General features: G+C 46.6%; 9 protein-coding genes across 9 annotated transcripts; 8 read left to right on the top strand and 1 right to left on the bottom strand.

Annotated features, from left to right (window-relative positions):
- The first annotated feature begins 1,048 nt into the window (after positions 1-1,048).
- On the top strand, positions 1,049-5,176 carry LOC149365840 (beta-galactosidase-like). Its single transcript, XM_089546640.1, has 3 exons — positions 1,049-2,812; positions 3,970-4,266; positions 4,936-5,176. Exons 1-3 carry the CDS (start codon positions 1,352-1,354, stop codon positions 5,092-5,094), a joined length of 1,917 nt encoding a protein of 638 aa, XP_089402766.1. The 5' UTR covers positions 1,049-1,351; the 3' UTR covers positions 5,095-5,176.
- A 2,514-nt stretch (positions 5,177-7,690) lies between these two features.
- Positions 7,691-14,035, top strand: LOC149365839 (beta-galactosidase-like). Its single transcript, XM_089546887.1, has 3 exons — positions 7,691-9,500; positions 12,589-12,972; positions 13,886-14,035. The coding sequence occupies exons 1-3, from the start codon at positions 8,037-8,039 to the stop codon at positions 14,033-14,035; spliced, it is 1,998 nt and encodes a 665-aa protein (XP_089403013.1). The 5' UTR covers positions 7,691-8,036.
- A 9,436-nt stretch (positions 14,036-23,471) lies between these two features.
- LOC149365838 (beta-galactosidase-1-like protein) lies at positions 23,472-27,053 on the top strand. Its single transcript, XM_089546795.1, has 2 exons — positions 23,472-24,953; positions 26,610-27,053. Exons 1-2 carry the CDS (start codon positions 23,472-23,474, stop codon positions 27,051-27,053), a joined length of 1,926 nt encoding a protein of 641 aa, XP_089402921.1.
- A 5,786-nt stretch (positions 27,054-32,839) lies between these two features.
- Positions 32,840-35,482, top strand: LOC149365837 (beta-galactosidase-1-like protein). Its single transcript, XM_089546709.1, has 2 exons — positions 32,840-34,339; positions 35,057-35,482. Exons 1-2 carry the CDS (start codon positions 32,843-32,845, stop codon positions 35,480-35,482), a joined length of 1,923 nt encoding a protein of 640 aa, XP_089402835.1. The 5' UTR covers positions 32,840-32,842.
- A 3,175-nt stretch (positions 35,483-38,657) lies between these two features.
- Positions 38,658-50,366, top strand: LOC149365836 (beta-galactosidase-like). Its single transcript, XM_089569338.1, has 4 exons — positions 38,658-38,869; positions 40,848-42,132; positions 42,981-43,253; positions 50,214-50,366. The coding sequence occupies exons 1-4, from the start codon at positions 38,658-38,660 to the stop codon at positions 50,364-50,366; spliced, it is 1,923 nt and encodes a 640-aa protein (XP_089425464.1).
- Positions 50,367-63,822: 13,456 nt separating this feature from the next.
- On the top strand, positions 63,823-70,441 carry LOC149365835 (beta-galactosidase-like). The gene is made up of 3 exons (XM_089569328.1): positions 63,823-65,319; positions 67,940-68,212; positions 70,289-70,441. Exons 1-3 carry the CDS (start codon positions 63,823-63,825, stop codon positions 70,439-70,441), a joined length of 1,923 nt encoding a protein of 640 aa, XP_089425454.1.
- Positions 70,442-76,912: 6,471 nt separating this feature from the next.
- Positions 76,913-84,398, top strand: LOC149365834 (beta-galactosidase-like). The gene is made up of 3 exons (XM_089569317.1): positions 76,913-78,400; positions 79,857-80,129; positions 84,246-84,398. Exons 1-3 carry the CDS (start codon positions 76,913-76,915, stop codon positions 84,396-84,398), a joined length of 1,914 nt encoding a protein of 637 aa, XP_089425443.1.
- A 5,464-nt stretch (positions 84,399-89,862) lies between these two features.
- Positions 89,863-98,909, top strand: LOC149365833 (beta-galactosidase-like). The gene is made up of 6 exons (XM_089569305.1): positions 89,863-90,144; positions 91,760-91,944; positions 93,850-94,147; positions 95,519-95,809; positions 97,233-97,661; positions 98,478-98,909. The coding sequence occupies exons 1-6, from the start codon at positions 89,863-89,865 to the stop codon at positions 98,907-98,909; spliced, it is 1,917 nt and encodes a 638-aa protein (XP_089425431.1).
- Positions 98,910-124,490: 25,581 nt separating this feature from the next.
- Positions 124,491-129,401, bottom strand: LOC149365832 (beta-galactosidase-like). The gene is made up of 2 exons (XM_089569297.1): positions 127,911-129,401; positions 124,491-124,916 (listed from the first exon to the last, which is right to left on the bottom strand). Exons 1-2 carry the CDS (start codon positions 129,399-129,401, stop codon positions 124,491-124,493), a joined length of 1,917 nt encoding a protein of 638 aa, XP_089425423.1.
- Positions 129,402-142,602: the final 13,201 nt, after the last annotated feature.

Genomic DNA, 142,602 nt, shown 5'->3' with positions numbered 1-142,602 from the left:
CTTATAACTCGAAAAGACTATTTTCAAAAAAATTTGCAAAGTCGTAGGTGAAATACCCTGCATAATAACCCTCTGGTGCCAGCGAGCTACCTGCGAATCAACCTCCGGTCACCTCTGGTCACCGCAGGAAAGAACTCACAGTATTGGTCTGGTGTAAATGGATGGGAACAACTCCATGCAGTTATTGCTTCCAGTGAAAAACTGAATATAGCGCTCCCTTACAAGCGGTGGGACTCAAAGGTCGTTTGTGTAGAGTGCGAGCGCCTGCCTTCCTCCATGTCAGCGAGGAGGATGCCTTTGATAAACTTCTAATGAAAGTGCACATGTCTGCAAGCCTATATCAGATAACATTCGCCGGCAGTGATAATGTGGCTGATACGGATGTAACTTCAATAAAAGGGAATAATGCCATCAGGTTCTGAGAAACAGCCCAGGCCCAAGTTCTGAGTGTTGGAAACTTATCTTCATTTAGGAGCCCAAATTAAATTCTGTTTTAATTTTTAACGGAAGCTATAACGACCACGTTACGCTTTTTGTTTTGCGATATTTAGCGTCTCAGCTTCGCATACGGGAACCTATAGGACACTATAGAACAAAGTGGAGTGAATGTTTGATTGTAGGAACTCGCAAATACTTTCAGGTTGAGCGCCAAAGCATTAGCACATCACGAATGCTTTTATGCTATGAGTGAAAGAGAGGAAAAGAGAAGCCGTCTAAAAAACGAATCGTGCGCCTCGACAATTGCGAATCTCAGTACAAAGGATCTATGTATGCCCAAGCTTCTGATCCGCTGCTTACGTATACATATGATTGTACTGAAATAGCTCAGTCTGCTAATAATGATAACACTATTAATAAATTGGAACGCGATAAGTAAATAAACTGTCAGTAATGTGATGCATTAAGCAAACACAAATATACAGCAAATATACTGTAATGGAGCAAGTGAATGCAAATGTAAATCGTTAAACATCATAAGTGGTAGGGTGCCAGCCTCCGTTTCACGGAAAATTTGTATCACTTCAAGAAAAAAGTCGTAATAGGCCCTTTAGTATTGCATACAACAATGCTCTCAGAAAAGGCGGGGAGGAAGCCTTTGATAAGCTTGTAATGAAAGTGCACATGTCTGCAAGCCTATATCAGACCTATATCCCACCTTCCTTCAGTCGGCCGGAAGGCGAAGCTATGGCAGTTATCGTACCATGTACAAATGCTGTGTCTACGGCTCCATCTATCATGTCTAACCGACGGCACGTGATGGGTGATACGCGAAGGGAACGCCGCCCTCCGGCCTAGATAGCCGATACGCGTCGTCCACAAGGGCAGCAGTCGGCGAGAGCTCAGCGCTGGCATGGCTCGCTTCTCAGCTCTCGCTTCGCTATTTCTGTCGCTAGCGTGGGTCAGCAGCGCTTCCAGTAGCCGATCCTTCGCCGTCGACTACAGCAACAACGTCTTCCTCAAGGATGGCCAACCCTTTCGCTACGTTTCCGGTTCCCTCCACTACTTCCGGGTGCCCCGGCAATACTGGAGAGACCGCATGGAGAAGATGAGGCTTGCCGGTCTCAACGCGCTCCAGACTTACGTGGAATGGAGCGGCCATGAAGTGGAGCCTGACAAGTTCAACTTCGAAGGTGACTACGACCTGAAGGCTTTCCTGGACACCGCCAAGGAAGTCGGGTTACTCGTTGTATTCAGGCCTGGTCCTTACATATGCGCTGAGCGGGACAACGGTGGGTTACCCTACTGGCTGTTGAGGTTGAACCCCAACATGAAGTACAGGTCTTCAGACCCTTCGTACATTTCGAGAGTGGACAAATGGTTCAGCGTGTTACTGCCGATGGTCGAGCCCTACCTCTACAAGAACGGTGGTCCAATCATCACCGTTCAGGTCGAAAACGAGTACGGACAGTACATTGGATGCGACAAAATATACATGCAGCATCTCGTCAACATTACGCAACGGTACCTGGGACAGGACGTCATTCTCTTCAGGACGAACGCGCCGAGTGATACCGCATACAAATGCGACTATGCCAACGGCACGTTGGTGACGGCCGACTTCGGCTCTGGTGCTAACGTGGACATTATGTTCTCGACCATGCGAAGGGCTATGCCACAGGGACCCCTCGTCGTTACCGAGTACTATCCCGGTTGGTTGGACCACTGGGGAGGCAAACACGCTAAAGTCGACCAGAACTTGGTACTGAGGACCTTCGAGAAGATCTTGCAACGTAACGCGTCAGTCAATTTTTACATGTTTCACGGCGGTACCAATTTTGGGTTCATGAACGGAGCCAATCCTCCTCCTCAGCCGACAAGCTACGACTACGGAGCGCCGCTGACAGAGGCGGGTGATCCCAACGATACGTACTTCAAGATCAGAGATATTGTAGGACGCTACCTGCCTCTGCCCAACGGAACGCTGCCGGTTCCAGCACCCAAGCTCAGGCTAGGCCCCGTGAAGCTCGATTCATGCGCAACGCTCGATGCTATACGTGCCTTTTGTCGCCAGCAAGGCTGTATAAAGCCGGTGTCGTCCCAACGGCCCATGTCGTTCGAGGAGCTGGGCCACGCCTTCGGCTATGTGGTGTACACGACGAGGGTCTCGTTCCGGCCAGCGAGTCCAGCTAGTCTGGCGGTGCCGGGAATCAAGAACAGGGGTTATGTGTTCACGCCGCAAACCAGGACGGTCCTGGCCACGGACCAGCTCGTGTATAGCGTGCCCGTGGTTGTCAAGCAGGGAGAGAACGTTACGATTCTCGTCGAGAACACTGGGAGGCTCAACTACGGCGTGGGAAACCACGACCCCAAGGTGAGCAAGTAGAGTGGTGAACACCTTTAAAAAACAGTGCGTAGTGTTTACAAGTTTTTTATACAACTTTTATGACGGTATCTTAAAAACAGTATTTTAGAGCTCTTCGCATGTTTTCCAAAGCTAACATCGTCGCTATGTACTTCTTACGTGCTCAAGCGTTCCGAAATTTAACAGAGGCAGAAATGCACCTTGATTTCATTTACATTTCACTTTGTTCATTAATTCTTTACGGTAGGAGGTGAAAGGGTTGGGTGCGTATTGGTTTGCAACGGCGAGCATTCAAATCAGATATCAATAGAAGGCAGAAGATATGGCTCACAGTGAGCTTTACCCCTTGTCGAATAACAACCGAGTTGCATGACATCACATAGGCTCCACATAGCTTACGGGACACTTCAGGATAGATTAGAGAGTGGCACATACGCCAGCACAGCGGATAAATTGTGTGGTTGTAAGCCTTTTAATATATACAAGGTATCATTATCGCTCTGAGCATCAGGTATCACTAGTTCAGCGCCGAGCAGCATATAATGTATCAGCAGGATGAGGCTCATTATCAAACTTGCAAGCGATTTTCTGACGTTGACTCTCAAGTGATCGATATTGACTGGTATGTAGACTGACCCGAGTGACCTCGTAAGTACAGTACAAATACAAGATGTAAGCGACGAACGACTTCCAAACCAGTATACAGGATTGTACAGAAAGCTTTTCAAAGAAAGGTTCTCAAAAATAAAAAGAAATGTGTTAGAAGATAACAACTTAATGTCCGCGCATGAAGCCCTTGTTTCTAGAGCTTATTCTGGGACAGTGTTATCGTCTCTGTGCGATGTCGTGTAAGTCATAATCTGAAGTGGTATGGCTTAATTTCTCCGGTAACCGTTTCGTTGACGCTCATTTCACACTTTCGCTTCCTTTCTTGATTCAGTGCATTTTCATCTAAAGGTATTAGGCTTCCCTTCGTCCACAGTTTCATAGTCACTGTCATGTCTATTTTCACGACCGTCGATATGAATTATAACAACCAAGAATGCATTGAAGATGGCCTATAGTTGCATAGCTGAAAATATGGCTCTTTCAAATGTGTTCAAATGAGCGTATAAAGAGCTAACCCCAAATGTTAAAGCGGCACACACCCGGGGTTCTGTTTGCAGGGAATTATCTCGGACGTCACTCTGAACAACCACGTCCTCACCGGCTGGACCATGGAGCCGCTTCCTTTGAGCAACGGACCGTCCCCGTCTGCTGCCGTTAGTCACCTGGTCGACGCCTTCAGTGCCTCGAACGCGGACCCGTACTGCAGCGCCCCGGGTGCGTTTTTCGGAAGCTTCGCGTTGCCCGAAGGACAGAGGCCCCTGGACACGTTCCTGGACCCGACGGGATGGGGCAAGGGCGTCGCATTCGTCAACGGTTTCAACTTGGGAAGATACTGGCCCAGTATCGGACCGCAGGTAAAGTCAAAGTGCTGTTTATTATACAGCACACTTTGTGTGGTTAATGACACGGAAGTAGACAAAGTGAGGGGGTTTGCTTACAAACTCACTTCAGAAACATTATTGCAAAGAAAGAGACATCGATACAAACGAACAAACGAAGGAAAAAGCAGCACGTTCTCAAAGCAAAGAAAAAATAACGTTCTGAAAACAAAAGAAAAAACAATGAAATGAGCAAGTAAAAAGTGAATACATGTGTAGCTGTCATTCCTTTCAAGCAAGCAAAAGGTAAAGGCTGAAATCGATAAAAATGCGACGTGAAATGATGTGTTTCTTGTGCGCAGTCGACCAGACCGGCTCCCTTTAGATTAATTTGTCAGGCAACATCAAACAAGACAAAATAACTTCATCCCGACCGTTGCACTGAAAACGCTTTCGGGATTTGGAGGTTGCCTTACTCTAGGGGCAATAGCAGTTTCTTTCTTCCACAAAGAGAAAAGAAAGTCGATATCTCAGCGTCATTATTTCCTTCGTACACCGGATCCGTAATCAGAGCTGTGAGTTTTTACAACATAGAAGGTAAGGTTAATTACGAGCGTATAGTTGTGGAGCGCTTTAACGCACATGGCGTTTGATCAATACGTTGCATAACCTGCATAACCTGCATAACTTGCATAACCTGCGCAGGTGACCCTGTACGTTCCCGGCGTGCTGCTCCGACCGTACCCACAGAAGAACGTCGTCCTACTCTTCGAGACCGAGTCCACACCCGACGAGAACCGGACAGTCAGCTTCGTGGACGTGGCCAACATTGACGGACCCGTGCCTAGCGGTTCAACCCACTAACCCGTCTCCGCCGGGGCCTGGCGTCTGATGTGCCCACATACAGTTGAAGTCAGTAAAGCAAGGACGAAATGATTTACACTGAGCCGCTATAAGGTATTATCTTCATGGAACATTTGTCATACATCAACAGAAGTTTACAAGAAGCCCGTTGAATCGGTCTGAGAAACTGAGTGCAACTTTTCGCGAGAGGTATCACCTGGGAAAACCAAGCAACAGAGCGAGCGCGACTTGCGCCCATTTACAAAAAAAAAAAAAGATCTTAAGGGACACGAGTTGAGCTAAAGATCATGATGCGATAGCATTAAAGGGTCCCTACGGTCGCTTTGGGTCCAATGGCGCACCCTTCGCTGACATTGGCACGTTTGTTGCCCACACACACTGCTTGATAACACATAACTGACCATAATAATTGGTGAAGCTAATTAACTAAGCATTACTGTAATGAAGGTGTCAGGCAGGGAGACACGATCTCGCCAATGCTCTTCACTGCCTGCTTACAGGAGGTATTCCGGGGACTGGAATGGGAACAGTTGGGGACAATAGTTAATGGAGAATACCTGAGCAATTTGCGGCTCGCTGATGACATTGCCTTGGTAAGCCACTCAGGACGAGAACTGCAAAGCATGATCGATCAGTTAGACAGGCAGAGCAGAACGGTGGGGCTAAGAATTAACATGCAGAAAACCAAAGTAACGTTCAACAGCCTAGCAAGGGAACACCAGTTCGCAATTGGTAGCGAGGTGCTGGAAGTAGTAAGATAATATGTCTACTTAGGGCAGGTAGTGACCGCAGATCCGGATCATGAGAGGGAAATAACTAGAAGAATAAGAATGGGGTGGAGCGCATATGGCAGGTTCTCTCATATCATGAATGGTAGCTTACCAATACCCTTGAAGAGAAAAGTATAGAACAGCTGTATCCTACCGGTACTCACCTATGGGGGCAGAAACGTGGAGGCTAACAAAGAGGGTTCAGCTTAATTTAAGAACAACGCAGCGAGCTATGGAAAGGAAAATGATAGGTGTAACGTTAAGAGATCGGAAGAGGGCGGAGTGGGTGAGGGAACAAACGCGGGTTAATGTCATCTTAGGTGAAATCAAGGGGAAGAAATGGGCTGGGGCAGGGAATGTAATGCGAAGGCAGGATAACCGCTGGTCCTTAAGGGTAACGGAGTGGATTCCAAGAGAAAGCAAACGTAGCAGGGGGGGCAGAAAGTAAGGTGGGCGGATGAGATTAAGAAGTTTGCGGGGATACAGTGGCGGCAACTGGCACAGGACAGGGTTAATTGGAGAGACATGGGAGAGGCCTTTGCCCTGCGGTGGGTGTAGTCAGGCTGATGATGATGATGATGACTGTAATGAAATTGTGGTGCTCGTGCAAGGCCTCCATTTATGTAACTGGACGACCGCACCTCAGTGGTGTAGAGCTAGCGTGTCCAGCTCCCGACCCAAAGGACATCGGTCAAATTCCGCTTAACAACCTTATTGCTGTGCAGCAAAACTACCCTCACGACCAATCAGGATTTTCCAGTCACAACGACGCCAACGTGGGGTTTTCTACCGAACGGGAGCTATTCAATTAGTTAAGCTTAATTAGCTAACTCTTTAATAATTGACTGCAGGAAGAAGGTGTCAATGAAAAAGTTTTTGATCGCGTCGAAAAACCGCAAGTAGTGCAGTTTCCGTCCAGGTACGATTTACGTAGCTTTATTTATGGGCCTTAAAAGAAAGTTATCCCGTGACCAGCTGCTCGCTCACATCTCTGCCTCGATGTGCACCCAAAGTCTCATCGAGGAGAGGATTTGAGAAAAAACAGGATTTTATTTTCAAAGGCGCGTCTAGGGACGTTGAAGTGGCACCGTTGTCACGTGGAAGTTTTTTCTTATTGTGCGAGTTATGGTCAAAGGCCGGTAAAAAAACTACTTTACGTATGATACAAATAGTTGTTTTTCAAAGCGATGCACAACTTTTCCATTGACACTTTGTTCCTAAAGTCATTAATTAAAAAGTTAGCTAATTAAGATTGACTAATTAGTCAACATTCAAGAACGAAAAAATACTACATACTAGGTCACGCGACTCTAAACAACCCTCAGTTGGTTTCAGATGGCTAGGACATCCCATGTTTACAAAACCTTGGTTACATTTAGCTGGGACACCTGGTGTGTATATAGCATGAACTTCGCAAGCACTTGTTACATGTAACTTACCATATACGCTAACAACTCAATTTAATCCAGAATCAAACGTTTGCAAACGGCTCTCTACAAATGCCTCAAGACACCTGTTCCGCTGCAGCCCACAGCTCCACTTACTCCAGTGTATACACAGTCGAGTCAAAGGGGCATCAGATCTACACAATCGAACGCGGTTTCCTGGCTGAAACCGCAAGTGGCGCAAAACGGCTTCCGTTATTTGAAAACATAACGCGTAAGACACGTCAGCCAAGAAAATAAAGCCTCGCACTTAGTGCTCTCGATACGAAATGACAAGCAAGGACAAATTGCTTCCTGGGAAACGTACCAGATCAAAACCAAAATGCGTCAGCGATAGCAGTATATTTAAAAGCGTTCATTTATTTGACAGTCAGAAGAGCAAACAATGCAAGCCTTCAAAGCGTCTCAGATGAATATTCTTTCGCTGACACAGCCGCAGAGCGGAGTATGAAAGAAGGGAAGAAGCCAGGTGCTTTCAATCGTTTTCTCTCTCTCTCTCTTATTGCACGGGGGTCCCACATTTCACGCAAGGTCGCTAACAGCGCGATATACGTTCCTCGACGTTCGCACAAGATACACACAGCTTGCGCGCGTTTTTTCTCCGCGCGTCTAGCTTCTTTTACTCGCCTCCATGCACACCGTCATAAACCGGAGATGGGCCGTCGGCAAAGCTGAAGTGTACAGGTGTTGAAACAGGTGTCCGCTAGTCGAGGAGACTGCGCCAGGCATGACTCTCATTTGGCCTTTCCTCATCGTCCTCGTCGGTCTACTGCTCCGAGTTCACGACGCGTCAGCATTGAGATCCTTCACCGTAGACTACCACAACAATCGCTTCCTCAAGGATGGCAAGCCCTTCCGCTTCATTTCCGGTTCCCTCCACTACTTCCGCATCCTCAAGCCGTACTGGATGGACCGCATGCAGAAGATGAGGATGGCCGGCCTCAACGCGGTCGAGATCTACGTCGAGTGGAGCGCTCACGAAGAGGAGCCCGGAAAGTTCAACTTCAAGGGTGGCGCCAACCTCAAGGCTTTCCTGGACGCCGCCAAGAAGGTGGGGCTGCTCGTGATATTCAGGCCGGGTCCGTACATTTGCGCCGAGAGGGACAACGGCGGGTTGCCCTACTGGCTACTCAGGTTGAATCCCAGCATGAAGTACAGATCGTCGGACCCTTCTTACATTGCGCGAGTGGACAAGTGGTTCGACGTCCTGTTCCCCATGGTCAAGAGTTACCTCTACAAGAATGGCGGCCCCATCATCATGGTTCAGGTGGAGAACGAGTACGGCCAGCTAGGCGTATGCGACGAGGCTTACATGCAGCACTTGGTAAACATTACCCAACACCACTTCGGGAGCGACGTGGTGCTTTTTAGGACGAATCTTGTGCGGGAAGATTATTACGAGTGCGACGAAGTCCCTGGTACGTTGGTAGCAGCGGACTTTGGTAGCCGTGACAACGTTGATGCCATGTTTAAAATAGTCAGGAAGGCGATGAACAAAGGGCCCCTTGTAGTCGCGGAGTACTATTCTGGATGGTTCGACAACTGGGGTACTAAGCACAGTAGAATCGATCCGAACTTGGTAGCCTTCACACTGGACAGAGCGTTGCAGTATAATGCGTCCGTGAACTTCTACATGTTTCACGGCGGCACAAACTTCGGTTTTACAAACGGAGCGAACCCGCGGCCTCATCCGACAAGTTATGACTACGCGGCTCCTCTGACGGAAGCGGGTGATCCTACAGATGCCTATTTCAAGATAAGGGAAGTTGTCGGACGCTATCTGCCTCTGCCTAGGGGACGTTTGCCTGTCCCGGAACCCAAGCTCAGGGTTGGTCCTGTACGTCTTGTATCGTGCGCTTCTTTGGAGAGCACCATCGCCAACTGGCGGCACCACGGACACATCAAGCCGGTCACGTACACTGGTCCGAAGACCTTCGAGGAACTGGGCCATGCGTACGGTTATGTTATGTACACGGCAAAAGTGACTTTTCGGCCCCACAGTCCCGCACTTTTCTTTGTGCCGGGTATAAAAAACAGAGGCTACGTATTCACGAAGCAAAGCAGAGCGGTGTTAAGCACTGATCGGGGTGTGTACAACGTGTCTATTGTTGTCCAACCTGGGGAAGACATCCAGGTTCTCGTAGAGAACACAGGAAGGATTAACTATGGACCTGAAAATCATGACCCGAAGGTAAGCAATTCTTCTGTGCGAAACTTCGAAGCGTGGCACAAAAAACTCCGAAATTAAATGCAAATAAAAGAATGTGTGTTATACCAGAAAATGTCACGACGCGACTGGCACGCCATCTATTGCTTAAAAGAACTGTCTTAAGATTACTGTCAACGAATTAAGTTCACCGCTGGTGCCACTCTCGTTGATGTTTTGCCTTTAAATAATACCATTACATTTTAATGCTCAAGCAAGAAGGACCAATTAATGATATTACGCAGCTTTCTTCTTAAAATCCAAGACCCTCGAAGAAAAAAGAAGCTTTTAAATAGCTTCACATACATAACATGGGTGCGGAAATTGCTAAGATTATTACACAGGCGCCCAGCGAGTCAGATCCCCAAGAAGGTCGCCAAGAGGTCAGTCATGGATGGTGAGTGCAGTATTAACTTGGCATAACTTTTGTCGGCTCATTAACTAGACAAGCCTGTTGCAGATGCCCTTTTCTACACTAATGGACGATGACTGTCTGCTTCAGGTCAAGAAACAAGGGTCTTTATAAAAATATTTAGAGCGCTCAGATGTACTGGAGTAAAACGAGAGGTTTGCGATTAGCACAGTGCTCCGAGCGCTGACAGCCAGCGATGTAAACATTTCTGGCATGAGTGCCGACTAGAGAGATTTTAGTGAATGGACCCGAAGGTAACAAAATTTACAACGACATATTCTTCTATCGAGATTCTGTTTGAGTCTACAGAACACTTGTTTTTCTTAACAACATTGACGGTAATGGTAGTACAGGAGGAGGCCCCAAAGTTGAGCTGTCTGCTTGAGGTACAGCTGAATTTTCGTGGTCTGCGTCATATTCCTTTGTGAATCGTGATAGTGAATTGCAAAATAAATGACTGAAGCATGGAAAGTGCAGGCGCGCTGAGATCGCCCCTTGAAAAATGTGCAAGTGAAACAATAGGCACCAGTTCAAATTAGTTTTAATCTATAGGCAAGATGCCACGTGGTAATTATTTTTGAAGGCACGCTCAGTTAGTAATTTAGGTTACGTGCACCCCCAATCTTGCAGCGTTCGGTTCTCGCGCGTGAAATCCAGAAAGTGGCAGCGTTGATTTCTACTAGGATTGATCTCGCCGGCTTGCTTGCTAGAATTGTTCAGTAAGGTCATTCTCCTGGGCTGTGAAATTGTCATCGAAATATGGATTGAACTGAAAACGCCATATTTCTGTTTAAAGTTTCAGATTTCCTCTCTGAGGCGGCGCTTTATACGCCTTTTTCACAAGACGCGGTGACCTCTGCGGTGGGGCTAATATTCTTTTGCTAGTGGTTATAAACAAACTCACGTGGGAGACGGAGACGTGATCATGTTCCACGAGGAGCGAGCTGCGCTTGCGAAATGGCGTGTGCTTGACAACTGCCGCCATCTATCACAATCTCCTGTTACTAACGCGAACTGCGCATGCTCAGTAGGAGCTGGCGGTTTCGCTTTCACCGCCTTCACCCAGTGGAGCTGGAGTAGAACGGGCGCGCATGCGTAAAGCGGTCCTGTGAAAAAGGCGGATTGTGCATATCGTGCCACGAGCGTGCAAGCGCTAACCTATAAAGACGAGACTAGTTAAAATTACAGATAACGGCAGATAAGGACGAGGTCTATGGTCCAGCTAACTTTATCCACTGTGGTGTGGGAATCGTTTACGGGGAATCATGGGTTGAAGTTAGTACAGCCAGGGGGTATGGATGTGAAGTGTACAGGTTGTTTCACGGTTAGAGGGAACACGGGAGCACGTGGCCGTGCTCCTCAAAGTGCCAGTGCGTCCGGCGCGACCGCGCATCGAAGCAAAATGGCGCCGGCGAAGAGGGACCTGGAAGAGGTACTTCGAGTCGTCTGCCTCTTTGCTTCGACGCGTGGCCCCGTCGGACGGACTGGCGGTCACGCGTTTCCGTGTTCCTTCTAAATGTGAAACAACCTGTATGTACACGCTGACAACTCCGCCCTATTCGGTCTGAAATACAAACCTTGCCGTGTGGGCACCCTACCTCAGCATTAACCCGATAGATTGTGACACGTGTTTACTACTTATTAGCTGAGATTGCGGACACCACTCAGTACAGTACATGACAATCAAATACGAGGTTGGGTTCGAGGGAGTTAATTCCGGATGGGTCCTTTTTGACCTTCAAGAAGACGCAAAAGATATACGCAAGGAGTATTTGGCTGTGAAAGAGATGACTTTCTTCGTGGATATTAGTAATCGGCTCATCATTTCGACCCATCAACTAAATGAAATTCCACGCGACATAGGCTATCAGCTGACAGAAATGATGACCGCCATCTTCTGAGACTGTGGTGGTTGAATTTCTGTGATGATGGCTGAAACATAGGGAAACTTCCAGTTTAGCGCCCCATGTGCAGACATTACAGAAATGGCGCGCATGTCTGCGCAACTCCACCCTAAACTAAGACGCAATCATTCAGAGTGCGAGGCCAACGTCGCGTCGGAGAACCGAAAGTTCCGCGACATTTTGAATGCATTACTCTCAAGCACGCGCAATTAGACAATGGCTGTATGTCTACAGATAATGCAACATCTGAAGCTGGTCTGCTTCGAGGGAACTGTATCAAAAGGGATCATCCCAAGAGAACGAGAAAAGCTGATTTGAACGCATAATCCGTCACATCCAATCACATCACATGCAATCCACCAATTACAGTGTAAAACGCCGTACCTCCTCTCCATTTTCCCCCCACCCGTCCCCTCCCACCCTCTCTTCGTTTCCCATCTCCCATTTTCCATCTCCCTAATCTCCTCCACATATGGAGAGGAGAATTTTCCTCTCTCTTCTTTTCTACCATTTCGACCGAGGCTTCAGAGGGACGGCACATTTTTCCGGCATGAGGGTTTTAATGCTAATGCATTAAAATGTTTAGGAGGCTGTACACCGGGTTACAACCTGTTACAGTCTGCGTACGCTACATCAGGTTTCTCTTTATTTTCAAGTGGGAGCGCCAAAATTGATTCACAGGATCTTAGAGCTCGTTCCCCCTTCCGCTCTATTCTGGTAAGCGAAGATTTCTAGCAGCGTTCCCTTCCCATTGCAGGGGATCACAAAGCCAGCCTACCTGGACGGCCGTACTCTCACCCACTGGACAATGGAACCCTTACCGCTGAACAACGTACGAGCCATGAAACGCCTGGCGGCTACCTTGAGAACTTCGAATGCGGAGAAGCTCTGCTCCGCTCCCGGCACTTTTTACGGCACTTTCACGCTGCCCAAATGGTCCGACACCAAGGACAGTGGCAGTGTCTTTGATATCATCGGTAGAAGTACTGATGACAGTAATAGTACTGAAGAAGCGTTTTCAGCCCGAGGAGGAAAACGCACTGTAGCCGACACCTTCCTGGACATGACGGGCTGGGGCAAGGGGGTCGTCTTCGTCAACGGCTTCAATCTGGGCAGGTACTGGCCAAGCGTGGGTCCGCAGGTCAGTGAAAGAGCGATGCGATGTTGAGTTTGTTGATGTTGAGTACTAAAGTATTAAGCTAACGTAACTTGCACACCAACGCTTCACTGACCGTGCTTTTCCTGCCAATCACATACTTTACTTTGCAGCATTAACAATGAGGCTTCGAGAATTCGTCTTAGAGAACTGACGGATCGATCGGCTAACGAAGTGAAACGCTGCTGGCAACAGGAAGGCACGCATAATCACAGTGTTCAGCTTCTTTTCAATTTTAAATCTAAGTAAATGTATTAGAAGCGAGTATGTTTTCTAGACATACGTGCATGTTAGCGTCACATCGCCTGCGATCGAGACAGCGACGGTAGATTGTGCTGTCGCAACTCCACTTTTTTTCTCTTTTCCCCCAGGGAAGCAATTACCAGTGATAGTTTGGTTTGGTTTATGGAGTTTAACGTCCCAAAGCGACTCAGGCTATGAGAGACGCCGTAGTGATGGGCTTCGGGAAATTTCGACCACCTGGGGTTCTTTAACGTGCACTGACATCGCACAGCACACGGGCCTCTAGAATGTTGCCTCCAAAGAAACTCAACCGCCGCGGCCGGAATCGAACCCACGTCTTTCGGGTCAGTAGTCGAGCACTATAACCACTGAGCCACAGCGGCGGCCATTACCAGTGAACAAGGGACGTGATGAAATTCACGAATTGCCCATTCTACTAACACTAGTCGATAAGAAACTGCAGGAATGTCCTAGGATTCTTCTGGGAAATAGAGGAAAAAGAACGACATATAGGCTGAGTAAAAAAAAAAAATGATCGACTCCCGGAATATGTAGCTTTCGCTGGAGCGTTAAAAATGAGAACAGAGCTATTGTCTTCCCTTATTTTTCATACAGCACACGCTTCCTCTGAGGACAGTGTCCGAAATTTTTGCAGGTGACATTGTACGTACCGGGCGTACTTCTGCGCCCGCATCCACGCAAGAACGAGATCCTGATCTTCGAGACCGAGTCTGCACCAACGGGGAACCTGATTGTCAACTTTGTGGACAAGCCCATTCTCGACAGTCCCGTGCCCGGATACTAAGAATGCTCTTGCTCACTCATAGGGAACCAGTGTACCCCTGGTTCCTGTGCACCCTCACAGGGAACTAACAGCCCAAGCTACTGCGTACATTGCGGTTCGCTCGAACTGATGGATCTAGAAGGAACATAGACACCGAATTTTGGTCGTGTGTTCTTTCTAAGGAATGATGCTTAAAGGTGCACTGAAGGGGAATCTGAACTCGTCTTTTTGCCGCGGGAACTCGATCCACACGTTCTGAGCATACTTAGAAACTTCGATTTATTGACCTGTGTGGCCGATTTTCCTAATTAAATCAAATTAATGTCCGGCTCCCGCCTTTTTTTTTTTTTAATTCTCCCTCGTACGGTGGGCGGAGTCGACCAAGGCGCGGAGTGCCTTTCACCCCGTCCCGTGGCGGCTTGCCGCTCTGCCAACGGCGGAGTAATACGTAGTAATCCGCAGAAGCAAATAGTCCGCGCGTATTTTTATTTCTGCGGGCTTATTTTGCGGTTATATTATCTGCGAATGAAACTATTTATTCACCGAAACCTAAAAAACAACATAAAGCGAAAGCAAAGCTTCCACGGAGCTGGCTGAAAGGCACTCCACGCGTTGGTCGACTCCGCCCACCGTACGAGGGAGAATTCAAAAATAAAGGCGGGAGCCGGACGTTAATTCGATTTAATTAGGAAAATCGGCCACACAGGGCAATAAGTCGAAGTTTCTAAGAATGCTCGGAACGTGAAGATCGATTTCCCGCGGCAAAAAGGCGAGTTCAGATTACTCTTCAGTGCATCTTTAAGGTACTAGTAATCATAATTTGCCTTTTTCCCACGACTGCGGTGCGCTTGCGCTTCTCTACTCCTCTCCCCTCTACCGACCTCTGCTGGTTGAAAACAAGCTGTCGCCGTGTATCACGCATGCGCAGTTAGTGTGGTGACACGCGCAAACGACAGATGGCGGCAGCTGTAAGCACGCATCTTCCACTTCGCATTGCGCAGTTGGTGCTTCGTGGGACGGGATCGTGACTTCGGTTTCGACGTGCGTTTGCTTTGAACCAGTTTTTTTGAGCAATAATATCTTCGCGCACTCCCCAGAGGGCGCCACATATTGTGAAAGAGAAGAATTCGGCAAGTAGTGTTAACCTACGCCCGGTAAATAACATAATTTTTTTTTTTCTATTAGACTGAGTTTCAATGCACGAACAGTGGCTACACGACGTGCAGGTTTTTTTAGGTCACGTGAGGCATGCAAGAAGAACGATATTTTTTAATCTTGATACAGGCTGTTTTAAGGGTTGTAGTGAACTAAAACGGAAACTAGACTTTTACGCCATAGCCATCGTTCGGCTGTCATTATCGAATTCGAAACAGAGAAAAAGTTCAATTATAAACTATTTACAATGCACAGGCGAATTCTTCGGGCTGGTTCATATGTCTAGGGCGCCATCTCAAAAGAAAAAAAAAAGGGCTCTTGACCAAAAGCTAGGTCTCTACTCTTTTAAGGGTTAACTGGAGATACATGGGGAGGCCTTTGCCCTGTAGTGGGCATAGCGAGGCTGATGATGATGAAGGCTTTTTTTATGCCACGGCTTGTCAGCACAGCCTTGGAGTAACTGTGAATCATCTCTCCCTGTCCATAGAAGCAAGTGGATGGTGGTGGCGCTGACGCAGGTGCGAGATTAGACTCGCATTATTCATTTGGGCAAGTGCTCCGTCTGCGTTTCATAGTCTGGACGAAGTGTGTCTCCTTTCACTGTCCCTGAAGGTTACTGTCCTCCGAATATTGCGTAAGAATAGCCTTGCTACCGCGTGCCTTTCGGCCCGTGGACCATCGGAAACACAAGGTGAGCATCGCTGCCCTGCGGCACATTCCGAATCCTAGGTTGCACAGCGCTGTCTCACTGCCATCACGAAAAGGTAGGGACACTAAAGGAAAAGGGTGAACGTCAGCTACATCGACACGATTCAAGCACAGCGGTGATGTAAGCACAGTAGACCTTGCATGGTCATGCCGGTCTGTATGGCGGCTGCTGTGCACGGTAACACAGACAACGGAAAGGCTGACAGGTAAGAACATCATTGTCTGGGACACTGCACAGGTTTATTAGTTCCTAATAGGAGCCAAGATGCACGTATTATCGAAAATACACCTAACAGGAACATTGCGACTGTGAAGCAAAGTTATGTGTGAATTCTGCGCTTGCTAAACCATTATAACTTAGTAACGGAATGTAAGACATTCAAGAAACGGAATGTGAGGTATATTCTTGCTTGTGATCGCGTGGCGGAAGCATTCGAAATTCCGCGTCATGTGAACAGCAAAGATAGTCAACTGCGTAAACCACTGCCGGTTTTTAAACGTATGTATGTCGAGCTGTCGACAGCAAGACTTCAACAACAAACAAAACAAAAGAGACAACAGGACTACACTTCTACTTGATCTAAAACTCTGCACCCAAACACCTCTTAAATGTATTACAGTTAACGTTAGGTAAGTGTCTCATTGCGTAATGAACAAAAAATGAAGAAGGGTCCAACATCCGTTAGCGTAGTTTAGCATGCGAAGTGGTCTGTGGATCCAACAGAAGTGACGGCAGCAATAAGCACGCTTGAAGGGGATGCAGCTGTTGTCTTTGGGCAGTTATACTGTGTGCTCTTGCAGATTATATATTTTTCTAATTGACGTAGATAATCCACTTTGTGAGGAGGGGGATGCAAAAAAAAACTGTAAAGAGGAATTTGACCTGAAATCACATTGTGCCTGCAATATATCGTAGCATTTTTCTGAATGCGTATTAGTGCTTTATTAAAAACATCAAATATGGTGTCATTGTCTATTAATACAATTTATTAGCACAAGAATACAAAGATTTCAGCATTTAGTAAAGCAGAAATCAGGGGTAGTGGGAGAGCGTATCCTTAAATTATACTTTACAGGGTTTTTAAAACGACACCGAACTTAAAACGTAATACATACGCATCGTCTTACGCCGTTTTCAAACGCTAGAGAGCTTGAATCTACTTCTGTGCCATGTTGCATACATTTTTTAATCTGTTTCCATCAGGTCAGAATTAAATACTGAGTGCTTGGATTCACAGAATTGTAGATTTTGGTTTCAAGCTGAAATGTACAGCTTCTTGGCATTTACTCGTAAATGACATACCGATGGCAACTATGGTAAGCAGTGCTATGACCAGGGCAAGACCAGCCACTATCATGCCTGCGTGCGACCGTAGAATTTCTCAATATTACTCACTAGGAAAGCTGGCACCACCGTCTATGCGAGTTTCGTAAAGAGCACTTCATTCACCGCGGGAATGCCGGGAAGGCAAGGCTTGACTAGCGTTGGGCCAAAATTTCGATTCTACCTCTGAATCGACAGCTGCAAAGAATGCTCTTGATGAAAAACATGATATTATCTTAACAGTACGTTTTTTCACGTCTTCAAAAATTTAAACACAAGCTTTAAGCAGGCATAGGAACTTTCACCACATTTATTTGAGGTTTGCCACAAGAGAGGTCGTATTAACACTTTCAAGAAGTAATTTTTGCCATGTATGGCTCCAAGGCCCGTCCCCGGGGCGGAGATTAGCCACAGCGAGACTTCAGCCAGTTGGAAGTGGATTGTCCGGGGTATAAATGAAAGTTAGTGCATGTGTTTTCGTCAGATAAGAGTTCTCATGCAGATGCCACGAAACTATCACATCTCATAACAGAGACAAATAACACGACCAGTGAGAAGAATTCAGCGCGCAAAGTGGAGCGCTATGCTTCCTAAGCATACAATCTGTACCACCACTCATGATTCTTCGAAAGAGAGAAAAAAAAATGCTTAAATTGCTCCAAGTAAGAGGCCAGGTGCGGGCACGCTAAACGCAGTCCTGCTCGACAATGGCAGTATCCAACTGCTTTCGTTTTTTATCAAGTGCAATTTCCTCATCGCCTTCGCGTCAGACAGATGTGAAGCCCATCGAAATGACCTCCTTCTATTCTATACGTTCTGATAAGCCAGCAAGTGATAGCTCGTAAGCACGGTCTTGCTTGTGTATGATTGCTTTCTTCCGGCGGCCCCACCTCGTCTCCGGTCAGGCCAGAGCAGATAAGTCGGAGATAGGAGTGCGGCGTCAAGTTCGGATTGCACAGCGCTCCCGGCAAGCCGTGCAGCTCGAACGCTGGCATGGTTGAGATGTTGTGCCTAATGCTTCTCTTTGGGGGCGTATCACGGTGCCTTCGCAAAGTACACTAAAGATGAGATCTTTCCGCATTGACCGCGTAACAGCCGCTCCCTAAATAATGACTGCCAACCTGTTCCATTGCGTTTCTAGTTCTCTGCACTATGCCTCCTCGTACTGAAGGAGTACTGTATAGAGACCACTTGAAAAACACGAGACTCGCAGCAGTTAAAACTTAATTTCAGTGAAGTGTATAGCTCAGCTTCGGTTATGACTCCTCAAAGAGACTTACCCGGACGCCGCAAAGGAAGCCTGACTACCCATGGCGCTCGGGGTCAGAAACATACACGCGCGGTCAATGTAAAAGGGAACACACGAGCACGTGATGCTGCGGTCCGAAAGCATGCTCGTGGCCGCCTTACAAAATCGGAGGCGCTCCCGTGTGCGCTATATAGGAACATACTCTGTATGCTTCGTTAGAAGAGAGAATTTCGATAGCAGTGCTCCGAAAACGGAGAAAAAAAACATCATAGGAACACCTAATTCCAATATGTCTTGTCAATGCGATAGCCTTAGCAGCTGTTGATGCCTTTACCGGATGTAACGTCAGTTCCTCTCAGGATACGTCACTTCCCCCCAGATAATGGGGATGCATGCTACGGTCTGATGACGTAACGTCCCTCCAGCCAATTGGCGAATTTTACGAATGTCACGCATTTTGGCCCCCCATGGGGCTTCTAATGCATTAACAAACTGGCACTTGCCACGCACAAGCAGTAAACTACAGAAACGCTCACGTACAGGTCGGTAGCGGTCCATCTCAGCCATGCATTCTACTTTTTTTTTGGCTGAAAAATGACGCCCGGCGTGGATTTCATGTTTCGTGTGTTCTATGTATGAAGCTCGCATACGTCGCCGAATACAATTCAATCGTATACACCAGCCAAACGCTGTACCGCCGATACACACACACATACACAGATAGAGGACACTGCGTTACACAGTGCCACGCAGCCTTCCAGTCCGTCTCCTATCCCCTTCGTGTCTATCCCCATCCGGCTCGTCTCCCTGGACCTGACCATGCAACGCGTGCTCGCCTTGTATCAGGGTCTGCTAAATTCCTGACGTAAAGAAAAAGGTTTTTAATAAAACTGTCGCACCACCACAACCCTCTTTGATGCATAATACAAAGGGCATTGATAAGTTGTCAGCATAAGCATAAAGACGGTATTGCAATTTTTCGAGCAGATATTGCGTCATACTTCTGGGAAGTCCTTACGAGACCCGTGGCTTTGCATTGCAGTCTGATATAGCATCGGGGCGCTTGAAGGCCACTCGGTGGCAAAGGCTGGAACGAAACACAGCATCAAGCGTCGTGCCGGATCGAATTTTCCGTGAAAGGACGCAACAGTGCTGGCGAGTATTCATGAGTGCGTGAATAATGTGTGCGGGGAGTGTGAGCCGCCATCGGCGGCTGTCAAATGGTCGCCAGCTTCGTACAAGCACGGCAGGTAGTCTTTGGAAGGCGACCCGAGTGGACAGGCCGGTCAGATGAAATAAAGTGGGAAAAAAATGTGCCGCCAGGTGAAATACATGAATATGTGAATGATTGTAGGTCTGCAAGTGCCTTTCACGTCGCTGCGGAATCGGGGGAATTAGTACTGGTTCGGTAGACACGATCTTTTCGCAGGCAATTCAAGGCATCCATCACGGAAATATCATGACAACTTTTTTTTTATGCTGCATCTACTCCATCTATTCTCGCGACAGTAATCTGACGGTCGGAGCCCGCAAAGAATACATGAATGGGAAGAGGGAGTAGATGGCGAGAAGGAAATGGGAAGGGCGCTGCCCATTGGTTGGCGTCAAGCGCTTGTCAGCGCGAAGCCGCATCGTCTTTCTCTTCGACGCTACTGTGTTGAACAGCCGGCGGCGATAACAGAACCTGCTGTTCAGCAAGCGTTCCAACGGGCTCAGGTCCGGCAAAGAGGGCGAAGTGCAACGCAGACTGCAAGGTCAAAATTTAACAAGGACACCAAAATACACTATGTGTTGGCAATGCGATAGCATTATAAGCCGTTGATGCCTGTACAAGCGATGTCATTTCCGGTCTGGTGACGTCACTTTTCTTCTGGAAACGTCACTTCCCTCCAGCCAATGGGAACTGTCCTCTCTGGTGACGTGATTTCTTTCCAGCCAATGGGAATTATCCGGTTTGGTCACGTTACCTCTGTCCAGCCAATGGACGAATTTTATGAACAACGACACATTCGTTTCCCGATTAGGTTTTTAATGCTACCGCACTCGTCAAGACCTCACAGTGTCTGCCGGAAAAGCCGTACCGAGGAGGCGTCGAAGATAAGCAGAAGCCGAAGGAACCACGAAGGCGTCTCACAAAAATTTCGGGATAACCTGGTCGGTTACAGTTCTGTGCGCAAGCATCTGTTCGTGTTCGCGCTGTCCACTACAGTGTTGTACCATACATTGGAGCTGTGTTCGCTGTTTTTGATGTCAATTCGAATTACGGTGTGGAGCCATGGAAGGTCATTCCATGCGGCGCACTAAGCTTTTCCACAATGTTAAGGAAACATTTTGTGAACGGCGTAAAGGCACCTAATCGCCAGCCTGTAACCAAAGGAACTTGGCATTTGTTCCTTATTAAGGACGATATATGATTGGAAGCCCTAGTGGGGGGGGGGGGGGGGGGGAATGGTAGGGTTTCAACATAGTTACACCGACTAGGACCTGCGAAAGCACTTGAGGCAACACCACCTCAAAGGCAACCGCATGCAAGATCAAGGCCACAGTTAAAGTTCAAGGGTCAAAGGTCAAGGAATCGATGAAACAGCGCTCAGAAACGGGGCGCTGTTTCGTCGTTTAGTTCTACATGAACCAACCAGCCCGACTTAGCCTTCTCAAGGTCAAGGCTAAAGGTTGGGGCTTCACACATACTCCGGATTTTTCATCTTTGATAGTGAAGTATTGCTTTCGCACTAAAATGGAACGTCACATAATTCCCGGGTGGCAGGCAGTGTAAGGGGGGAGCTCGGGAAAGGCAACCCGGATCTTACAAACCACATCAGTCGCGTCCGGCAGAGACTTCAAAAGCTTCAAACGCTGTCGCATTGCCAACTCATAACGTAATTACGTGTCCGTGTGAATTTTTTGGCTCTCGCGCTCACTTTTCTTTATCGCTCGCTTGTGCTGCTTCTTTGAAGAAGTTCGGGTCAAGCATGACGCGCTTGCTATCCATTGATAAAGTTGATAAAGCATACACATTATGTCATGCAAAACTAGACTATGACGGGGTGCAAATGGAACAAGTGCGCATGCGCCTCTTTTGATCTGGGCAAAAAAAAAAAAAAACGAATAAATGTTGACTTGAAAGCAGCGAATGAACCTGGTTCTCCCGCTCTCGCGCATTGTCACCGGCAGCAGCGACATATTTCTTCGCATAGCTTACCACGCACGCCACGTTCTGATTTCTTATAAGTTATAACATTCGTTTTATCGATTCCTTAACGACTTCCTTCCAAGATTCTATTCATTCGAGATGAACCAATACGCTTCGCCTGCTTCGGCGCTCGCAACGAAGACCTCCTCAGAGTTTGTTTTTTTTTTCCTGTTTCTTTACATGGCATATTCCTGCAAGTCTAATGAGGAAGACGTAACCAAGCTTTAGAGCACTGGTTATTGAAAACTAGGACACATGGGGCACCACAGAGGTGTTTTTTTTTACATTGCTTCGTTTGTGAGCGTCAGTTATTGCGTGTTGCTCAAAGGCAGCAGTTATGGCTTCATTCCTGCCATTCTTTACCGAACGCCCGTCCCGTCTGCGTTGACAATAGTCGAGAAAGGCTTGTTGTTCGAGCGGAGTATAATATTGAGCGAAGGAAGCTGTATACAGAATATATTTTGGGTCGGAATAAAACACCGAATCTATATTTCTTTGTTATTAGGAACTGTTCGAGAGAAACTGTGAGTGTGATACTATCAAATAGATATCTCAATTAATACAGTTTTCGCTTTGGAAAGTGCATTGCTTCGCGACTATATAGTGCGTCATCTATCTACGTCGCTGCAGTGTGGGATGTCGCTTGGGGTACTTCAGTGTGTTTAATAACTCAGCCCTCCTTTGTAGCATCTACTTCAAACTGCGAACACACAATACCACGGAAAGAGAGGAGAAATAAAGAGAAAGTAGAGGGCAGGAATACTTTTCAAAAGAGCTCCTTGTACACCGTAAAATATTGGAGGCTGTACTGTTGAGGAGTGATTCAGCATGGCACCCACGCTACCTAGAATAAATATGTTCGTGAAATGACATCGGCATCACTTCCAAAACTTTGGGAAGACGGGCGAAAAGTAAGTTTGCCACCGAAGCATTCCAAAGCGAATTCGAGGTTCTAAGGACAAGAGCTTTGCCCATGTTTAGGATGAGAGGACTATCCGCTACGGGTTGATGGAAGCCAAGGTTTCTTCGGAGAGCTCATGACGCACGCATAGCATGCTCCGCAAGGAAACTCACCCAAAGGATCGAAAAACAGCAGGAAGATGAAGGACACCTCTCGCAGAAACGTATATGCAGCAATATGCATCCAGCTGTAAATAGACACATAGTTTATTTGCAATCTGAATGCTCCTTCTCCGAAGGGTATATTGAGCACAACGCTCTCATACGAAGACCTAGCCACGGTGCAAAAATGGCATTTGTAAAACAGCATGATCGACCTGAACCTCTAACAGAGTGAATGAGGTTGTGGAACTGAAAAAAAGCAACCTTTAGTCGTCGTTGTATGCGTATTTCAAAACAAATCAGTCACGCCGAAAAAAATTCTAGTTGCCACTTTTTTGTGTATGCGCCTCAGACGTAATGGCTATATTTGGCTTCGTTCGGTGCTGCTAGGAATAGCACAAAATCAAAAATATCCTCGAACGTTTACTACACAAGGCAAGTCGGCAATTAGTCACTGCAGGATGACTAATGAGCCGAAGCTAGAAAGTAAAACCTATACGTGCCAAACACCGAACTGGAAGGAATGAAACGTTCTACCGCACGCAAGGAAAACATTCATTCGTAGACATTTTTATAGGCGAATTCTCCGGGGACTCACAACGAGCGACGGAGGGACGCGCAGTTTTCGTCGCGGCGAGAAGTCCCAGTAAACAGGCGCCTCACCGGTGCTCCAAATAGACGCGTAGGCACGACGCGAAGGCAACAAATTTTCGCCGAACACCGCTGGAGTTCCGATTTTTCGACTTGTACGAAGAAGCCACAGAAGATGAGATCTTGTGCGCTTGCTGCTCTAGTCATGCTTTTTTCTGCACGACCGTCGCACGCGGAGAGGTCTTTTACGATCGACTACCAGAAGCAGACGTTCATGAAAGACGGCCAGCCCTTCCGGTTCGTGGGGGGCGCTATGCACTACTTCCGGATTCCGAGGGCCTACTGGGATGACCGCTTGCACACCTTGAGGATGGGTGGTCCCAACGTCATAGACTTCTACATCGACTGGAGTGGCCACGAGCCGGAACCGGGGCAGTACAACTTCATCGACAACTACGACGTGGTCGCCTTCCTGGAGGCCATCAAGAAGGCAGACCTCCTGGCCATACTGCGACCAGGTCCGTTCATCTGCGGCGAGATTGACAACGCCGGCTTCCCTTACTGGCTTTTACGCAAGTATCCCAACATGCAGTACCGAACCATGGAGAAAGAGTACACGCAGGAGGTTACCAAGTGGTTCGAAAAGTTGCTTCCCATGATAGAGCCGTTTCTGTACAAGAACGGAGGGCCCATAATCATGGTCCAAGTGGAAAATGAGTACGGTCACCTGGACGGCTTTTGCGACCCGAAGTTAATGGAATTCATGCTGTCTCTTCAAGAGAGGCTGCTTGGTAAAGACGTCGTAATGTTCCGCACCGACGCGCCGATCATGAGTAGGTATGAGTGTGACAAGGTGCGTGACATATTGGTGGCCGGTAACTGCGACCCCAAGGCTAATGTGACCGTGGCCTTTGACATCATCCGCAAGGCCCAGGTGAAAAAGGGAGCACCGGTAGTTATAGGAGAATACTACACGGGTTGGATGGACTACTGGGGCTGGAACCACAACCCCGCTTACCCACCAGCAGTCATTGGGACCTTCGAGAAGATGATGGAGCACGGTGGTAACGTCATCTTCTACATGTACCACGGAGGCACCAGCTTCGGTTTCAAGGCCGCTACAAGCAGCGAATCGCCGCTCGTCACCAGTTATGACTACGACGCACCAATAGGTGAGGACGGCGATCCCAAAGCCTACTATTTTACTCTACGAACTGCAATCGGCAAGTACATCCCACTCAAGCAGGGAAAACTTCCCAAGGGATCTCCGAAGATGAAATTAGACGCGGTGGAGATGTCTCGCAGCATGGTCCTTAATGACGTCATGGACCACTTTCGAAAGAAGAAATGGCTTAAGCAAGCGACTTCTACGTATCCGATGACCTTCGAGGAGGTCGGTCAAGACTTTGGGTTCCTCGTATACAAAACTGAGGTGAGGGCGGATTTGGACGGAGAGTACTTAATGATACTGCATGGGCTCCGTGACATGGCGCAGCTGTATGTTCGGGACGAACGCCATCTGATGCGCTGCTTTGACACGAGCCACCTCGACGTGAAGCAAAACGCTACCGTCAAGCTCAAGAAGGGAGAGAAGATCTCCATTCTGGTGGAAAACATGGGACGTGAGGACTTCGGTCCGAAGAACCGCGACCCGAAGGTAAGCCTCCCTAAGTCTTCTCCTAGTCCACTGTTCCTCGCAAGCGTGGCTCAGCTCGGTTGGGGTACCGCTACAGTGAACTGGTGGTTAGATGAGAGGCGTAGTTAGAGCACATCTTAGGAAGGATACGGGTCTTCATACGGAACATACAAAAAAAACCTGCAGATAGTTTGTTTGTTTGTCTGTCGGGGCTTAACGTCTCAAAGCGACTCAGGCTATGAGGGACACCATAGTGAAGGGCTCGGAAATTTCGATTACCTGGGTTTCTGTAACGTTCACTGACATCGCACAGCACACGGGCCTCTAAAATTTCGCCTCCATCGAAATTCGACCACCGCAGCAGTGATCGAACTCGCGTCTTTCGGGCCAGCAGCCGAGCGCCATAACCACTGAGCCACCGCTGCGGCCCAAAACCTGCATATAGAAGGCATATATACATAGGCGCATTTGAAATTTACTGCGATCAAGGAACAAAGTTCTCTTTTAGTGAGGGCTGTCAGGAAATCGTAATGCAGGCCTGAGGGTTTTAGGTACAAGTAGGAAATAATTAATACTGTTCAGCCTCGTTATAATGAAGTTGATGGGGCCGGCGATTAATTTGTTACAGCCGTATCTTCGTTATAGCCTGTGCTTACCGAGCTTCCAAGAGGAATCACCATTTTTTTTGTCATATCCATCATTTCGTTATAAACCGTTTAGCTATAGCGTTGTTCGACTGTACTTCGTAACAGTTTTAACTCAACGTTGAAACTAATTTTATCATAAGAAATGCATCTAAAGTTCTCTTCTTTTGTCATGGCGATAATATCTATTACTGCATCTGGATATTTCACCCACGAAAGCGGCCACTCCAAGGTTTCAAATGATCACGTGACCAGGCAAGAGAGATTCTAGAAAGCACCCTCTGTGCTGATGACCTTCATCAGGTCAGCAAGGAATAAAAAAAATTGTGCTGCAGTGCTTTCGCAGTGTCAAGATGGATTGCAATTAACTGCGAAAAAGGTGCGATATTGTCCGCAAACAGGCGCTTTTGTTTTCGGATAAACGGGAAAGTAGGCACAGATTGAAAGCTGTGCGGCCAACAAACATTGCGAAAAAGCGCGAGAGTGACTACCGACTTCCTAATAAAAAAAACAGCGCTTGAGACGAAGGACAAGTAAAAGAAATTTTGAACTTGGGCAGTTTTTTCTGCACCTGAATGAAAGTTTAGACCTTGTCCTGAATTCACCTTTTACTAGTGCGTTACCTCAAGCGCTGTTTTCCCCATCGGAGTCCTTTCCGGTTAACATCACTGCCTTTCCCCTCTCTATCTAGCTATCTTTCCCCATCATGAATACAAGCCAACTTCCAGAAATGCCCAGGCCTAAAACAACAGAAAATTGTCTGTCTTCACACTCGATTTTCTGTAATCTTTTTGCCCATTAATTTGTAGCAACCACATAATTTTGTGTAATAATACAGAAAAGTACTCCACGATACGGCAAATTACTAGAGAAAAAACTACACAATATCAAGAAATATGACAAAAGAACAGAAAAATCAGTCGTTACGACGAAACATTAGAACGTTTTCTCGTAATTCTTAACACTGTTATACTGTTGTTTAGTGCTGGGTGCCATTTCTAATGCAGTGTATTTTTCTCGTTACTTTGACCAGGGCATACTGAACGTCACTGTGAACGACGTGAACATCACCGAGTGGGAGATGGAGGCGTTGCCCTTGACTCACAACAGGGACATCAGCGAGCTCATGACTCTTCTCGAGAAAAAAGGCGAAAAAGTTGAGGACGGCACGCCGCGCTTCTACTACGCAACCTTTACGCTCCCTGAGGGAAAGAAGCCTCTGGACACCTTCCTCGATCCATCCAATTACACCAAGGGGATCGTTTTCATCAACGGCATCAACCTGGGACGCTACTGGCCAGCTGTCGGGCCGCAGATCAGGTTGTACGTTCCGGGGGTCTTCCTGAGACCGCACCCTGAGGAGAACAAGCTGATCATGTTCGAGCTGGAGGGTATCCGCAATGACAAAGGCGAACGAGGTGTCAGCTTCAGCGACAGGCCGTACCTTACTGCGGAAACGGGAAGACCACATCCTTAGAGGGACAGCGCGATAACGAAAATGTGGACACGTTCTGTGACCAGTGCTTAATCGTCGTAACACATTGTCATCCCGTTGAACTGAGCGGCACTTTCAAGTCTTTGCACAATAAACATTTTGTTCTGCGCGTGGCACTGTTTTCTATTAAGGCACAATGTTTCTTTTTCGCATCAAAGTTTGTAGAAGGAGACAGCGCAGTGGAGTTGCTCCGAAGATAGATGGTGAATCGGAGGAATGTCCTCTATTTGTTCCGGACATGGAGATATCGGTGGGGCAAGTAATTTTTTCCATGCACTGAGGATAGCCTTCATGGGTACAGAGTAGAAGGGGGTGATATGCAGAGTCGTGAGCAATTTGAGAAGGAACAAAGTTTGAACAGTCATGTATTGATTACTCCACAACCATGTGCGACATGCTCAGTTTTTTTCTGCTTTCTAACTATAGTTCTCCTTTTCCTTCTCAAATTTGGTCGGGAAATAAGCAAATTTTGTGCAAAAAGTTTATTCTCTGTCAAGTTGCTCACGACTGTATGTGCGCGAGGTGTATCAACACCATCTAGCTTTCGACGAACAAACAAACCTCTTGTTCTCAGCTTTCGGCATAAATACTTAACACTCATGCTCACAGGGACATGATGATGATGATGATTAATTTTTACGGCGCAAGGGCATCTGTGACCAAAGAACACCATGGAAGAAGGTGTTTTCTTCTACTCAAGGCGGGGTCAAAGACCCATTTCCCAAGCGAATCACCCTAAAGAATCCGAGAACTAGACCAGTTGAAAGCTTGTACCCATTGTAACACCTGTAAGTACCTGGCGGCGCTGGGGATCGAACCCCGAACCTCCCGAATGCGAGGCGCATGGTTAAACCACTAGAGCGCCGCTGTGGTTTGACAGAGACAGGACAGGTAGTAGCTCCAAGCTGGAATACCAAACTGCATAAGTTGCGCTGCGAGTCATTTCTTGAATTAAAGATAAGGTGTACTTGCGAATTTTAAATGGAAAATAGAGACGAAACGATATAGAAGGGGCAAGTGCATTTTTATGATATTCAATAACAGCGGTAGAGGTACGGCATTTGGAACTCGACGTTCCTGGCTCAGCAGCAGTGCTGGAAGCCGGAGGGACAGCTATCAGAATGCGTCAGAGTTTGAGAGAAGAGGTTTCTGTAGATTGTGAGACGCGAAAAAAAAAACCAGCAAAAAACTGCTTTTTTCATTAATGGGCTTCTTTTCCGAAAGAGAGAAGGAAATGAAAATAAGCAACTGAAGGCCTCTTTTGCGCTACCGAGTCCTTTTAAAGAGAGATTTAGAGGAGCAGTCCTTATACGCGTTTCGAATAGCTTCCAATTTTAAGGCGAAAGCCTTTAATGGCTCATGTTGTAAGCAGCAGTTGTCGACAGAAATGTCACGCTTTTCAATTGGTCTAAACGGTCATGACGTCACAGTGCGCGAATTTCAAACGGGGCCAATTGTACTTTGGCTAGTAACCATGCAACCAATTGAAGGGATCGTATAGTGATGCTCCAAGTAAGTGGGACTGAGCTTAGTTAATTGCTAATTACCCAATTAGCCTAATTAACTTTTCTAGTCAGGCCATATAAATAAATAAAACCGAGTAGGAAATTCGTCGAGCTCGGGATCGAACCCACGTCTTCGGCGTGCGAGACGAGCATGCTATCCACTCCGCCCCGCCAGCTCGAAGGTTTGGAATGAACAAAGGCGCGTCTAGTGAATACGGTGTCTTCGCTCACTCCCATCCTCCTCCCTTCCCTTCCGGCGAGGTTTAGGTGTTCATCGAGATATGAGAGACAGATACATTTCCTTTCTTCAAAAACCAATTTACCGACGAGCGAGGCGTAGAACCGAATGGGCGATGGCGTTCTATGGACTCCCTGGCAGCATTGCAAGACGCTGTCGCGTTCCACTCTTAGAGGCGAAGCTTAAAATGTTAACCACAGATCAGTGACCACACTTAAGGTCAAAAAAGTGCCCCCCGAATTTTGACGGGGGTCCATCGAGATATGTGAGACAGTAACTGCGGAATTTCCTTTCTTCAAATACAATTTTCATTTTCTTCATTACGGGACCCTCGTTGTCTTCTTTCACTCCCACTTCCTCCCTTCCTCTACGGTGCGGTTCAGGTGTCCACCGAGATGACAGAGAATTACTGCGCCATTTCCTTTCCTCAAAAAGCGTTGCGTTCAAAGGGCAAGGCATCGCGCAGAACGGGTGGTGGCGTTCCGTGGACTCCTTGGCAGCGCTACAACACGCTGCCGCGTTTCACTCCTAAAGGCGAAGTTTAAGAGTAATTAATTAGCAGTTAATTAGTATTCGGGCATTAATCAGTAATTAGCCATTAATTAGTGATTTGTCATCACTTAGGAATTAGTACTCAATTATATGTGACGCCACCAGTGCCACAGAAGCAGCGAAAGTGGTGAGGAGAACGCTTTCGCCTCTACGCACTTTAGACAGTCAAAGTGCCCCCTGAATTTTTACGGGTAAAACGAGAAGACAAATGATGTAGCGGAATAGTCGCAGGAGAAGGGAAGAAAGAACGGAATAATTTCTACTGCTGATAAACCTGGCAAAGCCGTTGCGCTTATTTCATGCCGTTTTCGCTTCCATCAATTCGTGTTTTCATCTTCTTCGGCTTCAGGTGAACGGGACGGAAAGCACGTTTTTAATCGCGATACTTAGTTTTGGGCAACAAACTTCGGACAACTGCGTACACCAGCGTAATATGCCGCAGGCCTCCTAGAACATTACAAAAGTACCAACCAACTAGTCATGTACCAACTAGCCCATACAAGAGTTCTACTCCTATAGAACATGTACGCCTGGAACGTGTTACTTCCCGCTTCGTGTGCACTGCGCATGCGTGAACAGGCCCAAAAGAGTGAGCATGAAGTTGTGCCTGCCCAGCGTTCAGCCGACGTACAGGGGTGATCGAGTTTAGCTGGAACACGGGTGCGTGGTTGTTCTGCTCACACTGCTAGTGCCCTGTCACAGTGCCTGGGCCCTGCCACGATGTCCATTCAAGGCGACGGCAGCTGGTGCCACACGCTCAGGTGTTCCCGCTATGAATGGTCGAGCCTGTACATATTGCTACAGGGTCACACTGGATGAAGTACGCCTGCGAATTGCGCGATGTATGGAGATGACAACTTTCCTGCCTACTGCAGGCGATAGATGGAAACGCTTGACACGCTGAAGAACGTATGATGATGTTATTTAGATTTGGTTTTAGCTCAGATTGAAGCTAGGAAGTAGTTTTCGAAAACCTAAGTAGGGCATCCGACACTGTGGGGATTCCTCTAAAAATGAACCTTTTCGTAGTATCTTTTTCGAATGATGATGCTGGGATCCCACTGTGCTTGCTATTTGAGACTTGTAAGATCTGAATTGGAAGCATCTCCAACATGCGCTGCACTACAGGCTGCTGGTATTTGAGTGTACATTAGGTAGCAGCCGCAATCAGCTAGCATTTGTAGAGGCCTAAATATTGCGTCCGCTTGCCGATCTTAGCCACGGACGATATCGGCAGCGCCAGCCCACCCTCGTCAGAGGCAGCCCAAACCACCAGGTCAGACTTCGAGTTCTGAGTTGTTACAGACAAAAATGTATGATGAGAACAAGTAGCGAAAAGATACAACGCCCCCTACAGAATAACGACGGCTTTTAGAGAAGACCTTCTCCAGTGTGACAATCTACGCGCATCATAGGAACACAGTCCTTCCTGTGGTTCAGTGTTCACGGACCATTGTCGTCAGCCTCATTTGTTCATTCGAACGCGATCCTTTAACAAGGCTCCATGTGACCCAAACCATCCAGAAACGTTGAGAGAGAGTGAGAGAGATAAAACGTTTATTGAACAAACAGGGAATATCTCGAGTAAAATGGTCGGCATTCTCATTTCAGGACGCCAGTGGCTTCCGCTGCTTTGCGGAGCCGCCGGATCAGGTTGAGCTGATCGTCCAGGCCGTGGTGGGACAGTGCTACCTCCTACTGCTCGTATTATGCATGTGGTGTTGTGAGGTCTGGTTGTTTCCTCTGGCACCGCGGCAACAACTGTTATATCGGAACAAGAGTCGCAGAACAAATGGGGGTCGGGCCCGTCTGAACGATGCATTTTAAAGCGATAACATTGGAGTTGTCGTCACTTCGAAACACCGAAACACCCCCGATGTCCGGTGTCAGGAAATTCCCAGATTGCTCGAGATGGTGTCACGTGACCGTAAAAGATGTTACGTGACCAGCAAAGGACCGTCCGCAGAACACCAAACACCGGAGGCAAATTAAAACCCCCAAATGCAAAGTTGATTACGCAGGATTCTGCAATAACATTATAGGCCCCGTTCAGGATAAAAGCAGTCTTCGGTCCTGTCACGAAAGAGGGCCATTGGTCGACAGAGTAGCGGCGTAGAAAGAAGAGCAGTTTTGCTTAAAAGAAAGAAGGTAGTCAAGCGGTGTTTATCGAATGTCGTTACCGGTGTCTAACGAATGTGGTAACGAATGCGCTACCTCTACACCACTGCGGAGTGTTCGACACGATGCTATCCCATTGTACTCTCTTAAGGGTATACGTTACACGTCGTCCAAGTGTCTGTATCATCTAATCGTCGTAATCATATGGGCTAATGTACTTTTCCGATATGAAACTTTTCGTGTACTTTAAATTTTTCAATAAATTTTCGTATGAATGCTAGCGACATTTCCGTCTAGGGGAGGGTGAACAGCCGGAGGTTTTCGTACTTCCCGGTATGCGGACACTGCACTAGCTACGCACCTGCTCATGTACAGTCTTTGTCAAAAGTAACCAGGCTGCATGGTTTGCTTCTAGCTCGTATACAGTAGAAAGCTTACTGGCTTCCCTGAAGCTGAAATAGTCGTTATAGGTAAGGACTGGGGGTCTTCTTACCTTCCAACACCTTTTGATCTTAAGGAAAGCCACGAGGGCTCCACTATACAAGCTAGAAGCAAACGAAGAAGCCTGGTTACTTTTGACAAATACTGTACGAAGTGAACAGGAGCATGCATAACGTCAAATGCAGCTGCGTATATTACGAGATGAAACGGGCGCCATGTTACACACTTCCCAAAAGAACCATGCAACTTGGCCGAAAGAGAACTAGCAGGGACAACGTGAAGAAAAATATAGAGACCACTCGCGCGCTGCCGAATATAAATAACACCTGCATTTTCATCTTCTACGCAAAAACTGAGCGATGTAACGACATTTACGACTCGCATGAAGCTCTGAAAATGAATCCTAGGTGGAAACTGACAGCGACGAAATCGAACATACACGCGTTTCAAGCGTGGTGTTTACACGACGGTCCCGTATTGTGCTAACTCTTTGTAAGGATGTCGATTGCAGAGTGTGTTCCTCGCAGTTTATAGCATTCGTTTTTGGCTCGAGACAGCTGCTCTAAAACGGGCTCGATACCTCTACTTGCTTCTGTGCAAAAATTGGAATTCGGTGAGTAAGGAGACGACGCCAGAAAGGTTGTAGCTATATGACGACATGCACGAACGACAGGTAGGTGTCTATTCGCTCTTCCAAAGAGCGCATTTAAAAGCGGGAACCCTGGTAAGAAATAACGACGGAAAAGACAGGGACTCTCGCAAGCAGGAAACGAGTGGCCGCAGGTGCTGGGAAATTTCGCTGGGAAAACAAAAAAAGAAAGAGAAGAAAAGCGTCAGAAAGTAGGCAAGGGAACGGCACTGCACTCAACAAGTGTGCACGTGAAGGCACTCGCGGCTGGGGTAACAAAGTGCCTGAAATGAGACCGATATGTTTGCTGCTCGCAGTGAGCTCCCTAATTCTTCTTTACCTCAGGCAAACGGAGAGTGCGCGAACGTTCTCTATTGACTACGAAAGGCATACGTTCTTGAAGGATGGCCGGCCCTTTCAGATTGTAGGAGGTGCTATGCACTACTTCCGGGTACCAGAACCCTACTGGGACGACCGGCTGCACAAGCTACGGATGGGAGGCCTTAACGTTGTGGACTTCTACATCGACTGGAGCGGTCACGAACCGGAACCCGGCGTATACAACTTCGCCGACGTCTACAACCTGACCGCCTTCTTGGAAGCCGTGAAGAAGGCCGACCTATTAGCCGTGGTGAGGCCGGGGCCATTCGTCTGCGGAGAGATCGATAACGCCGGCTATCCGTACTGGCTAGTGCGAAAACACCCCGACATACGGTACCGCACGTTGCAGAAGGAGTACGTGCAAGAAGTGAAAAAGTGGTTCAGTGTCCTCTTCCCCATGCTGGTCCCGTACCTCTACAAGAACGGCGGGCCCATCATCATGGTTCAACTGGAAAACGAATATGGTCACTTGGACGGGTACTGCGATCCCAACTACATGGAGTTCATGCTGACTTTGCAGGAGAGCTTTCTGGGCAAAGACGTGGTCATGTTCAGAAGCGACTCTCCGGTGGAGTCCAGGTACGAATGCGACAAGGTGCGAGACGTTCTTGTGGCCGGCAACCTTAACGCCAAGTCCAACATCACCGACGCGTTCGAGGAGATCCGTAAGGCCATGGTGAGACCCGGCGGTCCCATTCTCATACCAGAGTACTACACTGGTTGGATGGACTACTGGGGCTACAGTCACAACGTGGACGATCCAAGCATCATCGTGAGGACCTTCAAGGAGCTGATGGACAAGGGTGCCAATGTGGTGTTCTACATGTACCACGGCGGAACCAGCTTTGGATTCAAAGCAGGCACGAGCAACGAATCTCCTCTTGTCAGCAGCTACGACTACGGCGCACCACTCACGGAAGATGGCGACCCCAGACCTTACTACTTCCAGATAAGAAAAGTCATCCGCAACTATATGCCAGTTCCAAGGGGGAAGCTTCCGGGTCGAACGCCCAAGCTCAACCTCGGCGCTGTGCTTCTGGACGAAGGAACTCCACTGGACACAGTGATGCAGCACTTTAGAAGGAAACGTTTGTTAAAGCGAGCAAGGTCTCAACATCCAATGACGTTCGAGGAGTTTGGCCAGGACTTTGGCTTTGTGATGTACAAAGCGAGGACTAAGGTGCGTCGCACGGGTATCTACAACGTCACGCTCCACGGCCTGCGTGATCGGGCGCACTTGTTCGTGAGACGCGATCGTCATGTATTCCAATCGTTCATCTTCAACGAGGGCGAGAAGCCCAAAGTGTGTGCGAACGTCTCCTTGAAGAGGGGACATGAAAAGTTGTCTATATTAGTTGAAAACATGGGGCGGGAGGACTTCGGCCCCAAGAACAAGGACCCAAAGGTGAGAACACTGCAACCATACAAGAAAAAAAATTACTTTTGAAGAGCATTTAAACATCTCGCATTACTAATCATTTTCTCAACCTCCCCAAAAGAAAATTGCTGCCCAGTTATCTCCAGTTTCTTGCGTTCTGGCTTTCGCGTGATTCGGATTCACCGAGGACGCGAAGCATGGAGGAAAGCCTATCTGGGTGGTATTGATTATGAGCAAATGGGATTAAAATGCATTTGTGCCTAACAGAGCTAGCACTCATATCATCCGAGTTACTGCGTGTTTAATTACTATTAATTTTTTTTTGTGCGTGTCAATCCTTGTCCTGCGCTTTGCGCTGTGTTTTCCCAGCATATAGTCGTCTCCGTTTCGGCACTGTTTGAAGTCAGGTTAACCTACAGCGCAAAGCCTCCACAGCAACATCTGCGCGCAAGATAAGCCTGAAGCCGCGGATTGAGTGTCTGGTTGTGGAGGCCACACATGGGTGGAGGCAAAAAGCAAAAAGCAAAAAAAAAATCCGTTCATGTGAAATGTGCTGGGAGACATCCCTGCAGGTTCCCTAGGAGGCGGAAAATAATCTGGAGCCCTCCACTGCGGATACTCCATTTTCCCTCTGATTCCATTCACCTCCTCCCTTAAGACGCGGTTCGGTGCGTACCTTGAGTGGGACGATTACTGCACCTTTTCTTTCTTCATTAAACCCCACGTTGGTATTTTCCGTTTCAGGGAATCAGAAGAGTGACCGCAGACGGAGTCAATGTGACCGGCTGGACCATGGAAGCGGTGCCGCTGACACGAACCGCGGAAATCTCCGAGCTAGTGAACTTCTTGGCGAGAAGACGAAGAAAGGGTTGCAAAAGCGCTCCATGTTTCTTTCACGGCTCCTTCGTGATACCGCAGGGACAGCGGCTCCTGGACACCTTCCTGGACCCTTCAAACTACACGAAGGGCGTTGTCTTCGTCAACGGCATCAACCTTGGCCGGTACTGGCCCAAGCTTGGTCCTCAAGTGAGGCTATACGTGCCTGCCGTATTCCTGCAACCGTACCCCAAAGAGAACAGCGTTGTCGTGATGGAGGTCGATGAATTACCCGAACGAGGTCAACGCGGGGTCAGCTTTGTCAACAAGCCCTTCTTGGACTATGAGAGTTAGAGGTTCTTCATCGTTGCCCCAGTAAGCCACTTCAGTCAGCAAGCCCCTCCCCCCCTTTTGAACTACCGCGAAATGCCTAGCAACCGTGGGCCACCTCTTTCGACATCTAATTCCTTTTTCTAAATGGCGTAGGACCAAGCGTGAACTGGTGCTCCATCTTCAATCTAATAAACAACATGTTGTTTTCTAAAATACTATGTCCTTCTTACCGCATATCGCTGCGGTAGCTCTCCTGAGATATGGGATGCCATGTCACATTAAACAGGAAACAGCCCTGTTTCCTATTTAATGTCGCATAAAGCCAATAGCCGCGCAGTAAGTCTACCGAATGCCCCATCAACTTCTTCGTTCAAAAAGAAAGCGACGTCTGACCTGAGACAAACCCGAGGAGCGCTTGGAATTAGCGTGGACTCCAGAAAGAACACAACGTGTGAGGAAATAAGATCTGTGTGAACTTCTGCTCAATGCCTCAATAATAAAACGTTGTAGGATACACTTCTGACTTGGGGGTCAGGTCCCATTCACCACGGCATAATCTAGGCGTTGTGGCACTGACAAGAGTTGTGGCGAGCTTGGGATAATGTGGTAAGTTTTACTGATTTAAGCCCCACCTCCATCAGCGAGAAACTTTCTCTACAAAAATCCTGAAAACGCTTTTTCTTTTCTTTATTTTTTAGAGAAGGTAGGTTATCGGGATAGTCCTGCGCGAGAACCAATAAATAACCGTCAAAGACCCCTCAGTGCTATACAGTGGGTATTAAACAAACCAAAAGGTTTTGTCATCAACGGAGTATATCGTTTTTTTGCGCCTAAAAGAAGGCATTTTTCATTCCAGTCTGACGACTTAGAAACTGCACTTCACTATACTTTTGCATTAACAGCCCTTGTTACTAGTGAAATGTATGATGGACTCTGTGACATGAATAAAATTATCGACCACTTGCAGAAAAATATGTCCCAGGTACGAAGAGCGATTGTTTCCTTACACCAAGAGCTGTATGATGGGCTCTTTAATGCATTCGCATTACTATAAGTCACTTCGGCAAAATTTTTGCGTCTGTTTCGTGATGACGCCGCCACCATCAAGGGGATCTCCACCCACTAATCACCCGCCTATGACCTTCACCTATCTCTGCACTCTGAAATACTCCTCCGACCCCCCCCCCCCCCTCACCCTCCAGAAGCTGGTCCCACCACCACCCGCCAAAAAAAAGCCATCTTACATTACCAACCCACTTTAGTCCTCCACCAACCGTCTCTGTCCAGAAGCCGTCGCCCACCACCAAAACTAATCTCTACCTTACGGAAGGAGCTACCCACCACCTGTCCGCTCACTACGCCTTACACCAGCGCTATACATGAAGGCGGCCATACCCGAAGCCTCAGTACGTCTTTTTTACAGGTAATAAATACCCAATGTGTGACTGGTAAACATCGTACTAAAAAACAAACAAAGAAAACAGAAACTATAGCGAAGGAAAGGATGACGTAGAAAGCACCCCCCCCCCCCCCACACACACACACACTGCTTGACGCTTGTTTCGTACGCGGTGCTTCTCAGTTATCACTGCCGAGATCCAAAGAACATACATAGCGCGAACGTTCTCAACGGTATGATTACCGCCAATGCAAACGAAAGTTATTCCACTCTGAAAATTCGAAATGAAAAGCTCAGACGAAAGCGCATTTCCCTCACCCAGTACCGAGATTGGGCGCTACCAATCAGAACCGCGCCTAGCGCACACGCAGCGGAAGCGTGCATGCAGTTTTTGCTTTGTCGGGGCTGTAGACAGCCGAGCATTTTGACGGCGTCTTCCCCCCGTGTACGCGACGCCGTAGTCAGGGCAGGGGTGACTAACGACAAAGGAAGCTCCCCGAAGTTTCTTTTTTAGTCGGACTGGAAGGCTGTCAGCGGTAGCCCCCCTCCCCCCCAAATTCGACTCCCGTCTCCTGTCCGGCCTTTCTCTTCACAATTTTGGGCAATATGTGTTGACTGGCTTTTTTTTCGCTGCCGTCTTGGTATGGTCACGGCCGGTCTCGACGCGCGCGCTTTCTGGCCTGGGCCAACGTTTTTTGAACAGCGCTGGCCGCCACGAAGGTTTGAAGCGGAATGGAAAGTGTCGCCCCTAGCTGTAGTCTTGTTAGTTTTCGTTCGCTTTCCCTGCTTCGTTCCAGTTTTTGTGGCATGCGAAAAGCTTTCAGTACTCAGAGACATAATATTTTGGGTCCATTTCGCAAGTATAAAGGAACAATATGCAAACTGGACGCCCAACCAATGAGAAAGGCAGCGCCCTATATGGATGCCACCTCATTTCCGCTGCCGCAAATGGCCGCCGCGTTGCGACACCATCGGCTCGAAACAAGCATTTCTAGCGAAGATTAAAATATCAAATATTATGATTTCGGTGATCTCATTGCGCGTTCAGGACTCACAATGTCCTTACTCTGCAAAGAATAAAGACCCCATGCTCTATCTACGTCGCAGGGCACCTTTAAGCATGCAGGAATAACGTGACCTAACCAATCGCCTAGCCACCCGCAGTACGCAAGGAATAGCCAATGAACTAAAGGCATGCATACTAAGAAGATTGTATTATGATAGATTATAACAGACGCCAGTAAGGCTGACTCATAAAGTTCCACCGAACAGCTCTTTTCGGATGGCGTCGTACACAATACGTCATCAAGGGAGCGCGCAGCGCTGCAGATTTGGTTCAGGGAACATATCAGATAGGCAGAAGCACTTAATGGCCCGTCTGTGGGCTGCGGATGGTACGTAAAGGGGAACAAGAGCTTCGGCACGGAAATGTTCCTTTGCGCGCGTGTTTACCCCACCTGCGTTCCTGAAATACGGACCTGTTTCATCCCAAAATTCGCCGCATGGGATACTCAAAGTAGTAAACAAGTGCCAGTTTTGACACTCGCAGTGGGCATAACCAATAGACAGTGCAACAAAAATAAAAAGAATCCAGTTCAGGTAGGCGCCGGCAAGCCTACAAATCTGAGTCGTTTCATCGTAAACCACAGCGCTCCGCTCTGGATGCAGCGGAACCAGAAATACCGCCCAGACAAGATTCACGTAGCGATATAATCAACGATTTCTACATAAAGCGCCAGTTCGGGCTAAACAGCAACCTTGAATAACAGTTCGCATCCCAAGCCCGGAACACTTAGTATGGCGGCCGCTGTCTATGCCGGCACTAGTTTTTACGCAATAGTCATCTTGGCGACGAACTTTGAGCTTTCGAAAGGCAACCGGTCCATCTTCATCGACCACAAGCGTAGAGAATTCATCAAAGATGGCCAGCCATTCCGCTTCATCGCCGGTGAAATGCACTACTTCCGTGTACCGAGAGAGTACTGGACAGACCGCCTGCACAAGATCAAGATGGCGGGCAAGGGCGTCCGCAGAATTTTTTTCAGGGGGGGGCCCATTGGTTGTTGGCGCCGGAGGGGGGGGGGGGTATATTCGTAGCGAAAAGGCACTATTTGCGGAGTAAATTTATTTATTTATATATAAATAAAAAATAAGTAAAATACACACATGAAAGAAAATTACAAGCAGCAAATTAAAGCGCGGATTGTAGAGATACATTGGAGTTTATCAACAAAGAAACAATTAAAATTAATAAAAATGCAAAAAGATACTATCAATACTCGAAGTGCTCAGTCTTACTGCATACGGGTTCTCGACTCACCCGAATTGATGACCAGCACACAGCGCAATATGTTCACAAACACGCAACTACAGTCACTCAGTCAGTCTTCCTTGAACAGCAACTGTAGGCGCCTCGGATTTTTCTGGGCGAATTGCGTAGTTACACGGGTGATAAATTGATTTCTGTGCTTCATTACACGCTCTCAGTGCACAGTCATCATATATATTGATTGGAAAAATGGTTGAACGAGTACGTTGAAAACAAAAGATGACTATATACAACGAAAACTTATTTACAAGATAAATGCACGCTCGCAGCTTCATACACCTCGCTCCATCTTGCTCGCGCATCCGCACAGTCGAGCAACCGCACACACACTGCTCGCCGCTCGTCGTTTTCTCGTCCGCTGTCTTGGTTGTTCTCACCTTCGTTGACAACCCGCCACTAAAAACACCGAAGCACAAACACAGAGGCGCGCACATGTGCAAGGGCTTACTTGCCACAATATCCACGAATGCGCACTTTTGGGGTGTAAGGAACGCCGCGCGACTTCCGAGGGGAAGGGACACCGGCAACTAATTCGGTCGGAAAATTTGTTTTTGTGCTTTTATGGGGTTCAGAGCCCCAAAACGACTCAGGCTATAAGGGACGGAGTAGTACAGAGTTTCGGATAATGTCGACCACCTGGGTCTCTTTACCACGCACTGACACGCACAGTACATGGGCGCTGTTGTGATTTGAGGCCCAGCCAGAGGTGACAGGCGAGCCAGGCAGGCGCCATCGGGCTGCGTTGACCAAAGGCGCTGGTTTTCGGAGAAGACGCAAGGAACGCTGGTGTGGGGGCGCCTCTGGAGACTGCGTCGCCGTGAACAAAAGCAGCTAATCCCCTTTGCCGAAGGTTCTGAAAGCGGCGCTTCTACCGCACTGAGCTCTCCCGTGGATCGGAGGAGACAGCGAGCGGCGGCGGCGCCAACTCGTCGCCCGCTTGCCCCTGAGCAGCCCGACAAAGCGGGGGTGGACACGGCTGATTTGTCCTTCCCCCCTCAAGAATTCATCGGTGGCCGGCGTACGAACGTATCCTGATTCTAGCGAGCGACCTGTGCCCTCTTAGCGCGCGAGCGGCGCGAACTTGATTACTTTTGTATTTTGTAAATAGTGTACAAAGCTCTCCCCTGTCCTTTCTCGCTGTCGCTCCCCTCTATACTTCTCCTCACTATCCTCTCCCTTTCCCTTTCGTTTCCGCCGGCTGCAGCTCGGGTGCTTAAGATATTAGATAGCAATTGCCGCGGCCGGCAACACTCTTTTGCTTCACTTTTTATTTTTATTTTTTTTTAAATAAACCACTACCACCACCACCACCTGTGCCCTGTGCACTGTCTGCCTCCGTGTCGCTATCTCTCTAGAGATCAAAGAAACAGACACCCATCTCAAGACGGCTCGAAACACATGCTCGCCGGTGCCGCTGCATGTCTGCAACAGGTCGTCCTTCAGCAGAGCTGGCGGTGGCGTGGTTTGAAAACGGCGGAACGACGCGCGCCCGGACGCGGCATTTCGCAGATGTGACCAAGCGTCGAAGCGGGGCTGCTTTTACCCTTTTGGCTGAGCGCACCACCGCCCCTGGCGTGCGGCCATCACTCACGGTTCGAGTGAGTGATTTTCCAGGGGGGTGCAGCCGCCCCCCCTTGCCCCCCCCTCCGGACGCCCATGATGGCGGGTCTCAACTCCGTGGCCTTCTACATCGAATGGAGCGGGCACGAGCCGGAGCCGGGAGTCTACAACTTCGACGGTTACTACGATCTAGACGCCTTCTTAAAGGAGATCAACAATCACGGACTCCTAGCAGTGGCGAAGCCCGGACCCTACATATGCGGTGAGCGGGACAACGGAGGTTTTCCCTACTGGCTTCTCAGAGACCACCCCAGTATGAGGTACCGAAGCAGCGACAAGAACTACCTGGAGGCCGTTGACCGCTGGTTCGGTAAGCTTCTGCCCCTGCTCGCTCTACACTTATACAAGAACGGAGGTCCCCTCTTTGCGGTGCAGGTTGAAAACGAGTACGGCCACTACGGGAAGTGCGACAGGGCCTACATGGAGCACCTCTTGACCGTCATGGAAAAGCACATGGGCAAGGACGTCGTCTACTTTCGGACCGACTTTCCGTACTACGCATTTTACGCGTGCGACAAGGTGCGCGACATACTGGTGACCGGAAACGTGCCGGCGCATTACAGCGTGTCCAGCGTGTTCGCGGTTATGAGAAGAGTGAACCCCAAGCCGGCTCCCATGGTAGTGGTGGAGTACTACACCGGTTGGATCGACTACTGGGGATGGGCGCACAACTTTAAGACAAGAACGGCTGTGATAAACACCTTCAAGCTCATGATTAAGCAGAACGCCTCCGTCATCTTCTACATGTTCGTCGGCGGCACCAACTTCGGTTTCAAATCGGCCAAGGGCAACAACTATCCAATCACAACGAGCTACGACTACGGAGCCCCCGTTGCTGAACACGGGGACATCAGACCCATCTACCACGACATCCGCGACCTCACGACTAAGTACCTGGGGACTACGCCCCACGGAGAACTGCCTCAGAACCAGCCTAAGCTTAACATTGGCAACGTTCAGCTGAACGACTACATATCCCTCGAAGACATGATGAGCCACTTCCGTGGCAAGAATTGGCTTAACAGCAAGAATTCTCCAGTCCCGTTGACATTCGAGGCAATGAGACACGATTACGGTTTTATGGTTTATAGAACTACGGTTGCAGTGTACACATATGGCACGGCGAGGCTGTACCTTTCCAAACTGCGAGATAGGGCTTACGTGCAGGCGAGAGGCAAGCAGTTTATATACTACAACCACGCACCCAGCGGCGTGTCCGCTAAATTTTCGAACCTCATACCCGCCAAGAAGGGAGACCAACTCGCAATCCTGGTAGAGAACATGGGAAGGGAATGTTACGGCACCATAAACCACGACCCGAAGGTGAGTGCCAGCAGATTACACGCCGTCCGTCCAAACTGGCGCCGATTAGCTAAGACGCATGGTTTCTAGAGCGTTAGGTTTACGCGTGGTTCTGCCCTGCTAAACTCAACATAATGCTGTGTACCTTAAGTCTGTACAGGGTGTTTCACCTAGGACTTTACACAGTTTTAAATTTTTTACACAGTTAGAAGATCGCCTTTTTCGTCATAGCATTGTCAGCGGTGTGGAACGCCAATATACCTTTAAGACGTACTAACTAGCAGGCTGATTAAGTAATATTGATTTGTTAACTTTTACCTATTACTGTTAGGCTCCTTAATTACTGAGAGCCGTTTAGCCCACCGTAAGTAATATCAATATCAGTTATCAGAATTTCGAAAACGCAGTTACCCTCGGCGCTTCGGCCCAAAAAGTTTTGGCTATTTCGACGAGTAACGGGAATTGCAGAAGATGCTTTGCCTGAAAGCTTCCAGGAAGCGCTTGTATTTTGGCGCGATATAGGCAAACTTTGTTGGGCCACAGCGCCGAGGATAATCGCGTTTTCGAAATTCTAAAAAATAATATAGATACCGCTCACAGTGGGCTACACGCTTCTCAATTATTAAGGAGCCTGACATCAGTTGTTAAAAAGTCAACTATTCAATATTACTTAACAAGCCTGCTTGTTAGCACAAAAACCCCGCACGTGGTCCTAGTGAACCTTCAAACGTGGAAATGTTTTCCCGGCAGCAGTCAAGGCATTTCCGCTCACTTCGCCGATAGTCAAATTCTGGTCGTGGTTGTGGTGACAATGGGATGTCTTTAAAAGTAGTGAAGATCATGCCGTTAGACCCTTATGCTCTTTCCAGGGGTTAACTTTGGCCTACATGAATGGCTACGTAATAAAGAACTGGACCATCGAAGCAGTTCCCATCAACAAGAACCGGGACATCAGCGAAATCCTGCACATCGTCCGACGTCGGGGAGACGGCGGCATTCCCGGTTTCTTTCACGGGACCTTCAAACTCAAGGAAGGACACAGACCTGCAGACACGTTCCTGAATCCGTCCAGGTGGATCAAGGGCTTCGCCTTCATCAACGGCGTGAACCTGGGGCGGTACTGGCCTGGATCGGGACCACAGGCAAGTATGATCGGACATGTTAAGCGAAGAACAGCGCGACCGAAAAAGACGAGGACAAGAAGGTAACACACGCACAAGCGCTTGAGTGTGTGTGCATCCTCTCTTCCTCTTCTTTTTCTGCCGCGCTATTTTCCGCTTAACATATGTGTCACCAACTTGCCCAAACCTTTACGCTTCATAACTATATCTACTCTGGCACAGCCTTCTTTTAACTACTGTCAAGTCGTTAAATCCGCCTATTGGTCAATTTTCGGCGCTTGAGGGCTGCACTTTTTCGTACAGATTGATAAGGGATGTTAAAAGTGTTGTCGAGTGAAAACGCCGATGCGTATTATTTTACTTGCTAATGAGCAGGTCTCGAGACATGGCTAATTTATTTCACAGAAACAGACAAAGCCAGCGCCGCACATGACTGAAGGCTCCTCGGTCAGTCCAGATGGAGCTGATAGCAATGTCGTTTTCGAAGCCGTTCCGCCGTCATAGGCTTTCTAGTCATACATCACACCCATGCGCTGTAGTACACGTCAAACTTGAATGCTCCAAATGCAATGAGTACTATAGTAGGATACAAGTCAAGCACGATGCGGAAGATGCTTTTTAAAGGGACCTTTCCAAATGGCGTCGACTGACTGTCATGACTGTATCGTCTACGGCCGTGCGGGCCGCAGGCATAACAACATCACACTCGGGTTGCTAGCCGGGAAAGGGAGCTGGCTTTATTTTGACAGTTTGTATAGAGCTTCCTTGTAGCCAGATGCACACGGTTGGTTACATAAGCGCCGACTCCGTTACAACCCCATTACTTTGGGAAGGCTGCCACTCTCATTTAAAAACACTTGTCTAAAAGAATCATCATACATCAACTTATGGCATGGACGACGTGTCCTTGAAGAGCGCTGTGGGCTTACTGGTGCTAACTGTGGCGTTAAGGGCGTTAAGCCGCCATGCAACTTAGCCAGCTTTTCGGTCCAAAGGCTTTGAGAGATAACGACTTTTGAGCCTTTGAAGAACACACTCTTCCAAACACTCAGTTCCGACTCGTATTGCTTAAACTGTCCATGCAGCCTCATTATCTCTATGACATTTCATCACCGAGGAGAGGATTGAGTCTTTTGCCGTTTCTGCTGACAGTCTATGATATGTCGCCTCTGTGACCATATCAAACAGAACTGAGACAACGTGAACCTCGGCGTCGTCATGTGATGACGGGGATTATCAAGCACTCATTGATGATGGTCAAAACAAAGCATCTGCCAGCACAAGATGCTTAGCAGGAACGTACTTAAAGGCACAGCTATACTTCACGGGGCGAAGAAAGAGCCTTTCGTGGCGTGGAGGCATGTCACCGATATTTTTTTTTTCGACATGAAGGTTAGCTGCTGATGGTCGATTTCAGTTGAAATGTGCTTTCCTTACACTCTAAACACAGTAACCTATAAAGTAACTTTTGGACGTGAGTAACTTTTGTCACAAAGGTTACAATTGATGTTTTTTTATGTTTTCATTACGTTTTCTTTATTTTTGTGGAGCCCAAAGGTTACAACGGCCAAAAGTCAACTGTTTCAAAAGTTACAATGAAAATATTGCCAAGTAACCTTTGCGCAGTAACCTTTGGTCAGCACGGTAACCTATATGCGTCGTCAAGCCAGGAGATATACACATATAGCGGACGTATGCTGCTTTACGTGCGGGAATGTGCTTTTCGGATGCAATGGGGCGGCGGTTTCGACCGCAAGGGGGAGACATCAACGTAAGCTCTCGCATGAGCCCGAAACTGCTATTTTGGGTCGCAGCCACATTGAATCGCGCGTTATCAGATATCTGTCTTCACATTTACCAAAGGAGGCAGCGAATGCAATGCGAATGCAGTATTTTGCAGCTGAATATATATGAGAACACATTTTGAATGCTCGATTCCTATCCATGAGCTTTGCAAAGAAACCCAACGTCCTACTTCTCTAAGCATGTTCTGTACCGATGCGCGAATAAACGTTAATAAAAAAATAATTCAAATTACTTATAATTTCGCGATGCCTCGGATAGAGCCTATTTCTCATCTTCCTCGAACCGATACTCGGTAACAACGGTCGCAATTAATAGTAAAAAAGCAGACAAATATATGGAAGGGCAGCGCCTGGGAAGGCGACAGCGGACGTAACCGCATTTGCGGGCCGCCGAGTGCGCGATTCGACTTCCCTTCATGTGGCTCTCTACATACGCTTCCAATGTATGATTTCAGGTGTCAAATATATATCTCAAATCAAAACGTAATGCGCCCACGGTATGAACGGCGGCGCCTATAGGAAACGATTAATTGGCAAAGAACTACTCAAAATATGACACGACGGCCGCTCCAGTATGCGTAAAACGCGCATGCGCAGACGGCCGGCGCTTCACCCAATGAAAAGCGGCGCTTCTGTTTCAAAACGCTTGGCATCGTTGCACGCTGGCAAGCACGCCGGCAAGCCTGGACGGCGGGAAGGCTCGGACGTTGCAGCGTTTCGGAGGCTGCTTTGTTCTTGGAACCGAGAGTTGAAACCGTTCGTGAACCACTCCGTCTTTTGGTGGCGTTTCTGAAGTGGTTTGTTTGGGATGCCCCGTGTCAGTAATGCCGCTAAGCAGCAGGGACATGTGGAGTATGCTGCCGGACAGCTGCAACGAACCCCAATGTGACTGAAGACGCTACGTCGTTGTGTGCTCGGCAGACAGCTCCGCGCCCAGCGCTATTCGTTGCGACTACTGCAATCACGTTCCGGGTGCTCATGGAAGAATAACGGACATGGGTGAGTGTCCTTTTTTTTACCATATGCACAATAACGACCTGCGAAGTCATTTCATGCTAGTCAAAGTGCGTATTTTCTTTGTTTGCCAGAACAGCTTCATTTCTAAGCCTCGTTGAGTGTACTTCGAAGCGAAATCTGGTTCAGTAGTTTTGAGTGCCTCAGTCACCTACTGCGCGGGGTTTCGTGCCAAAAGTTTGGTTATCCAGAATATTGGTTTTAGAATATTGTTGCCGTATGTAATTTGGGGTCATTAGGTGTGATAATACGGGTAATCCAGCGCTAATTCTTTATCGTTTGCATGCGTGTGCGCGCGTTTTTTTTTTTTGCATACGTACAAAAGAGCACGCTTAAAACGCACGACGGTACTTCTTTAATTAAGGATGCGATTTAGGCAAGTTGGTATTGTAAGCGATCTTATGACGCAATTCCACATCGGCGCTATATTCCCGCCCAGGCGGCGGCAGTCGTCTCCTCGACTCGAGTGGCGATCACGTTAATCTGGCTCGGTGTGCCGGTCGGTCCAGTGCCTACCGCATTGCCTGCCATCCTCTTTCCTCTCTTTCCGGCGCCGTCTGGATGACGTTTGTGTTTGTTATGGTTGTTTTTCGCGCGTGCGGCGCGTCGACTCATCAGCGTTGGCGACGAGAAGCGCAGCGCAGGGTGTGTGGTGCGCGAGCGATCTGAGCGGACGTGCATATGCCAGTGTGAGCCCTATTGAAGTGCGCTAACAATAATTAAGTTGTAAGTGCAATATATCCGTTTTTTATTCTCAAAAATTTGTGTTGGCGACGAATGTTCTTACTCGCTCCCACTCCCGTTTTGCTCATCTCTAACAGTATTGAGTCATGTAGTGAAAACAGCGCGGGGAAACGAGACGATGTGTTGTGTCTTTCTTTGCTCGTCTCGTTTTCCCGCGCTGTTTTCACTATGAAGCGGTACTTTTGTTTTTAATCTGAATTTTGGAACTTTGCACGTCGTTTCATTGATTATCAATTGATCGGTGCGCCATACGATTTTGGATATACAGTTGGGCTCATTAAAAAAATTGGCTGTGGTTTGACCAATGGCCATCCTGAGTGAATTGCAGAAGCAACAGCGCAGCAATCGCAGCAGCGGCGCTGCGATGCCGTAGGCACTGCGGTGTTCTTTGTATACCATGTTTCACTCTGGTGAGAATATGAACCATGCTTTAAGTATGAATGGTTGCTCACTGGCTCTAATTTAACATTCCACAGATCCCACTGCCGGAAGAGTTGCAAGTGACTGCACCTCATGTATATACCTGTGCTGAGTGTTTACGCTGGAAGTAGTCAAGAAGTGATCTCGATCAGCAACGGCAGCCTAGAGCGTGCCCTCATCTTCTGCCTGGTGACATATTACATAAAATACCTCGACTATCCACCGGCATTTTCCGCCATACTCATCCTGTGGCAGAAGATTGCCCTGCCAGACACTTTAGTGCCACGTGGACTGCTGACGAACAGACTTAAGAGCTTGTTCATGCTCTTGAAAAAGATTAATTTGTTGTTATTTCTTGGAAAGAAATGTGGTTCAGTTGTTCACTTTCTAATATGTTGAAGTATATTTTCTACAGCTAAATTGAGCAAGTTTTTTTTTTTTTAACTGCAGTACACAAGTTGATGTAGCGTGGCTTTTTGGGCTTGTTGGTACATAGTTCCAATACGACACAAGAGACGAGAAACGAACACCCCGAGCGCTAACTTCCAACAAATTTTATTCTCCTGAAGCATCACATTTATACGCAAGAAAACAGTAATCACACGTGCGAACAGTATCAATTTCTTAGAAAAACGTGCTCTTTATCTGAGAGGAGACTGGAAGGTGTGCTTACACACGAGCATCCTGACCTATTTATTTTTTCGGCTTCAATGATTTCGCGCGTTACCCTTTCTCTGCTTTTTCCTATTACCAGGCTTTTATCAAAGAAAGGCTTACAGGTTTTCGACTTGCATGCGAGAATGTGGTCAACCAGCGATCCGTCTTGCCCGTTTCTGACGTTGCAAGCGTGTTCCATTAGGCGCTCGTTCAGACGCTCGCAACGTCAGAAACGGGCAAGGCGGATCGCTGGTTGACCACATTCTCGCATGCAAGTCGAAAACCTATATCCTTTTTCCTATTACCAGGCTTTGATAAAAGCCTGGTAATAGGAAAAAGCAGAGAAAGGGTAACGCGCGAAATCATTGAAGCCGAAAAGATAAATAGGTCAGGATGTTCGTGTGTAAGCACACCTTCCATTCTCCTCTCAGATAAATAGCTTGTTTTTCTAAGAAATTGATACTGTTCGCACGTGTGATTACTGTTTTCTGGCGTATAAATGTGATGCTTCAGGAGAATAAAATTTGTTGGAAGTTAGCGCTCGTGGTGTTCGTCTCTCGTCTCTTGTGTCCTCGTCTTTTGCTGCGCTACAGTGTATTGGAAGTTGATGTACTTATGCGAGTGTTGTCAGGCTTATAGCACTGTTAATGTTACAAGTTATTGGTCATGTCTTCTGCATCTTTGTTAATGAAGGGACTGGAGGAGTCATAAAGGGCTTTTGTGCATATGGTCTAGGCAAGTTGTGTTGAATTTGCTGATGTTATGTACGTACCTCTGAAAGCTGTTAGGTATAGGTATATCGCTGGTTGCTGTTTAGCCAGGATGTTTAAATCGATTGATTGTTGTTTGCGTTTGTATGCGGCGTTTGTATGTCAAGTTGACTTGGCACTTGGTCGTGAATAATAAAGCTTTCATTTTGTCCTTTTTGGTACTACAATTACAGTGCCTATTTTTTTTTAAATTTACATTGCAATATGCTGTAGCCAAGCTCTATTCGAAGCGAGACTTCATCTGAGCATGCTTTATTGAGTTGCTTGTTCAACGTGGTTATCTTTCGCATGCCAATAGTAATACTGTAATATGGGCCCATATTTTAGTGCCTTGCATGCCCATTTATTGTGATTTTTTTTGCAAAAAGTTAGCAAAAATGGTGCCTTGACCAGACCTGCATCTGTTGCATTCCTTAGTTTTTCTTCAATGTAGACAATATTTGGGAAGTTTTCTTGTTTTGTATTTTTTCTAGTCTTGAAGATATTGGAGTCAATTAAAATTTTGCCTATCATATGCCGATGTGTGTCATTTTTCTCCTTTCTAAACCATTCTCTTGTTTGGCCAATTTTTGTTCCATTCTAATTGAAATCCAGCAGAGCTCTGTATTTCATCACCTTCAGCAAGTTGCAGCGACATTTTTGCCATTTTTAGGCCAGCCATTGTGGCTTACAAAGGTTACACATTTTGGAGCACGTAACCTATGGCTAGCTCAATGATGTATACCTTTGTAAAGGTTACAGCGCTAAAAAAGTCGCGTAACCTATGCGTAAAAAGGAGTAACCTTTACCATTTGTAACTTTTACAAAGGTTATAAGTGGAAAGGTTACATTCTGTAACCTTTAAATTATAGGTATACTTCAATGTGAAAATGTGCACCTTTACAAAGGTTACCCAAAGGTTACCGTGTTTAGAGTGTAGATACACTCGAGAAAACGTTCACAGCTCTATAGACAGTCTAACTCCTCTCTTTATATCTGCGAGTATAGCCGCTCGCAGTCAGTCAAAACTCGATACGCATAAGTAACAGGCCTCCACTCCTGCTCATGGCACTGGTTGGTTACACATAGTTGGCTACACAAGCGCAGACTCTGCTAGAATCATGTAATTCCTTTTCACCTACTAATGTAGGCAGCTGACAAGTGCAAGGGGATTAACCTCGATAAAACCATATTAGCAACGAAGTCGTTACAGCCGTTAGACGGCGCTGGCTGGAAGGGCTTTTTTTAGGGCCATTTGCAGCTTCATTCTTGAGTTGTACCTTTCTAGAGTACATGGAGCAATTTGGCTGGAACTATTTAACATTTGACCTGTATTCGCCATGTAGGCCCTAACTGAGTGCCACCCATTTACTCCAAATCCCTACAGGACAGCCGTTGAAAATTTCTTCGCGCCAGCCATGTTTGCACGGTTGTGCTCTGCATGTCTCGTCTTCACCTTAGATAGTCAAGCATGAGCCAACCCGACCTTTCATAGTTAGGCTTCAGTTAGGCCTCGCGATACTCCCTCCCGATCCCTACTGCTCCATGATTCCGGGTGGGCTGCAGCCCATACCCACCACTTAATCCTGCAGGTGACCCTCTATGTTCCGGGAGTGTACCTGAAGCCACACCCCGAGGAAAACCGGCTGCTACTCTTCGAAACGGAAGGTGCCCCCGCAAACCGGACGGTCGCACTCACGGACAAGGCCCTGCTGGATGCAAACATTGCGAAGCCGAGGCCCTAAGGTGTTCCGTTGATGCCCTATAGTTCACGCCACGAGAGACCTCCTGCCTTCATTAGTGACTGGTGGTGGTGATATGGTGACACCTACAAAGAGGGTTCAGCATAAGTTGAGGACAACGCAGTGAGCTGTGGAAAGAAAAATGATAGTAGTAACGTTAAGAGACCGGAAGAGGGCGGAGTGGGTAAGGGAACAAACGCGGGTTAATGACATGCTAGTAGAAATCATGAGGAAGAAATGGGGTTGGGCAGGCCATGTAATGCGAAGGCGAGACAACCGCTGGTCCTTAATGGTAAAGGAGTGGATTCCAAGAGAAGGCAAGCGTTGCAGGGGACGGCAGAAAGTTAGGTGGGCGGATGAGATTAAGAAGTTTGCGAGGATACAGTGGCCGCAACTGGCAAAGGACAGGGTTGATTAGCGAGACATGGGAGAGGCCTTTGCCCTGCAGTGGGTGAAGTGAAGCTGATGATGATGATATTCCATTGAGTTTCAGAGCTGTCACCGGTAATTTGCCTCAAAGAGCTTCTTAAGGAAAAGGCATTACTGCCAGTAATAACCCAAGGGCGCGTGACCGAAACTGCAGAACCATGCTAGAAGAGCAGCTTGGGCAAGAGAGCTACAAATTTGGAATTGAACAAATGACCGAGTGATCAATTAGGCCATCAAATCGATGACTAACATGATTAAGGAGATTAAATTCCTGGTACGTCGGGCCCTTTTCAGTGCAGCGCATGTCTCCGGTCTGTGTCCCTTCGTTTTGCACTGTTCCCATCCAAATTCAGATCTAAGAACATGGTGGAATCGTGGGCCTGTGCCCTACCCGCACGGAACATGCATGGACCAAGGTGACATCCACACTGTTGTTCAGTCTACGTGCCTTCAACGTTGCACTGATATTTAAGCTCAGCTGGTGTGTACGAGGAAAAAGACGAAGCTTTAAAGAATGGCTTCCCATGTGTTGACTAATACCGCGATGATTGTCAACTGGATTTTTCTTTTGCAATTTCACATTTTACTTTCTCTGTCTTGCTCCTCACCTGGCTGAGTGGTGGTATGTATGCAGATCTCAACCATTATGGCCCTTAAGGTGACGCCGTTTAAAGCATAGCAAGACGTATTATGTCTGCCGTTAAGTGCGAGCAACAAGTCGACGTGCATATGGTTTGTGGTAAGGTTCTGCAGCTTTTCTGCCTAGCAAGCCGGTCCAAGAAAATGGCATCTCCCTGGTTTAGTTACCGAATCACGGCGCTGGCATATAAGGGCCGTCATACCTTTCTCTTCCTTCTCCTATTTCTCTCTCTCTCATTCTCACCACCTTTCTAAAGCGAAAGGTACGGAAAGTGATCAAAGATGAGTGCAAACCATTGGTAGCATTCCTGTCAAACGGGTCTCTTAAATAAGTTCTTAACCGGTGCAGAGATTGATTGGACTTCGAGTAATATGGTATATCGAGCAGGCATAGAAGAAAACTGTAATAATAGGGCCCCTGAAGGGCTTCAATAAGCCTGAAAAAGCCTCGCCCTCTGTCCGGGGTGCAGGTAGAGCTAGATGCCGCAGATGAACAAAGAAAAGGAGAGAATCCGAGCAAAGCGCTTAATTTACAAAATTAATACATAGTCCATGAACAAGAGAGCGGTCGCAAAGATGGGTCAGCTACGACTTATTATTTAATGTCAGAGTGCCGTTCCAGAATATCGCACCAATAAGTAAAAAAAAAAAAAAATCAGAGGGACACCCTTATGCGTTGGAAATGCAGTAGCATTAAAAGCTGGTGGTGCCCTTATCGGAAGTGTGTCATTTCCGGTCTGGTGACGTCACGTCCTTTCAGCTAATTAGAACTAGTCGAGCTGATGACGTCACTTTCTTCCTGCTAATGGGCGAATGTTATCACTGAAAACAAATTTTTGTACCCGATGAAGCACGCGTGAAAATGCAACATTGGTCGCGCCTATTTTTAGAAAAAATAAACGTGTTTTGGAATATATAACCCTGCCTTTCACTTCTCTCGGTCAGTTTTGTGGGCTGGCTTTCTCAAATGTATCAAACACGACTAACTGCGGTGGCACCACAGGTGCTCTGGGTAAGACCATCGAGCGTTGAAAGGCCAAAACGTAATTAGGGCGCCGGTGGGGTGTCTACCGATATATGTTAGACGGTTACTGCGTCACTAGCTTCCTTTCCTCAAAACCAATTTTCTATTTTTCATTTTTTTTTTAAATTTGGCCAGCGACCGGGTCACTCCGTCGTTATCAGCAGACTTTCATAACCCCGAAGGCTTTAGGCTGAACTGAAACGGTACGCTTACGCGAGGGAACCGAAAGTTATCGCCAGTGGGGTCCACTCACAAGGCTGCTGAATTCTGAGAATAACACATTAGCGAAGACCGTCTGCAGAAAACCGTCTGCAGAAAACCTAGCTACAGTTTTCAACTTTAGCCTTCAGCAAGGCAGAAATTTGGGCGAGTTGGTAAGTATTAATGATTTTGTTCACAGCGCAACAAGAACGGGAAAGACGAAAGAGGAACACAAACAAGCGCTGACTATCAACTAGTTTTTATTGAAGAACGAAAGGGGTATATATAGAAACACTTATCAAGCACGCTTCCGGTCTGGTCATTCTAAGCTCATAAAGGAGGGCATTGCCGTTTCTTGCCTGCAATCAGATCTCAGGAAATCCTGCCATGAAAGGATGGGAGAGAGCATTTCGGCGCAAGCAAGCAGGTTACATGTGAAGGGGTACCCTGATCAACTCATTTCTAGAACAGCGGAGAAGCTTCTCAGGCAGCTTAAGAATGTCATTCGGCCGAAAGAAGGCCAAAAGAAGAAAAGGCCGGCTGTGGTCCCGTATGCACACTGCTTATCACATGGGCTGAAAAAAGTTGCAGGCAGACACGACATTGACGTCGTCTTTTCTGCGCCCAGAAAGCTAAGAACGATGTGCAAACAGATCAGCCAGAGGCTAGAAGGCAAGAGGGGTGCCTGCCAGGTGCGGCATTTGTCCCCGGAAGTACCCTGCGAAGTGGGGGTGGTGTACCAGGTTCCCTTTTCATGCGGTACCATGTACATTGGCCAAACCGGCAGGTGGATGAATAAGCGCCTGTTGGAGCATGAAATACGAGGAAAAATGAGCCGCTTTCCCACACAGGCACCCACTGCAGGAACTGCCAATGCGAGCATGTGAAAAATCATGCAGAAAGGAGGGCAAGAGGTGACCCCTTGCACAGTGTACGTTTCTGTGCAAGGAATGCGAATGCGTACCCGCTTATAAGAATACGCGCATCCTATTCCGACACAGCGATAAGGTCACACGCGAGATAATGGAGGCCTCTTATATTCACCAGAAAGGCAGCTTATGTATCAGCAGCCCTTCCATTGCCTTATCCGAGAGGAAATTGAGGTATCTGAGCTGCCACGTGCCTTCCAGAAAACTTCTCTGTGCTTGATAAGTGTTTCTATATATACCCCTTCTGTTCTTCAATAAAAACTAGTCGAAAGTCAGCGCTTGTTTGTGGTACTCTTTCGTCTTTCCCGTTCTTGTTGCGCTGTGAACAAAATCATGAACTTTAGCTTCCTCGTTGTCATCCCAGAATGCGACCCAAGACGTTTAGTATTCAGTGAACTAACATTTGTCGTCACTGCCACATAAATCTAAAGCGAAAAATAGATTATTTTTTTTTCTACAATGACCTTTTAGACATTTAAAGCCAAGCCAGTTTAATTTAAGACCATTGTGTTTGACGGCCGGTAAGTTGCATCCCTTCCTGGCTATGAGCTATGCCCTCACGGACGACAAAAGCAAAAGATTGTATTCCCATATAGTAACGAATGAACGAATCGTAGAAAAAATAGACATGCTACAAAAACAAGACAGCAGGCTGGCTTTGCATGACGCAAATTTCAACGCGATAGCGTAAAAGGCCTCGTTCCCTAGAAAATCCGCCCTTACAAAAAAACGTTTTAGACAGTCTATAGGGTGTCTATAGACTTCTGTCTATAAAGTCTATATACTGTCTATAGACAAATCCTAGAGAACTGTCTATAGGCAATACAAATGCCATAGAGAGTGTATAGACAATCTATACATTTACGGCCATACACTTTCAGTAGACTTCTGTCTATAGACAGTCTATAGACTATGAATAGACAAAAAGAAATATCTATAGGAAGCCAATAGAGTCAATAACAAGTCTATAGACTGTCTATAGACTATTTTTATAAGGGCGGCGCCGGCATTGTCGGCGTTGTGAGCAAAACATCACAAGCATGCCTCTGGCAGGGGGGGTGGGGGTGGGGGGGGGGGGCACCTAGGTCACGTGACCATGCGGCGTCTACACAGCCTGCATCCTGGATGGTGAGCAAACTGCCCACCATGGCACGTGGTAGTTAAATCGATGATTGGTCGCTCGGGAAGGCCAATTTGGGGCGCAAAAGGCCCATTGCTGAGAGCACCTGTCATCGCAGGGCAGTGGCGCACCGCTTAGCAGCTGCACCACTGCGCCGGGAGGGGTATGAGTACCCCCAGGGATCTACGAATGTAGAGAATGACCTTCTGCAGATATGGGAAATAACACATTACGATACCGCGTCATACCGATTAAAGCAGGGCTTAACCGTTGCCTTCATTTTTTTTCGTGTCATGTGTGTATATTTTTTTTTCTGCCTAACAAAACTCTGACAGGTCTCCATTGCGCATGCGGACGTGATAAAGTTTTGGCTGAAGCCCTAATTGCCCGCAGCAAATGGCATTTACTCCCATAATGAGCGCACCTTTTATTCAACGAATTTGCTGCTGATTTGTAAGCTGCGCTTATTCTGCAGCATAAAATTCTGCGGTGGATTAAAATTTTACTAAATCGTGATGATTAATGTGGGAGGTGTGTTTTCTAAGCGATCGAGATCGTTATGTGAACAAATATGGTATTGTACGTACACCGAGCATAAAAAATCTACACAAGGCTTCAATGTCCTATACGCAATGAGCTACGCTGAAGGAATGGTGCTCGGAAAAAAAAAAAAAACACGAACAGATGTTGCTTTCGAACGGCCTTCTAAAAACGGCACCTAGCTGTCTCGCACGTGCACATATTTCAGCAACGCTGTATCACTTCAGTGACGATAGAGTCAAGCTGCTGTATTTACGGACGAATAATGTTGAAGTCCTGAAACTGAAAGCCGTCAATTTCCGCTATGCAATCGGGAGAGTTTTATTCCTCCATTCTTACGAGTCTACTAAAAAAAGGGCGACTCAGCGAAAATTGTAGCGTTCGATAACAATTCCGCAGTTATAATATATGTCACCTTCCTATCATAACGGCACTAGTTTAGTAAGATTTCGTGACTTGTCAGCAGTTTTGCTTTCCTGTAACGGCTTTCCTGCTCCCATTCCGTATGTCAAAGGGTGAATGAATGGCCACTGCTATGGAACGACATCCGCGGAATAAATTTCCGGTTCGTTACGAACTGGGGTAACCGCCCAGACGGATATCCACGGTTCGCTGCAGATGTGAATACCCAATCAAGAGAGGGCGCCGTACTCGAAAAGCGACAGCTACACGTTATCTTCACTGAGCGAGAAAATGAGCCAAGCATTTTCAATGAGAACGGCGGCAACTCAAATGGGAACGAGAACTTCGTGACCAGAAGAGAAACAGACTGAATTACGAATGGCACGCGACAAAACTTCTTCGGGTAGCAGAAAGCAACAAAAATGTAACTCTGGAGCTGTTTCGTTAAGGAGTTCATTAAAGAACATCAAAGTAGGTATTACCTGTGAATGTATTTCTTGCGCCTTTGACAGCGAGCAAATGCGACACCGAGAGGTGGATCCAGCGGATGAATGAATGGTGAAGGTGTCTCCTCTGAAACGAGATGGAGGAAATCGCCAACATGTTCAGTCTTTTATCTATTTTTTGAACAGTCTTCTTGACGTTAATAAGTACAGCCCTGTATATCACCATTTATTTCAATAACCAATTCCAGTAGGCTTCAGACAATACCCCCTGTGACTCCCTATAACCGTTCTTTATGTGGTCATCATCATCATCATCAGCTTTACTACAACCACTGCAGGGCAAAGGCCTCTCCCATGTCTCTCCAATTAACCCTGTACTTTGCCAGGGATAATTGGGTGTAGTCTTGGTCGAAAGTCTTAAGGCCAGAGGCTTTTTGCTTCAGCCGCATGACAGAGCCTTTACGGCACTATTAAAGACCGAATGACCTTGATATGCTAGCAGAAGGGTTCCTCTTTTATTTTATTTGAAATACTGCGGACCATGCATGGTCCTAGCAGGAGAGGCACATTCAAACATTTTTCAATACAAAAAATGACAAGCATATGCATAGAGAAAAAAAGAAATAAGTCAGACAATCAATCAGAATTGAATATATAGACAGGCATCGCAACACAAAACAAACAATACTCATGAAATAAAGAGATGACGTTCCAACTCTGCTACAAAATTGCTGGACAGAAAAATATGAGAAGGTAATGCATTCCATTCGGATACAGTTCTAGGGAAGTAACTATTTTTAAATGTGTTTGTGCGGGCGAAAATTGGTGCCATTGAGTGTTCCTGCGTATGTCTGGTTCTTCTCGTACAATGAGCTTTGACGCAATTAGGCAACTTCATTTTTATTTTTCCTTGCAGGCAGTGATGAAGCAAGATGAGGCGACTAACCTTCCTTCGGGATTCTAGGGTGTGAATGTTGTGTTGCTTCTTGCGGTAGAGAAGCTTACTGCTTGACTTGTGTTTGGAATAACACGCTACACGGAGCATTCTAGGAACATTAACTTCGCTGCAGTTTAACGCTGTGGCTTTATGACTTTTCACCAAGACTGTACATACAATTGCAGCGAACTCAGCTCGTTGCTCAACCACGCGACTTGTTATGCTTATTTGTGCATAGTTCATGAAAAATCTGTAGCGCAGGAGACGACGAAAACGACTCGAGCTGTTCATCTTTGTTACTTCGTCTTTCGTGTCCTGGTGCGCTATGTTTTTTTTTTCTTGTTGGTCAACGTTCGTACATAACTGCGAATTCCGTTGGTCGAGCCGAAGCAACCTTTTTTTTTCTCTGCGGCGGTTCACACCACGAGCAGCATCCTGCATTCATTAGAGACGGGCGATGCTGTAAGCAAATGTCCCGTTATCGTGACGCCTATATATAGACCCCTGAGTATCACAGCTTCCAGGTGTAATTTGCCTTCACGAGCTTCTGATTAAGCTGGTTTTATTTCCGTTAAAGACCCAAGGGCGTGTGGCAGAAACTTCAGATTCAAGCAAAAATAGAAGCTTGGACATGTTGGTTATCTCTTTGATAACTTTATTAATCATTTGATCATTTGTTTATTTTCAAATGGATAACGAAGATGCTCAAGCTGATATTCTAGCACATTACATTTCTTGTACCTCGGGCCCGTTTCAGTGCAGCGCTTGTGTGCAGTCTGTGTCCCTGCATTCTACGCTGTTCACTTCAAAATTCAGATTCATGAACATGGTGGAATCTTCCGCCTACGTCCTGCATGGACGGAACATGGAACAAGGGGACACGCAACACTGTTGCACAGTTTACGTATCTTCAACGTTGCATGTTTGTTTATTCTGGGGATAACGTTACGTTTATTCTGGGGGATAAAATTCTGTGAATTTTCTTGAATCATGAATATTAATGTGTGGGGTTCGTTTAGTAAGCGAGCGATATCCTTATGCGTAAGAACAGGGTATTGTACGGGCACAGTGAATAAAAATATACCAATTAACGCCGCACAACAAGCCAGCTACTTTGAAGCACAGGTGTTCGAGAAGAAGCACGAACCGATGTCGCTTTCGAGAGGCCTTCTGAAAAATTCTCCTCATTGGCTTGCACGTACACATATTTCGACAACGCTTTACGACTTCAGAGACGATAAAATCGAGCTGATGTTTATACGCTCACGAATACTGTGGAGGCCTCCGATCCTGAAAGGCTCCAATTGCCGATATGCAACAGGCAAAGTTGTGTTCCGTCTTTCTTGCTAGCCTATTAACAGCGCGACTTCGAGTTCAATTGCAGGGCCGGCTTGCACGAAACAAATAAGACCGGCTTATTTCCAGTCTAATCTTATTCGCGGTCTAAAAGCTCTCTCGATTTTGAGAAAAGAAAATGCGCATTGATGGTTCACTTTGTCGGTGAGTGCCTCAAGTGCGCACGACGCCGACTAAAACATTGAGTTACCGAACTTTCAGTCGGAGTTCGTGGTGCATTTGAGGTGTCCACTGACAAAATGAACCAGCTATGCGCCTTTCCTTTCTTCAAAACCGAGAGAGCTTTTAGACCGCGAATAAGATTAGACTGGAAATAAGCCGGTCTTATTTGTTTCGTGCAAGCCGGCCCTCTTTTGGTAACAAGAGCGCAGTGATAATATATGTCACCCTGCCATAACGACACGAGTTTAGTGAGATTTATTTATTTATTTATTTATTTATTTTTATTTATTTATTTACCCTAAAGACCCAGAAGAGGGCATTACATAGGGGGGGAATGATTAAAAGAAAGCACACATAACAAATCAACTCATAACAAATGATGGTAAATATACAGAAGGCAGAGTTTGGGTAACATTTGGTTAAGTGCAGTATAACACATTGAAACCGCAAAATTCAACACGTTCAAACAAGTGAGTAATAATTAGGGCAAAATAAGTAACTAAAAATACAATGACACACAAAAGAGGCTCCGGAGCTGTTCAGCACACAAGAAATGGCAAAGCAAAAAAAGGACCGCCAAAAAGTCACGGACACGGTAAATCATCTAGCACTCTATGACGCATCTTCTGTGTTCAAAAATGTTAGTAAAGCTGTTTGAAACGATGATAATTCAGTATGGCCGACAATGCTGGATGGCAATGAGTTCCATTCATTAATTGACAAAACTAGCGGTGACTTCTGATATTTTAGTGTGCGAGCGAAAATCGGACGTACCTTATGCGCATGATCCAGGCGAGCTGAACAATGAGGTGCAGGAAAGATATGATTTCGGGAGAACGGCGTTTCGCTATAGTATAAGGTGTGAAATAATGACAACCGGGCGAACTTTCTACGTGTAGCAAGAGGTTGAAGATTGATGGCTTGCTTCATTGCTGATACGCTTTGATGACGTGAGTAGGATGACAGTATGAATCTGACGGCTTTATTTTGTACTGCTTCTAGAGCATTTGTAAGAATCGCGTGGGAGGGGTTCCATATAACAGAAGCGTATTCAACAGACGACCTGATAAGCGTTGTATAAGCGCTGTGCCGTGTTTCAGCGTTTGCAAGGGGTAGACGGCGTTTCAAGAGACCAATTTTTTTAAAGGCTTTATTAGTTATGTATTCAATGTGAGCATCCCAGGTTAAGTTCTGACTGAAAAACACTCCCAGATATTTTATACACGACACGGAGTCAATTCCACTATTATTTAACCGGTAATTATTCTGTGATGTTTCTGCTACGCTAGAGAATCTTACATGCTTAGTTTTGCTGACATTGATATCCATCTGCCACGTTGAACACCATTCAGTTAGTTCTGTTAGATCTGATTGGAGAGCTAGTGCATCAGTCGGGGTGGTTATCTGCCTGTATATTACGCAGTCATCTGCGAAAAGCCGTATTGATGAAGTAATATTAGAGGCTATGTCGTTTATATAAATTAGAAAAAGTAATGGCCCTAATACTGAGCCCTGCGGGACACCGGATAATACGCGAGTGGGTTTAGAAATGAGGTTCTCAATTTTGACCGACTGGTAACGATCGGTTAGGAATTGCTCGATCCATGTAGTTGTTTTGTCGTCGAGCTGTAAATTTCGGGTCTTCAGTAGTAGGCGTTTGTGGGCAACACGGTCAAAAGCTTTTGTAAAGTCAATGAAAATGGCGTCTGTGAGATGAGACATGTGTACGGATTGATGAAGGTCAGTCACAAGCTCAAAGAGTTGTGACTGGCATGATCGGTTTTGCCGGAATCCGTGCTGGTTCTCGAGAAGTAAGTTATTTAGGTTCAGATGGTTCATGATGTGGGAAAAGAAGATATGCTCTAGTAGTTTGCAGCAGATGCAAGTAAGTGAGATAGGCCTGAAGTTGTTTGGATCGGTGTTACTTCCTGATTTGTGTACGGGAATGATGTGTGCTTGTTTCCAGTCGTCCGGGAGCTGTCCTGTATCCAGAGATTGTTGAAATATCAGCGCGAGCAAACCAGATGATTCGTGACATGTTAGTTTCAGAATCTTTGTACTGATCCCATCGGGTCCTGGGGCCTTTTTTAGTTCTAGCTTGTCGATTGCGCGGGCGACGCCTTGTGAGAAGTTTTGCTTTCGCATAATGGCTTTTCCACTTACATTCCGCACATGTGAAAGGGTGAAAAAATGGCCGCTTCTATATCGACATCCGCGGAATAAATTTTCGGTTCGTTACAAACTGGAGTAAACTTCAAGACGGATATCCACGGTTCGCAGCACATGTGAATACCCAATCAAGAGAAGGCGCCGTATTCGAAAAGAGACAGTCATACGTTATCTTCATTCAGCGAGAAAATGAGCGAAGCATTTTCAGTGAGAACGGCAGCAACTCAAATGGGAACGAGAACTTCGTGACTAGAGGAAAGACGCACTAAATTACGAATGGCACGTGCCAAAACTACTTTGGGAAGCAGAAAGCAGCAAAAACATCACGTGGGAGTCCTTTCGTTAAGGAGGTCATTAAAGAACATCAAAGTAGGTATTACCTGTCACTGTGTTGGTAGTACCTGGGAGTGTACTGTGACTGTGAATGTCAATGGATGAATAATGATGGTGCCTCTTCGAAACGAGATGGAAGAAATGCACTAACAGGCTCAGTCTTTTTGCGTTTTCTTAACAGCCTCCTTGACTTTAATTGATTATTATACGGACGAAAAGGTATGCCTACGTACGCAGGACTTGTACTTGTTCTGGGTGTTAAGTACCGGCTGTCTCTGGCGATAGGCCATGACAAAATTCAGCTCACTTCACAAGCGTACTGCAGGAAACGTCAGAACTACGCCATCATGAAGCGCTGCTGAAAACGAATATGTGCGGGTGTATGCCAGGCCAAACTTCCGGAATCGGTTGAGAAGGATATCCACTTTTTCGACTGCGCATGACAGCAGATTCAGCACCGCGCTCCAAATCGACCAGTGGAATTCGTGTTTAAACAGCCCGAAGGGCGAGACACGATCGTGGTGTCTGCATTTTCGCGTCCCGTCTTTCGAGGTGTTTTAAGTAAATTTATGTCTCTTCGCTGTTCTTTAGGCACCAATCTTCCAGTGGTTTTTAGCTGGAGTAGCAGTCAGTGCATTCACGCTGTTTTCGTTGCCGATGAACAGTGCAGCCTTATACTCCCTTTCAGGCACTGTGTGCAACACTGCTAAATCTAGTGCGACTTTTCGCATTAACTACAACCACGCCCGAAAAGCAGTTCGGCACACGCTAAAAATACAAACTGGCATAAAATCTTAACACTTATAAGCCTATATAGGAGTAAAAAAGGTAGTAAGCTCTCCTCTTGCGCACTCTCTTTTTGGGGGCAAGGCACGCCGTCAAGTTTCGGAATAGATTCCGATCACTAGATATTAGGAATGCTCACTGTTGGCAACAGAGGAGTATTCCCACTGGAAAGCGTAGCAACGATGCAGCTAGCAATGGAAGAAGGCTTTTAAATGCGGCACTGGACGTCTTGAGGTTAGTCGACAAAGGAGGTTTGAAATCCGGGTTAAATTCTTCGTAACTAGTAGAACTTCGCCTGTTTTGAAGGGGAAATTTGTTCCGTAGCCAACCGTTATTATTCCGTCCGTATGTTTAGTGCTGGAAATCTGCCTCAGGTCTTGGGTAGCATGTCCTGCTACCCAAGACCAGTATTTAATTGTTTATTTTATTTCTGTATTTATTTAATTTAATTGTGTGTATTTCATTGCGACAAACCAAGTACCGAGACAGGCAGCATTCGGTGGATCGTTTTATCTTTAGCCCGTTTTTTTCTTGTCGCTCATCGAGACATCCCGGAGAGTGACGTGCGCCAGAGTGATACACATGCCTATTCAGTCTGACCGCATCGGCACCCAAAAAATAGTTCACCATAAGTGTACATTATAATCAGAGGGTTAAGTAACGTAACGCATGACTGCCTCGTTCATGGTTTACTATGTTAAGCACGTCGTTTTTCACCGCTTCACTTTTTCGTTGAATCTATCACTGAGGATTTGAGAAGAACGAGCGATACGCAGCGGAGGCATACATTTTTGCGGGCGCACTACTTTCGTAGGTTTCATAGCATTGCACGCTAAGCTTGCAAGGAAAAGTGCATCAGCGCCGTCTACAATGAGTGCCGGCTTCATTCCTGAAGAAGCTGCCATATGGGCCGGTGAGGCGTAGTGTGAAGTCTGTAGGACCACATAAAGAAACGGTGTAAGTAGGCACGGGTCAGATTAGCTGTAACGCAGTCCATATTAACAAGATTTCGCGCTTGAAACACATCCGCGTTCAAAAATAAAAATATAGAATCGATTTACATCTAACGTAACTAGTAACTGCCGAAAATAGTACCCTCAAAAATAAAACATCCAGCTAGCATATCGCGGTGGCGTTTGCAGCATATATTTTGAATTCTTTCGTGAACTGCCTAATTAAATATCTGCGCTTCGAAGGGATGATATACGAATCTAGAAGCGAGAAGCCCACGCCCACGAAGGCAAATGATTTATTGCAAGGTTCGGTATACCGTGCCTCTCCGCTTACTATGCTAACACGTCCCAGTCGAAAACACAACGAAAAACTTGGTGTAGTCACAAGTTTTTTGTAAAGTTTTGATCAAGAAACTTGTAGTGACAACAGAATTTTGTTTATTTACTATAGAAAAGTACTACAGACTACAGCAAAAATACTAAAGAAAAAACTAGAATACTATAGAAAAGCCCTACAAAACATAAAATTTCGTCGTTAAAACAAAAGTAGAAAATATTTCGTCGTAGTTTTGGCACAATTCTGCCGTCCTTTTTTTGCGACTGGCCTGTTACCAAACGTGCGTTGCAGACGCAGTCGGCCTCTTTGGCTCATCAAAGAGAACAAGAAAAAGAAAATATATGACATGAATTGGAAATGAATAGGCAATCAAGAGCTTTGAAAGAAACCTCTCAGTTGACTATTTTGCCTAAAGATCTCTATTATTGGTCGCAAAGTAAAAACGAACAACATGCTTCCCACCTGCCTGATTGCCCTAGTGGAAAAATATATCTCACGGGAAGGGAAATCGAGCAGTTTGGAGCAACTCTGACGAAAATAGCACGAAGTGGAAAGAGAAAGGAAATTGGGAATGTGACCTAAAAACTCCAACAAGAAGAAAGGAAAATTTGCGCGACGCAACGCAGCAGATTTATCAGCCGCCAAAGACAATGGTTCGCTTGGCGAGAAGAAGGAGCGGGTGAGCATGTCCACATCATGGTCTCAATATGGACTGTCACATCGGCTTTTGTGATCGTCGTGTTGCTCCAGCGCTGCCGAGCAGCAGCAGACAATCGCTCCATCAGTGTAGACTACGTTAACAAGACCTTCCTCAAAGATGGCAAGCCCTTCCGGTTTGTGGCTGGCGAAATGCACTACTTCCGGGTTCCCAAGCCCTACTGGAAGGATCGTCTGCACAAGATCAAGATGGCGGGTCTCAACGCCGTCTCCTTCTACATCGAATGGAGCGGGCACGAGCCGGAACCAGGGGAGTACAACTTCGAAGGAATGTATGACCTGAAGTCCTTCCTCGACGAGATTCAGGAACAAGGGCTGCTGGCCGTGGCACGGCCCGGACCGTACATGTGCGGGGAGAGGGACAATGGCGGACTTCCGTACTGGCTGCTAAGACAGAACCGGGAGATGATCTACCGCACCATGGACAAGACGTTCATCTCTGCCATGGACTCTTGGTTCGACAAGTTGCTGCCGATCTTGGAGCCTTACGTATACAAAAACGGAGGCCCTATATTCGCCGTGCAAGTCGAAAACGAATACGGCCACTACGACCAGTGCAACAAAACTTACATGGAGCATTTGCTGACCGTGTTGGAGGCGCACCTGGGCAAGGACGTTGTTTACTATCGCACCAATTTCGCCACGGACACGAATTACGCGTGCGACAAGGTTCGCGACATCATCGCGGCCGGTAATATGAAGGGTTCGTGGGACATAGACGAGAGCTTGACCGCAATGAAGAAGGCGAACCCGAAACCTGCGCCTATTGTCATCGGCGAGTACTACACCGGTTGGATGGACTACTGGGGCTGGAAACACAGTCCTCCGAAAGTGAAGGCCATTGTCGACACGTACCGAGCACTGATGAAGCGCGGCGCATCAGTCACCTTCTACATGTTCATAGGCGGCACCAACTTTGGCTTCAAGACGGCCAAGAGTATCGGTTATCCCCTGATTACGAGCTACGACTACGGGGCTCCGATTACCGAGGCCGGTGACGTCCGGCCCATATACCACGCGATACGGAGCGTAACAGCGCAGTACATGGGAAATCTGCCCAAAGGAGACTTGCCTCGGAACGCGACAAAGCTAAACGTCGGAAAAGTTGTGATGACCGATTACATCTCCCTGGACGAAGTGATGAATCACTTTCGGGAAAAGGACTGGCTCAAACGGAGGCAGTGGACTGATCCTGTGGCTTTTGAATATATGAAGCAGGACGGTGGATTCCTCGTCCATACGACCACCGTGTCTGTGGAAACCGACGGGAAAGGGAAGTTGTACCTGCCGGCAATGGCCGACCGCGCTTACGTGAGGGCAGGAGGAGAGCTGTTCATCTTCTACAACCACAAGGTCAGCGGCGTCACGGAGGTCAAACGCAGCAACAAGATCCCCATAAAGAAGGGGGACACCCTGACTATTCTCGTGGAGAACATGGGAAGAGAGGACTATGGTGCCGTGAACCACGATTTCAAGGTATGTGCGTATGGATCGTCAGCACACGTTGCAAAATGTGACATTCGAGGTGAAGCACTGTTTTACTGCTTGACTTATTCATTTACGATACTACCCGCCTTATTGCAAGCCACTTGCAGACGATAATTACACAAATCAAACACAGCAATCAGTGAAATCAATCACTAGAGGCCCGCGTACTGTGCGATGTCAGTGCGCGTTAAAAAACCCCAGGTAGCCGAAATTTCAGGAGCCCTTCACTACGACGTCCCTCATACCCTGAGCCGCTTCGGGACGTTAACCCTCTAAACCGTCAACTAGGGGTGTGCGAATATCAAATTCTTCGAATACGAATCGAATACGAATACTTGGCTCCGAATATCGAATCGAATATCGAATAATCAAGGACAGACGCATTTAACCACCACAAAACATTTAATTGAGCAACCAAGAACATCACAGTTAAACTATCGATGATTAAATGAACGCAAAAAGTGTGTGTGGCTGCACAAAAAGTATCAGCCTCGAACATTATTCTTAGAAGAGTGAAAATATCAGAGAAGATGGCTGGTACACAGCATTGATTAAGGCTAGCTTCCCATCAGCACGAACGCGCGTTGCTGGGATAAACATAAAAGGTTGTCGTGAAGGAAAACCCGCTCGCTGCTCCACATGGTCAGGCAGAAGTAGTTCTCTTCTAGCTGAAACGACTCCTCCAGCCACAGAAAATTCCCTCTCACTTAGCACTGAACTCGCACGTATTGCGAGGTACATCGTGCACAGCTCTGACTACACCAGCTCTGCAGGTATAGCCGCAAAAAAGCTCACCAGCGCAGTCAGGTACGGCATGGCCCCGGAGGTAGGAAGGATTTTCCTTCCTCCAAGCTCCATGCGCATTACTCTGGGCGCCGCCATGTTGTTATGTCTCTGTTGATAGGGCTTGCGGACTGATATGAACGCCGGTGCTCACAATGAATATTCGGCTGGATACGAATATTCGCGTCGGGTCGAATATTCGAGACAACACGAATACTTGGATTTCGAATCGAATACGAATACTAAAAATATAATATTCGAATTATATTCGAAAATTTCGAATATTCGCACACCCCTACCGTCAACCAAACCAAAGCAATTAAAGACAAATTTTTCATAGGTAGCGCACGGGAGAGGGAAGTACGAGCAGACAAGTATAATGAGGCAGATCATAAGTAACAAAAGAGGAAGGCAAGCAAGCACAACTACCGATAATGGCAGTCCCAACTTCACAACGCAGTGAACACCTTGCACAATGAGAGTTTGGTAGTGGTATCAACATCTAGCAGGCATGATCATCTATTGTGTCGCTACCGTATATTCATCAAACACTTCGTGTGCCCCATTATGTAAGATAACGATTCAGTGGCACTAATTTCGTGATGGAGACGACTCCATTCGCTAATGGTGAGAGGGAAGAACGATTGTTTGAATGTAGCATTATGACAGATGCACTCGTAGTGTACGCGAATGTTTATGCCACGATGTTCGTGATTTTGAGTAGGTTGCTATCTTTTGATTTTACGTGATTTTCGTACATTACGTTTAAAAACTTCTACCGAGGGCGATCACTTATCTTGCTTATCTTGCTATACTTTTTTTCGTCCTTGTTTCTGTGCAGTTTCATGTTCTATTCATTCGTACCGCATATGCGGTTTCCCTGCTAAAGTCGCGGAAGTGTTAATGTAGCCAGCTTCATTTTATGAAGTCAGCATCCGATTCAATTCAATCGATATTTCTCTATCGCTCCTGTCTTATCCATGTGTAAAGTTTTGCCGCATGCATGAGCTCACTGTCCCTCTTAGTGACGGGCAGTAAGTTTGGGCTGCGAACTTCATCAGTGGCTAGCGCGATAAAATGATTGCAGAAGTGACTAAATGTTGTCCCACATTTTAGACTCAGATCTCCGTATCTATCCTTTCACCTGTGATTAGCAGCGTTTCAAATAGACAGACATACGGTGGAACCCTGTTTACGAAATACGCGACTTGCAGTCCTTCTTTGCATGCATTTAAGGTTGAAATTTGAAGCTTATTTACTTTGTTTACAAGAAGAAGCGGCCCGAGGAGCAGCTTGTCGAGGACCTAGCTCCGAAGGTATTCAGTCATCAGCGGCAGGCAATTACACCAGGATGTATTTCATGCAACAGAAGAAAGTATATAATCTATAAGCTTGTATAATTGATGCTCTCTTTATGGGCAACCAACAAAGTCCAAATAAATGCAGCAAAACAATCGCGCTTCTTTAGAGTAATTAGTTCAGGTCCTCCCCCTTACAAAAATTTTTAGAATCTGTAGACTGTCCACCGATTTCTGTCTATAAAGTCTATAGACTCTCCGTAGACAAATCCTAGAGAACAGTATATATGTGATACAAACGTTATAGACGGTCTATAGGCAATGTATAGATTTATGGCCATAGACTTTTAGCAGACTTTTGTCTATAGACACTCTACAACTAGGCATAGATAAAAAGAAATATCTATGGGAAGGCAGCAGAGTCTATAAGAAGTCTATAGACTAAGTATAGACCCTTTTTATAAGGGCCGTAGCGTTCCCCTAAACAAAGGTCGAAATAAACCCTCCCGTTTTAAAATTTTGTCCAGGGCCTCCGCCGCGTTCTCATCAACGACGTTCGAGTCATGAACTGGACCACCGAGGCAGTGCCAATCACGAGCAACCGAGACATCACTGAACTCATGCGGATAATCCAGCGCCCGGGAAACGGCACCGTTCCTGGATTCTTCCACGGAAAGTTCTCCCTACAGAAGGGGCAGGAACTGCTCGACACCTTCCTGGACCCCACGGGATGGAGAAAGGGCATCGCCTTCATCAACGGCTTCAACCTTGGTCGGTATTGGCCCGTCGCTGGTCCTCAGGCAAGTGAATGAAAATACAAAGGCGAAATAGTAAGGCGAAAGCCTTTAATGGCTCATCATTCCGTCGGTCGTCCGTCAGAGCTAATTATATGGATTCAAAAAACATTTAATTAAGTGGTCATTAATTTGTTTCACGTCATTTACATATTTGCTAGATATATAATTCTGTTTACAGCTGAAAAAATGGCCTGGCTTAGCTTATGGTTAAGCCTAGGATGCGAAGCATACCGCCGGCGGAGGCTGCGCGTCCGCAAGCGAGCGCACGAGTTGAGCCCCAGCTTTCACAGCTGTTCTGACGTCAGCGCCCCTAGCGGAAGGAGCGGGAGTTAGGCCGCCGGCGGAGGCTGCGCGTCCGCAAGCGAGCGCACAAGTTGAGCCCCAGCTTTCACAGCTGTTGTGACGTCATATCACGTGGTGCGCCGATGTAGGTCAAGTGGTAGCTACGCGGCCGCGCGCGGCGCAGCAAGGAAGAGCTCGGTTGTGCGGTTAGTATGCTTCGCATAAAAGAATGCTGCTTAGGAGAAATTGAGCGAGCCATTCTCTTCTGTTGCAGAAGCAGCAGCCTAATCGCAGCGTAAGCGCTTCTTCTCGAATCAAGGCAGCGCTAACGTGTGGTACACGTTCCAACGCTAGCGCCAGTGACTGGTTTTTGCTGCTCAAGCTTTCATCCTAAAGGCGATATAAACAAGTGAACCTCAGTAACACATGCTGTTGAGGTAGTTGGTCGTTTTTTTTTTCCGCAGTGAGCAGTACTCGGTGAGGATAGACATCCAACAAGGAAGTCAATAACGATTCAAAAGCATGTTTGTGTACTCTTTGCACAATCATGGATAAAAGTTCCCGGTTTGCGGGCTCTCCCTCCCTCCCTCCCTCCCTCCCTCCCTCCCTCCCTCCCTCCCTCCCTCCCTCCCTCCCTCCCTCCCTCCCTCCCTCCCTCCCTCCCTCCCTCCCTCCTCTTTCTCTTTCTCTCTCACACACACACGCACAAACACACAAAGAAAAAAAGACCTCTGTTGCTTCGTTACCGAGCCGAGGCAGCTGATAAAGTACCCAGCGGATAATAAAGCACACTTGTATCATCCCGTATTCGTGCTTTTCAGTAAAATGATTCGCTTGACCACGCAGAAATATTCTGCAGTGTTAGCTGTTGCTGGCTCTTACCCCTGTCTTGTGGCGTTGTTGTCGGCGCTGGAGTCCTCACTGAAAGCTATGACGCGGATTAATCAAAATGCAGCGACGTTCACATAGCGTCACTACAACGAGTCATTGCAACGAGAAGATGATGAAAGAGAGGAAGGAACAATTCTTCCTTGCTCTGGCGCCAGCTAAAGTTTAAAACACGCACGCCACTCATTTGTATACTGTCAACACGAATTATTCTACAATAGGAGTAAAATAGGAGTAAAGGGTCCTCTAGCGTGCTGCCTAACAAGGGCAGGGTATGCTGTCCAAGCCTTGGGGTAGATATTCACCACTAGAAATACGGAATGCATCCAGTTGGCAACGGAAACAGATACCCTCTTGAAAACACGTGAAGTCCTTGTAGTTTCCAAGGTTTTAACCGAGGTTTCAATATCCTCTAGTTTCTAACCTCAAGACACCTCGTGCCGCGTTTAAAAGTCTCCTTCCATTGCAGATTGCATCAAGTTTCTATGCTTTGCAGTGTGAATATGCCTCCGATGCCAACAGTAAGCATTCAGTATATTTAGTGTTTGAAGTTTACTACGAGACTTGAGCAGCATACCCTGCCCCTACAAGGGAGTGCGTTTACAGTGTAACCGTTCAGTGAATTGTGTTTTTTTTACGCCGGCCAGCATCTCGTAAATTGCACTCTAACGCTAATACGCCGACATGGGAATAAAAAGGGAGTAAGTTGACCTCTAGCGCAGTCTCTTTTATAAAATGGAGTGTGCTAGAGGGCAGCTTGCTCCGTTTTTACTCCTTTCTGTCTGCAGTGTACTGCCCATGGCTGTAATTGTTCTTTCGCTCCCAGTGCTGCAAGCTGCAAGAAGTGTAAACATGCAACAGGCAAACACTCATACCGTTTGTTCCTAATCGGGAGGTTGGAACGTGCAGGTAACCCTCTACGTGCCGGGCACCATCCTGAAGGCCTACCCGGAGGAGAACCGAGTGATGCTCTTCGAAACAGAAGGGGCAGCCAAGAACCGAACAGTCAAGCTCGTGGACAAGCCGTTGCTGGATATAGACATCGAAGAGCCCAGCCCGTAACCTCATCGTGCTCTCCAAGATGTGCAGCGTCGCACTCCGATACGAGCAATGCGCAAGAACAGCGTATGAGGGTTGTGTATAAGACAGCATGCAGCCAGCACGTTGATGGCATAACAGCCCCGTTTTCGGAAGGCGCAGATCTGAGTCGCAAAGCGTGCGAGCACCAATTACCAGCGTGTTATGATTTCCGGTTTAAAGGTCAGCTACTGGCACGGAATGGGCGACACATATAGACGTTCTTTTGGCTTCAACTGCGTATTAAGGCGAAAGCCTTTAATGGCTCATATTCTGGTCCGTTAGCAGAGGGTGTCACACTTTGGCAGCGTCTAACTCGTGTTAACTCGGGAACTAGAAGCGATAGGAGAAATCGAATAATTGCATCAGATAGAAGAGGAAAAAATGAACCTGGAAGCCGCGTTTGATGACTGTAGCTTAATTACTCAATTAATTATAGGCAAAAATGTCGAAATTGCGTCGAAATAGCGGGACGTCGATATAGCCACGGGAACGGTGTGACGTCACATCCACCGGAAGTCGTCCCGGCATAGTGAAAATTGCCACAGAATGGTCGGAAAAACGTCGGATTTGTGTCGAATTAGATGAAAAAATGTGTAATTAAGCGTAATCAACGCTTAAGATCCCCGAAAGATGCATAATTTGGGTATCGATATAGCCACGGGAAGGGTGTGACGTCACATCCACCTGAAGTCGTCACGGCATAGTGTACCTGGCTTTCGCCTCTCAACATTTTAGTTGCCAAAGTGTCCTCGCAATTTTTTGCATCGTAGCTACGGTGAAAGCGAATCAACTCGCCGAACATGTAGTGCTGTTCTGGTGATGAACAAATCCCTACTCAGAGTTTCTATTGTTCCAGCGTGCAGCTAATAGATAATAATAACATGGCTTCTGGTCGCCCAGGCGGTCGAAATGCTCGGCCTGTAAATTATGGTCGATTAAAAGTCTTTTACTACTACTACTACTGACGAAAACGTTTTGGTTTGGATCTCGAAGAGCAACGAGTAGCCTGTGACTTTGTCGAGCGTCCACCTTTAACGCGCCGGAATTCCAAACCACTCTAAGGAGGTGATGTAGCCTCCGATGTCAACAGCCTTCGCTTAACGTACCCTTCTATGCAAGCTTTAGGGGGTCCGCAAATTATAGCCTAACAGTAGTGAAAGAGTGGGCGGAATGTCACAGGTGGGACGCAATTACAACAAAACAAGCCATATCTCCATCTCTATGGAGTCTTGTACCAGCATATGGTCCAGGCAGCTGATAAAGGCCGTCACAATCAGTTTCACTTACTGTGTTTCAAGCTCGAAATTCCCCTAGCTTACAGCTGAAAGAAACGATACACACTGTAACATGTCAAAACCAATAGCTTACTGACGTGCCTTTTTGAGCGAAATTTTCAAGACATGAAAAAAACCTGAACTGTTGGCTTGAGGCTGAGCTGAGTCTGAGGTTGCTGTAAGCTACTGGTGAGATTAGCCTTGCAGCTATTCTGTCACCAACTGATCCACCGTAACAACACTTAGGTGGTGATTAAGATCGGGTGCAAGGCAGTTATGTGACAAGTCTTGTCGCCAGTGTCTTCTTTTCGATCAATTTCATTTGCGTTGTCACGCTGCTCAGAACGATAGATCCCACTAAGAGTAACGCTAGTTGTATCTGAGTGATGTGAGGCGAAAAATTGATGACAAATTTATGCCCATGGTGCGGTTCAGGGCTTCAATACGTACCACGTAGGCTACGTAAGCTGGACTACGTAAGTCGTTTCATGCGATTGCCTATCCAGAAGTGGTATGACCTGCGGCTTTCTATAGCCTAGCTTTAAGGCGTAAATGAGGTCATTTACGAAACTAAGCATGAAGTGACTGATGGCTATAGTTAAGGGCTTGCTTTTTTCTCTAATATTGCTGCAGATCCCCCAGTTGTCAAAAACGGGTTCGGCCAATAGCGTGTCGTGAAAACCGAATTGTGACTACTATGGCATTCCCCTTTTCTTCTATTGCTGGACTGCCTAAACACTTTACAATGTGTCACTAACAGATGGGAAAGGCAACGCAGCAAGACGAGTCCCACGCTCAATAAACCCGTCGCAACTTTTGCGATTTTATTTGCGGCGCGACCATGGAAGGAAGATGAACGAAGACAGTGCATAAGCATCCAGGACGCTACCTGCCAGCGCCAGACCATAGAAAAACATATTTTCACTCCGCACATCACGAGATAATATAGCACAGTTCCAAACAAATGACCTTAATAAAATCTTGTCAAGAACGAAATGAGTGTACCGCTTATTGTGGAGTCATTTAACGCTGATCCTCGAGTCTCTTCCGCGCAAACAACGCTAGAAAAGAAAAGCATCAAAGATAAATAAACAAAATAAAAGTGGTACTGTTTTAACGAATTTTTAACGCCCTCCTCCCATTGGCTGCAGCTTGCGCGACGCTCCTCCGAACTGCCTCGAGCTTACCCGAGTTACTCCGAGGCCTCACACGGGATTCTCGGTTGGATTTGACCCCGTAAAGCAGAGCTTTCGAAGTAAGATGAAGCAAAGATAAGAGCAGACATTATAGCGCTTGGCTCTCGAGAATATCCAGGTCTTAAAAGCCTACCTAGGTGAGTCTTGAGATCGTTTTGGAACAGAATCTTCGCTCAAGTTTTAGCACGCATTACGCACGACTTTCCAAGGGATGTTCAGAATATAAATTGTGATCATAGTTCTTAAAGTTGGCACAAAGTGTGAAATGCTATGGCACTTAAGAGACCACGCTTCTTTCTGCGCTGAAATTCTATTAAACAGCGGTCATTTAGCAGGCGGTGAGCAAAAAAAATAAAAATAAAAAAACAGTCCTACGGATCCCAAGAAAGACGTGCAAACGGGCAGCGTTCTTTAAACAGGAGTGCGAACCCATATACCGACGAGTTACTGTTAGTCATATAATGGCGAACACAGAACGTATATATTACTTTCGAATTCCGCCAATGAAAAAAAAAAAAAATCTGCAGGAAACAAAAGACTTCAGATGGATGCAGATCAGAAGTATGCCATAACTTGTGTTCTTCTTAGGTGAGTATGTATAATGAGCTATCACTATCAATCAGGTGATAGAGAAATGCGCAGAATATAACCAAACCCTATATACAGGGTGCTTGACCTATGACTTTACATGATTTTTCAGATAGGCTTTTGGAGTTAGAGGAGCCCTTTTTTTTTGCAGAGCTCTGTCAGCGGTGCAGGGCACAGAATGCAGCTGGGACGTGCTAACTAGCAGGCTGGTTAACTAATACTGAATAGTTAACTTTTTAGCAATTGCTGTTAGGCTATTACTGATAGGAGTGTAGCCCACCTTAGGCTCGATTTAGCCAAAATTTGTTGGGCCACAGCGCCAAGGGTAACCACGTTTTCGAAATTCTAAAAATTGATGTGAATATTACCTACGGTAGGCTACACACCTCTCAATAATTTAGAAGGGTAAGAGTAATAGTTAAAAGTTAACTATTCTATACTAGTTAACCGTTCTCCTAGTTAGCACGCCTTAGCAGTATTTTGATGCACTAAACCACTAACAATGCTATACCGAAAAAAAGTGCGCTCCTAACTCAAGAAGCCTTTTTTAAAAAATTGTGTAGTCTTTAGGTGAAACAACCTCGTATAGCCTTCATAGATAATGAGAAAGCATCTGACTCACTCGAAACCTCGGCAGTCACATCCGTTGCGGAATCAGGGTGTAGAAGAGCCTTATGCAAAAATACTTAACGGCATCTATAACGCCTGCACAGCACAGTCCTCCATAAAGACAGCAATGCAATTCCAGCAAGGAAAGGTGTCACGCAGGGAGACACGATATCGCCAATGTTATTCAGTGCTGTTTAGAGGAAGTAGACAGATGCCTGGATTGGGAAAAGTTAGTGATAAGAGTTCATGGAGAATAACTTAGTAATCTGCGACTGGCTGATCACATTGCCCTGCTAAGTAACTCAGGAGATGAACAGCAAAGCAAGATTAATGGCATAGACAGGCAGAACAGAACGGGGCGTCTAAAAATTAACATGAGTAAAACCAAAGTGATGTTCAACAGTCTCGGAAGGGTACAGCAGTTTACAATTCGTAGCGAGGTGCCGGAAGGGCTAAGCTAACACATCTGCTTACGGCAGGTAGTGACCTCAGATCCGGATCACGAGAGTGAAATAACTACGAAGGATAAAAATGGAAGGGGGGGGGGGGAGCACATTCGGCAAGTTCACTCAGGTCATGAATGGCACATTATCAATATACCTCAAGAGAAAAGTATACAACAGCTGTGTCTTACCTGTACTAACCTAAGAGGCAGAAACGTGGAGGCTAACCAGAAGGGTTCAACTTAAGGACCACGTAGCGAGCTATGGAAAGGAAAATGATGGATGTACCGTTAAGGGACAGGAAGAGGGCAATATGGGTGAGGGAACAAAGGCGAATTAATGACATCCCAGTCAAAATCAAAAGGGAGAAATGGGCTTGGGCAGGGCATGTAATGCGAAGGCAAGATAACCGATGGCCCTTAAGGGTAACGGACTGGATTCCAAGAGTAGACAAGAGTAGCAGGGGGCGGTAGATTGTTAGGTGGGTGGATGAGATCGAGAATTCTGCGGGGATGGGGTGGCTGCAGTTGGCAGAGGGCAAGGTTAACTGAAAGATATGAAAGAGGCACCTGCCTTGCAGTGGGCTTAGTCCGGCTGATGATGATGATGATGCGTTTACTTTACGCACGTACTACATAAAGCCGACATCGCCTAGGGTGACATCGGATGACTGCCGCCGCTGTGGCAGCCTCTAGAGGTGATGGTTTGGTTTGTTTTATGGGGTTTAACGTCCCAAAGCGAATAAGGCTATGAGAGACGCCGTAGTGGAGGGCTCCGGAAATTTCGACCACCTGGGGTTCTTTAACGTGCACTGACATCGCACAGTACACGGGCCTCTAGAATTTCTCCTCCAAAGAAATTCTAGCCGCCGCGGCCGGGATCGAACCCGCGTCTTTTGGGTCAGCAGCCGAGCACCATAACCGCTGAGCCACCGCGGCGGCGCCTCTAGAGGTGACATCGAGCGGAAGCAGGGATCTATCAGCGAGGTTCATAACAGCATAAATTGAAATAATGTGAAATAACAGCATAAGTGGGGCCAGCCCGTAGCCTGCAAGTGTCACCAAGTGAAGGCGTTATAAGCCAGGGGGGTATGACAAAAATATTGCGCACATTGGGAAGATCGAAAACAAAAATAACAATGATAAAAAGTAATGAGCCATATAAAACTCCCACAGAAGAGGACACGTCATAAACCTGATTTGAACGTCACACACCTGAGCGGAACCGATCTTCAGTGGAGGCTTCAATAGCACCATCTGTCAACGTGTTCCTGTCATTGATCACCATTAAACAAATCAGTTTTTAAATTTATCCCTCAGACATTTAGTCGCACGCATTTTCTACTGATGGTCAAGTCGTCTGAATAAAGATGAGGTTGAATCAAATATATTTGTTTTTGTTAATGATGACATTTTGATCATAGATACAATACGTTATTCTCGATATGAAGTGTTTTCTGCACTTAGGTAACGGATTCCAACCAGAAGCTCCTTAAGAGATGCGGCACTGGTTAAAAAGCTGTAATCACATAAAAAAGCAAACGGGAAATCCTACATTACACTCGCATATTCAAGAACAGGTACAAGATGAGTAGAATACCAGAGTACTTAGACATTAAATGATTTTTTTTTAAATACGCTTTGCAAGTTCGGCAACTTCGAGAGAGCGAAAAAAACAAAAATTTTCAGTAAACTTTTTTCAAGTGCAAGGACGCCCTCCGGTCTCAAGAGCACTCCATGAGAGTGACATAAGTCGGCGCCGGACGATTTGTTAAAAACGTCAACCCGTAAACCCAATTCTCAGTTCACTTTCTAGAAAAAAATATTTCCGAATGCCCAGCGAAAATTATAAAGAAAGCAGAATTAGAAAAAAGTCACTCTTACTCCCGAGGATTGAATACCTAATCAAGAAGATATACGATGTGTACATGCAATCCCATACACCTCTGGCCACGGAAGCCTTTATATCTGACAAAAACTAAATAAATAAATAAATAAATAAATAAATAAATAAATAAATAAATAACAGGTTTCATTTCCACCGAAAGTTTAATTGGAATTGAGGTAAAATGAAAACAGACTAGTCTATACTTTGGTGACAGGTTTCGTTCCCATAAAAAAAGAAGCTATGTATTCGGCAGGTGCGCTGTCACAGGACTGGCACAAGTGGACGAAAAAAGCAAGAGAAAGAATTGCAACTTGATAAAGCTTTCAAGTATTTCTCACATGACGCACTAGAATATTTCAAATTTACACAGTCGATTGAACGCACTTTTTGTATCTAAAAGACACGCTATTGTTACTCAATTAGAAATTTACAAGACGTGCTCTCGAAGGCCTCAGGATGATCTCGTTGTGGACTCGGGTAATAACCGTTACCTTCGCAGCTTTGTTTTATTGCTGCGACGGAGACAGGCCTTCAATCGTCATCGACCACACCAACAACACACTCCTCAAAGACGGCGAGCCATTTCAGTACAAAGCCGGTGAGATGCACTACTTTCGTATTCCGAAACCATACTGGAGGGATCGCCTGTACAAGGTCAAGATGGCGGGGCTCAACGCCGTATCTTTCTACATCGAATGGAGTGGACACGAACCAGAGCCTGGACAATACAACTTCGAAGACATGTACGATCTCGAGTCGTATCTCGACGAGATTCATCAACAAGGGCTCCTCGCCATAGTGCGTCCGGGTCCGTACATCTGCGCGGAGCGCGATAACGGAGGCTTCCCGTATTGGCTACTCAGAGACCACCCAAAGATGGTATACCGAACCATAGACCGTTCCTTCATCGCGGCAATGGACAGTTGGTTCGACACACTCCTGCCACTACTGGAACGCCACCTATACATTAACGGCGGCCCCATAATCGCCGTGCAGGTTGAAAACGAGTACGGCAGCTACGATCAGTGCGACAAAACTTACATGGAGCACTTGCTTACTGTGCTTCAAGCGTACCTCGGAAGGGACGTGGTCTACTTCCGCGCCGACGGCGCCACGGAGGAGAGATACGCCTGCGACAGCGTCCGCGAAGCTCTCCTCGCGGCTAATGTTTACAGCGCGAGCGACTTAACCGAGTCTATCGAGGTTATGAAAAAGGCCAAGCCCGACGGGGGACCCGTGATAGTCGGCGAAATGTACACGGGCTGGATGGACCACTGGGGCTACAAGCACAACGCCGTGGAACAGGAAAAAGTGGTCAACGCGTACGAGGCTGCGATAAAATGCAACGCCTCATTCGCGTTGTACATGTTCCACGGCGGAACCAACTTCGGCTTCACAGCAGGCAAGTCACAGACGTGGGCACTGACGACGAGCTACGACTACGGCGCCCCCATAGCCGAAGACGGTGACGTCACGCCCCTGTACTACTCCATACGAAACATCTCGGAGAAGTACCTGGGACAGCTGCCCGAGGGTGAAGTCCCTCCGAATCGACCCAAGCTAAACCTCGGTGAAGTTAGTCTCAATGATGACATCTCCTTGGAAGATGTAATGGATCACTTTAGGGGGAAAGGTTGGCTCAACAGTAAGGAGTCGGCTCATCCGTTGACGTTCGAAGCAATGAACCATGACTTTGGTTTCCTGGTTTACAGGACCAATCTTAGCGCGGCGACCACGGGTTCAGCGAAGCTGCATCTGCCAGAACTGCGGGACCGGGCTTACGTGCGGGCCGGAGGGAAGATGTTTGTTTTTTACAATCATCCCATCAACAATAAGGAACTGAAATACGAGGACACCATACCGGTGGTAAAGGGAGAGAACCTCACAATCCTGGTCGAGAATGTGGGACGGGAAGATTACGGCTCCATAAATCACGACGCTAAGGTGAGTAATTCATAGATGATCAAATTCACCTACGAAAAAGACGTCTGCTACTGGCGATTGGCTTTTTGTTTGGCAATCATGCTTTTACCATTGTACCGGCGGTCATCTTGAGTGACCAGTGCAGCAGCGCTGGTCATTAACCAAAAGCCTCTGCGTAAGGGCAGTACCTAAGCGGTTTAGCAAAGAATTGAAAATTTATCGAATGGTTTTCAATCAGGCATGTCCGGTGTTGTCATCATGAACTATAACCGGATACAACTCAAGAACGAAGCGGCAGACGTACGTCAAAAGAGGCCTTTCGCTTAATGACATCGACAGATTTTCATGACACCACGGTTAATCAGATTAAGCCGTGATTAATCCCTTTCATCTGCCATCCACTGCGATGTCATGCTAGCTGGGGACCAGGTACGACGTCATGAGGATCGGTCGACGGCATTAGCTAGACGGCCTCTTTAGAGGGTCATTTCCCTCTTCGCTCTTGAGTTGTACCCGACTATATGTGACAAATGTCACTCACTCAGTATAAAGCAAAAGCTGCAAATCTACCTGGACGTTCTTTCTACTGAACGAAGTCTTAAGCGGACGCATGGGCACTTGCCTTCTTAAACATCAGAATTGATATCACTGCAATAGCATCATTTCAAGACCTATCCAGCCTAATGACGTTTTGTTTGATCGGTTTCTATTGCCTTACAGTATCCGACCATCTCACGGGCTTGCAGAACAAATAACCTATTTTTTAAACATAACACTACCAATCGCTTATAAATTTTAATTGGTTGGTTGGTTTTTGAGGAAAGGAAATGGTGCAGCATCTGTCTTATATATCGGCGGACACCTGAACCGCACCGTAAGGGAAAGGAGGAAGGCAGGAGTGAAAGAAGGAAGTGAGAAAGAGGTGCCGTAGTGGAGGTCTCCGGAATAATTTCGACCACATGTGGATCTTTAACGTGCACTGACATCGCGCAGCACACGGGCGCCTCTTGCGTTTCGCCTCCACCGAAACGCAGCCGCCGCGGTCGGGTTCGAACCCGGGACTCCGGCTCGGTATAGACGAGCGCCTTACCACTGACCCACCGCGGCGGGTGCTTATAAAGGGTCATTTTTTGTTTTTGTTTTCCGGTTTTTATTCTTGTATTTGTTGTGCGAACGAGTACGGACATGGGCAGTGCGCAGGCCTTACGGCTTCAAGATGTTTATTGCTACGGTCACATTTCCAGCGCTAATGCGCAAAGAAGAAGGCAATCCAACGCAGTTGGTCTCGACGTCAGAACCACACCGCAGCGTGATCATTTTGTCCTGAAGCCATAGCATTTCCGCTGGACCAATTGTTCGGAATATGGACTATGTGCTTGCGGAAATCGATGTCCAGTTGTCTGTCACGTATGTCTGCATGTCACGCAGCTTACAAGTTGCAGGCAAACCTCTGCACGTCTTTTCTCCTATCGAGCAGGGTCTCACCAAGGCCTCCCTCAACGACGTCCCCCTGGAGAACTGGACCATAGAAGCCGTCCCTGTTAACACGAACCGCGACTTGAGCGAACTCCTGCAGATCGTCGGACGCAGTGGCAACGGCACAGTTCCTGGTTTCTTCCACGGCACGTTCACTCTTCCGGAGGGACAGGAGGTGCTGGACACGTTCCTGGACCCATCGGGCTGGACCAAGGGCATCGCCTTCGTCAACGGCTTTAATTTGGGCCGCTACTGGCCTGTCACCGGACCCCAGGCAAGCGAGGTGTTGCCAAGGCGGAATCATTCTTCGGTATCTTTGCCATTTCAAGGAACGCAAAGAGATCTGCTATCCCAGAGAAGAAAATCATCGAGATTAATGTTCTTGCATGATATCTGAAACAAACAATGAAACCAGAATTGATAAAACTGTATAGTTTTTAATGGAGCCTCACTATGTTTAGAGGAGGAGGGACTATAGAACGTTTACAGAGGGCAGTTCTTCCTCTTGAAACCAGATGGCGCCACAGGTGCGCTCGGAACAAGGCACCATTACTGGCCTCGTAAGTCGCCGGCGTGTACGTTTCGACGCAGCAGTGGAAATTTCGCGGGTGGTTGCCGAATGTGTTCTTTCTACGATGTGAAAAGGCAGAGGAAATACTTGCTGTGTTGTGGACTGCAGGAATTGCGACAAAGAGTTAAAGGTGCGGGATGTGGCCGTTTGCGAGCTTCACGGAACCGAACTGCACAAGGAGGTAAAGCCAATGTTCGCGCCCATTCGACACGCACCCTTTCCGAACTGGCGAATGCAACAAAAACGTTCACCGGCGCTAGATAGATAATAAAGAAAGGTTTCGGTCTTGGAAAATCTGCGAGGGTAAGTGCACAACACAGCCGCATGAAGAAGCTGTTCCGCCACCGAAACCATGACGGCGTGCTTTCAGTTGTTGTGCATTGTCCTGAGTCCCCATTGATCGTAAGTGATGGTGTGTGGCCATTAGTAAAAGGAGCGACCGAAGCCGAATTAGGAACGAAAAAAAAAAAGGCGACTTGTGCTTCTACATGCTGCTGCTGTTTATTATGCACCGCACTGCCGTGCGAGCCGACAACGCTTACCGTCAGTCTGTGTATTACACGCCGTCTTGGTGCTACTGTTCAATTTCACTCCTAGTAGCGCGGTTTCCGTGGACCGTATTCGGATTACAGCATTTGGTTTACGGCTGCTGTGCTGGGCGGTTGTCACTTGCTCGCGGTCCATGCGCGACAGTCACTAAAAGTGACTTCGGACGCTCAGAGTGAAGCTGATTAATTACAACCAAAGAGACCACGGGCATTTCCATGTCCGCATATCGAGCGTCGAGCGTACCAAAATTTTTTATATGAGGCTGACGTTATTGTGAAATTCGACTAGCATGAACGCGTTGCCATGCACGCGTTAAACAATTATATCGCGGAATCCTTCGAAATGATTGCACGCCAGCTTGTGACGGCTGCTTGATGCATGGTACTGCTACCATGATAGTCAGCTTTTGTGTGTCTATTTATTTTTGTCGCCTTTCTATGTTTAACCAACCAGTAGGAAATATTTCAAGTTTCCTAAGCACCGTTAACAGGTTGTGAACAAATTCATACGATGTGCATGTGAGCGTTTTACAGCAGTGTCTGCATGCAGGTACACAAAAGGACAACGACCTGTAAGGCCGCAGGAATATTCAACCTTGCCGTGTTATATAATAACAATAAAAAAACATTAAGCAGAGCCTTCAGCGCATGCAAAGACAAGCATTCAGGCGATCCATCTGTTGGCTTGAAGAGGCGGAGAGCTCAGCGGCTCTACGCGACATGAAGTCCTATCGAGTTTTCACGCCTGAAGTGATCAAATTAGGGTCCTCACATGTCCTTCCAAGCTTTGCCCAAACCATAGTGTCGTCTTCCCTCTCCTTTAAAACCGTATCAGCCGAAACACTGCCTGTCGGAACCGAACCGTCCGACGCAGCAGCCGTCGCGACGAGGCGCGCGCGAGCGGTCAGGAGGCGAGTAATGGCGGCGTGATGACGTGATCAAAGATGGCAGCCGCCATGATACGGCGCTGTAAAGCGTCTATACCATGAAATTTAAAAGTTGTAACTGCCGAATTAATACCCTGAAATACTCATTTTTTCCAAACACAAGAAATGATTGGAATATATTGCCGAATGAAGTTATTACAAGTCCGAACTTCCAGGCTGCCTTAGAAAGTGTTGTGCACGTTTGAGATTTAGTGTTATCGTAGTTGGTTGTGCGGGCTAGTTATAGAAAGGTGTAGCGAAAACAGGGTGTGTTAAGGTTTGTCTCTAAGTGCCAATAGTATGCTTCTTTGCTTTTCGTTTTCTATGTTCTGTTTTGTTGTGTTCACAAATTATTTCTGTGGTTTTGATGTGCTTATCCCCCTACAATAATTACTTCTGGTGCTTTAGGTACACTAGCTAAATAAATAAACCTAAAATATTAGGCTGCGAAATAGCCAGGAAGACCTAGCGTAGGAAATGTAAAATAGTGCACTGATTCTTGTAAGCCACTATAGTAGAATCAGAATATTGCGTTCAAAAAGACTACGTGACATCAAATTGAGTTATAACTTGCATATCGTGCCATCTTTTACTAATTTATGTTCCACGACTATAATGCATGTCGGCTATAGCGCATGTGCGTAGAATCCTGGAGCAATATTTATTGATTTATTTCTGATACCCTCAGGGTACAAAGTACATTTCAGAGGGGAAGGGCAGTTGATAACAAGAAAAAAGCAAACAAAGCACAATTCATACAAAACTATAGAACAACTGAGGCAAGATCAAAAGAAGTGAGCAAAATTAACTCGGAACGGATTAATAAAGTAGTTTAAGAACAATACTAGTAGGTGGAGAACACAACACTACAGTAAAATACAAAAGCGATCATTATGTAATCAGAGTGGTAAGTATTCTTCTAAAATGAATTGTATCAGTGATGCTAGTTAATGATGCAGGTAGGGAATTCCATTCTTTAGAGGTTAGCGGAAAATAGGATTGTGCACATGTCACTGTGTTACAATGAGGCACTGTGACCTTTTGTTGATGATCACGACGGTGAGAAATGAACGATGCCAGTTGAAGCCATCGAGAGCGAAGTTGAAAATTAGGGTAGAAAATCTTATGGTTTAGGCAGATGCGAAAATGCTTACGGCGGGTAGCTAGTGGCAGGAGGTTTAAAGACCTTTACACACATTAATGCGAAAGCATGCATACGTTCGCCAACACCGACCAAGAACCTTGTCATCTTTGGGTCTTGTGCCGTTGCCTAGCAACAGCTACACCATGTTAGGTTAATAAAGAAATGAAATCAATATCCACGACTGCGAGGTGAACCTGTGGCGGCGCGAACACATCAGCTTCGCACGCCGGAGCGCGGCAGCACAAGGACATCGCCACATTTTTTGCCAACATAGTATTTACCATACGAGATTATGTATGTACATAAAGGGGCTATATACAGATTATTTACAGAGCACGCAGCTAGTGACTCCACTGCACTAGCCTGACAGAAAACAACACGCGATATCGCAGCAGCCGAACACGCCTCGTGTTAATGCTGATGATGATGTCCTCAGGCTGAATGGCATATACCCACGGCGGGGGATTGGCCAGGTTGCATAGCGGATACAAACGCACTCATGTACAGGGAATGTAGTATATTTAAATTTAAAAATTTTGGGACGCAGAGCTAGAATTTGTACAAAACAAAAAATACGGAGAAAGAAAAGTTGTGAATTCACATTCTAGCAGAGGAATCTACCAGATGAAATTATATAATCGTGAATAGAATCGAACACTGGTTTCAGGGCATATCCCTTGGCGCTTGCCCCGAAGGATAAGAGAATCGGAATAGATAGAGGAAGCCCAAGCCGAGCGAGGGGGATCTCCAAGTAAATTCTACGGAGAGCAGCGAGCCGCCGGCAGGAGAGGAAAAAATGTTCTATAGACTCCATTTCGCCACAAGACTCACAAAGGTTGGATATCGAAAGCCCCGATCGGCATAAATAAAGATTAAGCCGCGTTATCCTGCAGCGCAAAAGGGTCATGGACACCTCACATTGCCTCGAACTTCACATCCGCACACTCCAAGGAAATGCCAGGTGTTAAAAATCCGCTGCAGCGAGGAGAGGCTCATGGCTCAAGGTGTGGAAACGCTGGAATCGCTGAAAGCGTGCTAGAGTTAACTGCAACCCACTCTCGCGCTGTACATTGCACACCGCCTTCTTCGTCTACTAATACTGCCCGTGCTACGCACTATAATGGGTTTAGCCAAGTTAGAACCCTGACACTTTTTAAGCGCGGTTATCTTTTTTTCCTCATGAAACTGCGGAAACTTGCAGGTGACGCTGTACGTTCCAGGTGTGTACTTAAGGTCGCATCCAGAGGAAAATCGACTGCTGCTCTTCGAGCTCCAGGGAGCGTCCTCCAATCGCACGGTCGCACTCGTGGACAAGCCGCTTCTGCATGCTGACATAGAAGATCCGTGGCCTTAGGAACTCGGCTTCGTTCCTTGAACAAGCTGCGCCCTACATCCGCAAAAAGAAGTTTCAGCCGGGCTGAGATTAAAATAAAATCTAAGAAAATAATATACAATAAAATATTCCTTATTTGGAAACATTTGTGCAGTACAAATTCTTGTCCAAATTCTTGTCCAGTGCTCGAGGATTCATGACTCTTGGAAGCCAGTGCGTTTATGAGAACTTAGCGGAAGCAGCGCCATTGAAATACGGCTTGTGCCGCGAGCTTTGAAGGTTTGAATCAGCTGTGAAAGCAGCTATTTATGTGCAGCATAAACAGCCGACCAGAACGCCCTCAAGTTAGAAGGGCTGACGTTAACGTAACATTTTACACTCGAAATAAAAAGATATTACACTGAGATGACAGCTGCTTCACACATATTACTTATTAATTACATATGTACTTTACTCTGCTTTTACCGCCCTTTTGCTATTGTCATTTCTTGATTCCCATGTGAGCGGGCTTCCATTCTGCAACAACTTCTAGTGGTGTAATTAGTGTCACTAAAAATAAGATAAATAAACAAATAAAAATGACTGGACTATTTTATGTGCCATCGATTCGTTTGTCCAATCGAGCTGTCGTCTGCGTTTGCGATTTGTGAGTTTGCGATTACTTCCCGTCTTCTTTTCGAGGCATGCTCGCGGTGACGTCACGGCGTACAGTAACACGGCCGGTGTGGTCTCTTGGAGCTCTCTCTCGGGAGAAGTCGCGGCGCATGTCCACGTGACCAGCTGTGCGACTACGCCAACGCCGAAAGACGCAGCGCGAATGATCTACTAACAGCTACGCTGTAGTATAAACGAACCGCTATATGCTTCAGCGGCACCGCAATCCTTTCTAATGGTAGCCGCGATCCTTGGATTTAAAGCAAGGTGTTTTATAAGGCTCTTTTATGGACATCTCGCTTATGATGCATTCTTGAAGCATCCATATGCCTTGGCCATAACACTTATACGGAATAAATACCGACCTCGTTTCGTAACTAACATGAACAAAATAAGAAAGGTAAGAAGGGAAGAAAAGCAAGGCAGTGACACTAGTATGATCTATTAGATGAGGCTGAAAGAAAAAAAAAACTTAACAGTAAAGGATTCAGGATCAAGTAAACGATGATAATACAAATTTATTAATTTATTTGTTTTAAATACCTCAAGGGCCATGTATAGGTGGAGGGCTTATAGCTTGACGTTAATAGAAGAGCGACTCAGTGGTTGACTTGAAGTGAACTGGGTTTGTGGAGGTAAGACGACGACTCACACGAGCAGGCAAACAGTTTCTGTTACGTCCTTTGAATCATTTCTCGGTGGAATGCGAAGTAGCGAAGGTAGAATCCCTTTCTCGAGCATTCTTGCATAAGAGTAGCTCGGAGAGAAAAACCTTCTCTTACTAAAATTTGTATTTAAAAAAAAATCGCAAGACCACGCATTCCCACGCATTCACTTTCCGGGTTTGCATTGAACTGATGTTTTAGATTCCGATCTCCATCGTTCAGTGCTTGGCGATCTTTTCAGCGGCGTGGAATTGAAAAAAAAATCCTGTAGACGTTCGATGTGGCACACAGAAGTACTTCTTGCTGGACGAGTTGGTTCTTAGTTTTAAACTGACAACAAAATGCGCGAACACTAAAGGCGGAGACTGGAGACGAGGTCAACTGGACTGGCGCCAGTACTATCAACCTCACTTCCGTTGCCTGTCTGTTGCGTTATCGCAATTGGTTGTCCATTTAAAAGCTGTGATACTCTCATGCTTCCCTCACAGTGCACATGCCAAACCCTACATGGATCACACTCACATGCCAGGCAGGGCACATTTTCAACAGCGGCCACTATCCTGTTCAACTTAAGCCCGTTACAACTCAAGAATGAAGCAGCAAACTCCCCTCAAAGAGACCCTCCAGCTAAAGGTATCGACTCACTGTCGTGACTTCGCGGTTAATCCGCTAACACGCCGTTAATCCCCTAGCATCTGCCGGCCCCGCGACGTCATGCTACCAGGTTGGTGGATTAACCACGACGTCATGGCAAACGAGAGACGGCATTGGCTGGAGCGCCTCCTTTGAGATGCATTTGCAGCATCGTTCTTCAGCTGTATCCGACTATAGGCAAATAGAGGAACGCGGCAGTTCTATTACGACAGACTACATCGATGGCCAAGATGATGGCGTCTCCCCCGGACGGCGACCCCTATGCATTCACTGTTTAAAAAAACCTGAGGATCAAAGCATCTCCTCTTAAGACAAAGGTACAAATCACCGCCAGGTTCCAGAGGACGCGGCTGCTAGTACATAAAGCTTCTGCATTCCGCAAGGTCACGTGTTCGTGTACGCCTCCCTTCTTCGAGAGGGAACGAATGCTCCTCATTCGACAAAGATTGATATTTACTTGCTGCCAGTGCACGCGTCATGCTTTATCTACCAGCACCCTTGGAGAAGGGTCCCACAGAGGAAAACCGCAGACGAAACCTAAACGAAGTTCGCTAAGAAACTTGTTCTCAGTCTTGTTAATGTGCAGCTTCAGGCCACTTGAACATATTCAGCTCATCTGGATACGACAAGTGCGTACCCAAGCAGTGTAGGCAATCTCCTCAATATTGCAAACTGATGGTTTCATTCTGGTTCCTTGCAGCACCAGCCTTTTCCAATACGTTTCCAATATTGGGCCAATTATCCGTGCTGCTTCGGTAACCTTCATAGGACTTTATAGGTATAGTGGCGTACTTGGACTACCGCTGGTGTAGCTGCTATTCCTGCAGCGTGTGTCATGGAAGTGCTGCATTAAACGCAACATGTGACCGGGGGCAAAAAATAAAACGGCGCTTCTGATTTTGTGTTTTTGATTGGTTTGATGCTGACGACTCTGATCCCATTATGATCACCTTGATGACGCAAATAACTCTGATCACAAAGTTTCCTATTGAGGGTCACGGTGGCCAGATTACAGGTGGAGGAGAGGAAGGATGCACCATGACGTCATTAGAAATGAGTAGCATGCTCGAAGCGTTACTTTCGATTTCAGCTCGACCTGAGGAGTGTCGATGTGGTGATTGGATGATGAGAGCACAGAACTTAAGAAAAAGCGGAAAATGCAAGCGTTGATGACTCTAACTGCAGGAATAGCACACAGTTTCGCGATACCATCGGCTGTACTTCCGACTGTTCTGCTAATCAGCCTGATACTAACAGCTCTTCCTATTCTACTTGTGATGTTGGCCTTGCCGTACGACCAGCATGCTTTTTCAGATAGAAGTTTAAACAACACAGCACACAAAATAAAAAGAACAGTGCAAGTTTTCTGTGAAAATTAATCATAACGTAAACTTGAGCTCAAGAAAAAAATCAGATCACTGCGGCAACCAGCATTGGGAGAATGCGAAAGCACTGACGCCTCCTCGGCACTCGTCGCCTCTCTTTGCCTTTCTTTATAATTTTCTTTTTGTTTATTAATTTAACGACAGAATTAGCATAATTATCTTATGCTTTAATTAATGATCGATTTATTTACTCTGATTATACCTTCTTTTATCTCAAACAACCATTTTGGTTTTTAAAATTTGGCGCTGTGGTTGTTTTTCCGTCTACTTACTATATCCCCGTCCAGCCTATTGAACCGTCCGATGGTTTTTGCTGATAAGAAATTAACTAATTGATATACGTCAATAAAACGTTTATTCGATTAATTATCACTGATGAAACACACTTTAATTCATTTCAAACTTTATTATCACTGCTTTGACCATTTCTACCCTATTTTGCCGTCCACAGCTGTTTTACCGTCCACTCACTATATCGACGTTCGCGATATTTCGAAGTTTTTTCGGCATTCTTGGATCTAAGTAATTAACTGATCATTCTATCGACATCATTTTTTTTTTTTTGCGCAGCATCGTCACATCATCCTCTTTCGATTACAACCACTCCGTTGGTGCTATATCTTTCGAGAACGTCACAACTGCTGCGGACGCGTTTTGCGGAGACGTTTTGCGGAGTTGTTTTGCGGAGACGTTTTGCGGAGACTTTTTGCGGAGACTTTTTGCGGACACGTTCTGATGACACGACCCCGCCGACATAGCCTGGAAATGCTTCGCATTAATAAATTTCCTGTTATACCTATTCTGAGTAGCGTAAAGCAAGTGTCGGTCGCTGACTGTGTGACAATATGAACGCTATGTAGTTATCGGTGCGTCTGCATGTCGCGACAACAGGAGGCTGATGTATACCCGTGAAAGAGGCCAAACCTAATGTACTTGCTTTCACGACATACTGACACAGCTCTGTCTTTCTATACGCGTGTCAAACACGGGTATTCAACCCGACGGCACACTACAGTCTGCGACGAGTTCTCAGTGACAGCAAATGACGAAAAAAAGAAAAACAATCCTCCTAAACTGAGACTTCGAGCACAACAGCTGCTCCTATGGGAACACTTCGAAGAACTGTAACGAGACGCAGCTGCTAGTAATCATTCACCCAAGCGGCAACTTAGTTCCATTCCAGCACCAACGAAAAACGAGCTTTTTTTTCTTCCGTTCCAATATCCCAAAGCGTGAACGGACTCCATCAATAGGACGAAATTAGGGCCTCCCACGCGCCCCAGTTGCTCCAGAACCGACAGGGTTGCATGCTTGGGAGTGCTTTCGGCACCCCTTTCCGAAGAGCCCAGCGACTCGCGTAACGTGTAGTTGTCGAACAGCGCGAAAAGTAAGGCTTAAAGAGATCCCAAAAACGAAACTATAATGAAAAACAACACATTGGCTTCACCAAACGTCTAGCCGCAAGAACGCCGCGGAATTCGCCGTTACACGACAGTGTTTTCACACTAAGTGCGTTGATAAACGGAAGATATACGTCAGTGCGAAAAAAAATCCCCGCGTAATCTAAATTTTCCGGAGAGGTGTAACAAGGCTTCTAGGATAAGCTCGGGAGCCGAAAAAAAAAAAAAAAGACGTTTCACGAAACCCGGCTGCAAACGCGGTAGAATCCGACGCATAATTGAATCAAGCGCCGACGAATTGTTTCCTTAACAGATCTCCATACCTTTTTTGTCAACAGCATACAAATAAAGTTTGAACAAATTCTTTTTTAAAGGTTTCGAGCGTGCGACGTCTGAGACGCGGCATGCTATCGAGGCCCTTCACTATTGCATTCATCCCGCAGCCCGCTTCCCATAAAGCGAGCAAGGAGCAGGCGACGAGGTCTATAGAGTCATTGTGGCATTGAGAAAGCGTTTTCGGTGTCATTGACAAATTTTGTCACTGAGCACGCCGACAGAACACGTCTAAACTGGCCTACGAACATTCAGCACGCAAGAAGCCCCGCATCTTCAGGCGTCGAAGTTTCAAAAAGGCTTTCATTGTGCCGGAAACCAGAGGGTATCAATTCGGGGAAGCACTTGGAGTGCGCGTACTAAAATGCGACGATGTTGAAAAAGAGGCCTTGTCATGGGATTACTATGGCGCATCGTCGGAATCTTCAGCGCCTGCGTGCATGTCTCGTTCAGTGACGAAAAAAAACGCTCCTTCGTCATCGACCACGACAACAAACAGTTCCTCAAGGACGGGGAGCCCTTCCGGTTTGTAGCTGGAGAGATGCACTACTTCCGGGTGCCCCGGGCCTACTGGAAGGACCGGCTGTACAAGATCAAGATGGCAGGCCTCAACGCTGTCTCCTTCTACATCGAATGGAGTGGTCACGAGCCGGAACCAGGGGAGTACAATTTCCAAGTAAGAGTGTCCAGATCTTTCACAACTCGGAATAGACCAATCGCACTGAGTACACAGCGCATGCACACTGATGGCGCTGGACATTACTCCTTGTGATCCTTGCCAGTTCACCGCTATTTTTCCGGGATTGAAGAAAGACTGAGATGGACGCCCAAACTAGCCACGCAGTGGTTTGGAAGTAACTCAGTTATAGCTGACAAGGGAAGGAAAGAGGTGCTCGTTACGACATGCATGACGGAAGCCAACGGTCACCGAAACCGGAGAGCAGAGAGGATTTTTTTAAATTTGTGGTGCTGATTAATTGGAAATTAACAGTGTAAATATTTTATCGCTTAAAGGTAACTGATAAAAAAGCAGAATGAAAAACAACCACACGGAACCGGTGGGATATGAACCCACGACCCTCCAAATTTCGCGTTCGGTGCTCTACCAACTAAGGTACGCGACGGCTGTCCAATCTTCTGCTTTTAGGGGTACACATAGATGGCACTATGTGTAGTGTAACCCTAGCTTGAGAGTGTTCACCAGCGCCATCCTCGTCCATAGCGGGGGACGTAGTACGTCCTGTATTATCGCGAATGCCGCGTAGGAACGTGTTCGAACGGTGGAGGCGGAAGCTGTGCGACTCCCCTATGCTATATATTCAATAGAGGGTTTCATGAGTTTCATACCTATGAGAGTTTCATCTTCCGGCATCACTCCAGGTGAATTGTGGGCTGCAAGTTTCGAAAGGTTGCCCTGTAAGAAACGAAAGGAATAAATTTTAAGCATATTACTTTTAAAGGGCGAAGAAAGAAGACAGGCCCTCACATACAACTTCCACGGCCCAAACAAAAAAAAAAATCCTGAATATTAAAATTACAAATTTACCGTTGTTGGTCGTTAAGACATGCGTCTATTTGAAGCCTGCGCTTCCAGACACAGTTGTAGTTGTGTGTCCACGTAGAAATATTGCTACCGGCATACAATGCCGTAGCGGTGACGGGGTGAAATTTGTTGCGGGATTGGTCTGTTCAGTGAACCGTGATCGTACTGAGACTAGAGGTTTACGACGCCTGGAATTTTCCTGAAGTCTTGCGAACAAGCAACTTGAAATGACCGGAAAGGATATCAACAGTGCAAGTAGCTGAGTAAAAAAAAAACTAAATTTTTCATCACCACAGATTTTCTGTGATGTTACTGTCCACGAACTTGTATAGAAACAGAACGTTTCGTAGTTACTACAGAATAGTACCATAGAGAAGTACCACAAGACATCAGAATAGTCCGTTGCTACGACAAAACGAGGAAAAATTTTTCCACGGAATTTTCGTGTATTTACTACAGTAAAGTACTACAGTAAAAAAATGCAGTATACTGCTGAAAAATACTACAAGACAACAGCCTAATCTCTCGTTACGACAAAACGACAAATACAAAGAACGTATTTTACAGTGTTCCTGACGAGACTCTGCCCCCCCCCCCCCCCCCCCCATTTTTTTTTTCGACTGGGAGAATGCTCGATGGTCAATACTGACAGGTTAGTGACTTCTATTACCCTGCATTTTACGCTCACAACCTCTTAGCATTGGAAATAAGTTTTTAAGCATTACTGTTGGCGCCACACTGCGTTCAGGACATGTACGATTTGGACGAGTTCCTGAGGGAAGTCAAGGAGCAGGACCTCCTGGCCATAGTGCGACCAGGACCATACATCTGCGGCGAAAGGGACAACGGTGGACTACCGTACTGGCTGCTTAGGGAACACCCGGATATGAAGTATCGAACCCGGGACTGGTTTTTCCTGCATGACCTGGACCGGTGCGTACAGATGCGCGATTTTTTTTTTTTTTTGAAGTGAAAGCTTCACTACGGAACCTCGGGCTTCAATCGAGGACAGTGTAAATTTGACCTTCAGCTTAGTTACAGGTCGAACCATTAAAAAGAAATTGAATCAATATCCATGACCGGGAGTCGAACCCGCGGCTGTGCGAACAGATCTCTTTTAAGGGCCGCTCAGCGAGACCACTAGGCTATTGATTTTTTTTCATAAACATGGTATTCATTACAATGATGCGATGTTTATGCACATGAGCTATCTACAAACAGTGGCACATCAACACACAAGCACGAGAAGAGAGTCAATTCGGTGTACATAGCGAATACATCATAACACGACACATCTAAGCAACAAAGAACGAGAAAAAAGGCAGCTAACACGCCTCGTGTTAAACTGCACCACACTGTCGCGCTGTGCACTGGACAGCGTCGTCTTCATCAACTTCCATCTGCTCAGTCCCGCGGCACTGCCTGCTCGCCGTCGTCTTCTACGTAGCACAAATCCGTACTTTCACTCCGATTCGAATGTAGTAAACATTCTCTGGAGTTTTTTTTTTTTTTTTTTAAGTGAGTACCTCGCACTTTTACCTTTCATATCGCGCCGTATCTACGTCTCCTGCCTTAGACACGTATTAAAAGTAAGGCATAATGGCGTTCCGTGTGCGAAGACAGCTACTTGCTATAATGCTCTTGCTTATCGAATGAGATTTACTTTGTCGGTTAACACCTGAATGGCTCCTACTTTCCCAAAGCACGAGCTAGCCTCCAGAGTTCTGGCCCGCATACCACTGCCTGACCAGTAGCTAGAGAATGTACGCCGTCAAACAATAACCAGGTGATCTGGCCACGGACGCTCACCTGAAGGACAACAGATCTCGTGGCAGTAGGCGGGTAATTTAAACGTCGTTAAGGAAACTAAATCTCTGCACTTTTAACCTCAACTACAAATTATTAAAGCGTTGGAATCAGAAGCGTCTCAGCGAGCGGAAATCGCAACTGCCGTCACGCGTGACGCGCTGCGAATCTTGTGACGTCATCACAACCTGACCAACATTGCAGATAGCAACCTGCCTACCGGATTGTGAGCAAACTGCCCACCGCGGCTGGTGGTAGTTAAATTAATTTTTGGACGCATGAGGTTGCTCGGGAAGAGCATTTTAGCTCTTGTAAGCCTTACTGATGGCTGTGTTTGAAACAGTCACTCGCCGGGGCAGTAGCGCGTCCCTTAACCGCTGCACCACTACGCCAGGAGTGGCACGAGGACTCCCAGCAATATATGAATGTAAAGTAGAGGACGACCAACTCCGCATACGTGGTCATTAGCTGCAAAGAAATCAGCAGCAAAAGAAGATGCTAAGTCATTCAAACGAACCACCGAGGATCTCCTAAAAGTTTTTAACCTTTTGTCTGAACAAATAATAATAAAAACAAGGAAATGAGCAGCGAATCAAAGAAATAAAAGATCTGATAACGAGTGCTGGTATTCTATTCGAGTACCATGATATCGAGCTACGATACATAATCCGTAAGTCGATCCCCCCCTTGCGCAAGTAGAGACGTATATCAGCGGTAATTAAGTGCTTGCTTGCCACATACAGTCTTTGCTAAAAGTAACCAGGCTGCACGGTTTGCTTCTCAGTCGTATATTAAAGCTATTATGCCAGCTCTCAAGCTCTAAATCTCTGTATGGTAAGGAGAACCCCAGTCCTCACTGTCAAAGAACTTTTTGATCTTTAGGGACCCCGTAAGGGCTCTACTATACGAATGAGAAGCAACCCATGCAGCCTGGTTACTTTTGTCAAAGACTGTACGTTCCGGCTTCGCACTGTTGCTTCGCAGCCGAGTGTCGACGTCCGGTAGCTAAGCCTAACCATGTTCCACCGACAGGTGGCTGGGCAAGCTGGGTCCCGTGCTGAGGCCGCACACGTACGAGAACGGCGGGCCCATCGTTCTGGTCCAGCTCGAGCACCAGTACGGCTACTACGGCAAATGCGACCACCTGTACCTGGAACACCTTCTCACCATGCTCGAGGTTCGACTGGGCAGGAAGCTGGTGTTCTTCCGAGGAGGCCCCGTCGTTAAGGCGCAGTACGACTGCGAAAAAGTGCGCGAAGCCCTCGTCACCGGATACATGGCGCCCACGGAGGCCCCCGCCGTGCTGGCTCCCATCATAACATCCGCGCAGGTGAGGTGCACGAGGTCTTTCGAGGTTTAGTAGGGTTGAGACCCCGAATTCTAGTTGTACTTTCTGTCGTTAGAATGATGCACAGAGCACTAGAAAACAACGTAGCCACGAAGTTAGATTCGCTTTATTTTGGCTGGCTTTTATGGCTCGGTAATAATCTTAACGCGATAGTATAGAAACCCCATGAGGCACAAAGGCGTCATCGGTCGTAAAATTATTCCATAACCTGTAGGAAAGTGACGTCGCCAGACCGGTGCAATCCCACTGGCTCGAGAGAAGTGGCGTCACCAAGCCGGAGTATTCCTATTGGCTAGAAGGAAGTGACGTCACCAGAGCGGAAGTGACGTCGGTTCCAGTAAAGACATGAACAGCTGCTAATGCTACACAATTGCCATCACATAATGAAATTAGGTGTCCCTGTGACCTTTTTTATTCTTTTACACTCGTTGCATTACATGTACGTTTCAGCCTGGCGCGCCGCGTTGGATCAGCCGATGACGCGTGCTCGCTTTCGGCGCCGTTTTCCCGTCACTGCGCCCGCCTACACCGATGCAGATTTTCCCTTTCGCCCCTTCCCGGGGAGGGGGGGGGGAGGTGCGCTCGTCTCGCTGCAGGCGCCGTGTGCTTCACTCGGCGGTCACGCAGAGACACACGCCGAAATTAGAGATATTTAGCATACCGGAGACGTACTAGCATAGGCGTATACCGGTTTTAAATACGGGAGCTGCTCCTGCGCAGTGGCAAGGCCATGGCCGGGTAGCACGACTGCGCGTGCACAACAGGCGTACGTAACACGTTATACGTCTCTACTAGTACGTCTCCGGTACGCTAAATCTCTTTATTTTAGCCTCATCGCAATCATACTGCTTGCACAGTAAAAATCATTAACACCTTTCGCAAAGGAAACGCACGGAGGGCCTGCAGTTTGTAGGAACGCCATAGGGAGCAGTTTAATAGGAGCGAGATTTTTGACAACGTTACCATAGCCGGATTGCCTACCACTCCTTCTGTTATTTTATTTATTTATTTTTATTTATGTACATACTGCAGACCATGGTTAGGTGCAAGCAGGAAGGACAGGTGCACAAAAAGCAAAATTATAGCAACAAAAATACAACAATACAGCAATGCAAGACAAAGTAAAAAAATACATAATACGCAATATCAAAGATGGCCGAGGAACGCGTCTGATTTTCAGGGTTGATTAGGTTCGGTTAATGAGTTCCAGTCGGATATGGTGCGTGGGAAAAAGGAAAACTTGAACGAGTTAGTCCGGGCAAAATGTGGTTTTAAAAGAGCTTTGTGATAGTGTCGTGTATTCCGTGTTGGCATTTTACTGACACATGACAGTGTCATGTTACTGACACGTAGGTTTCACCAGGCCCGCTGTTCATCAGCGAGTACTACACGGGCGGAATGGACTACTGGGGCTGGGAGCACACGTGGAGACCGCGGGAGGTGGTGATGAAAACCTTCCAGACCCTGATGGAGATGAACGCCTCGGTAACCTTCTATATGTTCCACGGAGGAACAAACTTTGGCTTCACGGCCGGCAGCAGCCAGAAGCAGCCACTAGTGACCAGCTACGACTACGGGGCCCCCCTCAGCGAGTTCGGAGACCCCACACCTTTGTACTACGACATCCGAAACGTCACCAGCCAGGTAATCTAGTCGACTTTCGATTATTCAAACACAATGAGGACAAAAAATTTGCTCGAATTAACGAGTTCTTTCTTGACAAACATGATGCTGGCGGGTCTAAAGCGAGGGTGCCAATAAACCGTTAGTTCGAATAAAGCGATTTAAAGTTAACAAGTACAATTACTAGTGGGCCATGCTGGACACTTTGTGACACTAAGCACAAAGGGGTTTGCTGCCCAGATTTATTATTGTGTTACGAACTGTCAGTACTAGCACTTTTGAAGGCCACTGTCGCTTTTATTATTAATTCAGTAACAGCTGTCCTACACCTACTGTTTAGAAGGCTAGCTCTTTTTCACGAGCTCAGAAATCTCTGTTCTCTGTCTAGCGTGATATCTAACTCGTGCTGAAATGGCTGCAAGCGGTCGGTGCCCACACTATTCATGCCATTGTTTCTTTCTTTATTACTTTGAAAAACACTTTGTTCTACATGTCTGGACGGGTGCATCGTTCAGGGCGAGTTGGTAAATCGGTGGCATTACATAGCGTAAAAGCTAAAAATCAATGTTCGGGTTGAAATCCAGAATCCAGTATTGGATGCATGACTTCGAACGCACAGCGACTGTCAAAAGTTTAAAGCTGGGGTGGTTTGCTTCTAAGTATTTTAGTGGTGCTCGCATAGCATCAGTGGAAAGTTGTTAGATTCTGAGGATTTGCAACGCTGTGAATGCGTAGCGAGCGACATGGCGTGAGCGAGAAGCACACCCCCGTGGTCTATAAACTTTTGACAACAGCTGTGCGTAGCGATATGCCAAGCAGCTTGCTAACGTGGAGACAAGAGAATTCTCCATCGGCGCTGATATATCGCCTTGATTCATAATAACACTAGCTTGAATAGAGAGAGTATTCCCTTATAAAAAGTTCTTTAGAAAGTGTATAGACTCTCCATAGACTTTTGTCTGTAAAGTCTATAGACTTTCTATAGAAAAATCTGATAGACTGACAATATAAATCCTATAGACAGCCTATAGGCAATCTCTAGACTTATGGCCATACACTTTTAGTGGAGTTCTGAATACAGCCTTTAAACTATGACTAGACAGAAGGAACTATCCATGGCAAGACAACAGAGTCTATAAGAAGTCTATAGAATATCATCTATGTATAATTTTTTATCAGGGTGAACTCTAAACTCTCCTTTCACTACTGGGGCCTGGAATGCGCACTCTAAAGACATGAGAGGCGTTAGAAAGGAGCAAGACCTCGGCGTCTACTTTTCGCACATAGTCTGCGTCCCACAGCCTGTGTTAACCTGGTACCGAAAGTAGACTGCATTGGGTAACGCATTATGACTACACATTTGTGGTCCGCGCTCCGACTTTTCCTGTCGCAGTGATGCAATGGGGAAAACAACGCAATTTATGTCCCTGACACTGTTGCGCAGTACTTGCCGCTGCCCGAAGGAGAGCCTCCGGGCCCGTCGGACAAGATGAACATTGGCCCCGTAGAGCTGGACAAGTACGTGTCCCTGGAAGAAGTCATGGCTCACTTCCGGGAAAAGGACTGGCTCAAACGAATGGAGTCTGTGGACCCTGTGACTTTCGAGCAGTTCGGACAGGCCTTCGGTTTCCTGCTGTACAACACCACAGTGCGTTTCGTCACAGCTGCCACGGCCTGGCTGCAGTTCTTCCAGCTGTCCGACCGGGCCTACGTGTACGGCAACGGTCGCGCTTACGTCTTCTACAGCTTCGCGGTCAGCTGGAAGGTGGCCAAGACTGCGGACGTCGTGCCGGCAGGCAAAAATAAGTCCCTGGTCATCCTCGTCGAGAACATGGGCAGAGAGGCGTACACCAAAACTTTCACCGATCCCAAGGTAAACGCAGCAAAGGCCTGCAGTGATTGGCAGCCGCAAGAATAGTTATTTGCATTTTGTTTTTCCATTCTGTTCAGATTTCAGAGTGATTGTGCTGCAACCACGCTGTCAGTAAATTTAGAACGTTTTGAAACTAACCACAGCTGCTCTTCAGCATGTGCAAAAGCGCCCCTTGCAGCGAGTAGCAACGGGGCTATTGTCGCGATGCCCGCTTGGCGACAAAAGTTTGCGGGTCAGGGGAGTAGGTAAAAAAAGCTATGCCTTTAAAGCCCGCGAGCGCAGCCTGCAAATGACAGGCACTTTACCCTACTGCCTCCCTGAACCGCAGTCCGAGGGTTTCGATTTAAGGTTACATGCAAAGGGTGGGAGAATATGCACCTTTCTCGCGACCCACTTGCCCGCATACTTTCACACCGGGTTAATTACAGGTTTCCTCGAACGTAATAAAATGCAAAGAGAGAATGCATCTTAAGGAGAATGATAGGCCTAAACTTCACTCTTTTTTTTAAGTTCCAGTTACTAGACTGGCCCAACGCCTCTGAGCACGGCTGTAAATAGTGAGTTAAATAACGACTGTCGATCGTACTACCTCCCAAGCAACACAGGTAATCGGCCTAATATTGCAATGGATGGTTTCACTCTGCTCCTTTGTAGGACCAGCCTTTGCCACTATGTTCCCACTATGTTTCCACTATATTTCCACTATGTTCCCACTATGTTTCCACTATGTTGCCACTATATTTGCCACTATGTTGGGCCGATTACCTGTAACGCTTGGGAGCTCATCTATTCGACCCGACTCGCCTTTGCCAACAGGGCTTCAAGTCTGTCACACTCAACAGCGTGGCGCTGAAGAACTGGACCATAGAAGGCGTTCCTTTGACGTCTACCGAGGATATTGACCGGATCCGGGAAAAGCTCGAAAGCAACGCAAACGGCACTGTTCCCGGCTTCTTCGAAGGCACATTTAAGTTGCCCGAAGGTGAGGAGCCTCGTGACACTTTCCTGGATCCCAGGAACTGGACCAAGGGCGTCGCCTTCGTCAACGGCATCAACCTAGGGCGCTACTGGCCCGCAACAGGGCCACAGGTCACGTTGTACGTGCCAGCGCCCTTTCTCAAGCCGTACCCCCAGGAGAACAGCATTATGCTCTTCGAGATAGAAGGGGTTCTCTCCGCGGGTTCTCGGACTGTGGAGTTCGTCGACAAGCCTTTCCTCAACATATCCATTCCGTACCCGAAGCCGTGAAGCCGTGTACCGGCTCGCTGAAGCTTTTTATAGCAGAGGAAAAGGAAAGGAGAAAGCATCCATGCCCGTGAGACATATGTATAGATGCTGGCAGGATCGTAAGAAAGAAAACCGGGACGAAGCTTAAAGGCACTCTTAGTGCTACATACAAATATTGTACAATGTAAGATTTGATTTTACGGCCCGTTTTCAGCATGCTGACTCATGTACGGCATGAAAAGACGCATTTATGGCTGAGAAAGTTTAAGTTCAAAAATTTTCCCGCCACTCGATTCAAAGTCGTGACGTCTAGACCGGAAAGGACTCCGAGATCGCCATTTTGAAATGAATGGCGGTGCAGCCAGGCCTCTGGAGGTTCGCTAGCAAATAGGAATTTTGTAAGCCATTACCAGCTCGCCTAGGTTAATGCGGTAACTTGGATATAAAATTTGATCTCAAAGCGTTCCCGGCGGCCAGCACTTTCAGGTCAAAATGTACGGCGTCACTGTGAGCAAGCTGTGTGAAGAAGTGTCTGTGAATGTGCGCCTTCAAGCCATTGTACAACAATTCTTCGACTCTCATTTTGTGGCAAATGTTGCGGAGAAAATAAAAAGGTATTTGTTTGATAAAATATTGTTTACTAGCTCTTGACCTCTAAAGTGGTTCAAGTCATTCGTTCTGGTTTTTCACAAAATTCGTACTTGTCTCACAGAGTGAACTGAATGCTTATTGGTTTTAATTGGTGACGTTCCGATTGCTCAAACTTCAGCGGCGCTAATGAAACTTTGATATTGGCTTCTGATGTGGAAACGTTAGTAGCACAATGTGAAGTCAATTATATTTTCTTTGATTGCTTCATAATTTGGGAAACAAAGGGTCAATAAAGCCGTCTTAGAAACTTTTGTGCTCGTTGATTATGAACGAGTACCAACTAGCTCAACTTCATACGTTAACGGTCAAGAAAGCTTTGGTTCCAAGGCCTTACTGACTGAAGAATAGATTCGATCTCTACCTTCTTCCCTCCGTAACGAACACCGACTTTCTTACCGCTGTCTGCTGGTTGATGAGGGCCTAAACCCGGAGATCCCTTGCAAAAAATTTTTTACACAGTCTATGGACTGTCCATAGACATCAGTCCATAAAGTCTATAGATTCACTGTAGAAAAATCCTAGACATCAGTCTATAGGCAATACAAATGCTATCGACAGTCTTAGACAATGCATAGATTTATGACCCTACACTTTTAGTAGATTTTTGTCTATAGACAGTTTATAGAGTATGAATAGACAAAAAAACATCTATAGGAAGGCAATAGAGTCTATAAGAAGTCTATAGACTATTGTTGTATCGTAAGTAATGATAATTAGAATGAAACAGTACACGTAGCATACGGTCGAGCCGATCTGTATTCTCCTACTTCGTCGTCTTCTCTACTCCCGTGCGCGCGAGTGCGTGCAGCGCACTTGCCACACTTCATCTTTATCACATTTCCGCCGCACTTAAAAAAAAACAAAATGTCTAGCGGATGTCATAGTCTTTGAACCATGCGGGCCGCTTCTTTTTGCGAGTACTTCGGCGAGGCGGCGCAGGAAGTGAAGCCGCAGTTGCCGCTGTGGATGTACTACACGAGGGTTGAGGGGCGGCTGCCGATTCCGGAGCGGGCGAAACCAGGTGCGATGAAGGGCCCGGGCTGCTAACTTGAGCGGCTGGCATCAGATGGATTGAAGGCGCGTCCGAAGAAGAACCCTGGACCACGGTTCCGGACTGTGGACTGGGCGGCGGCATTCTGTTGCCGTCGATAGGCGGCGAAATATCAGCGAAAAGGGCCGCTGGAGCTGGGGAGGACAGTTGCTGCTGAACTACTTCTGGGCGAACCGCAGAAAACTTGGACGAGTGCCACACTCGCCCATCATCCAGCAGATAAGATGCAGGTCCACGCTGCTCCACAACCTTCCAAGGCTCCGAAAACCGAGCTGAAAGTTTGCCTCGCACAATGGGCTTGCGAACACGCACGTACTGGCCAATCTGAAAGTGACGACACTTGGCGCCACTCCGCTGGTCCGCATAAAGCTTGTACTGCGTTTGCTTCTCCTGAAGCCTCTGCCGCAAAAGCTTAAGCGCTTTTGTCGGATCCGTTGAGAAGCACTGATCCGGCAGTCCTACGACGCGGGGCAACCGGCCATGAAGTAGGACAGCTGGTGCGTGGCATGGGGCATACAGCGGTAGACACAGAGGTAGTCCACAATAGCTGTACGTAGGTCGCGTCGCTCGCACAGAGCCAGCTGTATATAGGACTTAAGCACTCGATTGAATCGTTCCACGAGTCCATTAGCTTGGGGATGGTACACTGAAGAGTAGCAATGGCGTATCCCCCGTTCGCGGAGGAAAGTTTGCATGGCTATCGATGAGAATTGAGGTCCGTGGTCAGAAACAATCTCTTGAGGGTAACCCTCACGAGCAAAGAGACCAAGCAGGAATTCTTGAACGGTTTGAGTTGTGATGGCATCAGCGAAGAAAACCTGTGGCCACTTACTATAATAATCCATTAGAGTAATCGCGAAGCGGCAGCCACTGGGAGCTTGGTCGAAGGGCCCCACAATATCAATGGCTACCTTATCCCAAGGTTTTTCTGGGAAGGCGACAGGTTGCAGAGGAGCTGCCACCGGACGAGCCGATTTGTCACAGGACTGGCAGACGACGCAAGTCCGTACCATTTCTTCGACGTGCTCGTCCATTCGCGGCCACCAGTAGAGCTCTCGAAGTCGACTTTTCGTGCGGCTGATTCCGGGGTGTGACTCGTGCGCGATGTCCATGAGGCGTCGTGGCAAACTTTCGGGAATGACGAGCCTGTCACCTCGGTACAAGACGCCCTGCACGACGGACAGCTCCGAGCGCAGGAGATAGTATGGCCTGAGGTTCTCCGGTAGGGATTTCTTGTCCGGCCATGTCGCAGATGTAAACTGAATGGCTTGAGCAACTGCCGCGTCGCTGATGGTTGCCTCTTGTAGCTCTTGTAGAGTCACGGCTGGCGATAGCAGGCAGACGAAATCGTCGTCACTGGAGCCGAACTCACTGGGCTCACTGCATGATGAGGTCGGTAAGGGAAGGCGAGACAGAGCGTCCGCAACAGAGTTGTCGTTGCCTTTGCGGTACTCTACAGTGTAGTTGTAGCACAACAGGCGAGCCGACCAGCGTGAAATTCGCAACGGTCGATGACCCGTTCCTTTCGGCGACAGCAAAGTGACAAGTGCACTGTGTTCGGTGCGTAGAACAAAAGGCCGGCCCCACAAATACACGTGCCACCTTTCGCACGCCCAAACGCAAGCTAGGGCCTCACGTTCACCAACAGAATACTTTCTTTCTTGGGGTGTCAAGGTACGGGAGGCAAACGCAACAGTTTGCAGGGAATGGCCGTTGTCTTGCTGAAGCACTGCCCCAAGGCCATATCCGTAAGCGTCAGTCGTTACGACCACGGGAAGGGCAGGATAAAAAAAAATGCAGCACGTCACATGACGTCAACATGGACTTCAGTAGTTTGAAGCTTGAATCTGCAGCAGCGGTCCAAGTGAAGGCTGAGTCGCTTCCACGAAGTAGGGCGCGCATAGGCTCAACGACGTCGGAGTAATGCGGGATGAACTTGGAGTAGAAACCCGCGAGTCCAAGGAGGGAGCGAAGCTCACCGATGCTAGATGGAGTCGGAGCCTTCGTAATCGCCTCGATGGCAAAAGAAAGCGGAAACAGTCCTTCACCACTGACAACGTGCCCCAAGAAAGTGAGCTTCGGAACGTCGAAGACACATTTGTGGTTGAGCTTGAGTCCGGCTTGGGACAGGCGCTCGAGAACAGCACGAAGGTTGGTCAGGTGCTCCTGTCGGGTGGTGCCATGGACTATGATATCGTCGATGTAGAAGAGGACACCTTTGCACCCTTTGAAAATTAAGTGCATCATCTTCTGAAAAGCCGAAGGCGCCGAAGCAAGGCCGAAACACACTCGTTTGAAGCGGAAGAGGCCATCATGGGTAATGAATGTGGTCAATTACCGACTCTCAGGGCTAAGTGGTCCATCTTTATGAGCGATGTTACAGGGCGACAGAAATGCTGCTAATAACCTTCCATTGTTCGACACCCCGACTACATTAGGAAAAAGTACTAACTGCAATAAGCGCACAAATCAAACATGCGTGGGGCACTTTCGATGACAGTTCAGCATCTGGTTTAATTCGGTAATAATTGTTTTTACAGAAATAAGGCCGTTACGTGCTCCTAGATCACAGACATCGAGAGCGCTCAACAACACCTCTGTGCTACTTCAGGCATTGCTAAAACTTGAATTAACAATTAATCTGGCCCTGGCCGTAACCTCGCCATCTATGTTACCGACAGCTTTAGTGCGTCAAACGTAAACCACGCGACTAAATCCCACCGAGGGTCCCATGCAAAATACACCTGTAGTTTTGAAGTTTATCAAACACAGTTTAAGCATTATCATCCATGCATAGCTCACTGCGTTGTCCACCTTTCTACCTCATAGGTGAGTACCGGTAAGATACAGCTGTTGTATACTGCTCTCTTAAGGGATATTGGTAAACTGCCATTCATGACCTGAGAGAACCTGCCGTATTCGCTCCATCCCATTCTTTTCCTTCTAGTTATTTCCCTCTCATAGCTTAAGAGTATCCGGTTCATTCCAGTTAGTGAATATTATTAGTGAGTGGCCCATGACATTCAGTGCGTGTGCGCATCCTGCACTTTCCCTTTTTCCCATTAGTTCCTCGGTTGCACCTACAAAGTCCACCGCAAACGCTTAATTACAACATTCGCACACTCGGTATAAAATTAAGGATCACAATAAAAAGACAACACAGAGTTGTATTTGTCCTGTTCAGTATATCTCCACATATCCGGGGACTTTGTACTGCTCGAGGGCCTCTCAAAGTACGACTGGAATTCGCCATTTCGGCAGGCAGGTATGTAGTACAGTCTTTTAGAGATTATCAGTTATGCACTTCACAGAACAACAGAACAAAACGAAAACACGTACCGAGGCTCACAGCACCCAGCAACTCCTCAGCAGATACTGCGTGATAAAACACCTGAGCAGCGTGCCCAGTTTTCTCTTGATCAATTTGCCTATGCGTCCCAAAGCCACGCGTACATAAGGCGTGCACAAGCGGCTCCTTATTAAGAGAACGGCGACTGAACACTCGAAGCCTAACAAAGGATTGTGCAAGCCAAAGGCACCTGCGTTTACCCACTGAACACTCTACTCAGGCTCCCCATTGTCCACAAAGCCAGCAGACAATGCTCGCGCACAAATAGCCGAAGCCTAGTCCGATTCGAATCAACGCGACCAACAGCTTGCCAGTCAAATTCGTTTAGCACAGCTACCGAGCTTCGTTAGCCCGCAAAGCAACAAAAACATGCGCGACAGGGTGACTGATCTCCCGCTGTAATCACTTGAAGAAATTCATGAAGTGTAGTTAAGTTAGGGCGGTGGACAGAGGGAGGCTTTTGCTCTTAAACATACTTCAATTTAGCCTCCGCATAACCCTGAGAGCCATCGTCCTTGCTGATTTCATTCATCTATTTATGCTCGTCGGCGCAATGAAAGCATCGATAATGAAAGCATCGAGGGGGAAAATAGGGAACACGGTCCAAGAAGCCGAAAGCATACATTCGATGTCTGCAAGCTTATGCCACACCTGGAACATGGGCTCTCATAACTGAATGGCAGTGGTCAATGCAACTGGACAGGCGATGGTTGTGTCATAACGCCGACGTCTTCTGGCTGTCGTCAGTACTGCTCGGAGCAGTACGCCCAGCCCATTGGGGGAGTCGGGGCTAGGACGGTGATCCCATTCGCGGGCTTATTGACAATAGTGCAATCGGCGACGCTCTTTGTCGGTAGCAGAAAGGACGTGGCCACGCGACACGAAGCACCGGGCCTCCGCCGCTGCCGAGGTAAGTGAGCTCTTTGGTAGCTGAGCTCGTATCCCGATGGATTGTAGAACATAGGGTCATAATAACCCTCGTCTGTGACGTCAGAACGCGGAAAGAATTGCTATTGTTTGTATGCGTGTTTGATACAAAACCTTGTCAGAACAGGTACAGATAGGCATTTCAAATGTTGTAACGCACCAGCCTTTTTAAACTAAATTCGCACCAATTATTTGTTGCCTTGGCGTGTTACGTGGTCTGTAAGTTCTTCGCAGTGGACTTAGAGCCTTAAGCTACCCTTTCCTGGACACGGCCTTGCCTATTAACCAACCTACCTTAATTTTTTCTTTTTGTTGGTTGAGAGCACTGCACAATTTAAACCCATACAAAAGACAGGCAAAGCTGTTTCAAAAGAAGCAAGTACTTCTCAGACTTAGGATTACCAACGTCGTCATTATAGTATCTGGTTCAATGCTGGTGGTAATTAGAGGTCCACTGAGGAAAGCTTCATCTAGTTATCGTTCTCAGCAAAAATTGATTATATGGTTGTTTCCGGGTCTGTCTAGCTGTGTCTGGCAGCGAGAGACGTAGATATTGCTGATGAAATTGCATTTAAAATTTTCCGGCCACTGCATTCAAGCTTCTGACGTCTTCACCGAAAGTGACTCCGCAATCACTGGTTTGAAGAGAATGCCCTTGTAGCCAGCCCTCAAAGATCCGTGCCAGGAAACTATGTCGACGCAAAGCAGTTAACTCGTGAAATTGGCTTATCATGGTGACACCTGTAGATACTGATAAAAGTTTCATTGTAAGTTATAGTAGGGTCTTTGTCGCTATGATGAGTAAATCTATTGATACACACCAACTGCATTTTCCCTCACTTTTCCTTTAAATGATAAGTGTATCTTTTGCCCTAACTTTTCCGGTTTTTTGACCACGAATCGAAACATGTCAGGCGTTCTTGCTTTCGATGCGAATAAGGGACCTAACAGCTGTTGCGAAGCCCCGTACGAGCCCTTCATGGGAGCCTTCGCCCGAATGGACACGTACGCGCATCACGCATCCTCTAGAGTGGCCACTTTCTGACCCACCTTGTTCACAGTTTAAACGGTCAGGAGGTGAACACGGGAATATTTGGCGACGACATATTACACTTAAGCGTTTTATCTCGGAGAAAGTGCAGGTGCCCCTTGCAAAAATGCGCTGTTGTCATGGGGCAATCCTGAGAGGTAAAACATTCGAAAACTGAAACGAAAGCGCAAAAAAAAATTTTGCTCCTCACACGGCTGTTTAGAGACACACGCTGGCTCTATAGTACCGTCAGCGGCAAATAAAACGCGAGCACAAAGAATAAAAAATATTGCCGACTGACTGGGCTGCTTGCTCCACTGATAGGGAAAAATGCATTTATTTTGTATTGGGAATAAGGACCGTAATGCGTTTTCTTTATTAGGTGAACAACTGCGGTTACAAAGTTTGGGAGCAAAGCGAATTGCGTCGGCTCCAGCTGAAAAGTGTTTGAGAGCAGGAGAAAGCAGAGCGCAGCGGTGGCGAGACGCCTGCTTTCTGAGGTAGTCATATTCGCTCTTCCCTATGCCCCCTCGAATCATCTGATGCTGCTCTCGCATACCATTGCTAGTGTAAACCAAGCATAGAATTCTGAGTGGCGCCAAGGCCGTGTTCTGCAATGCTGAACACGGCCGAGGTGCAGCACTGAAGTTAAAAAAAAATTATCGCTTAAAACAAATGAGGCTCCTATAAAATTCGTTCAGAAAAGTTGCAATAAAACTGGCTATTAATCGGGACATATTTTATATGTATACTAGGAACGCCTCTATACGAATAAATTGTCCGAAAATACGGCACAACACACTCTTTTCTAAGTTCGACATTTTTATTCCATATATACTGTATATAGTGTTGCAATATAGTTTAAACCATTCAGTGAGATAGAGCATGTTTTAGAGAGCCGTCTAAATATATGACGCTGCCCACGATTGTCCCGAAACAGTTTTTAAAAGTAGCAAAAGCGATGATACGTGAGGTAAAATAATGAATTAAAACAACGTAAAACATTCGCGCTGGAAATCTCTTGCATTGCTATAAAAAACCACAACGCATATGAATTTTCTATAGAATATTTTCGAGCGCGCAAGTAAAATGTTTGGTTGCTTGTAAATTTTTTAGTGAAACCAACTTTGCACTCGTCTGAGAATCTTTAAGGGCTGTCACATGACCAGGTAGTTTTTTTTTTCCCCAAAAAGTTATTAAAAGTAATTACTTTAAACGGTTCAGTGCACAACCACATATTTAATGGAGGAGTGGGAGGAGGGGGGGGGGGGGGGGGGGGAGCGCGAACTCTCAAGCGCTCGAAAAAGAACCGCTCTAGTAATATCTTCCAATTTTGAATCTTTTATTTCAATTCCGTTATTAGCGTCTCATTTGATGCTGATAATGCATCCTCCGATTTATTACTATCTGAAAGATATCTAACAAAAATCAGCGTGCTAAATTTCAAATTCATTTTATTCATTTTTTTATGGTACGACAAATCGCCAGTAGGAATTGTTGTAAAGCGAATGTCACCAAAAAGGAAAAACGCGAAAAGTGGTTAAATGAGCTAAGGATCATTCCAACTGAAGCATAAAAACAAAACAAGAATGGTATTTGATTAACAGTATCTCCCAAGGTAAAGCGGAGAAGTCTCCCCAAGTTTCATAATCTTAGTTATCGCGCTGACATCTCCGCCAGGCCACAGCGACCATGCCCGTGTCGACCAGACTGCTGGCGCTGCTGACGGTGTTCTTAGCGGGTTTCGAGAACGTTGCCACCGCTTCTCGGCGCGTCAGAGATTCGGACGAATCCAGCTCGGCAGAGGGACGGTACGGCGACTTCAGTCTAGACAAGTCTGTTTCCAAGGGCGTGGTCAAAAAGCTCAACGCGCTCGCTGACAGCAGGAGCGGAAGCGAGGAGCTGCACATTGAGAAGAACGACTTCATCGACGTGTCCTGGCAGAAGCGACACCCGGAACGAGTCCGCGTCAGGAGGGTAAGGCACTGTCCTCACAAACATTTCTTCAGGCAGTAAACGGATAGTGTTCATAGACTTTCGTCAGTAAAGTACACAGACTTTCTATGACTAGTCTACGGACAAGACAAATCTTTCCGAGTCCAAAAAACACACCAGATAAGTTTTTGCGGTCGGAACGGGTTTTCTGTATTTTTTTGACCAAAAACTTGTAGTAACAACAGAATTTTGTGCATTTACTACAGAAAAATACTACAAAACTGCAGACTACAAAAAAGTACGACAGAAAAAGCTACAGTATACTACAGAAAAACACTTCAAAACAACAGAAATATTTGTCCTCACGACAGAACTGTAAAATATTTTGTCGTATTCTTGACACGTTTCAGTCGTTTTTCTTTTACTGGGTCTGGACGGTCCGTAGACAATGCTATAGATTTACGTTCATATACTTTCAGTAGACTTTTGACTATAAGAGACTATGAACAGAAAAATGGAAATGCCCACAGAAACGCAATAGAGAAACGCAATCTGTATAAAGTATATAAGCCATTTTTATTAGGGTGGAATCCATACATATCTTGAATACAGCTGCTATAATGCGAAAATGCTTTATCGAAAGCAAAGACTTCTTACGTGTGCCCCATTTCACGAGACATATACGCATCGAGCTGCACTAACATTCAACTCAGGTGTAATAAGATTGATGCCATGGGAAAGGTCTCCATTCATGCAAACATTCACCAACCAGGCCGAAGGTTGCGCCGAAAAGAAGTACGTATCGGTTTCTCAAGCGAAGATTGGTTAAGAATCCTAAGAGATATGTTTCTCTAAGCATATTATAGACGATCAACAGCGGAATGCAATGTTAAATTTCAAACAGTTTTGCGAAACTGCAGCAGTGGGGGCAGCTCCTTAAGACAGACACACCCAAGCAAAACACGATGCTGTAGCGTATGCCACTTAGTGCCATATCCCTTGATCCCTCAGCCTTAGTCGCTGTCTTTGCCATAAATAATCTGACAGCTGGGGAACTGTGTTAATCCTCGCCAAAATATGCCTGCTTTGAGTAAGATGCATCACCGTCGTCACTGGCTATAGAGTCAGGCTCACTCTCGTGCAAAGCAACGCACTCTACCACTGACATCTACTAACTCGCATAGTTTAAAGCGCGGCCACAGTATCTCAGCAAACTTGCCATCTTCGTTGCACCTACATAGGCTTTGTTGTATCCGACTGCTTTCCCATCGCTTGTTACCTACTGTGTGCCTTAAAGAAGACGGCCAGTTAAGAATTCTGCGGTTTGCATTCCAAGTCCAAGAATCGGGTGCTTCAGCAAGCACTTTCAATAACTCCGAACAAAAAAGTGTGTTTGAAATTCAAAGCAAATGTTTTTCAAGCATACACTCCAAACCGTTTAGGATGTAATTTACTTAGGAAATGACCCTAATTAGTTAGATAATGACCTAAGTTTTCCTACTCATTTTTTAATGAGCATGACTTATAGGTGAATCTCAATTACAAGTTTGTAAAGCTACGTACAAGATGATACCAAATAATTTTTTTTAAAAGAAAAACGCTTGAAGCGCGCAGGATACCCGATGCGAACGCCACGTTGGCTGACAACGTGTTCCATTGACTACGACGCGAAATTCTAATTGGCTCTGTGGTACTATAAGCGACAAATGAAATGCGAACAAGGAACTTGAACCACGGACAGAAAAATTAGAATCTCTTAGCCGGGGGAACCTCAATACTAGGGGAGGGTGATATCCCACCCAAGGTGTAAAGGCTGTCTTTTAGAAGTGTTAATCAACATCACTTGTATTTCCTCGCCAGGAGCTTATACAGGTATGACTGCTGCTTTTGTATTGGCGGTTCAGCCGTCTTGCTCGCCGTTCACACGATGCTAATAGTACTCCCTATGAATATGCTGTGCTTCGTCGCTCTTAAAAATAACGGTAATGTAGTTGGAGATGACTGCCATTTTCTTTCATCCATCATAGCGTATACCGGATGACCATCACCGGTATACGCTGGTCATTATGGGCAGGAAAGACTAACACCTGCGTACCGTATCAACCTTACCGGATAGAAACGCCATGTTCTTCGTTTCGTGGTTATTATCTTTGACGGGATGCTTGCGACTTTAGTAAACATGGATCATCACGTGGAATCTGACAGCAGCGGTAAACAATTGGCAACCTGGCGGATATCGATAACGAAGATGACGGCGCCGTGATTTCTTCAGTCAGTCTATACACACCTATCGCTGAAAATTGGCAAAGCAGCTGTCACATCGCAGTTTCGGCATGCCTCATGAGATCTGAAACCCAATTGTTCCGCCACATTAAGATCGCTGTCGAGGCCGAAGCTCTACGGTATAGCATAAGAAACTCAATTATGTATTATTTGTCAAAAAACGGGCGACGTCGCCTGATGGTCCATGCTTACCAGTCTCTCGTGCATTATTAGAAATAAAGAAAAAAAAAAACAGAGAAGTTCGATGCCTCCTCCAAACGTAGAAAGCCTTAGTGACGACAATATGCGGAAATTCGGTCTGACGGTCCACCTGGCCCTTTCTACCCACGCAGAAAACGGCGACTATAGCACTAGATGTGAAGGACAACACGTACCGCGTGTGGACTCATGTGGATCCGCCGGCGGCCGTACCAGCCTTGCCGGCCATTCCAGCCTTGCCGGCCATTCCAGCCCTGCCGGCCTTTCCAGCCGTGCCAGCCGTGCCTGCTGTGTCGGCCGTTCCCTACGGAGTGGCCGCCCTGCAACCACCGGCACTACCGGTGGACCCTTTCTACCCTGGGTACCCTGTGACGTACGCTGACTTCGTCGATGTGTATGCCTACTACTACGGATGGCGCTTGTCGCCCTACAGGTGCAGTCCGTTCGGAGTCAATCCGGGGTACTGCCGCCCTTCTTAGGAAACCGTTGGGCAAATTCGAATAGAACAGCTGGTTACTTAACGGCACACTAAACAGTCGAAGTGGTAAAAAACAGCGCAGCGACGACGGACACGAGAGAAGGAAGAAGAAGGACAAGCGCTGACTAACAACTGAGGTTTATTGGAAAAAAAACACATGTATTAATACCCTCCAAAAAACAACCAGGACGCATGCTTCTCCGCAAAACTTCTAATCATAGGAATCAAGATACTTAATCTCACAGTCGTGGAGAAGCACCTTCTTCCTTCTGTCTTGTCCGTCGTCGCTGCGCTGTTTTTTACTACTTCAATATGCACCAACTCGCACAGTTTTCGGTTCTTCTACTGAACAGTCGGCACGGTCACTCCGACAGAACGCTCTGTTCGGACATTAGCGTCATTTGTTCAGCGAAGGATTGCGATTTTTATGAAGGTTACCGGGTTTTAATGTGATAGGGTTAGGGAGCTCATGTCGCAGAAAATCCGACGTCGTCATCGACGTCGTTAACCGTGAGCGAAAAATCAATGAAAAATCCCCAGAGAAGAAGCCTAGGAGGCAGGTGGGCCATCTAGGTCACGTGACCTTGTGTCGTCATCACAACCTGCCCACCCGATTGCGAGAAAACTGCCCATTGTGGCAGGTGACAGTTAATTAATGACTGGTCGCGAAAGGTTGCTGGGAAGAGCAACCTGGAACGCACAAGTCCCACCGGCGGGAGCACCTGCCATCGCAGGGCAGTGCTTAAAGGGTCAGTCTACTCACCGAGATGAGTGTATAAATAATGGCATATTCTGGTAGTTGGCACCCTATAACATCAATAACGAGGGGTCTGCGCTCGGTTTAGGCAGGAATTTATATTTTATTTTGGCGTTAAAAGTCGCGTAAAAAAGCATTGTGTCGACCCCAAACGTTCATTTTGTTCAAGAAAGTGGTAGTCTTTTTTTTGTAGAAGCATAAGTGAATATACTACGTACCATTTGTATGCCCCAATGTCAGAGAAACGCACGTTTTGTTCTAGTAAACTGTAGAAGGCGTACCGCTCGCTTTTTCTGTAAATCACCTGAATATCTATAGTTACACGTACGCAAAACGCAGTCACATTCCCACTTTTAGTTCAGCGTATGCTAGCAGAGACGCAAAAATAAACTAAGCCTATAGTGGCGCCATCTGGTCGTCAGGACGGGAACCATTGCGGTAAACAAACCGACTCTCCACTTAAGCCTAGGAGCGGCAGAATCGTCACTCTAATTATTAAAATAAAGCAAATTTATCTCTTATATGTTTTCTTATAGCCGAGATGAGACGAAGCGAAAGACAGGCGCCCCATTTATGGCCAGTGAACGCAATGAAAAAGGCAGCAACAACGAGAATTCAGTCCGAAGCGAGAGGTCCGGCTTCGACGGGCGCCGCCATGTTTGTCGCCGCGCGGCGGAAATCCAGATGGTTGCCAGATGAGACTACCATCTCATACAGATGTGTTCCCACATTAATAAATTCTATTTTAAAATGTTCTACCGCACTCCTTGGCACCACAGCTGGCTAAACGGTAATTTGAGTAAAGAGCTATCGGTTGCCGCAAAGAAAGTATGGTCGATAAAATTCAGTAGACTGACCCTTTAAACACTGCACCACTGCGCCAGGTGTGGTGTGAGGGCTACCAGTGACCTATGAATGTAGGGTACGATCAACTTTGGATATATGAAAATTAAACCATTACGCTGTCGCGTCATATCCTTAAGGCGGAGCTTCAGTGTCCCTTCCATTTTTTTTTATTTGTGCATCGAAGATGTGTATGACAATGCTGGCCAGTTTTTATGCACCGACTGCTTCGACGTTTCTCAAAAAAAGATAGTTACGCCTATACTTTAAATAGAGATAACCCAGACGAATACATTAAAGTAAGAAGAGGAATACTTAAAAAGAAACATGACAAAAATTTCCTGACATCATATGCAATTTTAAAACAGAAATCAGGAAAAATGTAACAAATCTTAAAAATTTAGCAGAACTAAGGAAAAAAAGAATCAGTCTATCCAACAAGACGTGGCGAAGAATGGACAGCGCCAACACCGCGACTAAATCTTGGTAGGGATTGCCGTCAGTACACACTTCCATCTCTTCTAAATAGGTATACCCGCATTAACCTCGATTTGTTTTCTTTTTCACGTCGTGAACTACATAATTTGTTTTCGAATAACATGGTTTAAGATTCATTATGTATACATATTGCTGTTTCGTGTATTCTCGGGTGCTTCCTTGAAGTGCTTGTTTAAAATTGTATAAACTCTTGTGTTGCCTCCCTCTCAATAATTAGCATTGTAGACTCGTCAAGCTGCCCAAGGGCAACTTTTTTCTACGATTCTTCCATCTGTAGTGTTAGATGGGAAATAAACTTTGAAACTTTGAAAAAAAAAAATTAATCAAAATATACAATCAACAATTGTGCAATACTTGTAAAACATTAGCGATGGCCTCTTCGAATGCACTGACTGTATTCATGAAGGCGACGGGTACTGAGAGGCGGTTACAGTGCTTCTAGTTTCATAGCATTAGAGGTCCTATTCTCGAGAAAAGACAGCGTTCAAGATGAATAACTTTGCAAAAGAGGCACAGACACGAGACATTTCGGCGCAGAGATATAAAAGTGAGCTAGGTTTCCACTTTATAAACCAGCAAGTCGGAACCGCCTAGCAAGGGTGAGGCCTCAGTTCGAGAGCAGACTTTAATGTAAAATGCGCTCAGAACATGCAAAATCAAGGACGACTCTTACCAATAATACTTTTCACTACTGCCAATACACCGCAAGATTTCTGCAGCAAACCTTTACTCAAGCCCAGCATTGTTTCGATCGATCCCAAAGCGAACTCACAGTATTACCGATGATCGCGGCCAGTTGCACCTCATACTGTAACGACTACAGCTTATCTGAGAAACGTTGTACGAAGAAAGAAGTGACGAATCGGGCATCGAACTTATTTGCAACTGTTTATCGTCACGTTTACTGACTCCTCGTATATGTTCATTCATATAACATTTTAAGGTGGGGTGAGACTTTGTTTGGTCAAAAAATTCAGTTTTGAGATTTTTCAATCATCTGATAGAGAATTTCTTTATCTTTCAGAAAATATGTTACGCTTGGTTATTCGCTGTTTCAAAAATACTTTTTTTTCCTTTTTCTTCGACACGTTCACGGGAAAAGTGGGTGTATCTCGACCAGTAATCTCCACTGTGATCTCGCGCAGTCTCTTCGTTTCCGATACATGCAGAAAGTCAATGCTCTGAAGGTTTCGGTTTGATTTTGAATTTATTCTTGTGAGTAGTTCATTTGTAAGCCGCTAGGGCTCCTTTTGTTGCTCTTTTGTTTATGGCTGCGCGCTAATCTTTGACGCTGTCCCCTTGTGCTGTCGATGTACTAACAATTATTCTGGGTGAGGTGTCCTGAAACCATCTTTGGCAGTCTCAAAACAGTTGAGACAGCGGTCGATGATGTAATTACATGCTTTAATGATGGAAATATAGCACGAGTAAGGGTGCTGAAACATTCGGGGGCCACCCCTGGGCCTGTTTGTGTGTCAACGCTAGCGTCTATAGACAGACGGAGGGTAAACAAAATGATTTCAAGCTGAGATCTGAAGCGAAACAGGAAGGAAAGGACCGAAGAAACAAAGAGAAAGGGTATGGCGAAGCGGCCACTTCAAAAGACTACAGCCCAGGGAATTTTTGAAGAATAAAAATGTTTTCAGACTTTACCGGCGTTTTTCTCAAAACAACATTTCTGGATGTTTGTGTACCTTTTTCTCGAGAACAATAGGGCACAAGCAAACAAAATTTCTCTGAGGTGTTAATTATTGGCAGCTACATAACTGGAACTAGGATCAATAGCCTAGGTGCATTTTTGTTTTTTCTAGCATAAAAAGAACGGTCATAAGTGGCAACATTCATGCATCGGCAAAAGCAAAAAAATGTAAAAAATCTAGTTTTCTTTGTAGGAACATAATTCTAGTTCCACGTCTGTGAAGCATTTGTTTCTACCTTTGTGCAAAATTGGAACACTCTGGGGGTAGTAGATCTTAAACAAAATGTACAAACGTATAAAAAACAAAAAAAAAAAACAAAAATAAAAAATTGCTTCAAAATTTAAAACTAATTTTTGACTCTACTGCAAGCTGCGTCTATCTTTAATATTCCTCTCAAATTTTATGACCATAGCCTTTATTGCTACTGCTATACAGCCAAATTTTGAAACTCGATTTCAAAGTCTCACCCCACCTTAAACAGATGAGCGCTTACGTGGCGTCGACAGAGGAGGGTAGTGGTGATGTCTGACTCTTCCTCTGTCGACATCACCTAAACCGCTCACCTGTTCCACAGGCTTGAAGAATGTACCCAGCCAAAAGTGTCACCACGGTGTACTACTGTCGTTTCTGCAAACAACCAGCCTCTATGTAAATTATCATGTGCTCAGTGCCCGCAATGCTAGTGGAACAGCCAACCGATACCGCCTTCCTTGCGACAAAAAGTATATCACAGAGACACTTAATTATTTTGTTTGTTGCAATGCGATAGCATTATAAGATTTTGATACCGTTACAGGAATGCACGTCACTTCCGATCCGGTGACGTCATTTCCTTCCAGCCGATGGGAATTACCCAGCATGTTGACGACACCTAACTGCAGCCAATGTGCGAATTTTATGACAGCGGCACGTGTTTTTTTTTTTCAATGAGGTTTTTAATACTGTCGAATTAACAGGAAATAACACTAGCCATCAGATTGATATCCATGTCAGCAGAGAGTTATAGCACAGCCTGATGCATGATCCACTACCGTGATCCGCTTCCGCGGAGCACCACTGCGTACGCGCTGATTGGTCCCGACGCGGTAGGCGCGGACGCAGCTGACGGGAATGTGGCGCCATCTGGCGCCTGGATAGCGTTCTACGCACGCGCAGTGGCGACTCGCGGACGAGGATCACGGTGGTGGATGACGGATCGCGCTATGCTATGACTCTCTACTAAGGCAGTAGTTGAAGTCCCGTCGCATCGTGTGGTAATGGAAAATGTTCACTGACGACGCTCGCGGTAATGCGTCGCAGCCTGCCGTATGCTGCACTACCGTGGGCGTCGCCCTTGGCCGGTCCTGCCTTCCTGGGACCTGACACAGCCACTGCCTACGTGCCCGGCTACCCAGATGCGGCGGGCTACTACTCGACGCTACCTGAGCTCAGCTGGTCCGGGCTCGACTCGGCGGACTACGTGCAATAAACTTAGGCTTGTTTCCAATGGGTCGTCTCTGCGAGAGGCCCGACGTTAAACGAGTGCTGCCCACGAGGCTTTCCGGGTCTGCGCCTGAGCGCAAGATCAAACGGCTAACGAAAAATGACAAAACAGGACGCGACAAAACAGCACAGTGACAAAGCAGCACTGCGACGAAACAATACACAAAGGAATATCACGCACCGGGACAACAGGCCGAAAAAAACAACTACACAGCGACAAAACAGCAGGGTGACAGAAAAGAACCGCGACAACAAAATACTACGAGAAAAAAAGGAAGGCGCAGGACAGCGCTCTGAAAACAAAATTCACAGGGACACTTAATTGCTTTATGAGTTGGCAATGCGATAGGATTAGAAGCTGTTGATGGCTTTGCTGGAAGTGAGGTCAATACCGATCTGGTGACGTCACTTCCTTCAAGCCAATTGGAGTTATTTGGTCTTGTGACGTTATTTCGCTCCAGCCAATGAGCGAACTTTGTGACCAACTACGCATTTTTTTGTTCCTGATGAGGCTTGTAGTGTCACCGCATTAAACACTCTACATCTAACCTAGTGTCAGTGCCCCGGCAAAGTACACCTCCGAATATCACCTTCGAAAGTAAGCAAACGAAATCTGCTGTTCTAGTTACCCGTAGCTAATTTAGCGAACCTTACTGCAACCAAATCAAGGGTTGCTTGAAAAGAACTGTTTGGGATAGCTTCGCAATGAACGACTGTATGGATGAATGAAGGCTGTTTCACCAGCCGCACTGGCTCAGAGGCTATGGTGTCATAGCAACTGAGCACGAATCAGGGGTTACACCCTTTCCTAGTCGCCTGCATTCAACGCTGGTGGAATAGCAAAGCGCACAAGCACTTAGATTTCAGTGAGCGTTGAACAGCGACGGGCAGTTGTAATTAACATGGGGCCCTCTTTTATGGTGCGCCTCATAGCTAAAAGCCTAACTATATCACGCGTCTCCAGCAGACGAGCAGCGGGGGTTGTGTGCCGTCTGCAGAAGAGCGAAGCAGACGACGCTGCAACTGGTAAGCTCTCTGCGCGCATGCGCATACTGTCACCCGTTTCTCCAATACGCTCCTTGATGGGACGTTGAATGACCATCTGTTCGATGCTCCCGTATTATTACTAAAAAAATTGGAGAGCTGTATCCTTCTGGAATGGTCGTTCCTAAGAACAGAAAGCTAGCTAAGAATTTTTGCGGAGTCAAACAAGGCGACATCTTCAGTCGCTTATCCGCCCCAGTCCTTGACAAAGGAGAAAGGTTCATACGATGCAGCGAAATCCCGGATATCCCGGTCTGTCATCGATAGTAATCGGGATATTTGACTTCGAATTCATTCATTTTGATCGACGCCCCCCCCCCCCCCCCCCCCACCCCTTTCTCTGTTTCTCTCTGCCTTCTGATTCGAGCCATCTACATTTGAACCTTGTTGCTTCAGCTATAATTTTTCTCACCTTCAGACGCCGTCAAACCACACTTTATTGCATGCATACTTTCTTACCAACCATGCAACAGTAATAAAGAAAACAGATGCTGTGAATCCAGTTCCCAGACCAGCTAGACCAAAAATGAAGACTGACGACAACCCGAACCTTATGCACAGAAAGACGACACCTTCAATACGCCTGCGTGTTCACATTCCAACATGGCTTACCGTTCACCGATTGCCGAGGTTCCCCACCTCTTTCACCTTTGCTCCCCCTTACCTTTTTGTCATTTTTTTTTTCAATCTCCCAGCTTCGGAAGTCGTTTCCGTTTCACGGCTCATTTGCATCCCATTTCTAGATAGAGGATGGAAACCATATAGATGGCAGGGTAGCGGGACGCAGTGCTTCTGGGCTCGCCGCGGACACCGGTGCGGCACGGTTGGTGCTACCATTTTCTCCATGTAGGGGTCCCCCGCCTTTCTATTACGCTGCAAGAGCGTGTCAAGAGGACGCTTGCGTCAGCGCCTGTAAGCACGGCACCCTTCCATGCAATTGGAAAACTCTCACTGAATGTTCCTTTTTCATTCCTGAGAAGAACGCTGAGGTTTTACTATATGGTAGCCTCGGGATCCTTGCCCAGCCAAGGACTGCCACTGCGGTTACTCGACCTTCTTTAAGTGCTTTAATACTAACATTTCCAAATTTTTTCGCCCCGCATTACAGTGTAGCAGCAACTAAATAATTAGGCTCTTTACACCACCAATTTTTTTTTTGGCTTTTTAGTACAATTCATCAGAAAACGATTTTCCTACACCTTGAGCTTGGCGCATGATAGCCTTAGATGCTTATGCGCCACTAAACCCAACACAACACAACACAACACAACAGAAACGCTCCTTTTTCTCCTGATCGCTCGCGATGTGCAATGCCTTTTTCCTAATCCAAGTACTGGGAACACAGTGCCTGCAGCCAATCGGGTCACGCACAGAACATTTATTGATTTATTTATTTTGTAACTTTCAAGCCTCCAGCGTATTAAATATTATGCATATCTCAGACTACGCAGCTGGAAAAATGGGCAAAACATAAACACATGCTGGCAAATTGCAAAAATGTAAGCGTTTAACGAGTTCAGTCTTGACAAAACTGACACACCAGCATGAAATCTGCACCGCCGAGCCTCGAATTCAATGAAAAGTGTAATGCACATAAAAAGAGTGACTTCCGGAACAAGACAGCAGCTTTTTTCAAATCTCTAACCGAAACAGGGATGAGCTTTTAAGTTCCCTAGAGTAACAATCTCAATTTCTTAACTGCGTCCTTTGGTTTCGGCTTTTCATCCCACCTGACGCGTAAGTAAAATGCGGATATCCTGAAATTCTTTAGGGCAGGTGAGAAGAGACCTGAACCGTTGTTTAGTTTGTAGCGCTTCCTTCAAGCGCAGCTTTTCACTGATTAGAGCTGTTGTGTGGTGCCTTCCGCAGGCCGGACAAAAGTACGCTGCTTCTTTCGGACTTACGTACTTCCTGTTCTCTTTCTCCTACTTACCACATTATTTTTTCCGCCCTTTGTGATTCTGCTTTTGATCTACGTGTCTTCTCCGCAAACATCCATCTATAACGCCGTTCGAAAGCTGCGTGCGGAAAACTTTCGTACTCTGCAATCATTCAGTACCGTGGCCTCGGGTTTCCGCTGGGCGCAGATATCTCAGATCACTTATCCAAGACCCCTTCGGGATCGGAGACTCCTTCCTGTCTCCTGGAGAGAAAGCCGATGCTTTTGTACGGAACAAAGGGTCGATTCTCTACCCCAGGAAGCAAGAAAGCTAAGGAAAGGGTCGCTGAGAGTCAAAAGAAAACGAAACATAGTCGGCGTAAAGCACTTCCCTTAAGAACCTAAAAAGAGCAAGACGAAAATTAAAGTACTCCAAGCCCGTGAGGTGAGGTATGGACGTCTTCTCTGAAGGGAAGAGACACCAGATCCGCGAAATGCTCAGTGACTCCGGGCATTGTATACCCTGTAATTGGAGGGGCCCCCAGAGAAGTCCGAAACAAGCTGGCGGTGGGATTCGGAGGGAAACAAACTCCTTTTTTCCCCTTACAGCGACAAAGGTTCGGTTGGCAGAAGTGTGTATATAGTTGGTTTATTATTTTTCTATATAACATTCTCAACGAGAGAGCAGGGTCAACAGGCAGGGTACAGAAATAAAAGAAATATTGTTGCAAAAAGGAAAAGTGCTAGAAAAACTAATGCACCAGCGAGCAAAAACAACGTGCGCACAAGCCAGAGCGTTAAAACTTGTGTCGCGAAATTTAAACAGGACCGGCGCAGCCGCATTGCTTGTTACCTCCGGCAACATAAATGGCCGAGCGTGGAGCGGGCCGCTTTTCCCGGTAAACTCTAAACATAAATACACCTATACTGGCGTAAAAAGAGAGTAAACTCTACTCTAACACACTGCGCTGGAGGACAGTCTACTCCCTTTTTATTCCTTTCTGTTTAGAGTGTAGAGTGCGGTTGAAAACACTGCCTTCACTAAAGAACTCAGCGCGAACACACTGTAATATGTGTAAAAAAGCAGTGCTGCAATGACCTTCATTGTAGTTAATTCGGTCGACAACAAGGAGGGACATATGGTAATGCCGAGATGATCCATGTTCTGTAGAGTCTGGAAGAAATTTCGAAGTGCCAACACCACGATGAAAAGGAAAACAGCGCAATGATGTTTCGTCCTTACTATTTTAGCTTGGAATGCGTAGTCTACTATTTGCTTGGCCATTTTCAAGGTCGCGAAGCTCAGTCAAGAACACGAACAAAACCAAAAAAAAATAGAGCAGGCCGAGGAGCCAGTATCATGCCGAAACAGAGCTCAATGTTTTGTTTTGCAACCGTTACCAAGTTCAAAATAGCCTTCGGGGTGGCGAAACTTGCAGAGGTGACCTCTTGAACCTCAGCGGTATAAAGCCGTAGCAGTCGTGCGCAATTCCATTTCAATACGGTGAGTGAGCCACCGTGTCACCTTCACCGTCTCAGACTTACTTCGCCTACTTTCGTTATTTTGCGTTCCGGGACCGCCACCAGAAACATAAGCAAGAAGACTCCAACCAAAGAAGAGACTTCTCTCTTCTTTCGAAAGACTTAAGCTCCACTCCGGCGCGCAGGCGCCCGGGCCGCACTTTTGAAAGACGCAACCCGACCCCGCACGATAAACAGTTGCAAATCGCACCGAGCTGCTGACTGCTTCGCGACTTAAATTCCAATACCGACGCCGCCAACATGCATGGAAGAGTCGTCGCTGCTCGAAACGGGACACGAGTCCACAGGCGAATCATCGGGAACCAGCGTCTGCGCGAGTGCGACAGTTCCTTGCATATAAATTCCAAGCTTTCAGTAGAGTGTTAGCTGCGCAGTATGTAGCCTGCGCGGCGAGGAAGGAGCGACCACTGCGCCACCGTGTCTACGCTCATTTGGGAATTGCATTTTTATTTGCATTATTTCTTCCTTCCCCAGACTTGAACTCTGAACACAGCTACACATCGAAGATTCGTCATCGAGAAGCTGAGCCAACGAGATCGAATAGTCCATCGTTTTGCACGTTCAGTGCAGTTGAACCTGCAAAAAAAAAAACGAGTTTTTCGCCAAGTCTAATAGATGGCGCCACAGGAAATCCTCTTTCACAGCGCCAGTGCGTCGTTTACATTCAGCACGGGTCGAACACCCGTGCAGCTATACGTTTAGCAAAATAGACTTCTATTTCCGAGTTTTGACGTTCACACAGGAGTCAAAACGAGGCACTGGTCTGCAGAGTTTCTGAACAGGACTACATCACTACTCGCAATAACATCAGGCAAGCCTAGCTACTTCCTCGTAGCCTGGAGTCCTGCACGGAATTAAGCATCGCCCGACGCAGATTCCCGGGACACGCGCTTGCGCCAACAGCCGTGGGATGCGGTTTCACCTTGCAAACGGCATAGGGTTAAAGGGAGGAACGCGAGTTGGGGCCTCCGGCGGAGGAGGGCATGCTCGTGTTACACGAGCCAACTGCAGCGTCCGCTGCTTTTGGGGGCCTCCGCGCCAGAAATTTGCATGTTATCGGAGGGGGGGAAGTAATCCGAGACGAGCGGCGGGACGAACGACGAAGCCATCGACGTCGTTGTCGTCGTTTCGGATTCGCCCCGGGACGGTAATACGAAATGTGCGCGCGTGCGAACGCAGCAACCCCAGACGTGTCCTGTTTGCGTGTGTGCCTCTTTGGGCGCGTTTTGCTTGGCTGTCGTCGATTGCGCCGAGCGAGGGCGCCACTCGGAAACAGTCTGTTGGACGGGTCGAGTCGCAGAAAATGCCGACGTCGGCAACGAATACCGCTGTCGGTAGCTTTTTTTCTATTTTGTTTTTCTTCCTTGCAATTTCGTTCAGACGTAGAGAATATGAGATGCACGTTCCGTTTTCGGAGAAGTATATGTATACGAGGCACTCTGAAAAACTGGTGGGCTTCAAAGGGAAATCAAGAGGACAAGTTTATTGAACGCAAACTGTTTTAGTGTGTTAGCGTTAGGCTTAGCACGGACGTTAAAAGAAAAGAACTGTGTACTGGCCTATATGATTAACCTATATGATTGACCTATATGTTTAACTGACCTATATGATTAAAAAGAGCCTATATTTAAGAAAATGTGATTTGTAATTGTGTTGTTTGCATACATTTTTTTATTGGAAGCGCCCATATCTAACTGTACACATGTAGCTGCAGAGGAGGACGGAATGTACGACGGAACCTAATTTATCTCTTGCCCATGTAAACAGTGCAACACAATTTACTGATAAGAGCTAACACCTGAGTGATTTCGAGAGAAGTGGATGCCCCGAAGTTTATTCTTCAAAATTTCAGAACGTTCAGATTTGGTCTCACGACCATGAACGTTGAGGAACCTGTGCAGATGCAGGAATTGCTTTACGTCTCACATGGAACGAATTTAAATGAAGTAGGTGCATCATTCTACCAAGAAGTAATATTTATATGCAGCTAAATGGTGATTCCAATCATAAATCAGCTGTTGCTTGGTGCGCGCGACTGGGCTCTGTCAAGCTGGGATAACAGTTATCCCTGAAACTCTCAAATCAAACCTCGGCCGTTTTCTCCCCTGATGCGTCCGTCTTAGGTCAGGAACCACTGCATGGATCGATAATATATTTTTATTTAGTATCCATAAAAAAATATTCTAGAACAGTCGCCGAGACAGTAACTGATTAAAAGCATGACTTTTCCATTTGGTGCTGGTATATTTTTTAGAAGTGCGTCAGATCAGAACGGTAGCGATGTCCAAGGAACCCGAAGGACAAGACTTACAGGTTTTAAGCTTTCCCAAAAATAGCAGAAACAAAATTAAAATACAGACAAATAAATCTATTAGTTATAAGTGACGGATGAGATCAGCGCACTAATAAAGTAGTTGCAAGATCGCTTGTAGCGATATAAAATCAGACGCGACAGTTAGGTGTCCACGTGACATATAAAAGGGTATTATTGTCTTTATACTTTGGATATATCTTCGAGTTGAAGCAGGCAAAAACAACACACAGCGTGTTAGATAATTTTAAACGGCTATAATAGGTCAACTGTCGCCTGAATGTTACGTCTGGTGTCATTTGCATTATTATATCAACCCAATCTTTGCCCAACTGCCCCTAGGAACTATCAGTCGTTTACGTCTTTAAATCCACTAATCGCACGCCGCCTCCCCCTCCCTTTCGTAGCATGAGCAGCACAGACTTACAAGCAGCCGGTTACCCCCCCCCCCCCTCTCCTGCATCAAAAGTTTATGGAATACGATATTCGTAAAAATTTTTAATTGTATACAGTACACCATTAAATCTCAGACAAAACGCCCTGCACGCCAGAAGATTAGTTGTTTATTACGTCAAGATCGCGTTCCCTGAAAATTTCAAATCGGCTGAACATGTACAGAACGGGAATGTACTAATTGAGTAACGCAATCGTTGCACCACCTTGTGGTGTAATTAAACGAGAGACCCCAGCCGAAGTACGACTGCATAGGCTTCGCAAAATTCAAACATTCTTGAACATAGCATCAAGAGCTCAATAAAGCGTGTCCCTAATTCCTGTCCGTCAGTGCGATCAGTGATTCATTATTCTCTTATACTACCTCCTCCAACACGAGCTTCTAATGTACCCTGGCCGTATGTGTGTCTTCCCTAGAAAGATTTGATGTTTTGATTATTTGCCTCACGTTAAGAAGGGAATTTGTGGGACGAAGTATCATTTGGACACAAAGCTTCGAAATTTCGCTTAGACATTCGCGTCACGGCGGAGCTCACGGATAAGAGTTTATTAAAGCTGGAGGCGACTACCATTGGCTCTAAGTACCCGATTGTCATGCAGCTTAATGGAACTTCAAATCATGTCCACAGCCCCGGTACAAAGCTATCTTATTCCGATTTCCTTCTACACTCCGAACACGAATATATCTATATGGGAGTAAAAAGTGAGTAAAGATGTCCCGTAGCACATTCCCTTTTTTCAAGGTTCACTTACAAAATTTTTTAGGGAGTCTATAGACACTCTATAGACTTCTGTCTGTAAAGTCTATAGGCTCTCTATAGAGAAACCCTAGAGAACAGTCCATAGGCAAAACAAATGCTATAGACAGTCTATACACAAGCTATACATTTATGGCCATACACTTTTAGTTTACTTTTGTCTATAGACAGTCTATAAATCATGAATAGACGAAAAGAAATACCTATAGGAAGACAATAGGGTCTATAAGAAGTTTACAGACTGTATATAGACCATTTCTATAAGGGAAGTGTGCGCTAGAGGACACCTTTACTCCATTTTTACTTCCATAAGGAAGTAAGTCGTCCTCTAGCGAACACCCTTTATTAAAGGGTGCCTGCTAGAGAACAGCTTTACTCCCTTTTTACTCCTTCCTATTTAGAATGTATGCCCTTAATTCCCAGGGCAATGGACTCAAGGTTTGGGCATCTTTCCGGGTGTGTCAAGGAGCGGCTGGTCGACAAGCTGCACAGTGCGGTTGTCAGGCACACGGTCCACCTCGAACAGCATCAGCCTGTTTTCTTCGGGGTGCTTCTTCAAGAACGGACCGGGCAGGTAGAGCCTCACTTGCGGTCCTGCCATGGGCCAGTAACGACCGAGGTTGAATCCGTTTATGTAGGCCACGCCCCTGCCCCATCCCGAGGGGTCCAAAAAGGTGTCCAGGGGTTCCTGCTTGTCAGAAAGCTTGAAGCTGCCCGCGAAAAAGCCGGGAAGCTTCCCGTCGCCCTCCTTCTGGACGACGCGCAGGAGTTCGGTGACATCCTGGTTCCTCGTCAAAGGGACAACGTCCATAGTCCAGTCCGTTATCTGCTCATCGTTCAGCGTGACTCTCTTCACACCCTAAAGACAAAAATGTGCGGGAAAGGAGCAGATAAAGGCTGTTGACAATAGAAATTCCGAAAAGAAATGCAAATACTACTCAGTACAGTACACAGTACTCCTTACGAAAGTTTATAAATCTACTGGAGGAAACCTTAGAGAGCATTGCAGTCTACTGCACTGAAAAAATGCGAAAGCATTAGCGTTTGAACGTCAGGAACTTTTTTTTTTGCAAATTCATCCTGTGACACTTCTCACGTGACCCTTGGATGGCGTCAGTAGCTTTTTTTGGCGAGTCATCATTGCTTACCGTCAGCACACATCACCAACACACTTTGCCATCATACACACCACAATGCGTTCCCTTCGCGCCAATCTAACACACTTGAACCAACAATCCTTTGTAACATATGCATTGCGTTCCCACCTGGCACGCAGAGTGCCTGGGCGCTAGCCGCCCTATTGCTTTTTTCTACTGACGTCACGTGAGAGGTGCCACTTCCTGCGGACAGATTTTGCGGACAGGTTTTGCGGACAATTTCCGGTGACGGGTTTTCTTTCGCATGACGCATATAATGCGTTCGCATTGATAGATACAGCTTGCGGAGCGTGCTGCGAACCCCAAGAAATTTTTATTATCACCGCGGCCATTTGAAATTTCCTTCGGGTAAGTATAAACACCGTTCATATTGACAGAATATATTCAGAAAACATGGTGTAGATTTCAGATATCGACCTCCTTAGCTAAAGCATTAGCTGGATGCCTGAGAAAGGAAAAAGCAGCAATTTAATGAGAACCACTCAACGCAAAACTATATTTAATTAATTTTATAGTAGTGATAGTAGTACTAGTAGCAGCAGTAGGGATATTAGTAAGAATCGAATGATAAATATGTGATAAAGTTCCGAGTCATAAAAACAGCATTACATAAAGTTTTCCAACTTAAAGGGCAACTGAAGAGTTTTTAGAATTCGATGATTTTAGCCGAGCCGTATGCTTGAAACTTGCAGGTAAAGCAAGCCAAATCTTTTTGCGTTACGATTTGAAATGGTGATGTAATCGCCGATTAAAGCGACATTGGTGTTCAGGCTTCTCTGTAGTGCACAGCGACAGGCAGAGGCCCCAGTGATGACGTCACGTGCGGCCGCGCTGTTTCCAGCGAAGAAGCGGTTGTTTCAAGGATGAAAAAGAATGCCGTCGAAGGTGAAGCTCATGAAGCATTGTTTGGCGGCATCGGAAGACGCATGGCAGCATGTAGACGAAGGCAGTGGACATCTAAAATGTAGATAGTTATGACGTCACCACGAGTTTCCCGCACTTCTCTAACGCAGTGAGGAGAAGCCTGAAAATCGTCGTGGTTTTAATCGGGGATTGCGTCGCCATTTTAAATACTAGCGCAAAACTACTTTGCACGCATTACCAAGAAGCTTCATAGATTCGAATTCTCGAATAACCTCGAATTGTCAAAAAACCATTTCACCCTCCCTTTAAATAACATTGCCTTGTAGCAGAAGAAGTTAACTTCTAGAACCACACTGTAAACATGAATTACCCTATAAAGCAGCAGGAAGGGAGTAAATGGTCCTGTAGCCCACTCCCTAATAAGGCCAGGTAGGCTGCCAAAGTTGCGTGGTAGATTTAGATCACTAAACATACAGAATGCTATAATGTTGGCCACGGAGGCATATTCCCACCTCAGATTATAGTGAATTGACGCAGTTAACGGTGGAAATAGTCTTTTAACCGCGGCGACAAAGGTCTTGAGGTTATTAGTTAAAGGAGACTGAAACTTGGGTTAAAATCTTGGTAACTTCAAGAACTTCGCATGTTTTTAAGAGCGAATCCGCTTCTGTTGCCAACAGCAAGCATTCCGATATGTAGTGATGTAAATCTGCCCCAGGGCCCCAGGGCTTGTGCAACTTACTCTGCCCCTTAAAGGGAGTGCTCTAGAAGACCTGTTACTCCATTTTTACTCCCTTTTAGCGTAATTAGTGCGCACAATGCAATAGTAGTTGTGGTAGCAGTAGCAGTAGGAGGAGGAGTAGCAGTGATAACAGCAACTGTATTAAGCAAAGAACTGAAAAAAGAAATAATAAATGAGATAACCTCTATCCAACCTCTCTTGTAAAGCTGCTTGTGACAGTGGGAGCTGCGCACAAAATTCTTCAAACTTCTAAGGCACTCTTTTATAGATTTAGTAGTAGTATTAGTAGTAGTGGTAGTAATGGTAAGTAAAATTGCAGAAGAGATGGACAAAAACTAGGAGATGAGCAAACTTCAGCCTCACTTCAGCGCCCTGTGTATCTCGTCCTTCCTTCGTCCCTCGTCTGCCAGCGCTACAATGTTCAGAATCCCCTCTAGAGTTACGAATAATAGCTGCAGTAGTACACGACCTTTTCCAAGCTCTTCTGGAGAATTATTTGCTGGAAGCAGAAGTAGTGTTAGTATCAGTAAAATTTGGAAGAAAAGAATAACAGAGGAAAGTCCTCATACTAGCTTCTCTTGTAAAGTTGCGAGTAGTAGAGGCATATATTTCAAAGCTCCTGAGGCAGTAAAGCTAATAGCAGCAATAGTAGAAGCAGAAGCAACAGTATTACTGGTAGTATACTACTGTTGTTGCTACCATAGTAGCAACACAACAGAACACAGGAAAACGTCTAGCAGAAGCCTTCAGTGTACGGGCCCCTTACATAATGGCTAATGCTTTGAACGAGAACGTTTTTGGCAGAAGTCTGTGTAGCTGTGTTTGAAATAAAAGTTGAGGAGAACTGACACCAGCTAATATTTATTAGCATCCCAACGTTTCGTGACCCACTCGGTCCATTTTTCAGGCGTGACCCATTGATTAGGCTGGTAATACATAATGGTTGATGTCAGTATTCCTCAACTTTCGTGCAAATTCTATAGCGCTGTCCTTGACATCATTAAGCGTGCTTTCACCTCGAGGTGTAGATGCAACGCCACGCACGAGGTAACACGGTTAACCTGGCAAGAATAGCACTTTGCACACGCACCTTAATATCATGATTTCGGTTGCCAACTTGATCCCTTCCCATGTTCTCCACCAAGATCACCAGCTTGTCGCCTTTGTTCACGGATATCTCCCCTTCCGTCTTGTTGTCACCAGTGACAGGCTTAAAGCTGTAGAAGATGTGCACCCAGTTCTGCACAAACACGTGAGCACGGTCACGAAGCCCGTGCAGCAGCAACTTCGCTTTCCCCGTCGTCTGAATGTTCACATGCGCTGAGTATTGGACGAAGCCGTAGTCCTGCCCCAGCTCTTCGAATGTCTTCGGGAACTCGGACCGTTCGTGTTTGAGCCAGTTCTTTTGGCGGAAGTGGTTAAAGACGTCGTTCAGGCTACTGTAATGGTTCAGCTTAACCGGGCCAAGATTGAGCTTCTTTGCAGGACCCGGAGGCTCGCCACTCGGAAGTGGGAAAAACTCCTTAATTACCTCTCTGAACTTGTAGTACATGGGTCGCAAAGAGCCGTCTTCTGCGACCGGCGCACCATAATCGTAGCTCGTCACTACAGGAGTGTCCATGCTGGTGCTCGATTTGAAGCCGAAGCTTGTGCCTCCGTGAAACATGTAGATAGTGACGGACGCCCCCATCTTCAGGAGGTCCTTGAACTTATCGACCAACTGCAGACTGCTCTTATTCGGCCGATCAAAAGTCCAGTGGTCCATCCAACCGGTGTAGTACTCTGCAACAAACCTGGGACAGGGCTTAACCTGCGCCCAGTCCATAATTTCGAACATCTTGTTTGGGTCCTGATTGAAGTCGAAGTTGCCAGCCACGAGAATGTCGCGCACCTTGTCGCACGTGTAGTAGTACTCGTCTGGGAAGTCGTTCCGGAAGTAGATGACGTCGCGTCCCAAGTGCCTCTCCAGAGACGAAAGTATGTGGTCCATGTAATTGGCATCGCAGTGTCTGTAGTGTCCAAACTCGTTCTCCACCTGGACGGCAAAGATGGGGCCCCCATTCCGGTAGAGGTGTGGCACCATCATTGGTAGAAGCTTGGCGTACCACCTCTCCGTGAGGTTAAGATAGTTGACGTCCATGCTGCGGTACATCATCTTGGGGTGTTCCTTGAGCAGCCAATAAGGGAAGCCACCGTTGTCCCTCTCGGCGCAGATGTAGGGCCCCGGTCTCAGGATGGCGAGAAGGCCCTCGTTCTTCACTTCGTTGAGGAATCCTACCACGTCGTACATGTCTTCGAAGTTGTACTCGAGAGGCTGGGGTTCGTGGCTACTCCATTCAACGTAGAAGTCGACGGTGTTGACGCCCGCCATGCGCATCTTGTGCAGCCTGTCCTTCCAGTAGGCGCGGGGCACCCGGAAATAGTGCATCGCACCGGCCACGAACTGGAAAGGCTTGCCATCCCTGAGGAACCTCTTGTTCTCGTGGTCAACGATGAGCGACGGTCTGCCGCCGCTAGAAGGCAGCACCGCACAGAGCGCGCTCAACAGCGCGGCTGAATTTCGCAGTATCCAGCTTGCCATGCGTCGATTGCCTACAATTGGCGCGTATTTTTTCGCACGCGTAGGCATTGATATCGAGAGGCAAACAAAAGCCGCGCTTGTTAGGAACGCTGTAAACCTCGAAGAAGGCACATTTTTACCGTGGCTTGCAAAATGAGTCACATAAATTGCCATCTCAGACCGATGCTACTCTCCGAGGTTCGATTTACTTACAAGTCGTTTCTAAAGGCGACGTCTGTTCCTGTGAAAACACGAAGAAATAAACAAATAAAAATATAAACGCACCTCTTTCTTCGCTGCTACAGGAGTGTGGTGTCACGCTTCCTTCAATAAATCAATCGTTCATTTCATTTTGCACTATCTAAGGAAGAAACATAAGTTTTATCTCAACAATGACGCGACACGAGACACCGACACGCAAGAAGCAAGAAATAGGGCACCAGTAACACAGCTGAGAATGATGTAATGCCGTTATACAGTTCGGTCGCACCCTCATAACCTAATGTTCGAGAGTCTCCAAAAGCATGCGATAAAAAAATTCAACTGATTCGGTGGCTTTTCATAGAACATGTCACCTAGAACATTCTTCAATGAAACCGAATGTAATACACGGGTTCATTTAAAAAGGTCTTAGAGCGAACTGCCAGTCTTAAATTGTCTAGAAGCTCGAAAAGAGTACATACCCCGATTTATATACACAATCGCCACAGACTAGAACGAAGCCTAACATCCGCAGGTTCGATAGATTTGCCGACCTGAAAGCTGCTAAAAAGCTAAATTCCTTCTCACAAGAATCGGCAATGAAGGCTGCTCTCTTCGTCAGTGGGACAGGGGATGGCAGGCAATGGAGCAGTGACGCGCTAATTAAAATAGACCTCTCAACCAGACTATACCGTTTTTTCAATGAAATGATCCATCGGTGCATTCATCCCAATACACACCAACTCCTGGCTGGTCTCAACTATTTACAACCATATGACTTCATCTGCCAGCCAAAAAAAAACGACTTGGCGTTGTCAGAAATACAACAAAAATGTTTGGTAGTTTTGTAGTAACAGATTTTTTTTGTTTTGTTGTAGTATTTATCTTAGCACTGCGTTCGTTTCTGTAGTACCTTTCTGTGTTAACTACACAAACTTATGCTGTTACTACAAAATTTCTGTTGCTACTAGAAGTTTTGGTCAAAAACATTGCAGAAAATCTGCTGCAACGAAAGACACTTTTGTGTTTTGTTGTTCGACTAGGATATCCCTTTCTTTCTATGTTTTTCCGTTGAGAACCAAGATGCCAAAAAGCCCTGTTATGTCGCACCTCCTCGCGAACGATACAGAATGGCTGGAGAACGCCACCTGATTTGCGCTTAAAAGATTTGCGCAGCATTTCTACATTAAAACTCCGTCGCGCGGGGAAATGAACAAATGAAAAGCGACGTACAGAAGCATCGGAAACACTGACAAAGGGAATGAGATAAGAAAATCGCCCCTACCACAATGAATTCGGCGGGTACATCTATTGCTAGGAAGATATCAAAAACTCAGTCGAAAAACAAAACAGAAAAGTATCTATCGTCACAACAGATTATCTGCAAGGTTTTTGTTTGCCCACGAACTTGTAGAAACGACAGAAATTTCCTATAGCAATGACATAATTTTCTTCAGTTACAACAGGAAAGTACGACACAACTACAGGCTACAGAAAAGTACGACAGAAAGTTACAACAAAACAACAGGAAATCCTGTCGTTAAGACAAACATTTTTGTCGTAAGGACAGACAACCATAACGACAGACAACTATAACGACAGACAACAGACAACAAACAACAGAAGACAGACGACTGACGACAGAAATCTAGAAAACAATAAACTGGGCAATTGTGAGAAATTCCCGTCGACAAGCGCTCGCCTACGCTGCCACAAAACTAATGCCCATTCTCCCTCTCCCCTCATCAGTACGCTAAGGCTATATGTCCCATAAACGCCGGGCGGTCTCGACCTGCACGCGCAGCTGCTTCACGCGCGCCTGAGCCCGCGCGCGAGCAAGCGGTGGCGCTCCCGACCGGGAGATATATAAATGCGAATGGTGCTCGCGGAGAGCACGCGCGAGGCAAAGCAAGAAGCCTCCGCCGCCCCATCAAAGAGACAGCGTGCGCGCGCAACCGAGCAAAGCATGGGAACCCCCGCGGCCTATTATTCTGTTTTATGAAGCCCCTTTCGACGGTAGTATCCAATTTCCCGGAGTCCTTCCCCGGAAGACGGTCGAATTCATCTGCTTTTATGGGGCTATGAGGAAGGCAGGCCAGGCTCTATAGCTAGCCTCGTGTGCGCGCCCTGTGCAAGAAGAAGCCACAACAGCCGGGAGACCAATGGGTTTTCACCGAGTGTCTGTCTGAGGCTCTTCTTCTTCTTCTTCGCCTTCATTCTTCCCGGTGCCGTTTCCTGAGCAGGCCTATACAATGGCGTGCGCTTCGGCTAGCCTCCTGCACGAATAGGAACCAAAGAAACAGAGCATATCTCGAACCGCAATCAACGTCGACCCCTTTGCAGGCGACAGCTTCCGAAACCCAGGGCCGAGATGCGTTTATAGATTGGCACTGATTCCCTCCAATAGAACCGAATAGATAACTTTAGCCAAGCCTACTCGGTGTTTGCGTGTTTTGTTTCTGGCCAGGTTATAACAGTGCCGGAGCCTTGTGTTACTTCCGTTAGGGCGCAGCAAATTATTCGCTTGCTTTTTACGACGCATTAATTTTACTACAGCCTTTTCTTTCGGAATGTCAACGCCCTACGAACGACTCAAACAAAAAAGTATAAAAACAATGTAATATTTAGCGTCGGGTTATATATATCTTTCTGCCACATAAACTCTGTTCACGAGCACATGCCGATTTCAATGTCTGAGTTTTTACAGCTGCAATACCATGAAACGGCTCTCACTTTCGCCAAGAACGGAGAAAAATGCAAGTCGGCGCAAACCGAATACATCGCCAAGCGATGCCAAAACTCTGTTGCCTTTCAAACATTCAAACATTCATGCTTTGGTGAGGAACACTCGTCATCGACCACCCATAAAGTGACAAAAAAATAAAAACAGACTGAAAATGTGTGCTTGGAATAAAAAAAAAATACGAAAGGCAACGTATCCGGTGCAGCGGCCACGTCAGGAAGACATCTGTAAATACAAAGCGAACGCGAAATCATAGAGCAAAAACGTAGCTGGGCGGGGGGGGAGACCGGCCAATCGCCGCAGCTTATCCCCTCCACCCAGCTATATGAACACCCTGCATGCGGATTCCTCGCAACCGTTGCCAATGCCACGGCCACCGGCGGATCAAGGGGCGGCATGCAGTTCTGTAATCGGATCATGTCGGGGGCTCAAGTAATCACAACATTTTTGACCCAGCGCTGAAAAGCCCGCGCTGCGACCCCCTCCTATTAACTGGACCCCGCCTGATCTCGGTGTGCAGAGCGGTGCACAGTGTCGCCTTGCTCGATCTAACGACGAAAGCGGTGACGCTGGAAACGACAGCTACCAGCAGATAATGCCCAGCATGGTATGCTGTGCGTCACCTTGGCTGATACTGTCCAATAAAAGACTGCTCTGCGTGCACAAACAGAAAACAAAACTAATACAGTCGAACTTTGTTAGAAGGAAATGGTTTATAACGAAATAATTAACATAACGAAGGGATGACGATTCCCCTTGTAAGCTCGGTCAACACGGGCTATAACGAAGCTACGGCTATAACAAAGCAATTGCCGGGTCCCTTCAACGTTATAACGAGCATCAACTGTAAGTCTGAGGAGAAATATCGTAAGTGAGAACGACTATAGGCACTTGAACGTGAGCCTGCGTCAGTCGCTAAAAAAAATCTGGGCAGAAGTTCTGATTTGGACGCCATGCTAAGAAGCATGGCATCCAATTCGACTCACAGCCATTCTGCGACACTGACAGCTGACTTTGCAAGCGACCGCTTTGTGTGAAAAGATGGCGTCGTTTTGTCTGACTTCAGTACGCGCAGAGATGATTGCTCCTCCCAGATCGGATAATCGACCGGTGCCCGTCACTAACTTTCGTTCTGGCCCTTGCCGATGAGGTTCGATGTTTTCCGAGCCTCTCTGAAGACACCAGGCATGTTATGAACGATCATGTGCCACCAAAGTGCTTCGCATGGCCAGTTCATTTTTGTTGTTGTTTTTGGTAGGAATGTTCAGCACAAGGAGCTGTGTAGCGCTGAGCATTCGTTTCTGATATCATAAAGCACAGAACGTGTATTGTTGTTTTTGTAGCTGTCCGATTTTCTGTGCGAATATATTTAATATTTTGTGAGTTATGAGCAAGCCCCTCGAATTTTGCATAAGATTTTTTCCGTCGTAAGCAATACATATCCGGATTTTAAAAATTGATGTAATCGAAAAGATAGCTCCTTTACTTGCCCTATGATAGGCTACTATAAAGCAAAAATTTAAAATCTGTGCGATAATAAATTTTTTACGAGCACCACCCAGAAATTGCCTGTTTTCCCGCGCTACGAAAATGTTAATCTATGGTTTTTATGACAGATGGAAGTGCACAGCAACCAAAACGACGAGTCAACCGATCGATCGTGTATTTGACCGACTGCATGATTAATAAGAATTTAATATATTTAATTTGTTTGTCAGTACTGCAAGACTTTCCAGGGTCATAGATGAATGAGGGTATAAAGATTATAACTCTATATAGGACTCTTTAGAAAACAATATACAAAATGTCATATTACAGCTGGTAGCAATAATTATCGCGGTCGAAAAACAAGACAGAACCATGTCAGAAATACGAAAAAATACTGTGTAGTTTTGTCGTAACGACAGTATTTTTCTGTTGTACTGCTGCTCTTCTCAGCAGTACTTTTCTTTAGTCTGCAGTTGTGTAGTACTTTTCAGTAGTAAGTACACAAAATTGTATTGTCACTACGAAAACTACTGCTGTCACTACACGTTCTTAGTCAAAAACGTTACGAAAAATCTGTTGTGACTGTGTTTTTTACTTGGATTTGCTAATATTTTCGTTCAACTATTTCATGATTCATGAATTTCCCGCCGCGGTGGCTCAGTGGTTATGGCGCTCGGCTGCTGACCAGAAAGACGCGGGTTCGATCCCGGCCGCGGCGGCTGAATTTCGATGGAGGCGAAATTCTAGAGGCCCGTGTGCTGTGCAAAGTCAGTGCACGCTAAAGAACCCCAGGTGGTCGAAATTTCCGGAGCCCTCCACTACGGCGTCCCTCATAGCCTGAGTCGCTTTGGGACGTTAAACCCCATAAAAAGACCAACTATTTTCCCTACGAAAATTTCTGTTGCGACTAAAAGTTCTTGGCCAAACACATCACGAAAAATCTGTGTTGACCGCGTTTTTTTTTTACTTGTATTTCCAAATATTTTCTTTCAACTACTTGATTAATCATGAATGAAAGACACCACCGATGCATGATTCAAGATTCTGAATTTCCGGCTACGCGTCGAAGCCAGTCTTGCTTACTAACTATAACAGCAGGCCGCCGTGGTGGCTCAGTGGTTATGGCGCTCGGCTGCTGACCCGAAAGACGCGGGTTCGATCCCGGCCGCGGTGACTGAATTTTGATAGAGGCGAAATTCTAGAGGCCCGTGTGCTGTGCGATGTCAGTGCACGTTAAAGAACCCCAGGTGGTCGAAATTTCCGGAGCCCTCCACTACGGCGTCCCTCGCAGCCTGAGTCGCTTTGGGACGTTAAACCCCATAAACTTAACTAATTATAACAACAAGAAAGTGGCATAGCTGTGTTGGATGTCAACAAGTGCCCGTTCTATGTAAAGCTTAGTTGCTTGACCTTGTTGATTCTCTCCGCTCCTGCCAGCCGCGTGGTCTTCGTACGCGAAGCTCTCGAGACAAACCATGAGTCAGAAGCGACAGGAGGCCCGCGGCCTCCTGGCGCATAATGCGATCCAGAATTTTTGAAGCCGCGCGCCTACGCACGTACTACAGCGAGGTGAAAGTTATTTAACGCTGTACCGACCGCCCCCGAATCACCGCTGAAGCGTGGAAACGTAATCCGTCGGCCCTATTAATACCAGTCCTCGGGCCCCTGTAGTGGGAGGGAAGCTATAATCCCCGCGCAACGCAAATCCCTTTATCTGCCCGCTTCCACGGAAGCATCGATAATCAGTGCAACGCCCCACGACAGACTTGCGTAAGTATGCGTGGACCCCAAAAACACCGGCTGCACCCGTGCAAGTCGAAACGTCGCCTCTCTGCAAAGGGACCGTGTCATCCGCATCAACGCGTTAAAGGCATCGCGCCTCCCCATCACCCGGCGCACGGAAAAACTGCCGGTCGGCGAGGCGGGAATGGTAAATAAAATAAAAGAAACAAAAAACAAGAAAGAGCAATTTGGATACCGTAAATCCGCATATAATAGAAACTGTCGTAAGGATAAATCCGCGTACGAATAAAGACTGACGGATTGATAACGACTATGCTGTACAGCCATGAACAGAAGTTAGCAGGGTGCGGGTTCGAGGGAAAAAATTTATACCTGCGCTCTCGGGTAAAATCAGGTCAGTAAAAAACACCGAAGCATGGGCCATTTTCTGGAAGAATACCAGAACGCTGACAAACCATGCAACACAGAAATTATATATATTTTTTTTTTCGCAAAGATCCATTCCACAAAACTTTCTTCCACGACTGTACATAGTATAAGCCCCTCTACCACATTTACTTCCTCAACGAGACAGCTGATGGCAGGCTCTTGTTGCCATCTATGTGGTGTTTGGAGTGTTCTGTACAGGCGCTGCACTTCTTTAGAGGTCCAGCGTGAATTGTACTACCCAATGAAATCATGTAAAAAAAATGACGCCTGTGGTTCGTTTTATGGTTTGGTTTATGGGGTTTAACGTCCCAAAGCGACTCAGGCTATGAGAGACACCGTAGTTGGGGGCTCCGGAAATTTCGACCACCTGGGGTTCTTTAACGTGCACTCACATCGCACAGTACACGGGCCTCGAATTTCTCCTCCAAAGAAATTCAGCCGCCGCGGCCGGGATCGAACCCGCGTCTTTCGGGCCAGCAGCCGAGCACCATAGCCACTGAGCCACCGCGGCGGCTCTATGTGTGGTTCGTTTTATATTTCCTCCTGTCATAGTACACTATCTAATTTGCCCACCACTTTTCGCATCAGTGATGAAGAATGTAGCTTCTTAAAAGAGCAGAACGATAAAAGAAAACGCGCGGTTTGAAGCAGCGCAGATCACAAATTCTCCGCTGCTGATTACTGAAGGCTACGGAGCCTATCTATAGATATGTAATGAATGATTCCGTAAACGGCTGCCACTCGTAACGTCACCATTTATCTTATAAAGTAATAACTGTCTGCGAGATCTTCATAACTGCATAATTAACCGCTGCACTGGTTCCACCCCACCTTTTCAAAGATAGTTTAAATATTTCCTTAACACAGTGAGCAACTGCCTCCTAACTCGCTGACTCCAAGCCTTCCTTACTTTTGACTCTCCGTCCTCTCCTTCAGGCCTAAATATACATTACTGCCTAAAAATGAAAAAAAAAAAAGAATCCTTTCAAACACTAACTTATTCTCAAGTACAGCATGTAATAGGCACCAGAGAATTTTTAAAGGAAAACTCCAGGGTTTCTTTTTTTCTGAATTCAGGTATTCTAATGAAACCTTAAATGCAGGTTTCCGTCAGAGACCTGAAATTTCCATTAAGTTTAGCAGCCCTGCGGAAATAGACTTAAAAGTCTGCCGTTTCCGTGGCCATAGCTCTGGCGATTTCTGTCTGCGGAAAACACTGCTTTTGCGAAGTACCAAACATTAATCATCATTAGTCATCAAACGCTTTCAGGCATTTCATGAACTGACCTCCTCATTTCCAGCCGCTATTTCAGCCTTTCAACGCGCGTACGAATGTTTTACCGATATTTGTGACGTCAACGCCGCGTCAACCGAAGCCTCATCCCTGGCCACAAACCGAGTTTCGGTTTCAGCGTCCCATTTTTGCTGTTTTGAATTAGTCTTACTTGGTATATCGAAAAACGTTTTCTTGTGCGGGAGAGACAGGGGACTCCAAGGAATGTCATTCGTTAATTAAATACAAGTGTTTGTTTAAAAACACGAAGTTCTGTAAGAGGAAGCCCTCCTCGGGCATATCTGAACCGAAAGTAACCCTCTCTTCCACCCTATAGAGAGGCTTTTCGTCATGCCCAAGAAGCACGGCTTGTTCAGCGTGCGCTCAGGCGCGCTTCAGATTGAGACGCGTACGTACTACGTACTCCGTACGTGACTGCGCCGGCATGTTGCCCTGCCAATCCTCTTTCCCACATCGCCGCGCCATCGCCTCCAGTCCCGGCGTTTCCGCGCGGAGGGCAACGGAGCGTGGCCATTATCGAGGGATGGAGAGGCGCATGAGTCAGAGGCTTGGGACCAGGCGCAGGAAGGGAAAGCCTGCCCGCGGCGCGCCTACGCGCAGCCCCCGACTGCGCCACCGAACGCGCTGAGTTGGCCATGCCGTTTTCCGAAAAGTGCAGTGGTGTCGATCTGAGGCGAATTAGAAGGGAAGACCCAGACCCACTGATTGGGGTGGAACAACGTCAGCGCAGAAGAACCGAAGACGAAGAATGTTTTTGAAGAGTTGGAAGATTTAATAACTAAGGATCTCATCGCACACTGGGCGCCAGCATATACAAAACTAGAGGCAATAAGCTAATACACAATTATGCACACACAAAATTACCAGGAACACCCGTTGTGTGTTCGAAAAAGATGCGAGAGCATTCGCAGCTGTTGAACCCTTACCTGAAGTGACGCCACTTCCGGTGTAGTGAAGTCACTTCCCCCGGCCAATGGGAATGCTCCCGTCTGATGACGTCACTTAACTCTAGCCAATGAGAATGCTCCGGTCTGGTGACGTCACTTTACGCCAGCCAATGGGCGAATTTCATGACCGACGACGCATTTAGGCGCCATACGGCTTCTAATGATTAGAAACTCGTAGCAGACCCCGCATGCTGCCGAATTCAAGCAGTCATAGGAACGGAGGTATTCCGATGTGGCATTCGATGGAAAAAATGGCGTTTTGCCACGCTGCGTGGTGGCTATCTATGCTACGAAAAGCCTCTTGCAATTTCTCAATAGCACTGGTCTTATACACAGCCTGTAACGATTCTAGATAATGATAATGCATGTAAGCAATTCTGTGGTAATGCATGCGGGCGCGAGTGTTTCGTGTGAATGTATTTCACTAATCCTAGTCACCGTCATCTGGAGCTACTGGGCTAACCGCTCCAGAGCGTCCTCGTCACCCCTTAGCAGTGTGTTAAGGAACTTGCAAAACAAAACAAGCAGAATCGACACGTAGTATTCCGTGGCGCAAAAGCAAAGGAGGTACTGTGAAACTAAAAAATAGCTTTGGTTGGTTACTAAACGTGCGACAGGGAACGGTTACTCTGAGCGCAACAATAGGAGCAATCCCCGCAGCCTCTTCGACGTTCGCCTAAAATAAAGCTATGATAAACGCAGGAGAGAATGAGATAACTAAATAATCGTTATTCCAAAAAGGGTAAAGATAAACGGAGCGAAAACACCACCAACAAATTTGCTACACACTATTTGTCGGGAATCTCTCCCGTCCTTTCCCCACGTTACGCCGCAGGCAACAAAACAAGCGAAAAAATTTTCCGTTTTATAGAGCTTGTCAATTTTAATTGTGAAGTATGCGTGGCTGCAAAGCATCATCATTCGCAGAAAATTTTGCTGTAACTATTAAAGGGCAGCTGCAGCACTTTTTTGAGAATTTTGCAATATTCAATGATTCAAATCTATATAGGCTGTAGGTAAAGCATGTCATGTGTTTTTGCACTAGCATTCAAAATAGTGACGTAATCGACGCTTGAATTTTGCGCTTCTCCTCAATACGCCAGAGAAGTGCAGGGAAACTCAGCGTGATGTCATGGAAGGTATGAATTCAAATTACCGTTGTCGTCAACTACACCCTGCCCTGACTCGTTAGACGCTGCCAAACAACTCTCGGCAGGGTTCGCCTTCGGTGGCGTTGTTTTTTTCCTTCAAAGCAGCCGTTTGTGCGTTGGAAATGTACCAATACCTTCGATGACGTCATTATGCGCCCCCCACTTGGCGTTGTGCACTGCGGAGAAGCTTGAAGGGCATCCGGATTTTAATCAGCGATTACTTCACTATTTCAAGTGCTAGCCCAAAAACACTTCGCATGCTTTACCTGCAAGTCCCACTCATTCGACCCTCTTAAGCTCGTTGATTTCTAAAACCTATGCAGTTTCCCTTTAAAAAGGTGGAGGGCCCCCTCGTCAAGCACGATACATTGGCTTGCTGCGTCGCCCGATCCCTTACGTTATACTACAGCCGAGCACCATCGACTCCATCCCAAGCGATACACCTCACTTCGAAAACCCTTTGATAACAATAAAAAAACGACAATGGAATAGTTGTACACACTATAAAAGTAGGAATAATACTTTTTGTTCCGCAACTCACTATATAAGATAAGCTAACCTTATCGCTGCCACTTTTCGCGGTCTGCTTAAACAAGCAAAAAAAAAAATCTTCCGACACACGTGATGCAAAAAGAATGACACGAAAAGTGGTATTACCAATATACGGACAGGTTGTTAGAGACGACTTTGTCTCGAAGAAAAAACATTTTCCTAAAAAGATTTTTTGGCCATTCTTGCGCGCAGCCTAGCATTCCGTAGCAGGCTATGCTCGCTCGCTAACAATGAAATGACGAGCTTCTTTGCTCGAGTACAGCAGCTCTAAACCCGCCCTTTACAAAATTGTCTACAGACTTTCTATACAGACTCAATTGCCTTCCTATAGATATTTCCTTTCGTCTAGTCTCAGTCTATAGACTGTACATAGTCAAAAGTCTAAAAAACTTGTGTGGACACAGATCTACAGATTGTGTCTAAGATTTGTCTACAGAAAGCCAATAGGTTTTATTGACAAAGATCAATTAACAGTATATAGACAGCCTAAAGAAATTTTGGGAAATACTTGGCCCTGTTGCAACGCGTTGTCACCTAGCCTCGGTGGCGCAATGAGAAACTAAATAGGAAAAGCACTGTGGGCATCGGCGAGGAGATAAAGCCGGTCTTATCGCGAGGGAAGGACAGCAACTTGAATACTTTTTAGGGTAGTATTGGAATAGGTAATGACCCGATAGGAAAGCGCTAGAGCGTTCGTAGTCGCTATTGTGAGCAGGCTGAAAACTAAAGTTCTGGGGTGACGTGTCAAAAGCCACATTATGAAAGAGATGAGACGATGAACGTAGCTAGCGGTATGACGGTGTTTTGCAATCACCGAGCGCGAGTTGCTTGCCTGGGACTGCAAAGAAAAAGCAAGCGTTTACGCTACGCTAACCTCCGTTTTATTTTTCGACTTTCGCAAGAGTTGGAAGTTTTTTGAGCGCATAGATCACTGCGCTGGTTTGACGTTGCGCAGCACCCTTGAGGCACGTCGCGCGTCTGCAGCTATTCATAATTTTCGAAATACAACATAAAAAAGCAAACGCGGCTTGCGTTGGAGAGGCACCGTCACGCTTATCCGACAGAGTTCTCACAATACGTCTCTTGCAAAACCGCGGCACCGTTACTCATTACGTAATTTCATGGCTGGAGCTTATCTTCAACATGTTCACTGAATGGCCCGATGACAAAGGCCCTGGCCCGGAAGGTCGAGGTCTTCAACGCCTGCTGCCCTTTCAAGCCAGGCCGCAATAAAACATATCTGAGATGTTAAAATGCTACACCTCAACGAAATCTCCGCGTCATAGCAAGCTCTCATCAAAAACTTTTGACAGATCCGCACTCAGTCATGGTGAACAAGGGGCAGCCAAAAAGAACTTTTATTAATTATTTTCTTGCAAAAAAAATCAGAATTAATTAAAGAAACTATTTCATCGTTTCAGCAAAACATAGTTCTCAGCATGTCCAATGCAGGTCATCCAGCGTTTCAGTAATGCCTGGATTCCAGGAGAAAAGAGTTCTTTGGGTTGATCCTGCAGCCCCCTCTGTACTGCTTTTATCTCATTGCCCGTAGTGAATTTCGTAAGCGAAGGTTGCGTCTGCGGTTCTAAACTTGCCGTGCAGCTCGTAAAGCTGCTCAAGTGGCTGACAGGCATCCTCGTTAGTGTTCATTAATTGATGACCGTAAACCAGGTTTTCACCCCTGTTTGTCAAAAAATGAACGAACACTATACTCTTCTCTAATCCCGGTCGAAGTGTTCCGTAATTCTGAGTATGACGGGTGTGCGACGTCACATTTATGCCACTACACTCGCATTTGCGCCACGGGCAAGCTCCAGCCTCCTAACGTCACGAGTGGCGTCGTTGTGTTGGGATAAATCAGTGACTGGAATTCTGTCCAATTAGCGCGGCGCGTTTTCATGACGCCATGCGTTGCCCCTGGTATGTTGCGCCAGCGACACCGCTAATAGCTGTCACTGTAAAAGCTTTGCATGGCCGCGAGGGTAGCGCCCTCAAGCAAGGCCACACAGTGCATTTGAGTGTAGACCATATAGAGAGCTTTCGCGAACAATGTTAGGGCTACGGAACCACTGCCTGCAGCACCTGGATAATGAAGACAGGCTAACATTAGCAACAGTAATGACTACCACTTAGAGAGGCACCCCTACCTCATTAGTACGTCATTAAGCAGGGAAAGAGTAATTGGACAAAAGTGTATCATCCTGAGAGACCATTTCGTTTTGCAACGCTCTCATAACAAGCACGCTCTCCGATATATCTACTGTCTAATTCAGCACTGAGCTAGCAGGATTACTCAACCTGGCGCACTGAACTCCGTCAACCTTGATTGACATCGGGAGGTGATACGCGCGTGTCAGCAAGCGACCCGCGATCACGACGTTCCGGTGCTGATAGCGGGTTATATGCGAGATGCTCATATAACATACGGCCCAGTAAGTGCAGCTAGGTGGAGCGGTAATAAAAAAATATTTATTTATTGATTTTATTTCTTTATACATTCATCCATTCATTCATTCAAATACCCCAAGGGCCCTCTGGAGGTATAACATTGGGGGGGGGGGGGGGGGGGGGGGTACATAAAGCAGAACACACATTTTTCACACACACACGCACGAAAAAACAAGCACTGCAGGTAGTTAATGAGGCACTCAAGTGCTAGTAATAAACATGATTA

The sequence above is a fragment of the Amblyomma mixtum genome, chromosome 1, assembly GCF_055824585.1.
Source record: "Amblyomma mixtum isolate Tamu chromosome 1, ASM5582458v1, whole genome shotgun sequence".
NCBI classification, from domain to species: domain Eukaryota; kingdom Metazoa; phylum Arthropoda; class Arachnida; order Ixodida; family Ixodidae; genus Amblyomma; species Amblyomma mixtum.
This window is presented reverse-complemented; position numbering and strand designations above follow the sequence as displayed.

Coding starts and splice junctions, on each gene's coding strand:
- LOC149365840 (XM_089546640.1), top strand. CDS start 1,352: ATGGCTCGCTTCTCAGCTCTCGCTTCGCTATTTCTGTCGCTAGCGTGG. Junction 2,813..3,969: donor TGGGAAACCACGACCCCAAG/GTGAGCAAGTAG, acceptor TTCTGTTTGCAG/GGAATTATCTCGGACGTCAC. Junction 4,267..4,935: donor GGCCCAGTATCGGACCGCAG/GTAAAGTCAAAG, acceptor TAACCTGCGCAG/GTGACCCTGTACGTTCCCGG.
- LOC149365839 (XM_089546887.1), top strand. CDS start 8,037: ATGACTCTCATTTGGCCTTTCCTCATCGTCCTCGTCGGTCTACTGCTC. Junction 9,501..12,588: donor CTGAAAATCATGACCCGAAG/GTAAGCAATTCT, acceptor TTCCCATTGCAG/GGGATCACAAAGCCAGCCTA. Junction 12,973..13,885: donor GGCCAAGCGTGGGTCCGCAG/GTCAGTGAAAGA, acceptor AAATTTTTGCAG/GTGACATTGTACGTACCGGG.
- LOC149365838 (XM_089546795.1), top strand. CDS start 23,472: ATGAGATCTTGTGCGCTTGCTGCTCTAGTCATGCTTTTTTCTGCACGA. Junction 24,954..26,609: donor CGAAGAACCGCGACCCGAAG/GTAAGCCTCCCT, acceptor TACTTTGACCAG/GGCATACTGAACGTCACTGT.
- LOC149365837 (XM_089546709.1), top strand. CDS start 32,843: ATGAGACCGATATGTTTGCTGCTCGCAGTGAGCTCCCTAATTCTTCTT. Junction 34,340..35,056: donor CCAAGAACAAGGACCCAAAG/GTGAGAACACTG, acceptor TTTCCGTTTCAG/GGAATCAGAAGAGTGACCGC.
- LOC149365836 (XM_089569338.1), top strand. CDS start 38,658: ATGGCGGCCGCTGTCTATGCCGGCACTAGTTTTTACGCAATAGTCATC. Junction 38,870..40,847: donor GACCGCCTGCACAAGATCAA/GATGGCGGGCAA, acceptor CCGGACGCCCAT/GATGGCGGGTCTCAACTCCG. Junction 42,133..42,980: donor CCATAAACCACGACCCGAAG/GTGAGTGCCAGC, acceptor TGCTCTTTCCAG/GGGTTAACTTTGGCCTACAT.
- LOC149365835 (XM_089569328.1), top strand. CDS start 63,823: ATGGTCTCAATATGGACTGTCACATCGGCTTTTGTGATCGTCGTGTTG. Junction 65,320..67,939: donor CCGTGAACCACGATTTCAAG/GTATGTGCGTAT, acceptor AATTTTGTCCAG/GGCCTCCGCCGCGTTCTCAT. Junction 68,213..70,288: donor GGCCCGTCGCTGGTCCTCAG/GCAAGTGAATGA, acceptor TGGAACGTGCAG/GTAACCCTCTACGTGCCGGG.
- LOC149365834 (XM_089569317.1), top strand. CDS start 76,913: ATGATCTCGTTGTGGACTCGGGTAATAACCGTTACCTTCGCAGCTTTG. Junction 78,401..79,856: donor CCATAAATCACGACGCTAAG/GTGAGTAATTCA, acceptor CCTATCGAGCAG/GGTCTCACCAAGGCCTCCCT. Junction 80,130..84,245: donor GGCCTGTCACCGGACCCCAG/GCAAGCGAGGTG, acceptor GGAAACTTGCAG/GTGACGCTGTACGTTCCAGG.
- LOC149365833 (XM_089569305.1), top strand. CDS start 89,863: ATGGGATTACTATGGCGCATCGTCGGAATCTTCAGCGCCTGCGTGCAT. Junction 95,810..97,232: donor TCCGAAACGTCACCAGCCAG/GTAATCTAGTCG, acceptor ACTGTTGCGCAG/TACTTGCCGCTGCCCGAAGG. Junction 97,662..98,477: donor AAACTTTCACCGATCCCAAG/GTAAACGCAGCA, acceptor CTTTGCCAACAG/GGCTTCAAGTCTGTCACACT.
- LOC149365832 (XM_089569297.1), bottom strand. CDS start 129,401: ATGGCAAGCTGGATACTGCGAAATTCAGCCGCGCTGTTGAGCGCGCTC. Junction 124,917..127,910: donor ACCGAAATCATGATATTAAG/GTGCGTGTGCAA, acceptor TTTTGTCTTTAG/GGTGTGAAGAGAGTCACGCT.